The sequence below is a fragment of the Sander vitreus genome, chromosome 13 (genome assembly GCF_031162955.1).
Source record: "Sander vitreus isolate 19-12246 chromosome 13, sanVit1, whole genome shotgun sequence".
NCBI lineage: Eukaryota > Metazoa > Chordata > Actinopteri > Perciformes > Percidae > Sander > Sander vitreus.
Window position 1 is genome coordinate 16,904,977 of NC_135867.1, and position 142,462 is coordinate 17,047,438.

Here is a 142,462-nt window from a genome sequence, read left to right on the forward strand (position 1 = left end):
GTTACCATAATCGATATTAGCTAGGCTAAATGCATTTTGGACGGTTGATTGGTTCGTTAAGTAAAAATATCCAATACATACCTGCTGAACTTCTTATTCTGCCAGTGCAGGCAAAGGCAGCAATGTACCACTTGATGGATAACACCTAAAAAAGCATTCACCAAAAAAAAAAAAATCGTAGCTCTATTTTCCTCCTTCACGGGCACTTGAATGCACCACAAGTAGGTTTCGGATGTACGTCTTTAAATGAAGTGCTGCAGCAGCATCATGCTACACCTGCTGATGTTACTCAACCGTCTGTTGTTGTTTTTTTAAGTACAGTTAGTTAATTGACAGGGAAAGCAATGGGATGGACAACACTAATTGCACAAGTTGCGAACATAAAGATAACCAAGTAAATAATATTTTGACTCAAGATCAGGGCGATTTTCTACAGATTGCAGAGCTCACTCCACAGGATATGACGTATTGCCTCATCTTGTCCATCACAGCTCAGGGGGTCCAGTTTATTAACAGGGTGGCCCGTTAAACACCGCTAAAACAAACAGACAGCAAAAACAGTCCATCTTTAGGCCTTCAGCTTAAAAAAATGGCCCAGCTGCAGGCCTGTTTGCAGCATGACAACAACCGCCATCGTCTGTTTATCGGATAGTGCGAAGGACTTTGGGTGGCTACAGGCTTGCACCTAGCTAACATTACGCAGCTGTCTGAAACCAAAGCTAATCGGCTATCTAACGTTAGCTGCAGCGGCTCGCTTTGCCATATGATATTGACGCACATTGCAAAGGCACAGACCTCTACAGAAAGCGATTGGATCAGCAAAACAACATCCGCAACGTTGAAATGGAGAAAGAAGAAGCAGACCGGCTGATAGAGAAGGCGAAGCTGTGTTTACGGTCAGGAAGGAAAGATCGGGCGCTGCAGCTGCTATATGAAGCCCAGAATATTTATCCCAGCACCCGGGCCAGAGGTAAAATTAGCCGACGCACATTCTGCAATTGCAGTCTGACTAGCTAGCTAACGTTGCTCAACTAATGTTAGCTATTTTACCCAACTGTATTAACTGTAGGAAATGTATTAACAGATTTCAGGATGGGTGCACTAAATTGCTATTTTTAGAAGCAGAAAAAACATCTAGCTATCTGGCTTTAATACTTAATGTCTGTGTAGGCTGCATGCTGAAATGTAGGGCTGTTAAGGGCTCCCTCCCCCTTTGCAGTTCACAGACAGCGCTATGATTGTGTGAGGCGCAGTGCTGTTTTAAAATCTGACTGTGTCTCCAGTTGCCTAATAGCTTTTGCAGTAATGGCATCATCAGGGAATAATGAAGTTGTCATAGAGCTCTTTGGGCACAACGTGCACGGGGCAGTTAAATCCGACAGGGTCCATTTTACAGCAGTTTTCACATGTAGTGCAAGTAGTGAAAAACTTTTGGTGCACAGTCAGTATCACTCTGCAGCTCGTGTAAAAAGGGGTGATAAATGAAAGGAAAAGTCTGAATAAACCAGTGGAGAAACATGATGAACTGCTTATACACACAGCAAAAGGAATCGTTGAATGGTTTGAGTATGAAAATGATGTGACTCAAATACTTTGGCCTTCAAATTCACGTGATCTTAACACTAGAAACATTTTGAGAGCAATATATGTTTGACAGCGCCCTCCACCAGCAGCATCAAAACACCAAAAGGTGTTCATTCATCCATCTATGTCAAGGGACATCTAGCAGCTGTTCTGGAGGCTTTAGTGGTGGTCACACACCTTACTAAAATTCTTAGTTTGTTTTCCCTTTTTACCTATTTAACCCATCTGTATTCATCATGGCCGGCAGTATAGATTTTTGTTGGCCGGTAACCATCATTTCTATTGTAATTTTCACTGAAACCAATACTTGTCGTGTTTAAGCTTTCTCGATAATCTTTCCCCATTTATATCTGAATTGTCAGTTGACCTCAGACACTGTGTTCTTGTTCGTAGTGCTGATAGATGCCATAGTAAGGAATGGAGGCACCACTGCTCCACAAGCAAACAACGTGCCACCTCCAACAGGCTGGAGAGACGAAGACATTAGAAACAATGAAACAAGTAATGCGAGTGGTGATGACAAGAAGAGCTACACCGAGGATCAACGCCAGGGGGTTCTCAGGTGCACAGTGACTCGACTCTTTTACATTTGTTTTTCACATTGTTACGCAGCGACAGACTGACCACAGCAATTGTACCTTACTCTATAACTTTGGCTGTGTTAAATGCTCTGAATAACCTGTATTTAGGTCAAACACTGGTTAAAATCAACGTTTGCTTGTATATTTGCATGTAGACATAACATTGACTCTTGGATGGAGCTCCCTGTAAATGTACATGTAGCTAACTGTTGTGGAAGAGTATACATACTTAACCTCTCATGAGTTTGAGATAGAGTTCAGGCTTGTGTTGACATCCATTATGCTTTTTATATTGCAGGATAAAGAATTGCAAGGACTTCTATGAAATTCTCGGTGTTTCCAAAGATGCCAGCGATGAAGATTTGAAGAAGGCGTACAGGAAGTTGGCCCTCAAGTTTCATCCTGACAAGAACTTTGCTCCAGGAGCCACAGATGCTTTCAAAGGTACAAGTTTTAACAGAGGTGAAAGGAAAAACCCACTTTTCCCCAGTGAGAATGGTGACAATATATTTTTATTGTCCATTGTTATTGTAACATGATACAAGGATGCTCCTTATAGCTCCAGAACCACCCTCTGGTTCTCAAACCAAGCCTCCATGGACTGAGTTATAGCCGCCCCCAATTTTATTTAATTTTAAAGGATGCGTCCCAGCATATTATATTTTAGTTTGATCTTAAATGATGTCGCAACCAAATGTTTACCTCCTCTCCCAACAGCAATAGGCAATGCATATGCAGTACTGAGCAATCCAGAGAAGAGGCAGCAGTATGATCAATACGGTGATCAATCTGCAGCTTCGAACGCACCCCAACCATCCAGCCACAGTCGCCATGGATACTACAGAAGCTTTAACAGAGACTTCGAGGCTGACATTTCCCCTGAGGAACTCTTCAACATTTTCTTTGGAGGAAGGTTTCCAACCGGTGAGCGGTTGTGTTTGAATGTTTGGTTGGATGAAGTGTTCGGTCAACAAAAACCACATTGCATGAGCTCCATAGACAGTATGTTAAAAGAAGAAAACCAAAACCACTGCCAGGTGGTTTCAAACAGCTGGCATGTTAGAATTAATTTCATGGAAAAATCAAATGAAAGTCCAGTGAGTCATTGGTGATGATATAGACATGTTACAGCTTTTTTAATTTTGTCTTAAATTCTCTAAAATTGTGTCTCTCTCTACAGGAAATATCCATGTGTACACCAACCAGGGAGCCTCCTACTCTCAGTTCTATCAGCCTCGTCGTCGACGTGCTTATGAGAGGCGCGAGGAGGTGGTGGAGGACAACCAGACTCAGGTCAGTGACTCACAAAACATGAAGACAAATCCCTGTTAAACAACCACAGTCTTATGTTGTGGTCTTCTTGTAGTGATATGGTATCATTCGAATCATTAACATGCACTGGAGAAATGACACTCTTTGGAGATGCATTTTTAACATGGCTGCAGCCCTTCGTCCTCAGTTTCTCATAATGATTGATTTTGATGTCATTCATTTACTTTCCTCATAACTGAAGTGCCTTCATTGCTTCGTGGTTTGCTTCTAAGACACAGAAGTAGTTTGCTGGCATTAATCGGTGCAGCCTACATACAGTATTATATGCTTTGTAATCTGTGCTGATTTTATCTTCCCACAGAACACCTTCACAGCGTTCCTGCAGCTTCTCCCTGTGCTGGTGCTAATCCTCATATCAGTGTTTACTCAGATGATGGCCACTAACCCGCCCTACAGTCTCTTCTATAAGCCGTGAGTCTGCCGTGCCATTAACCTTCCTACAGTGACATTTTGGCCAATCCCTGGGTTCCACCATGGTTGATGCCATAGTTTCACTGAATACATATTAATCATGTGTTTGGGTTTCAGGGCCATGGGGCTGGTGGTGTCCAGGGAAACGCAGCACATGGGTGTACCATACTATGTGGATAAAAGTTTTGAGAAGGAGTACCGTGGAGGTGCACTGGATGAACTAGAGAAAACAATTGAGAGCGACTATATCGAACACCTGCAGAGCAGCTGCTGGAAAGAGAAACAGCAAAGTAAGGGAGCAGCTCATTCGGCTTAGAAGGAGGGGAGTCTGTTTTAGTTACGGTGCAGAGGTATCCCTGACTTAGATAACTCTCTAAAATCTTCATTCATATGAAGTATTTTACATTGTTTTCTGTCTAGACCCTCAAATTCACATTGCATTCAGTTGGTCACTGTTAAAGGATAAGTGCAACATTTTGGAAAATTTGAGAGTTGGATGATAAGATTGATACTACATTAAATATAAGGCTACAGCTGTTTCCAGTCTTTATGCTAAGCTAAGCTAACCGGCTGGTGGCTGTAGCTTCATATGTACCGTAGAGACATGAGGGTGGCATTGATCGTTTCATCTAACTCTCTGCCAGAAAGCTAAAAAGTGTATTCCCCTAACATGTTGCACTCTTCAAATCAAATCAACTTTATTTATATAGCACTTTACACACAACACAGTTGATCCAAAGTGCTTTACAGAACACACTGAAAAACAAAAAGAAGGAAACAAACACAATAGAAGAGAAGTAAAACAGAGTGATGATAAGGAGTTAACGATGATAATAATAACAGTGAAGGCACAGGTAACACAGAAGCTATAGTAACACAACACAGACCTTTTAGGAGAATTACCTGAGCTTGTTAGGCACAGTTTGAAGCTAATGAGTAGAGGTGTGTTTTTAAGATGGCTCTTGGAAGTTCTCAATACGGGGGGAAAGATTTCCACAGTTTTGTGGCAGCGATAGAGAAAGCCCTATCCCCATAACAGTTAGTCCTGGATCTCGGGACAGACAGCAGTCTTTGGTCAGACGATCTCAGATCTCTGACAGTGAGTTATGGGGACTTGAGTTCTGTAACGTAAGGGGGGGGGGCGAAACCATTTAACTCCTTCAAAACAAACATTAGGATTTTAAAAACAATTCTGTAGCTAACAGGCAGCCAGTGTAGGGAGACAAGAATGGGAGAAATATGCTCCCTCTCATTTGACCTTGTCAAAACTCTTGCTGCTGCATTTGGAACTATTTGGAGACAGAATAAACAAGACTGGGTGATACCAAAATAACGAGTTGCAATAATAATACAGGCGGGAGGATATGAAGATGATGGATGGATGGACTTTCTCCAGGTCAGTACAGAGAATTGACCTGAGTTTGGAGTTGATGCGGAGCTGCATGAAGCTTAATTTTACCACCTGATTCGTCACATGCTGTGGTCCAAATAAAAATAATCATTATAATCATATTCCTTTAAGTATAATATACTATATACAGTATATAACATTGTAATGCATCTTACTTTTGTCATCCTGTCTTTTCAGAATCTGACTTGGCAAACCTTGGACAACTGTACCGAGATGAACGGTTAAAGCAGAAGGCAGAGTCAATGAGGCTGGACAACTGTGAGAAACTGCATCGACTGGTGGGGCGTCAGAGAGGCAAATGAGGACTGTTTGAGAGGAGAACATGTTTCTTTACAGACTTTACAATAATGCATTTGATTGGAGTGTCTAATTTATCCAATCTGGCCACTTTGTAAAGAAATCTTTTTTTTAAGGTACAGCGCAGTCAGTGGGAGATTATGCCACTGGAAACAATGTGCCTTCTCTCCTCTTTGATGGTAGAAAATAGAGTTGCATGTTAGCTGCCAACCCTGGCTGTGGTGGTAGCAGCATCAAGTGCAAACTCACTGTGGCAGTGTGTTCGATGTCTCAGAGCCTTTAAACTTTCTTATAGAAATGGCATGACATAAAGGATCTCCCTTTGGGGTTATGAAGGCAGTAGTATGTTCACACATACAATTTTGTTTGTTCAGGTTTTGTAGTTTACCTGTATTTATTTTTGAATGTTTTTGTGTCCTCGCTGAAATTTTAGGTGTATTTATATAGTTAATAGAGTGAATGTTACTTGAGATTCCTGGCTCGTTATTGGGGGTTTTTTTTCTGTAGGAAGTAATAAAACACAGTGACTTAAATCATACTGTAGTCTTTTGACAAATCTGAGAACTTCTGTACTGAAATGTCAGAGGGCCTTTTATTTATTATCAAAACAAAGACGAATCGGGCGCCTGGTTAGCTCACCTGGTAGAGCGGGCGCCCACATATAGAGGTTTACTCCTCGATGCAGCGGCTGCAGGTTTGACTCTGACCTGCCCTTTGCTGCATGTAATTCCCTTTCTCTCTCCCCTTTCATGTCTAAGCTGTCCTATACAAATAAAGGCCTGAAAAAAATCCCCAAAAATGATCTTAAAAAAAACAAAGACAAATCAGACACTAGAAAGGACTGCAACATTTATACTGTGGTTAATTAAGCAATTTGACACCTGGCACTATAGCAATAGGAGGCACAGTAAATCTATTACAAACCGTGTCCACGTTTTTCTGATTGTGTTAACATAAAAGTAGAGCAGAGCTCCAGTAGAGCTTTCCTCAGATTTGTCACCAGCAGTGAGTCCAGTTCAATCAAAAAGCCCAGTCACAGTCCTGCACTGTGTTCTGCTGTACCTGGCAGATATGGGAAGCTCGATTGGGAGCAATATCTGTAAGGTTGCAAGGGGCTTAAATGGCATGCAATAGCTTCTTTTCCTAAACCATGCACAAGCTTGAAAAAATGTTCTCAGAAAAACTTTATAAATTCTGCACCTTTTTAATTTATACAGTTTTATAAAGAAGACAAATTTTGTTTTGAAAATCTCATCTTAAAGAGAATTAACAATTAAAATTGTGTTCAGAAATTCTATTAAATATCCGTGGACCTGAAACAACTTTCTCCCACAGCTAGGAACCAGAATTTGACTTTTGTTTTGTCAGTTCTAGTCATGAGTAGGACGCTAACTTTATGGAGTTAACTTTTAATTGTTTATACCAACCACAGATGATTCAAACTCTACAGACATCAACATTTGTTCCTGTGCACTAAGACTGCCAAACTGCCTTAGCTGTTATCATACTTGTGAAATATTCAGGTTCATCTTAAGCACTTTTAAATTAATATTTAATCCTGTGTTTCATTACTGTTGCATGCACCCTAGTGAGAGAGTGTTTTATTAGTTGCATATTTATTTTTCAGCGGACACATCTTCATGACTACTGACACACTAAAAATGATAACTGATTAGAATATTGAAGTCCACACTGTAACTCACCAACATGTAAAACTTTTACTGTGACACGCAAAAATCAGGTTTTGGTGTGGTAGTACACTTGAGCAACACTGCGGAATTCAGTTTTCAGCCAAATATACCTGGAAATTAAAGATGTAACCAGAATAGGTTTTGGCCTGTCTGATTTGTTCATTCATGATTTGATGTTGGTTTGACTGAACGCTTCGTTTTGTCACATTATTAGGAAAGTAAATGCAGGTGACAGATATGTGATGTGCAACATATTTAGTGATTATTATTATCCCACTTAGGGCATAAGAATCAAATTGTCTTTATTTCAAGTTGATCAGGCAGTAGTCTTGCATTGCCAGACCTATCTCCACAGCGATGTGGAGTAAAGTCAGAAAATCGGACAGTGAGACTCATAAATATTTGGGTTATTTATCTTCAAAAAAGGTAATTAAATAATGTAAAATATCACACAAAAGCTGAACCAGACATTTACACTGTCGAAACAACTCACTAGTGCCTTTAGAAAAACATCACACATACAGTAAAGTGTGCTCGAAGGCTTTAATGTTTCTGTACATTCACGCGGTCACCTTCATGTGATCTGTCCAGCTGCTTCCTCGAACATAAGAGTAGGTTTGACTTACTTCACACACTGCATGTACAACGTGACGTAGTATCTTACCTTTTCTGTACATTTGAGCTATCAAGCTAATATATATTTATATTTTTCCTGTTGATGCCAGTTAGAGATAACAAAAATTTAAGAAAAAAAAAAACTTTGTTTACTTAAGTCAGTGGACACAGTCATAATGAAAACATAAACACGATGTATTTGCATGCTCAACAGAAATGTGCAAGGACAAAGTGGTAGTTGACAACAGCAACAATGTGGTATCCTGTACACAAGTTAGCTCTGGTTTAATAAACAAATATGAATGTTTTATTAATCAGGCCAATTGACATAACAATAAACATGATTAAACAAAAGCCAAATGCAAAATCCTTCCTTATCACCGGAGTGGGAGCTTTGTAAAAGACGGTGTTTCCTGTCTGTGTGTAGCCATCACTATGTAACAACAGTTACAGAGGTTAGGAAACACAACACTGTTTAACATTATTTATCTTGTAATGCTTGCATTATTCTTAACAGCTTCATGCCATGTTGCCACTGCTGCTTAAACTCATTCCTGAAAAGATCTGCATGCTTTTCACCACTGACACACATTACATTAAACATCAATTTAATGAATTAGGCAAAGCAGACAGATTTTGAAAAATAAGGATATGAAATGCTATTTTCCCATGGGAAAGTCAAGCCATGAACGTTTTTGATTTGACAGCTCTTCAGCAGCAAGATTCCAGCAAACTGTCATGGTTACTGCTGTGGTGTGTTTTGTGTTGGAATCGTAGAAAACTTGCAAATTCAAGCTGAACATGGTGGGTTGGTGGTTCTATGAAGATTTATTGTTTGAACATTTCCACCAAACAGTTTAATAACATGACGTTTTCTCAAAAGTACTGAAATTGACTAAGAATATGCATGTCGGTACTGGTTCACAGGAAGTCTAGCCTAGGTAAAATCAATTAGGCACAAACAATACAGCCATATTTAAAAATGATCTGAACGTTTTTTTTAAATTAGAAAACTAAAAAACAAAACTCAAATGATCCCATACAAAAAATTAAAATGTTTCTGTTTGAAATTAGTATGACCATTTACAACTTCTAAATTAATCAGACTCTTTGGCCTCTGGTTTAACATATCATCACCAACATGGTATGTTTTCACGAAATCAACCACACTTATCTGAAGTTCAACCAGAAGATCATGCAGGTTTAATTTCAGAGCAACTTTTATCTTCATTTATATAACCTGATGTAATTCTGAGCAGGCTAAGCCTAAATGATCTGCACCATTGTAATCTGGGATTATACAGTTTGTAATCCATGTCTGTATGGCTGTCTCAGAGGAAATAGGCTTCTCCATATCACAGTCTACCTATTTAATTTAGAGTGCAAATAAGGTTATACTGCATTTTATGCAGAGTGAGAAATGGTGCAACTGACAGAATAAATTCAGTCTTGTGTCTTCACACCTTTCACTTCAACCCAGCGACACGTTTGGATACTGTTCCACATACTGTTTGTTCATTTCTTCATCTTGAGGTCAGCTTCTATGGCACAACGGCGCCCTCTGGTGCCTCCATCCTGCAGTCAAAGAGAGGAAGAAGCAACCTATTAGACCACATCTTCACTCAAAGTATGTGAACTGAAGCAACACCAGCGCTTCACAAACAAGTTGTGCTTCAAGATGTTAAATTCACGCACCTAAGCCAATTATCATATTTAGCTCTATATGAATGAGTTACCCTTTGTTTTGATATATACAACAACTGTAGTTTATATTCTGTCTGCTTCTGGAAAAAAAGAAAAGAAAGAAAGGGGGAGTTGGAAAGGCTGTAGGACGGGTACTTACAAAAAGAGAAAGAAGGAAGGCAGGAGAGGACATGGAGACAATGTCCTGTAGGAGGAAAGCAAAGCATATCAGAGCTGCGACACAAAAGTGCATTTAAGACTCAAGAAGAAGCAACATAATGCCAAGAATGAGAACAGAGAATATATTCAGCAGAAGGAAAGGTTGAAATAAGCTTTGAGAGAACTACTGTTGCAACACATACATAAAGTGGTATTTGCCACATGGCCATTCTATCCATTTACTAATTATTTCCTCACTGCACTGCAATTACACTACTTATTCACGTCAGATATTTTTTAAGGAACATGTCGGCATGTTTAGCTCAATAACTACATACAACATACACTACAAACATATTCATGTCAACCTTTTTTCAAAGCATAGCATGACGTTTTACAATCATCTCCTACCTTCCAGTCAACTACTGGTTTCAATTAACATCAGTACGGTATGAAACATCAACATTCAACAATTGAAACTTGGATCATTTGTCATCAAAACATTTAGTTTGGCTGGTGTTGCTTCATCACCAGCCAACTAGGTGCTTAAAGTGGCCATATTATGCTCATTTTCAGGTTCATAATTGTATTTTAAGGTTGTACCAGAATAAGTTTACATGGTTTAATTTTCAAAAAACACCATATTTTTGTTGTACTGCACAGCTCTCTCTCACTGCTGCAGATCCTCTTTTCAGCTGGTCTCTGTTTTAGCTACAGAGTGAGACCTCTTTTCTTCTTCTTCTTCTGTACTATCTTTGATTGCACTCGCACATGCGCAGTAGCTCAGATGTAGATCATGTCAGCTAGCTAGCTCCATAGATGGTAAAAGAAAGGCTGTTTCTCCAACTTCGGTCAGTTACAAGGCAAGATTAGCTGGGAGACTTCTAAATGAGGGCGCACATGTAAGTAGTTCTTTTGTAGATTATGGTGAACTTGTGTGTGTTGTAGCAGTGCTTTGCTATTGAGAATGAGGTAGCCAGTGACGTCACAAGCCGTGCCGATTTTGAACAGCTCACCCGGGGACTGAAGGCAGGACACATTCAGAAACCGTATCTCACTCAAAACAGCATGGATGGTTTTTTTTCAAAGTTTGTATGCGTGTGGAAGCACCAGAGACACAAAAGAACACCCCAAATCCCAGAAAAAGTGTTTTTTTCTTAATATGGGCACTTTAAGTAATGAAGGAACAAATCACAGGGTGAATTATAGAATATGTAAAAATAAAAGTAAGGTTGTTTTGTCAAAGTTAATGTAGCTCTTATGTAGGTGTTTTGAAAATGCTCATTTGTTACTGTAATCAGGTTCTAGTACAAATGTAGTCTAATCAATCAATCTCACTAATGCCAGTTCTTTTTAATACCGTTGTGAAATTAATGGAAAACAATAGCTTTCTTGAAGGTAGAATATCAATGTAAAAACTTACTGTATGCTTTGGTAAATAGTTGTCAGTAATGTTCTTTTTGCATTATTACATGATTGCTTACCATTTTCCAAAGCATAAATGTTATGTCTTAAAATAAATGTCTTGCTTTCCAGTCAACCGTTGGTTTAAAACTTGTTTGAGATATATACAGTTATCACCACAGTGAAAAATGTATTGTCTTTTTATAGTAATATAGTAATGAATTTAAAGATAATCCGCTATCCAAGATTGGAGTTGAGTAAAAAAGGTATTGCATTAACTGATATCTGTAAAATCAGAGCAATAAGATGAATAACAAACAAATTGTGACAGGTGGATTGTTGCAAAAAAAAAAAACTAAAGTTGACTTCTGACAAAACAATTTCACTTATGATGGATTACTCATTACTTGAATGTTTCAAGTCTCTGCAAGTTGATTTTTAAAGCATACGAAACCAATGGCTACCTGAAAGGATAGCATTCCAAAAACTAATGTCATGCTTTGGAAAATGTCAGGCAGATCTACTTTAGCATCACTTTCTTCTACCTTTAAGTCAGCCTGTTGTCTCACCCTTGTCTCTTCTTCTGTACTCTCTGCTTTTGTCAAAATTCTAGTGAAGCACCTTGTCAGTAGAGTCCTGTTTGCGTGTGCTCTCACGGCCCCTCAGGCTCTTGGCGCTGATACCAGACTCTGACGTCTCCATGATAAGCTGGGTAGCCAGAAACTGCTGGATCTGCTCCAGGACATCACGCTGCATCTCCAGAGCCATGTGGTACACGTCATGATCCAGACTGTTGTACATGACCGCATTCTGAAACATCAACATGATGTCCCTCTGGAACTCAGCGGTGGTCCGAATCACACCAGTCTCAATGTTCTTTTTTATGGCGGCAAGGTCCATGGGCCTGTAGAAGTAAAGAGCAAAGAAGGGGGTTCGAGTGATGTCAATAATGTCAATAATCCAATGTCATCTAGCAAAAACAAGGTTGTTTTTCTTAGTGTCTGAAAAGTTTATATTTGTGTGATGTATGATCACCACGAGCAGTAGCCACTATAAAAACTATTAGTGAAATGAAAATAGCCATAAAATATGACCACAGCAAACATATTCTGTGCTTACCTCTGCACAATACTGTGGTACCCAGGTGCAATTTCATCTGTTACTGGCTGCAGGAAGACATTTGCATACCTACAACAGGTTCACATAAATTACAACTGTTTCAGAAATGATAAAAATAATTGCATATCACATCAGAGGCTGAGCATCAGTAGCTAGTGTTACTGTTAAAAGAATAGTTCGGATTTTTAAGTGGGGTTGTATGAGATACTTCTCCATAGTCGGTGTATTACCTACGGTAGATGCCGGTTGGCACGCCCCAAGTTTGGAGAAGCAGACAGGAGTCCCGGCACAGAAGCTAGGCAATATACAGTACTTCTGTGGACAAGGGCTGCAGCAAAACATATTTTCCCTGCTTTACCTTGCCGTCAGACAGCTGTTTCCTTTGGCACTAAATTTTCTCAACCATAGAACATCCGTATTCCTACGCCTGTTCAGTCTCCCTCTGTAAAAGGTCTTCTGTATACTCTGGCTCATAAAGTCTTGTCCACAGTGAACGGCATTTTGTCATCGCTGTCATAATCATCATTTTTTATTTTCTTGCATTTGCCTACTCCATAAACCGCTTAAAGTCTGACCCAAACAGTGAACTGCGACGTTATACAGTGTGTGGCACAGTTGTACTTGCGGTTGAAAAAATGTAGTGCCAAAGGAAACGGCTCTCTGACAGCACAAATATTCAAATATAGTGTACACTTAAACTGATATTGTTTTTTTAGGTAGGCCTTATTTTACGTGGCTAAAGTGTGTTTTGCTGCTGCCCCCATTAACAGCAGTATATTGCTTTGCTTCCGTGCCTGGACTCACAGCTCCCGGCAAACTGGGCGATGCCAATCGCCATCTACTGTAGATTGACTATTGATGAAGTACCTTATACAACCCCACTTCAAAAGATCCCTTTAAAAGTCATATCTTGACCTGTGATTGGCTGCTGCACGCCACACCAGCATAATGGCTTTCTTCCAGATCTTGTGAGCCTGTAGAGCTTCCAGGTCCTCACTGCACACAGAACTGCACAACAATGGTATGTCAAAAAAGTACAAACAGAAAGGTCATGAGGAAAGTATTATGAAGCAGAACCTGATCTGCAGCATCACACAGTGAAACATGTTGCTGGGTGACAGAATTTCCTTGCAGTGTGTGCCTGTGTGTGTTTCACTCACAACTGTGATGAGGCAGGGCTGCTGGGGATGGAGTCTGCGGTTGTGTGGAGCTGTAGAGACGAGGAGGCCGTATGGAGGCTGTATCCATCCTCACTCTCGCTGGCCGCAGGTTCTAGCTCCATCTCGCCGTCTGGCTCTGACAAGAATCCCTCCACCCCATCACCATCTTCTTCTCGACACACTTCTGGCCCATTGAGCTCAGTGTACACTTTAGTCCCTGAGGCATTCTCTCCTCCCCCGACACTTATTCCATCCTCCGCTTTCATCTTCTGCAAAGACATAGAAAGATGCAGAAATTCAAACACAGCTTACAGTGCAGGAATACTGTGGAACTACGCACTTCTGCATTTCAGTACAGCAATTACAAGCATCATGTTCGCTCTGTCCTCGTTGGGTGCTATACCTTGGGATGCCTTTCTGTCAGTGGGCTATCTTCTAACACTGAGTCTGCCAAGATAGTAAAGATGAATAATAAGAAGGAAATGGTTATGCAAAATGCATAGTTGCATGCAAACTGCATGTTATGAAGCAAGTGAATACTAGTATTCATGCATAAGTGTGCATACCTCCATGGGGTTTTTCAGGTCTTTGCTGTGTCCACTTCTTACTCTCACATTTTATAGTAACACCCCTTGAAATTTGGCTTCTCTGGTGTGCCAACCCTCCAGTCTCTCTCATGGCCTCAGGTTGTGGAGGTGCTCCAGTGTGGCAGTGCTCCAAACTCTTTGAGCTGCGTGAGAATGAGGAGGTGGGAGGAAGGTCCCTTAGTCCCATTGGGAATGCTGCAAGACCGTTATCTTGACTGTTGCAAACAGAGGAGAGTGAAGCTGAAGTCCCACGCTGAACTTCTAACAATTCTGTCTTCCCCTCCAGACAACTGTGAAAAGACAAGGACTGTGGGTCCCCTGTGGGCACTGCGGGGTGAGACTCATGGGGCTGGAAAGGCCCAGCCTCCCAGGCACCAGACAAAGCATGGCCGTTCTCCTCACACAGTGACAGTGCAGCCTCAACTGCAGCTGCATCCAAAGCCTCTACAATCTCATCTGCCTGTAGAGGAAGAGATATAACTCTAGATCTTACAGAATAATTGAGTTTCATTTTGCCATGTCCTGACCTGTAAATCTCAACAGTGATGTTGGTGAGTAAACTAATGTCATAACTGCCTAGATTAATGACCAACATATATTTTAAAAGAATGTTTAAAACCTCAAGCAGATATTTCTTTCACAATTTGTCCACAATTGATCTGTGCTGTAAAAAATATATAGTACTTTTCACCTTGTCCTCAATGATGGCAATAATGTCCCCCACTGTCTTCAGGTCCAGCTCATCCCCCATGTAGGACCCAGACACATCCTCCTCACTGAGCTCTGACACTTTATCCTCTGCAGAGACAGGTTGGCATCCAGGGGGCAAAGATGGCACCATAACATCCATCTCTGCACACAAAGGACTGATTTTCAACTTTTTTTGTTTTCTAAGATACAAACTAGCAGTAGTAGCTGTAGCAGTTTGTAACCACAATAAATCTGAACAATTGTTTACAAAGATACCTCTAGATGGCCACAAAAGGGAAAACTGAATTGAAGTGAAATTAAATGCGGAGGATGCGAGGTTTAGCCTGTTGATTTATAGCGGAGTGGTTTGGGTCAAAGTGGACAGACCTGTACTTGCAGCAGAGTCAACAGGCACAGGAGTGGCAGCAGAGAGAGGAGCACTGGAGGCTGAGTCAGCACTGACCATGAAACCTAACGGAGCAGAAAACTGGGTGGGACTTGCCTCCAGGAGACGGGATAACATCGGGGCACCTGCCATGCAAGCATTCATACACATTAACACACAAAGTGCAGAGTGCAGACAAAGGAGCGAAGGCTTTGAGCTGGCCAAATGTATGAGCAAACAGCTAATAGGAGCACTTTTCTATAGAAAGCATATATACATTAAGGATGCAAGGAGTAAAACTAACAAATATTTTTTTACTAACTTTTACTTTTTTACTACATGGAATTTCTCTTGATCAGTGTCAAGAAAATTATGAACAAGAAAAAAAAAAAACACTTTATCTGTACCTGTTGCTTGAGAGAGAGGTTGGCTAGGCGGAGCCAGCTGCAAGTCATTTGCTGCTGTCATATTACCGGTGGTCACGTCACCCTCCCCAATCTGGGATATAAACGCATACATGCATGTCAAACATTTTCCAGTTTTCTTGTGCATAAAGTGCAAATCAAGCATTATTATTTATGTTGCATTAAAAAAGAAATTGTCAAATCAGAAATGTTGTTGTTTGTCACATAGTAATCCATTATGTGAAAGTGAATTTTATATGTACACTACATCATTTTATAAATACTACAAATCTAAATTAATTTTCTTTGTGATATTTCTACAATTTGACTGGAATCCCTGCGTGTATGTTTATACAAAGGGCCATACAGGCAGCACTGCGTGTCAGAGCAGAAACGTTACCAAAAGAATGTGAGGAGGCAAAGATCTAGTAAAGAATATACTTATTCTGACATGTAGGGATTTCACATTAGCAGAGTAGGCTTCATAAAAATGGAAATGGAAAAGACATGAAACAAGCTGGACAATTCCAGGAGGTAACTGTGACTAGCTGAATAACACTTCCTTAGCTGCAATGGGAAATGATGCCGTACGGAAAACACTGATGACATCTGACAAAAGGCTTGGAAGTAAATAAAATGTACATGACAGTAACCTGGAAACAAAAGCCAGCCATCTGCAGTTTGCGAAAAGATGCCTGTGCATTAAAACAAACCATTGAACTATTCAGCTATGATGCAGAGGTATGATGGCAATTTTAGCATAAAAACAAATGCAAAATAGATTTAGTGTTGTGTTAACTGTGAAATGATACATTTTTATTTCTTAAAAAAACAAACAGAAAACATGTTAAGGATAGGTGTGTTTAAAGTGCATATGACCATAGATAGGAGTAATACCCAGGACAAAAAACAGGCATATACAGAACACTTCAATGGTTTCAAACAGTACTATTAATGATCTTGTGTAGCACAGCCTAAGACAACACCTAAACCCCATTCAAAAGGGAGTGGAATTAAGTTGTTGTTCATGCATGCACACCATCCAACTTTACAAATATACTGAGAGAAAATCCTGACACTGAGATGTCCTAAGGCGAAAACTCCAGCACATTACAATGCAATACATTTGCAAAGATGACTAAATGCTTAATGCAATTGGCAAAACAAACCACAGCTACCAAAACCACAAGAAAAAGAAAGACAAAATGATTAAATACTTCCTAAACACTAGTAACTCTACAAATAATGAGATGAAGATGGGATGCCCTGCAGACTTGAACATTAATTACAGAGCTTGGCACTGTTGGCATAATACAGTAAGTCCCGTCCACATACCAGTCTGGAATTTGTGGCCAAGATACTGCCTTTCTTCAATAACTCTGACAGGAGCGGAGATGGTGGTGGTGTGGCTTTCTGGCCCAGAAGCTTCTTTTGGGTGGGGTCATCCAGAAGTGACCCGTGGCTGATGTCATCATTACCAAGTCCAGAAGACTCAGCAATTGACATTAATCTGGCTGATCCTGAAGCCTAGCAGCAGAGAGAGAAACGTGATGTCATATTTTTTTCATACCAATCAAAGGTTTTCTTCATTGATCAAGTCTGATTAAGTGTCTCTATTGTAGAGACTGGGAATGGTCAAGAATATTAGACCCCTTTCTGAAATATAAATAAAGTAATATTTTCATATATATTATGGCTGCAGCTATCGATTATTTTAGTAATCGAGTCTTCTACCGATTATTCCATTGATTAATCGAATAATCTGAGTAAGAAATTACTTTTGTTTTATAGTAAACAGCAATAGTAAATATACAAGAGAGAGGTTTCCTTTTTAGAAAAAGCAACATTTGTTTTGCCTAAATTGCATACAATAACAGGGATAGATGCTTATATTTGTAAGCACTGGCCGCACGGGCCACCAAGCCCCTTATTCTGTTGGCCAAAGTACATTTTTGGTGGCCCAAATGTAAATCTTTCTTGCCCCATTCCCCTTCATGCCCCTTCATGCCTGCAGTCTTTACATTGGATATGCAAAAGAGCTTTTCACTAAGCCCAGGTAAATGTGACTGTACAAAGCTTACAGCAGGGCTATTCAACTATACTGGTGGACACATTTTCAGAATGGTAATACTGAGTGAGGAGAAAGAATGAAGAATGCGGACATCACCGGCATGGTCTGATGACGTCATTCACGTGCATATTAAGTAGCCATGAGGATTCAGGGCTCCAGTGGAGAGGGGCTGGTTTGTCTCCGGCAGCAGCTAAGTTTACAAGAATTTGTCCAAATTTCAAGATCTGTAGCAAACAGGGTTCGTTCCGTGGAATGGATGAGTAGACTGATGTTTTCTACTGAGAGGATGTAGCATTGACACCCTACTAGTGGTAAGCTAGTTCGACTTTACAATAGACACACCGTACAGAGTTTTTGTTTTTTTGTAGCTTAAAATGATCCCAAACTTTCTGTCGTTTTCTCTTGCCCGTCTCTTCTCTTAGCTCGATGGTGTTTTAAGCCCCCAACGTCTCCTTCCAGGCAGCACTGCGACCGTTGACTTCAAGGCACCTAACCCTAAGCTTAACCCTAACCCTAACCATTGCCTAATCCTAGTGCCTTCTAGGCAGCGCTGCCTAGAAGGAGACGCTGGGGGCTTAAAACACCGATAAATCTTCTCTTAGCCCCTCACTATTTTCGCTCTCTTCCTTTATTTGTAATCTGTGCCGTCAGTCTTGTGTCCACAGAAGCGTCAGCCCTTTGTGCGCTAGTAATAATCATCTGTGCGGAAACACAGTGAGCGGTAAACCATTAGTTACATTAATTAAACGAAGCCTCGAGGCAAAGAATTTAGCATTGAGGATTTTTAGTAATCACATTATTCTAGTTACTTGAGGAATCGTTTCAGCCCTAATATATATATATATATATATATATATATACCTTACAGCAGTGCTGGCAAGTTATTTCTAACAGTTCAAAGTTAATAAACAGGATATTTTATATATATATATATATATAAAAAGACATATATGTCTTTTATCATTTGCCAAATGTGAAAAGCAAAAGTATGATTATTAAAAAGTAGGGCAGACCTTAAAAGGTATAATATGTAGGAGGTATCGCTTACTGTTTTTAAACACACAGCATTCAAGTTGGCCCCTCCTCCCCGGCTTAACAAGCCAGAAAAATAACGTGAGAGCAGCGGTGGTCAAGCAAGCTGGAGAGTAAAGGCAGAGAGGGCGCGCCAAACAAAGTAAATCGAGGAATAAAACGTTATTTTCGGATTGTCTCACAGCGGTTACGCTCTAAAGCATAAATAATCACACCCACACCTCCGCAGGATGGTCTGTGTGTGTGTGTCAGTTAAACTTGTGCATTGGTATGAGATGCCGAGGGGCGTGACAAAACAGTGGTACCTGGGAATGACAATGGGCTGCACACCCTGCACAATGTTATTGGCTGGGGGTAACACACCCATGTGGAGCCCAAAGGCTCTTTGCTGACGCCCATAAATGTCCCGCACACAGAAAAATAATAAGAAAAGAGAAAATACACGCAGAGGCCAGGGTCGCCACACACATGATTTAAAAGGATTATTTTTGTATTAGTCTATACATTGTTTTAATATACCTTTAAATTCTTTTGAACCTTCAGTAACTTACATTTTTTGTTGATGCAAGATCCAGTGTCAAGCACTCGAGTGGGTCACCTGGTGAGAACTCCTTGCTTGGGGAGATACAGTCTGAGGGTGAATGCATGGTGATGCTTGGCACTCGCTTAGGTGTGTTCCTTGCCACCTGTCTGGCTGGAAGAGGGAGGGGCAGCATAGAGAGGATTCTCTTATCAGTCACACGAGAGCTGATGTTCAACTTGCCTTTTTTTCACAAGAAAAAGGTGCCATGAGCCATGACTATCATTTAGTTGGTCTATTGGTCCAACTATTAAACACATTGCTATGAAATTTGGTACGAAAATTGGTGGTCCCCGGAGGATAGATCCTACTGACTTTGGTGTTCCCCAGACTTTCTAGCCCTATCAACAGGTCAAATTACTGATATTACCAAACTGTCATCAGCCTACTGTAAGATTATTGATGACAAAGGTTACAGTTATTGTGTTTACATATATGTTAGCATGCTGAACATAGCATGTTATGTTAATTTAACAAGCTAATATCCTAAACTTTAGCATGTTATTAACATGCTAACTGTGGGCATGTTGACATGCTAATGTTGAGGCTGACAAAGTGCTGAACCTGACAAAATAAAGTCTAAGAGCTAAGACTGAGCCAAAACTAGCAATGTTGAGCTGAGCCTGAACAGTTAAATCTGAGTTGTTCCAAAATGGCCATTGTATCAAATGTACCCATTTGATTTAGGTGGTACTAATGTACAAGAGGATAAGCTCAAAGTGAGTGTTCAGTTCCAACGGAATAAGAAATATCTCATAAGTTTTTCCTGTGCATTTCTTTCCCAACTCTACAGTAACACAGTAAAACAGCTTACCTATATAATGTTATCAATCAATCCGCCACCTCTAAAATCTGTTACACTTTAAGCTAAGATTAAATAAGGGATAATGTCAGCATACGTTTCAGAAGTAAACATACAATTTATGGAGCATCAAAACAATTACTGAAAGATAATTTTGCATTGGTGTTTTCCCCCTAAAATACCCCTTAATGTGAAGAAGATACCCTGATAAGAAGCATTTGTGTTTTTTCTTTTCAACTCTGTTTCTTCCTTCTCCAGTTTCTCCTTCCTGAAAGATAATATTAAGATAATATATTGTGTGGGTTAGTAGATAGTTTCTAATGTCTAAGCTTTACAAACAGAAAAAAAGATGTACTGTATCATTGTATAAACAGGACAGATAGAAGGTTTGATGCCTCTTACTGCAGAACTTCTTCCCATAACTCTTCTAGTTTGGAATCTAGACGTCCTGCTTGAATCAGTTCAGCCTCTCTCTTCAGCTTCCTATAACAGAAACATATCAACAGCAGTTTATGATGCAACTACTTTGTTTTTTTTTGTTTTCACAACAACGGTGATGTGTTCATGCTGTTAAAAGTTATGTGTGTGCACCTGTGCTTCTCCTGTGTTTCTTTGATCAACCTTTTTAGTTCATCAATCCTGTCAGCTGTCAGCCTGCGTACTATCACGTCCTCCACTGTCTCCACCACTTCACTTTTCTCACCACGCTTCCGCCTTAAGGTAATAAATGCATTATTAGTTTAAGACATTGTTTTCTGGTATAAGACATGCGTGTGTCAAACAGTATAAAGCTATGTGATATATTTTTGTTTGCAAGTCTACAAAAACATGCTAGAGATAAAAGTCACTTATGCGCTCACTTTGGGGCCTCTGTTGTTTCCAGGAGCTCAGAGTACTTGGAGGCACAGTGCTTTGAAGAGCCAAAGGAGAATCAAGAACAACTTTGGGACAGGACAAGATATCATTTGCCAAACATACGGCAGAGGTCATGAATTTGGTCACTGTGTTCTGCGGTAGAGTGAGTTTGGATTTTGTCATACCTTTTGAGAGAACCAGTCAGGTGGTCGCCCGGGTTCTGCAAATGGCTTGATGGCTCGACTGACAGATACCCTGTTGAGATTAAGACATTTTGTAAGACAATCAAAGATGAAAACACAAAGCAGGCTACTATTTCTGTTCGGGTTCATTGTATTTTTAAAACATTTATTTCTCCAATAGTCTATATAGCCTATATAGTCTACTGTGTCCATTTGTTTGTTATTACTATCTATTGGAAGGCTTTTAGTTGTAAATTCATGCAAAATGTATGCAAAATTAAAGCCAGCATGCACTGGGCACCACCAACGAAAGCATGCAACTACAGGCAACCACATGCCTACCTATGGTTCATTCTTTTATTTGCATGTCTTTGGATTGTGAAAGCCACAGCAACCACCCTTTCAAGCACACATAGGGGCAACAATGCTGACAAAACAGCCACCCGTATTGACAATATCTAATCTAATCTTAAAGGCATATTATGTAATAAACATCGCTTACTGTTTGTACACAGTGTTAAAAGTTGGCCCCTCCTCCCTGCCTCAATAAGCCAGAGAGATTCATTATCATTCATCATAAGCCATTCATTATTTTTACTGTTTTCATTTTTAATTTGAGGAAACTAACAGCTTCAATTAGAAGTTAGAAGCTCAGGCCGCAGTTATTAGGTCTGAAGAGTTTAGTTATACAGGAGCGAAGTCACTTATTTGAGTTTGTGGCAAAACCTTTCACAGTGCACATTTTTCATTTTGTGACTTTCGATAGAATAAAAGACCATTCATATTTCATTTTCTTTAAAATAGTGTTGAAGTGTTGTCTTGTTCCCACGAACCCAATATGGTGTGTCATCTTGTCTCGTCACACCCCTACTAAAATGTCCATTGGGAAAAATGCCAAATACATACATTAATAATAGCATATTAAATAGCCTAATATTGTGTGACCTATAAGATATGTTGCAAAGACAACTTGCATATAAATTATAATTTATACAAAAGTTGGGTTTTGCCTCTGTTAAGACATTGAGAGATTCACTGAGTGCTGAGTCAAGCATTCACTTACTCTGTGAATTAAGGATTTATTTTGACTGTTTTTTTACTGTTGTACAGTAGCCTATATGCTTAGTTTGCAAAGTTAGTGACGAGTTCATTCTGCTGACTTCTTTTAGTAAAATACATTTGTTGAAAATTGGATCATAGTGTTTGTGTGTTCCGAGTTTTATTGCTGTTTAAATGTAGGCTATTAGGCAATATGGCTATTTAAAACATATGTCCGATAGTTGTTAGTGTTAACCCAAGACATACACAGAGTTCCATCCTGTGTGTGTTGGTTAAACTTCAGAATCAGAATCAGAAAGGGTTTTATTGTTTTTTAACACATACAAGGAATTTGTTTTGGTGTTGTTGGTGCACGTTACACATTCTCTAAATGGAATATTAAACAATATAAGTATAGGTATTAACAATATAAGTATAAGTATATGTACACAGTATGTATTAAATAAAAAATAAAGATAGAAATAAAATAAAAAGAGCATTACAGCAGAGAGAGAACAGTGGCATGAAGAGCCAGGGGTGGAGTGTCACGGTGGTTGCCGGGCCTTGTTAATAAGGCTAGTGGCGGAGGGGAAAAAGCTGTTCATGTGGCGTGAGGTTTTGGTCCTGATGGACCTCAGCCTCCTGCCAGAGGGGAGTGTCTCAAAGAGTTTGTGTCCGGGGTGGGAGGGATCAGCCACAATCTTTCCAGCTCGCTTCAGAGTCCTGGTGACATACAGGTCCTGGAGCAGGGCGGCAGATTGCAGCCAATCACCTTCTCTGCTGACCGAATGACACGCTGCAGTCTGCCCTTGTCCTTGGCTGTGCTAGCAGCGTACCAGATGGTGATGGAGGATGTGAGGATGGACTCAATTGTCTTTGGCAGGTTGAATTTCTTCAGCTGCCGCAGGAAGTACATCCTCTGTTGTGCTTTCTTGACGAGGGAGCTGATGTTCAGCTCCCACTTGAGATCTTGGGAGAAGGTAGTTCCCAGGAAGCGGAAAGACTCCACAGTGTCAATTGTGGAGTCACAGAGGGTGATGGGGGCAGGTGGGGCTGGGTTCCTCCTGAAGTCCACAACCATCTCCACTGTCTTTAGAGCGTTGAGCTCTAGATTGTTTTGATTGCACCAGGTCACCAGGTGGTCAGCCTCCCACCTGTAGGCGGACTCGTCTCCATCAGAGATGAGTCCGATGAGGGAGGTGTCGTCCACAAACTTCAGAAGCTTGACGGACTGATGACTGGAGGGGCAGCTGTTGGTGTACAGGGAGAAGAGCAGGGGGGAAAGAACACAGCCCTGGGGGGATCCGGTGCTGGTGCTTGTGTGTCGGTGTGGCCGGGTTGGCTCAGTGGGTAGAGCAGGCGCACATATACTGAGAGGCTTATGCCTCGACGCAAAGGTCCAGGGTTCGAGTCCAACCTGTGATGATTTCCTGAATGTCTTACCCCCTTTCTCACCTAGCTGTCCTATCGATTAAAAGCCCAAAGAATAATCTTAAAAAAAAACGGATGTGTCGGTATCAGACGCTGAGGTGCGTGACAAAGCAGCAGTACCTAGGAATGAGAACGGCTGCACAACCTGCACGCTGTTGCTGGCTGGCTGTTACACACCCACGTGGAGCCCAAAGGGTCTTTGCTGACCCACACACAGCAAAATAAAAAGAAAAGCGAAAATACAGGCAGAGGGCAGGATCTGCAGCTACAGACACCACTACACCCCTCTAATGGTTCATAATTGAGAGGGATTATTTTTGTATTAGATACATTTTTCTTTGGTAAAATACTGCATATTATACCTTTAAGTAAAAGATTGAATGTGTAAAAAAACTAGTGCTGTCAGTTAAACGCGTTATTAACGGCGTTAACGCAAACCCATTTTAATGGCGTCAATTTTTTTGGCATAGCAAACTTTGTAGTTTTTTTCACATGCTGTTGCAACAACTAGTAACGTTAGAAAAACTGCAACACCACACCGGATCTAGCTAGACCGGAAACAAAACAACAGGCACGCCGCACACACTTGTTTGGGCTTGCGAGCCGGCCAAAGAGTAGTAGGCTAACGTTACGTTTTGAGTGGAATGGATGCCAATAACATTCTGAATGGAAAGTTTACTTTTAAAAAGTTGCCAAATGGTTCCATTGACAAGACCAAATTGATCTGTGTGTTTTGTCGTTGTGAACTGAGCTATCATCGCAGCACGTCCAGTCTGAAATACCTCTTGATGGCCAAGCAAGATGGTGCAAATTCTCCGCCCCCTCGTCAAAGCCATTACATTGTGTGAGAGATTATTTGCTTCAAGTGAGAATGTTAGTGTGAAATTGAACACTACAGTATGCCAATGTTGTTTTCAATAAAAAAAACATTTGCACAAAGCAAGCCGATCCACTTTTCCATGTTGATAAGAGCATTAAAATGAGAAAAAATAATGGGACAAAAAGAAATCAAGGGACATTTAGAATAGATAAAAATGTGCAATTAATTGCGAGTTAACTATGACATTAATGCGATTAATCGCGATTAAATATTTGAATCGTTTGACAGCACTAAAAATATCGGAACTCTTTATACAGTGCCATAAAGCAAGTAACCTCTGAAAACTTTAACATATTCATACATGTTCAAATTAGAAATGTCTATGTATGACTGTATAATAGACCATTGACACCAGTTTTAGACTAAAGTGGCATGAATAGAGCAGTAGTACAGTACCAGTTCTGGTCTCCACTCTTCATGACAGATGTGGCCAAACACAGCTTCTCCCTCACTGACCATGGCTCTATTGGTCCAATGACAAGTAGCTTGTGTTCTGCAGATGTGGAAGAAGATGAACAAAACATGACACATGCAATATAGTTTATGTTCAACTGATTGTCCGCTGCAGTTCTCAGGCCTGGTAAGGAAACTATTCATCTCGTAAGATCGGCTTCATGTTTATGCTACCTAAAGCTGCCCACCATACCGGCCGGCAGTTCACTATGGACACATAAGTAATAAAATCAGTGCACCAAAAGCATGTCGTTTATACTGTTGGTGGACCCACCATTAGTGTAAATAGAGCTGTCAACTCGTAATGACAACCATTAATCCTTGCTGGCTCCCCTGCAGAGAGCGGAGGCTGCCGTGCAGGAAGTTAGTAGTGATAACATCAACAGTACGACACGTTCACCGCTAACGGATAGCATGTCATGTCATTTGCTATATCAACGTTAACGTTACTCACTTCCAACCCCGTTTGCCATTTTCCTGTCATCCCGACATCCCATACATCTTGGTAGATCGAAACGCAGCAATAAATATAACACTGGCGAGATCCGAAAACGATATACATCAAATTATGGACCTTAACATCAATGAATGTTAGGTTATGGGTGTTGAGGCTTTCAAGATTTCTCTTTCTAGCTAGCAAGCTGAATCACCGTTGTCCGTTAAAGTCACTTGTCTCGTGTGTCTTAGCTTATTGGTAACTTAAAGATTAACTAGCTAGCTCAAACGCTATAACGTTATAGGGTTTTCTATGTAGCTAAACACTCGCAAAAACGGTTTAATTTCGCGTTAACCTCGACAGAGCCTGTGCTACCAAGAAACAGCCAGACGATAAAAATGTAGCTTACTATAGTCACTTATGTTATTTGTCATTGTAGCTTGGAGCTAGAAGCGAACTGTTCGTACACGCCCACCACCACAGAAGGTGAATGATGGTAACGTTACACCCCGTGGTGCTTTTCATAACTTAGCTAGCTAGCTAAATCGCTTGTTTTTGAGTTTTACACAAATATACCATTTTTCTTGTGGCTGTAGAATATCAATACAACAACAACAACAACAACAACAACAACAATAATAATAATAATAATACATGTACAAATGTGAGACTAACAGCCATTTTTTTTTACCTTTGACCCTAAATGTAGGGAAGATATTTGATGCCACTTGAAAACCCTTAACCAGTTAACGTTAAATACTTATTGTCATACAATGAAGTTATGAATCATATCTAGCAATCATACATTGAAAAAATGAAACTGCTGTACAGGTATTGTGAATGCACTGTAGCAAATTGCATGTAGACTATAGCTAGATGAAAGATTTAAAATGCCAAAAAAGAAATAAAGTGAAATACAATACACATTATATGTATCCCCCCCCCCCCAATGATTTTACTGTATCATAATATGTTAAAAAACATTTATTTATTTCTCTTTAATAACAAAATGAATTGTTTTAATTGGGACATGACTTTTCCAAGCCACATTAAAAAACAAATCAGAGCACAGAAAACAAAATTAAGCTAATATTTCTAGTTCGGTATTTATGGAATGGACCACCAGAGGAAAATAGGGGAGGGTCATGTCTTTTCATTCTTTGTTGAGGGGAGGGTCATCCAATTTGTTTTAGTCTAGGGGGGAGGGTCACCCAACTATTTTATTCGTGAAAACAGCAACATTTCAAAGTGGCTTGTTTGGTGCATAGTTATCCATGTAGCTCCATGTAGCTCTCTCAGTCTCGGCACCTATCGCTAGCAGATGGGTCCCTGCCTATTTAGTCAGCCAGACAATTTGAATTGTAGCTTTAGAGACTGTGGGATTTCCCAAACTGAATAAAACCCGCTGGCACATATAAACACAAAACTGCTTTGCTAGCGCTATCGTGTTGTAACGAAGGCATCTAATGAAAAAATAATTTTATTCATTAGCATGATTGCTGTACTGTTTAGTTCAAAAACATCCAAAACACCGTACGAAAACACAACGGACCAGATGCAACCTTTTATTTGGAAAAGTCAAAGCTTGCGGACTGCACCAAGCCGGGAGGGCATGAGTGGGGAGGTCTCCAGGCTGCAGCCATACCCGACTCAAATATAGTTTCAGTCCCAGTGATTTTATATATATACAGTGGGGCAAAAAAGTATTTAGTCAGCCACCAATTGTGCAAGTTCTCCCACTTAAAAAGATGAGAGAGGCCTGTAATTTTCATCATAGGTACACTTCAACTATGAGAGACAAAATGAGAAAAAGAAATCCAGAAAATCACATTGTAGGATTTTTAATGAATTTATTTGCAAATTATGGTGGAAAATAAGTATTTGGTCAATAACAAAAGTTCATCTCAATACTTTGTTATATACCCTTTGTTGGCAATGACAGAGGTCAAATGTTTTCTGTAAGTCTTCACAAGGTTTTCACACACTGTTGCTGGTATTTTGGCCCATTCCTCCATGCAGATCTACTCTAGAGCAGTGGGCTACTCTAGAGTTTGGGGGCTGTCGCTGGGCAACACGGACTTTCAACTCCCTCCAAAGATTTTCTATGGGGTTGAGATCTGGAGACTGGCTAGGCCACTCCAGGACCTTGAAATGCTTCTTACGAAGCCACTCTTTCGTTGCCCGGGCGGTGTGTTTGGGATCATTGTCATGCTGAAAGACCCAGCCACGTTTCATCTTCAATGCCCTTGCTGATGGAAGGAGGTTTTCACTCAAAATCTCACGATACATGGCCTCATTCATTCTTTCCTTTACACGGATCAGTCTTCCTGGTCCCTTTGCAGAAAAACAGCCCCAAAGCATGATTTTTCCACCCCCATGCTTCACAGTAGGTATGGTGTTCTTTGGATGCAACTCAGCATTCTTTCCCCTCCAAACACGACGAGTTGAGTTTTTACCAAAAAGTTCTATTTTGGTTTCATCTGACCATATGACATTCTCCCAATCCTCTTCTGGATCATCCAAATGCTCTCTAGCAAACTCCAGACGGTCAGCAAAAAACAACAACCAGCATTATTTTGAAATTAATAATTTGGGCTTAGCTTTACATGTAATATCAGTATGAAATACGTCTAGTTGCAACCTTTACGGTTTTATGAAACTGGGACACAAATCCCTTGACAGTAAAATAAAATGTAAGCCTATTTTGATTGCACCATAGCATGTTACACCATTTTGTGGTTGTTGCATTTTGCTACCTCTTGCATGTTGCTGGATCTCCCTTTTATGAACAACTGTTGTAGAGGTTTCTATTTTGTAATCCCACATAAAAGCTTTACCTGAGTTGTAGTCAGTGGTCTACACAAGAGGGAGTATTTGCTTTTCCTCAATTATGCCAGAATACGTCATTTCTATTTATAAACCACTTACACCAGAGTATTTCTTTAGTGTTGTGTAGACCAACTCATAAGGAAATAAAGTATACCAAAGACAAATCTGTAAATGTCAACGTTAAATGTTAAACATGTGTACACAAGTATTGATGGGATATGCAGGCACTTGGCCCTCCTCTCTGGTTTCATCGATCCTATGATGTAGCTTGTGTCATTAATGAACAATATGAGAGAGGAGACATGCTGATTGGCTGACTGGATGGATGGAAAGAGTTTATACTTGTCAGGCATAGGAAACAATATTGAGTTCTTACTAAGTAGGACCACAGAATCTGAACAGTCCCTGCTTGGGTTATGCAACATAACACTGGACAAATTAGTAACTGACTTTGTGACAGAGGTTGGTTAGATGAAACAGCAGCTCTTTCTACTCATATGGTCCAGTATCTTCCACAGAGAGAGACCAATTACCACAGGGAAACAAATTTTAATGAGGCACTTGACATTTAACTCCATAGCACTGCCTCTTCGCCTCCTGCTGCTGTGTGGAATAACTGTCAGCTCTACAGGAAAGACTGGAAGCCTTGTAGAGGATAGGCATGAGTCACATAAGTCTGAGAAAACTCACACTTTGACAAAAACTCAGTCACTTACTTTGCAAACGTAGTATTGGCTAAAGGCTATTGCAGTGATCTTGTGCATTTATTGTAGGAAAGAATTACATTTTTTTTTTTTCGAGCTTGATAAGACCCTCTTGAAATGTTGCATTATTACCTGTGAATCATTCTGCATTTAGAGTCATTCCTTAGCCTACTACTGCTATACTGTAAATCTGCACAATGCTCCATGTAACTTTGTCAGAGCTTACATCTGACCTATAGATAAAATCATAAAATACAAAATCAACATGTTTGCTGAAGGTGTAATAATGTGTTACACTGTAAAAGCACTTGAAACAGAAATTAATGTTGATGACATTTGGAGGACTTTTTTTATTTATTCTAAGATTAAATTGTGCCAGATAATGAATACTGATTACTCAGTATTGATTGCTCTTCCCAATGCGCCTAAAATGAATGCACTTGGTAAATATATGTATTACGGATTTTGTCTGAGAATGAATTACAAATAGGAAAAACTATTTTAGTCATAGGAAACAACATATTCTCTTGAGAGCTTCCTGATTATAATCTAATGCATTTTTATATTGCTGTCAGGTCAGGTGTTATGAAGAAAAACAGGTGTTTCTTTCATCTCATTATAATAAACTATAACCAAAACAAAACCTATATTTAATGTTCCATCTTGCAACACATGCTCCTCTATCATCTCAGGTAAGCAAGTGATAGAGACTCTAGAGATGAAGGTCACACCACATGTTGCCTTTAACTGCTGCACTGAGCCCATCCTGGGGGCAGAACCACGGCTAGTTATTTGAAGGAGGAAACGTATTGAAGTCTTTCTCCTCATCTTTGCCATTCATCGCACTTCATTTGTTACTCTAAATTGGAGAGGGGGACCCCGTTGAAGACAAGCAGACCTTCATTCCAGGAGCCGGTTGCTGTTGGTCTGGTGAGTGATGTGATTATTACGAGTTAGGATAAATCTTGAAAAAAGTCTATATTTGTACAGATTAATGGAAACAGCTCATGCCAGACCATATACCTCTACATGTGTGTGTGTCTACAAGTATTAATTATATCAGTATGCAGAAATTATTTGTATTGATAGAATAGACAAATTAATTTCACACCCACAGACACTGACACAATAAATAAAGTGCATTTTGTTGTTGACCAATGATGGTTTTCATTTACTGCTCTCTAAAAACAATGATCTCTTGCATCAGTCTACAGCAGCACCTGAGCAACACATTAGCAGCATTAAAAACATTGATTATAACTCTCTACATCTGCAGTTTATGATAAACCTATTTTGAAAGAGCAAAAAGTTAATGTTAATGTTAGGTGTATTTACAGCTAGCGGATGCCCTCCCCCGGGGAACCTGCCCTCCTCCTTTGAGACCCTTCCTGTGCCACTTGCAGCTGAGACCCAGGGAGCAGAATTAACAAGCTAATTGAAACTGACTCTAACCATGGCACACCTATTGTCACCATTGTGTTTGCTCTGTGTGCACTTGAGAAGTGTATAACCATGTTTGTTATTCACCTAATTGTTTTTTAGCGGTGCATACTGCTATTTCATGTCTGATAACTTAACATTTGATGGTTTCCTGCAGGCTTGCTGACTTTAGTGGGAAAGTAGGATGTCAAACAACATGGCCAAAATCGCAGATGCTAGAAAGACGGTAGAACAACTGAAACTGGAGGTCAACATAGAGAGGATGATGGTGAGTCAGCACATTATTGAAGTACACAACCAATGATAAAGTAGAAATTTACAACTCGCTTTAGATTGTTAATGTCTTGTGTTTTAATGAATGAATAAAAATGCTCTTTTCACTTTTCTGTGTCTCAAAAAATATTTAATTTTATGTTTTTTTTATTTTTTTTATTTACATCTGTTTTTAAACTTTAACTTGTTGAAAACCAGTCCATTTTAACAGATACAATTTTTTGGGATAAATCTGACCCCAACCTCCAATTAAATTAAATTTGCTCCCTTTCCATAACTGATATCAGTTTCACACTTTTAATTGATGCAGGAAGAAAGGCATTCTTTTCATTCTAGTCTTTGATTCAACGGTAAAAAATAAATAAGGAATAACTGAATTTAAAATATTTTTTATCCTACCCTTACATTTTTGACACGCACTAACAACAACCTTTTTGTACAGATATCCAAAGCAGCAGCTGAGCTGATGGCCTACTGTGAAGCTCATGCCAAAGAGGACCCACTGGTGACACCAGTACCTTCTTCTGAGAACCCGTTTCGAGAAAAAAAATTATTCTGTGTAATACTATAACCCCCACATGTACAAGACAAATGTCTACGCATTAACACTTTACATTTGCTATTTTAATGTGTGAATTTCATTTCAGTTTTAATGACAAAGAAAATGTTTTTTTTTTTTGTTTTTTTTTTTGAGAAACCTGAGAAATGATCATCATTTGGACATGATAATGACGGCAATAAAGATTTATCAAAAGTGGGTGCAAAGTTCATTTGAACAGGCCAGCACTGCTGCCTCTCCTTCTGTACACAGATTGTATCTGAGCTTATATATTAACTCAATTGTAGCCAAGTTCTCATTTTGGCAATACTGTTTTAGACGGATTCATTTTAAGGTATTTAAAGGCAAAATACATGATTTGTTGTTCACACAGTTTGCTCTAGATCACATTTTCTCAGCATGAAGAAAATAGCCTCACATTAACGTGACAAGGACACGTGTTAATCAATATGAATCATATTGAATAAACAATATGATCTTTAGTCAGGTATTGTTTTTCTGCCTGAATGTCACAGCCGTTTCCTTGGAGGATGTCCCTTGGCCACAGAAACTAATGCAAATGATGGGTGGGGCTATGTGATGACTCACACAACAGGTGTGCACAGTTTGCTCAGACCAGTGCTCTCATTTTACCAGCTGCCAAGATTCACAGGTTTCCAAAGTCTTTGGGAGTTAGCAGCAGATAATAAGGTATGTACATTCTGTTAGCCATATATTACAAGTGTGATAGGAAAGGCTAATTTTAACATTTAGTAACTATAGAGGGACTGTTTTGTGACAAATAATTTACAGTAGCATCAAATCCAGTCCAGAAAAACTTGTCTAACTAAACATGGGGGTCTCAAACAAACTGGTGCCTTATGCCTTCTGACATTGAGGATAACTAGAAGAAGTTACAAACGGTCAACTTTAAAAGCATTGATGACAAAAATGCCCTAATTTGCCACCTTAAGAGTGACCATGCTACATTTTTAATTCACAGAAATAGGCCAGTGGCAACATATTGAAAGCACATTAATCAGCTTTTCATATTTGATCAGCTTCTCTTGAACTGTGAGTGCGACCAATATTAATAAAGAGATACAAATTGCTTTAGTGCCTTTATGAACATAGGTGGCCAACCTGTTGATTTACCGAGCAGCTCTGTTAGATTAGAATTTCATTTTTGCAAGACAAATAAGTGGCTCTTGTCAGGATCAATGGACATACATATTTTACAACCCTACCCAAGTTCTCAATGCTTCCTCATTTCCATTATGTGGTAGAGCTATATTGATATTGCATCTCAGGATTTAATGAGATTAATATGACATGAAACTTACTAGTAGGCTATTGGACATGGCTGACGTTTTGGCTCACAATTAACCCCATCTTGCTCTCATATTACAACTACACTGTATTCCCGAATTGTTAATTTAACAATATGACATTTACTTTGCAATAACCTACTATCCCGTGATTATGGGGTATCTTATTGTGGGTATATTAACGTTTATTGACACTGTATTGCATGTAATCATTTACATTGCTCAAAACACCATAAAACAATGCTATAAGCTTGTACTTTAACCTCAAAGTTAATTCAAAGGAATAAGAACATTGAGCTAAAAAATAAAACGGTGTTTCTATCAAATGTATCTTATTGATTACTAAGGTGTGTTATTTCTTAGGTTTTCAGGCCTAACGATGGCCAACTTTGGAGGACATGCCATTCCTGGCTCTTTTTTCCTGCTCCTTGGCTTTTGGCTAACCATCAAACACGTTCTCCAACACTACTGGAGGACAAGTCAGCCTAAAGGAAGACACATTATGCCATCTTTCTTTAAAAAAATGGACTTCTTGGAGGGAGGATTTCTAATCTTTGGTTCATTTGTTGGTTAGTTTTCCTCTCAATCATCTCCACACTCCAAACTCCCTAAACCTGCTCTTGACTCATCTCATTTGTCTGATGTTGTCCTGTCCCCAGGTATTATGATTGAACAGTTTGTGGTGGATGGGCCACATGCCCATCTCTACGACAAAGAGAACAATTCATGGGTCAAGCTGATGAACTGGCAGCACGGCACAATGTATCTGTTCTTTGGGATCTGTGGAATAGCACTGGTTGCCAGTAGTGCATCCAAACTGGTGCCAGCTGGTGTTGACCGCCTTGCTCTCTCTGTGGCTCTTTTTGTTGAAGGTAAGCTTTAGGTTTTAGTTTGACACTTTTCCTTTACATCACAAATATGTCCCCCTTGTGTGTATTGAGTTTGACTCTCCCATATCATCCAGGGTTTCTGTTCTATCACCACCTGCACAATCGGCCCCCTCTGGATGCTCACATCCACTCACTGCTGCTCGTGCCTGTGTTCAGTGGATCGGCCAGCACCATGTTGGAGGTGTTCATAAGAGACAACATTATTTTGGAGCTGTTAAGAGCATGCCTGTTCATCCTGCAAGGCTCATGGTTCTATGAGGTGATTAGCAAAATGAGACATTGAGAATGTCGTCAAGTGTGGAACAGTGTGAATATGCCCATAAACATTTCTTGAGCTTTCAGAGCCAACAATTGGTACCACACAGTACCAATGTACTGTATACACTATACTCAATACAAAACCAAGGAATACTTAAAGGACCATGGCAGTGTTTTTGACAGTTTAAATCCATTTACTACAACTTGTGGATACTTTAGACTTTCCTCTAGACAGCCAATAGATTTAAATAATTCCTGTATGCTTTTTAGTAACAAATTAGTTCCACCTTGGTCTATTTGTAGAGACATGTAAATCCATTACACTTACCTCAGACTTGTCTCCTTTTTCTGTTTTGTAAATACCTTTTCATTTAACACAACATTTTGCTTAACATCACAGGCAGTTGGCTCCTTTATTTAATCTATACCATTTGTCATTTCAGATTGGATTTGTACTTTATCCATTAAGTGGACCGGAGTGGGACCTGAAACTGCATGACAACCTCATGTTCATTACTATGTGCTTCTGCTGGCACATAGCTGTGGCCCTGCTTTTAGTCACCTGCATCGCCTCTGTGGTTTGGTTGTAAGTATACTTTGCCTATACAGGTTTCAGAATGGAAACTTCCAAGGAAATGTATAACGAAAACATGTTAAACCACTATTGGAATGCAATGAGCTTGTCTGCCTGCCAATGCAGAGACAATCAGCCAAAACAAAAGGATGAAACGGGCTATATTGCCTTTATAAACTTGTTGCCTTTATAATAAGTCTCTGAAAATCCTTTGCGGTGCTACCAGCCAGTGAGCATGCAACGCATACTAAATATTCAAATTTGATAAATAAATTGAAGTGTCTACTTCCCAACACATTTGGGAACCTCTGGTCTAGGTTTTCTAAGTGCTTTCCTGCATTATTGTACTATGTTAAACGCATTCAAGATGAAGAAATCGGATCAAATAATGATTTCTTAAGCAGTGAGAGACTTTGTTATAGTTTTCTTTGAACAGAAAATAGTGTTAATTGTAGAGTTTTTAAATGTTCTATTCCAATCTCTGAACCTGCATTGTAAGTTACCCGTGAAGATTATTTTTTTTTGGGGCTTTTCCACCTTTAATTTGACAGGACAGCTAAGTGAGAAAGGGGAGAAGACATGCAGGAAATTGTCACAGGTCGGATTCAAACCCAGGACCTCTGCGTCGAGGCATAAACCTCTCAGTATATATGCACCTGCTCTACCCACTGAGCCAACCCGGCCACACCCCTGTGAAGGTTTTGTAAACCTGGTTTTGTTTGCAGTCAACATTTAATGTCTCGCCATAATGCGCTGTATCCCTAAGACCTGCTAAACCTGTTGAATGAGTGGTTTATATCCCTCGGCAGTCAGCAGAAATGTTTCACATTACGGTTATACTGTACATAATTTTGCTTGCTTGTGCACACACTGGTAGAACAGGAGATGCACAAAAGTTTAAAAAAACAGCTCTGCAGTACCAATAGTGGTCAAAATAGGACTTGGTTTGGGTGTTCTGAAAACACTTGTCTTTCCCTTTTAAGATACTGCTTGTAGGAACACTTGAAATGAACATATCAACACCATCAGTTAACTCGGAGTAGGCTAGAGATGTGTAATCTTTGTTGTTGAATGCATTTGCTAAAGTCTTTTTTTTTTTTTTTTTTTGTTCCAATAGCACAGTGAAGCGGTTCTCAGGAAGGGGACGGGACATAGAGATTGGAATGCGAAGTACATCCTCCAAAACAAGCTCCCAGAAAGCTTTGCTTGAAGAGTCGGATGAAGAGTGAACGCATGATTATGGTTCTTTAAAATTTTTTACTTGCATTTGATTAGTTTTGGTCCATGAGACCAAGGGCGTTTTTTAACCTGCCTTGTTTATTTCGGTTGAGTCGAACCCTGGAGCTTTTACCCCCTTGGTGCGGTTCGTTTGGGCAGGTGTGAACACAGCAGTCGCATGCGGGTGCGGACCAAAACTACGTGGTCTCAGTCCAGTTACAAACCAACTCTGGTACGCTTTGATACGGTTCGTTTGTGGTGAGAATGTGATCCGACGCACTCACCGGGTACTCCTCAAGTTTGAGTAAAACGGTTCCTGTAGTCAGGTGTGCTTTGCAATCTGCGATGCGGCAGAGCATGCAAACAGTAGCAGCTTGCAATGTTTCTCTCACCGAAATATACTGCAGTCAAGCTCATGTCTCTGTGGTCAAACCAGCCACCGCTAAAGTTGGAGACAGACACTGGCAGAGCAGAGTGAAGTCCCAGTGAGCAGAGCAGAACGCTGTTCACGAAACAATGTCTGGGAAAATTATTTAAATGAAATGAGCTGGTTTGACCAAGTGGATGTGAGAAATATGCTCTTTTATTGCTCCCGCCCCAGACACATCTGACCAATAAAAGGAGTGAACATAATGGGTTGGTTTGTAGTGATGCATTTTGGTTCACTTTGATTTTTCTCTGTGTGAAACCAAACCAAACCAAGGGGAAACCGCTCCAAACAAACTCATCAACTGATTCGGACCAGAGCTAATGAACTATAGGTGTGAAAACGCCCTAAGTCTGCTGTTTTGTACAAAGTAATTTTTGTTAAAAAAAAAAGAATTGTTAAAATATGATCTGTTGTAATGGTCTGTTAATGTATTTTAAAAACACAAAAGTACATATTATATATATTGTAATCTGAAATGTATGGCTCGAGAGTATGGCTTGCTATTAAACAAAATATAACACCTAATAAGAGAACAAAATATATTAACAAATTAACAAGTCACAACATTCAAATAAATCAGACTTAAGTTCCACTCATTTCACGTTTGCTAATCATACATTACATCAAACATTTAAAGAAGTGAAAAAGAGAATATCCTATTGACAGTCAGAGAAAGTTGACCAGTCATATAGAAAGTTGAATTTGTAGTTTAATATGAATTAATGAGTTATGATTTGAGGTTGTATTTGAAAACCACTAAAGGAAAAAAGTAAATCTGAATTTCTATAGTAAGACTGCAACCTGCCAGAAAATGGTTGTAGTTGTCAACAGCCTGGTGAGCCGTTTACATAGTTTTATACTTTGACTATAACGATGTGGAGAATATAATTCAGGAGATGGAATGTAGTTGAGGAATAATGACCATTTTCAACATACTGGTGATACTGGTAACTTTGCACAGACCAACACCCTCCAACAGAGAGTGTCACTCTGAACACAAGCCCAATGCATTTACAGAAAAGTATTAGGTTTCTGCCTATGTGGGTATCATCCGAATGGAAAAGAAATAAAGGCATGTTGTACACTGTAATAACAATGTTATAAATACACATGTAAGAGTAGTAACAAGCCAAATGATCCTAAAAAAGCTTGAGAACAAAAAGTAGTTGAATACAGGCATGTACTGTGTGTATATATATAATATATATATATTACAGTGGACCTACGATTCATTGCTGACTGACAAGATAGGATCACTGTTTAGGTGCAGGTGGGGGATCGGGGGCACATTTGGGTGAAGGTGCTGTTGTGACTACGACTGTGGACACAGATTTCGGGGAGCCTGTTGCCATGTGCTGCTGGAGCTGCTGCGCCTGGACCGTCTGGATGCGAACCTAAAGGGAGAAAGACAGACAGATAGCTAGCCTTAAGATGCTCAGTGTTTATTTAACTGGACCATAAAGCAGCTGGTTTGATTGAACGGGTGTCACTATAAAATACTTTCTCATTTGCAACACCAAAAAAAGTGTAATTCAAGCTAACCTGCGTGGCCTGTCCTTGCTGCTGAAGCTGCTGGAACTGCTGTGCTGTGACAAAGCTGACCGGTTTGTTCCCTGCAATCAGCTTGGTGCCAGCAGGCATGGTGGTTAGGATGATGTTCCTGCCCAGACTGCTGATACTGCTCAGAAAAGAGAGGAAATGAACAAAAACATGTCACTAGCCCAACTAACAGCTGTAGAGAAGGACCATGTAAAGAAAAAAAGACAATACATAATATAATAAATAAATATATTAAGAGGATCCAAAATGTATACTTCTGCCATTACAGTATAAACAAAATATAAACAATAGTTGCAAGGTAGTTGCCATCACCTGATGATGAAGGCCCAATAGAGGTTAAACCTCAAAGCATTGAATCTCACAGCACGTGAAATAAAATATATAATGAAAATACCTAAATAATACAATCTTTACAAAAAAAAAGTGTGCAGATGATGAGACTCACTTTGTGTTAAGGCTTCCTTTCACAATCGGTGTGGTCACAACACTTTTGCTCTTCAGTGGTTGGTTCAGGACAGAGAGAGGCACAGTTATCCGTGCAGGTAACTTTCCCTACAGTGTTGTCAAAACAAGAGGATTGTTCCTGAGTCATGGGACAGAATTGATTTCCTAGACTTAAGTGAGTTCCTCATTGATGGATTATTTCATGAGAAAACTATACAAATTAATAAATCAACTATTAACAGCATTTTTCAAGAAGAATATAGTAATTTAAATCACACAAAGCACATCCAACTGCAACTCAAATGACCACTTATAAACACATTTCATTTCCGTTTTGTCTTTGGGAGCAAAATAAAAAGATTTGTGCTCAGCCGTTTCTGTTATCTCAGATCACATCAAAAGCATATTTTGAGTTGTTTGACATAGGCAAATGTGAGCTGTTTGTTGGAGGTTTGCTTTATATACAGTATCATAGCTGACTGTGGTCTGGGGTTGCATGCATCCCCTTACTGTAGGGGCTGGTGCTTTTGACTTTCTACTACTTTATATCCCATGACCTAGGCGAGTGAAAAACACTTGGTTGAACCTGCATTACAATATAACACTTATTATATGATATGATATAATGGTTTAAGACTATTTAGGATTTCTGGTGCACCATATCTATAATCATATTAAATAACATACCTTATCCGAAGGGAATGATGGCCAAATTAACAAAAAAAACTTGCAATTTCCTTCAAATATATAGAGAAACAGAATAATTTCCTTACCGTTTGTGTAGTAACCACTGTAGCTGGGACTTGCCGCACAGTGGCTGTAGCTGTTCCTAGAGTCAGAGGTGAGCACGAGACTCCAGGAGCCACTGTGATCCCCTTAGCACCAGCCACAACACTGGCAGCCATGGTCACTACATTAGCACATGTAGACGCTGTGAGTGTTTTACTGCCGGTGGTGGTTGTCATCGTGATGGTCTGACCCTGTTTCTGTGGAATAACACCAAGGCCTGGCATTATACGAATGGTGGCACCACTCTTGTCAGGGGAGGTCACGCTGGAGAAGGTCCTAGATTTTTGGTCAGCCATGGTGACAGCCAACGTGGGCATCAGACGTATTGCTGTGTCTCCTGCAGCCTTCAACAAGTTAGCGGTAACAGGGCCTGCTTTGGTGGTCTGTACTTCCCCTGTGCAAGATGTAGCACTGGAGGCAGAGGAAGGTGAATGGTGGGGCGGCGTCACATGGAGAGTTGCCGATATGCTCTTGCTGCCTGTAGTGGCACTGCTAAGGAAGTCAGGGGTGAGTTTGACAGTTGCAACTGGGGATTTAGCAAGAGTTGCCATCATATCTGGGGTGATCCGCAGCACCGTCTGGCCTTTTGCGTCTGTGGTGATGGAGGACGGTGGAAGACGTAGGACATCTTTACCCTGGATGCGCAGATTTGTAGCCGTTATTGGAATTCCTGCTCCTCCGGTCTTCATTCCCAATTGGCCTGTGATGGACACCTTAAAAGAAGAAAAAAAATGTAACATACCAAAAGATACATCTTGTGATCATTAACATGGCAAATGACATTTGTTACTTATTTAAAGGATAGAGATTTTTACTATTATAGTTCCATAACCTGAAGACTTTTTTCTGTTGATACCAGATAAGGCCAGATTTCCTATGCAGGACATAGGCTGAACTAAACTGAACTGAAAGACTTATTTCTGCACTTGTACTTTTAAGTATGTCTAAGTTACTTATTCATTAAAATTTGGCATTGAGTATTTAAGGAGTACAATGTGTCTATATGTTATCTACCTGTAAATAGCTTTTTGTAGTTTGAGGGCATGGCTACCTCTACACATTTTAAATCTGTAAAACAACCAACTTCCAGCCAGGTGGAGACATTCTTACAGGTCAAGACTGTTCAGGAAAGTGTAACTGGCCAAATATCCCAGTTGAAACAAACTGGTTCACCTGTTTGATATTCGGGCTGGTGACTCCTTGCAGCATAGCAGGGGAAACAGGGTTGTTAGCCGGGCTACCAGGTGATCTAGCTTGAGGTTTGGCCACAGCTACAGCAGACACAGACAGGGTGGTCGGCACCTGGACCGGACTGGCAGACTGACTCCTCAGAGGCACAGAAACCACTGCCTATTGATATAGATAATAAACAGACAGAATTCTTATGCATTTGTAATATGCAAAAACAACAAACACAGCTCTTCATCTAATTACCTGTGAAATGCTCTTGGCTGACATTGACACCGGCATCCTGATCTGGTGAGGGGTCTGATGTACCAGTGTGGCCTGCTGACCTCCTACCGAAGAACCCAGACCAGGCTGAGTGGAAACAACCCGCACCTGAGGGAGGGAGCCCGTCGCCAGGTGACTCACTATCCGAGCCGCGTGTTGGGATGTGACTGGCTGTGAAACTGGTGGACAAGCCTGACTGGTGGGTAAGATGGTTCCCAGCTGGGGCAACGAGGGAGGGGACACAAGAAGAACACTGGGAGAGCGAGATAGGGCAAGAGAGGAGAAAAGCCTATTTCAAATTACACAGATGAAACATGGATGCATGGATCGTACTATATTAAAAAGAACAAAAACTCTTGTGTCACACTGACCCTGTGCTGGTTTTGATTGTATCCGGGACTCCGGTCTTTGTTGGCGTGGTGGTTGTGCAGGGTAAGGGTGACATAGGGGTTCCAGGTGTGTTTGGGGTAGGTGTTGTTGGGGTTGGTGACATGGGATTGGAGCCTATATCCTGTCCTGCCTCCAGACATCCCGTGGTTTTACTGCTTCCGTCTTTACTTCCGGACTTCTAAAACATTAACAGGAGATTCTTAACCAACATGTTGCTCTCAGACACTGATAAACAACAACTTAGAATTCCAAGTGGGAAAACAATAACTTCCACTACAGTAAATAGTGTATGTTTTACATTGTGTGCAGCTAGGTGCAGTTTCTGCAGTAAAATGGAGGCAGTGGACTCACAGGCTTAGATGCAGGTTTAGGTTTCTGCTGTAGGGCTTTTCTTGCTTTTGCAGCAGCAGCTTGAGCCTGGTGGATCCTCTCTGGATGAAAGAGACAAACATGGAAATTAACATTTTTCCAAATCCTAAATACAAGGAGCATATACTATGAGACACTTTGCTCATCTCCATGTGAGTGCAATCCCACTATGGTAAAGAACAAGGTGATAGAAGAATAAAGGAATAAAAGGTTGAACATTTTCTAATTCTACACATCCATGGTTTAAAACCACACAAATTATTAGAATTATATCTATCAAGCAGATCTATCTAGGAAATTAAGTAAATCTTCTATTCAGACAATAGTGGATAATCAAACTAGAAAAAAAGGCTCCTTGTTGGTTGTTTCCAATCAAAAACTACAGGATTAGAGATCTTTACACTTCTGAACAAACTTCAAAAAGGTGAACAGTTAAACCCTAAAGTCGGGAAAATGGTTTCTTACCAAACTCCTCTTGACTGCGACTGCGGTGCAGGTAAATCCAGAGCTTGCGTCCTATGTCATACTTTACACAGGGGTCTTTCTCATAGTGAAGTCTATCCAGAGCCCCACTGACAACTGTGTTCACCTAAATGGCAAAGAAGACAATAACTTAAAGACTGCAGGCCAATGTAAGGTACACACAAGTCACTCTTTAAGTTATTGTCTTATATATATATATATATATATATATATATATATATATATATATATATATATATATATAGTATATATATATATATATATATAGCACATATATATATATATATATATATATATATATATATATATATATATATATATATATATATATATATATATATATATATCACACCTGTGCACTGGTGACATCTGGAGCGAGAAACTGTGAGTCTTTCAAAAGTTCACAGATCTCTGCCCTCGTTCCTTCTCCATTGGGTAACCTGGCTGCTGCATCCCGCACTATGGAAGAAAGTGGTTGGAAGTCAGAAGTGTCCGATTGGTTTCCTTTGCACACACTGAAAACTGATTCTCTACAGCCTGACAAAGGAGTCAGAGTAAAACAGAAGGCCTAACCCAGAGAGAGAATGGTGACATATGGTGGTCGGTCCGAGCGGAGCAATGTGTGCTCCCTGGCTTTGTTGAGAGACATCTCCTTATCAAACACCCCTTTAACAGGCCCCACCACAGATTCAAAGCCGTGCATCCTAAAGGTGAAGGCTTTATGTGGCTGGTTGTATCGCTGCTGCTCCTAATAGAACAAAAAAGTATGTCTGTAAAACTTAGTATGTTCATGTCCAGGCAAAAGAGGCAAAATGTTGTAAATAACAAAAAGATTCCAGCAGCACAAACAAACCTGGATTTGAAACACTTGTCTCTCATCTCCAGTACTGGGCCGCACCACATAATCAGTTGAGCTGCTTGGTTAAAGATATTACACTGTTAACTTCAACAACCACGATATTGTAACTCAAACTGCTTTATTATGTTAATGTCAGGCTACAAATAACAATTATCTTTATCAATAGTTAAACTACTGATTTTCTGATTGAGCAATTAACTATTTGCCATCTAAAATACACAAAATTAGGTTAGTAAAAAAGGCATCCTTAGTCCTACCGACAATGCAAAAAACAATAATCAATAAATTTACGGTCAATCAGCTAGTTAATTAGTTACATTGTTTGTGATTTTATCATGTTTGCAATGCCTTATAGATCACTGAATCTTACACTCTCGATGTGGGAGAAGTCATCTCTAGCATGTCTTCATTTTCTGTCTGTGGAAGACAGAAAAATCCTGTTTACATTTTGTCGCAAATAAAAAAGTGTTAAACATGGTAAACAGTAAACAAGTAGCATAGCATAGTACAAACTGCAGAGTCATTGCTGAAACTGTACCTGTAATATAATAATTGTACTACCTTAATAACTAAATCTTTGGAGTCCAGCCACAGCTGACAGAGTGCACTGAGATCCTTCTCTGTATCCTGAGTGGGGCCTAAAAAATAAATGATTGACTTTAATCCTCAAGAATACAATCAGTCTGAATACCAAGCACTGCATTAATCAGGGATTTTAATAGCTGCTTCCTCTTACCAATCCACCTCCACTGCTGAGATTCATCAGCAAATTCCAGAAATGGAGAAAAGCCACTGGGGAGTGCCATCATCCCATCTGATTAACAAAGATAACATACAGTACATGAGTAACATGGGGTGGATAATAAAGCCTGACCATTTCAGTGTGACCACGGCTAGTTACCTTTAGTCTCTCCTGCAAGAAACTGCAAGGCTTGAAGAACCAAGTCAGACCAACATGGGACAGATGAAAACCACACGTTGAGACAGCTGGCTGGAGAAGACTGCCACATTTGAACTTTCTCCTCTAACTGACACACAATGACAAACATCACAATGTAGGCCTTATGTGTAGTCGGAACTGTGATCGATTTTATAATATATATGTGAGACTCTGTAATAAGTGCATACCAGTGAAGTGCTGTTAAGGGTTTCTGCCCTTAAGATGCTCTCCAACAAGCTGAAGAAACTGATAGCTATTTCTTCAACTGGAACCGGGCTGCTCTGAGACTCTTCCACAATTCTGCAATAATGGTATGGTTCTTTACATTAGTCTTTGATTACAGGAGACCCATTGAAAATATACATATTGTCACGGCACGACTTACATGGTCACAGAGACTGGGAGTTTACAAAGGGGAAGATTGGGAGCAGCTGCGGGAGATGACAGTTTGAGGATCGGAGTTTCAGGAAGAGATGCTGTTGCTGATTGTCGCGACAGAGATCCCCTTTTTCCCCATTAAGTTGTGTTAACGTTATTTGTCCGCGTCTTTAAATGTCTACAAGTGAACTGTCAAAGGAGCACCGAGGCTAACCAGTGTCGGAGGACGGAGATCGGGCTGACCGGGTGACGGAGCGGAGCAGCACCGGGCAACGAACGACAGGTAGGCCCATTTCACCTTACCTTTAGCCTAGCGCTTATCTGTGGAGATTCATAAATGCACGGACGGCCAAACTCTGGAAGACACTAGACAGGTAACGATAGTATCAAGTTTTCCCAGGGTTGTGGTTATGCCGTGACAATATACACACACTATTCTGTAGGTATTTTTGACAACAGTGCGGCACTAGACTCACTCCTCCTTGATGTTGGGCAGTGGAGTAGATGGTGTGTCTGGCAGGGAGTTGATGATGCTCGTTGGTGGAGCTGATGGGGTGTCTGAAGGTGCGAGAATTTCACAGGGATCCTCAGATTCCACTTTTATTGTCCTCATTTTCTTCTTCCTTCTCTCATCCTTTATCTTCTTCTTAGGCAGAGACAGATCAAAAAGTGCTGCAAGAAAAAAAGGAACGAAACCTATCAACTGTATGTCATGAAATCAGCGAAGGCAAGACTTTGGCTTAAGATAATAATTCTTTTACTTACGCACAGTCCCCTTCCGACCAATATTTGCTCTTGAAAGTATGTCTCCAAGGTGGAGATCAGAGGTCACCAAATCTGGATGATCCTGAGTGAATCAATCATTAATGATATACTGTACAAATTAAGACAAAACCATATCTGTGTCTTTAATCTCCTGACACCACTTACTGGCTGTCGCTTCCTCTTCTCCCGATGGTTTTGCAGCATGGCTTTCAAGTCCCGCTCCCCTAGCTCTATTTTTTCTGTGACAAAAATAAAAACGCCTTTAGACATTATATTTGCTGTGTTTAAACATTTGAGGAACATCATCCTTATATGGCAGAAATAACTGACCAGTAGTCTTCATGTCTTGGGTGGAGAGGCTGGGAAGAACTCTGAGCGAGACAGTGGGTGTAGGAGAGGGGGGTGATTGGGGTGCTGGAGTCCATGATGATATGTCTACAAGCATTATGCAATAAGACTCTTATTAGTGTTCCCAAGCTTATTATTAGAGAAATGCTTAGAAAAAAAGGTATCGTCATCGGCAGTTAAGCTAATGAAAGAACAGACTGACCGTCATCATCAGATGAAACATTGCTGTCTCCACACTCAGTTTTGACCTCCTTTAATATGCGGCTCAATCGTCTTCTCACCCTTGGCTCCCGCATTTCAACATGAGTCTTGGTCGGTAACTTTCTTTTTGGTGGAAAGTCCAGACCATTGTGAACCGCAAACTCCAGCAGCTCCTACAAAAAGAATACGCATTAAAACTAACGGCAAGAGGCCACGTGCCTTGTACCTCAAACTTTAAAAATACCTTTCTGGAGACGAGGATATGCTTCAACAGTTTGTGGTAATATTGCTGAAGGGAGTACAACTGTCGCTTCCTCTGGGACTTGGCACACAATTGTCTGTACTTGACCACCTCAGGATTGAAGTAACCATCTGGGTTGAGATAATGAGAGTCATGATCAGGAAGTGCTTCAAAAATGGTCTCAGCATGATAACGTTGTGTGTTGGTGGGTAAATAAGTGGATAACTAGAATATCACCTCTGAATTGTTTTTGTGCAAGATAAAGGGGATTTCCAAAGTTAAAGTCTTTGTTGTTGAATAGGTCACTGATGGTGCTGTCCTGCTCAGCAACATTGTTGTCAGGAAACTGTGGCAAAAACTGCCGAAGGTGCTTCCTCTGGGAATCTGACAGTACTTCACTCCAGGTGCTTTCACTCATCACAGAGAAGAAAATGTCAGGCTAATGAAAACAAAGAGGTAAACAGCAAAAATTAATGCATCGTCTGCATTGTGTGTACAATTGTAAAAAAATAAATAAAAAAAATAAACAGAAAAGAGCAGCATTTCATCACTGAGCGCCTGATAACTCACGTCCTCAAGTAGGTCCTCTGGGAGGTTCAATCTACAGTTCCCCAGCATGCATTCCTCTGTGATTTGTCCATCGTTTTCTTCTTTTGGATCGAGAGGGTCTGTAAGCATGTGGGTGAGGGCATCCATTCTTCTCCTGTGTACCTTTCACACAGAAAAAAACATGGCTAACGTTACACACAAAACCTCGTTTTAATCTGTGGACGGACGCCAACTCATGCGTTTGCTTTCAGTGATTCTTGCAAACCATGTTGTGCTTTATAGTTTTGGAATAATCTGCTAGTTCAGTGCTACAAACGGCATGAACATTAGCAAGCATTTACCAATGTCAAAACATTAGCCACTTTGTACAGTAACGTAGCGCTGCTTTGCGAGCTAAACTACCAGTTAAGTTAGCAAAAGAGCCAGGTAACAATCGGATTCCGGTTTCAACACATAATACTGTTACTGTTCGATATTTTGGCAAATTTGCTTGTTATAAAATAAGTTGATACTGCTGGTTAAAAACTGCTTTTAGCTCTTACCTGACACTGCTTTGTGTTTTGGAAATGAAAGGGGAACTATTTTACCGACGGACCGTTTTCTTCTTCTACTGAAATTGGATGACACAAACCCGTCGCGCGTTTCACTTCATATGCGTTTTACTGCCCTCCACAGGAAATCTATAAGTATGTATACATAAAACTATAAAATTATGCACAAAACGTATTAACTTCGTTTCTTTTAACAGTTTGCTTTTTATTTATTGTACTTAGTATGACCAGAGACGGGTTAGAGCTAGTAATAGAGCATATTTAGTATTATTATTCATAACTTTGGGCCAGAGAAAACCATAATTCTTATTTAACACATGAAATCATTCACACACTAGCTAGCTAGCTAAACGTTGAACATTGTTAAGCTAACGTTAGAGCTAACGGTAGCAAAATAACGTTATTGCTATTGTGTTTTTTTCTACGTCTCTACATTCTTTAACTTATTTTCACGTTTTCTATACTCAGAAACTCAGAATGCACAGGAGAGACAAGAGCTTATTTTACAGTCTATGGGCAAGAACAGGAGCAGTTAAAAAAAGACGATGTGCACATCCATGTAGTTGCCGTCTGCGAACTTTCTCACTTTCTTTGAACAAGAGCAGGAGCAGAACATGGATGTAGCTAGCAGACAGCTGACAGCTGTCATTAATCCATGCTGACAGTGTTCCCAGGGATGATGGCTAGGTAGTTTTAGCAATTTAGCGTTAGCATTAGTTTGTTTTTATTCTCATACACACATGCATTTTATGCTGAAAAAGAATGCAATATCTCATTTATTATTTAGTCTTATTCCAATATATTTAAAATAAAAATAATACATATAATAACTAATAAATTAAAGTAGATAACAATGAAAATAAAAGTATTTGTAATTGAACAACACAATATATATATATAATTTATCAATGTACGTTTGTATGTATTTTTATAGTATATTTAATGTATATACTCCCACATGTGCTGGAAGTTTCACACTGGAAAAAACACTGTAATCGGTCCCTTATTTAACATATGTATGGCATTATGAGAGTTATTTGTTATATTATATATCTATTCAATTATCTCACTCTAGTGCCATCATTTATAATGTAACAACTTAGTGCAACACAATGGTCTAGATACCTTAACAGGAACATTTGAATTGCTGGTTCAGCTTTGTCAGCTTGCTCCACCTCTTTATGATGCTGTAATGAACAGGAATGAACAGTCAAGCCCTCTGCCTCATACCACAGCCAGAGAGAGGCACAGGACTGCCCTTCAGAAACCTTCACCAACATTGTCCTGCCTTATGTGGTGGGCATAGGCACCAGGAGTTACAGAACTAAGAGATAAACATTTTCCCATTTTCCTCAAGGTTTCCTTTTAATGCCTTGGGAGAATGGCAGAAGGTGCAGATGGAGAGGAAGAGATTCAGTTCCTGCGCACGGTAAGTGATGCTGTCTCCCTCTTCTCAGAAAGTTTTAAAAAACGGATTCAGTCACTGATGAACAGTAATTGACCTTTTGTGTAATGAATTGTTGCTTCGTAATAGATGATAGACATTTACTGTTGGGTAACTTTCTTTACATAGACTGAGCACAGATTGCCAAGGACAGGTGGCTGGTTTGGTCTGCATTGTCATCTATTTATATCCTTTTAGGGTTCTTGATATATTACTGCTTTGTCTCAAATAAGAAATCTTCTGGTGCCAGGTGACAGTTAATACATAGACATAACAGATTACCAAAAAGATATAGATACATTTACGTGAAAGGATTTTGACATTTTGACTTGGATCAATTTACTTTGATGACAATTAGGACAATTTAACATTTCTTTAAAAACAAATTGGTTGAATCATTAGAATAAAAATCCACCGAAAGACTTCTATGAGTAGGTTGTGTAAAAGGCAGTTTAGTCCATTTGTGAATTTAAACAGATCCATCCTAAAGCAAGATTGGAGGCAGCCAGACTCATTTGATGACAAAATAATGCTGGAACTAATAATTCATTAATAGTGAATGGTAGTATGAACTGGTGGGCTTAATTGTACAAGAGACAACGTCCTGTCGGTATAACCATGTTTGTTGCTTGATGTTATTCCAGATTAAATATGCGGTTCTGTTGTTTTTTGCTTTTGTAGAGAATGAAAATAGGAATGATTTAAGTATTCTGGGTAGTTTGCTATCATTTGTATTTGTATCAATAGTTCCCTAGACTTGTCCTTTATCTCAGAAGGTATAACCACCCATTTCCATAACTTTTTAGAAAAAATGTCATTTGACAGATTGCAGTGTCCCGAACATAAATTGTTTGATTTGTGATTACTCAGGGACTTATTTGCCCAAACATCATGTAATATGTATTCACTTTGTTGCTCCTTGGAAATAAATGGCTGGTACAGATGGTGGTCATCTCTTGCATATAACTTATTATCTGCTGTTTACGATACAGTTCTGTATGTAACTATTTGTAAACCAACATGCCGTAACATTGGTAAACCGCTTACTGTGCATGTCCCGCACCAAAATTGAATATGGGCACATTTGTTCTCAGGTCTTTGTTCTACTGTAGGCCCAATTTGTGATTTAGGTAACATGAATTTGTAATATAAATATCTTGTTTAGAGAGGTTTCAGTACATTTCAATTTTAATTTAAAGTTTAACATTTTGATTTTACATTACATGTTATAACATATTAAGTTTAAATGTAGTTTATTTTTGCTGCATTACTCACCGCTGAGCTATCAGATTCCCAGTTTAGATCTGTGGTCCAAAGTTTACAGAAGGGCATTGTGGCCTTGTAAGCTGTCTTCTGTATGTATCACTCTTTATTTGGATAGTCAGTGTTGATACTCAGCTATTGTAGATATTCCACATAATGTCATTTGAGTTTCTCTAGACCCTGGTAACTCTATCCCTGTCATTAGCATAAGCCAGGCACTGATTATCTATAGACTGCATTATAAGTATCACTAAAACTCAGATCCTTGTAGCCACTTGATTATAAGTTGTGCATCTAAAAAGCACATTTCAGTTGGCATTGTAACACTGCACTAAAGTAAAATATGTTAACAATGTGTCATAAAGTTACTGTCAGTCTATAGCTGTTCACCCTGAACTCAGAGTTCTATATATACTGTGTGAGGATTAGCAGGTTCAAAGCTTGGCCCATTTCAGCACCTGCTTACTTCAGTCCATGTGGGAACTTTACTCCTAAAGTAGTACTAGAAATGTTTGTTGTCAGATGTTGGTTTCAAAACATGTCGGTTTTCTGTAGAAGTTCTTACATGGCAAATCTAGCAAAAACATTGGAATTTGAGATAAATACCCAGATGCTAGCCTCATGTTGTCATGTTGCATCTGTCTTTCAGTCTGTCTGCCTGTCCGTCTGTTGGTGTGTCTGCCTGTCGACACATTCTTGTCCACACTATAAATTAGGAACAGAACATGACAGAAACTTGATACTTACTTCTGTCATATGCTATGGTAGAATTTTACTTTAATAGTTTGCTGTCAGATGCATTTAACTTCAATATAATGGTTGTTGTAAATTATTAGGAAACTACTGACTTGACTTTCATGTCTACTGTACAGGATAGGTTTCATTGTTATTGTTTAGTCAGATATTTGAGTAGTCCATGTGTTCAGAACATGAGATAGATGAAAAAGAAACAGACTGCACCAACACCCCTTTTACAATATTTCAAACTTACACAAGCATACATTTACAAATGGACAATACACATTCTCTTAAATATATTTTATATTTATTTTTGCCCAATTTGTTGGCACTTAACAGCTTCAGAAACACATATAAGGCACACATTACATTAAATTACACAATAGTTTAATCTTCACTAAAATAGCATTTGTTACTTACTGGTATGTGCCTTGATTATGGGTATGCATGAACCAGAAGCATTTGCAGATAAACAAACACAAACAGCTGAGCATGAAGTTTTGAGCTGAGGTGATTTTTGAATATTCCTCTTCTCAGCAAGCTGACTAATTCTATTGAATCTGTGCAATTTGGGCCATTTTTTTCCTGGCAGTCAAATCCTAAATATCTGTTGCTTTCCAGAAGGGGATGTGTGAACAGCAGGTGCAACAGCCTAAAATAGAGATCTGAGGGGGAGTGGCTGGTGTCTTGGAGCCAGAGAGGTGGGGAGATTAGAGCTCTGCCAGTGACAGGCACAGAGAAATAGCTGTTTTTGCAGGTTATTTTATTTATGCATAGTCTCAAGTTTCTGTTTATGTTGGCCTCAGTGTTGTCTCTCTGATTCAAGGTTTGGTGGCCAAAACTGAATAATGTATGTGGTGAGATTAAGTCAGACATCTACACTCTCTGTGTTCCTTTGTTAACTGCTTCCTTGGTACGTAGCCACCTCTAAATTAGTTTACTTGTAATGTCACCCCTCACAAATATGGTACAGTTTGCGTCATATGGATTTGACCTTTTGATTCCATCAGAGTCATGAATGGCAAGTTTAATAGACTAACCCATGAAATGTAAGGCATAATGCAATCTAAGATTTGCAGAATGCATTAAAGGGGAACTCCATATATTTTACACATCAAAGTCTATTTATATGTCCTGGAGATTACTACAGTACTAGTCTGGCTATCACCAGACCAAGCTCAATCTTTTAAGATTGAACATTAGTCTGGGGAGTCTGCTCTGTATTTTCTACTGCACAAAAGGCGTGATCAACGGGCATAGTTCAGATGACTCTGTACGCAATTGGATAGTCCTTCAACCAATCAGACCAACGATCCGGGTGACGTAGCAGCAACAGCAGCATCAACGGGTTGCTGCGCTTCGGTGGCCACTATGTTGAATGTAAACAAGAAGCTGCTTGGTCGCTTCTCTATCGTCATCGTGTTAAACCCACCAATAGCGTGCCAGGTGGATAAGCCAGTTTGTGATTGGTCCCCGCAAAATTGTAATGGAAGCAGGATAGATAAACGTACAGGTTTCCAGCCTGAGCTGCAGGGCGAAATCAATCGGGCTGGGTTTACCCAATCTACTAGTTGTCAAAAGCCTTTTGTGGCTCCAGAGGGAGCTGCTCAAAGTCTGACAAATTGCATCAAGTGATGTCCTTTGAGGCACTACTAGTATAAAACCCCTGAATCCGAACTGTCGGCAGTCTAGTTGCATTGTGGGTAATGTAGGCGTCAGGTTTTGACAAGGAAGAAGAATGAATAGACAAAAATAGCAATATGCTAAAGACATTGTACATTTATCCTTGTTTTTTAAAGGTTATTGTTCTTTTTGCATTGTCCCTGTTCAAATAAAGAAACATAACATAACAAAAGATGATGTCTCTGGTTCTGCTGCATCTATTTTTTATACTTTTGTTTTAGCTGTTAATTGTAAGTCTGACAATGTTATAGGAGTGCAGTGTTAATTGGTGTAGCATTCCTTTAAGATTTAAGTTGTGTAGCATTAGAATATATGTAGTTCTCCTTTTGACAATTTTAATATGGTCAGTCAAAGTTGGTATAGAAAACCTTTTTATGGTAAGTTTATGTGTTTTTTAATGAAGTAATTGTTCCAGATCTCCATCTCAGGTTTCCCTCAGACAATTCCTGCTGGGGACCTTTGTTGCATGTCAATCCCTCTTGCTCTGTCCCCATGTGTTCCTGCAAAAATCCCCCTGAAAACTCATCCTACTTCACACTAGAATTGTTTTGTTTTTGTAGGATGATCAGGTGGTGCTGCAGTGCACTGCGTCTATTCTTAAGGAGCAGATCAAGCTGTGTCTGTCATGTGAAGGATTTGGGAATCGTCTGTGTTTCCTTGAGACCACCTCGAACGCTCAGGTAGTAAAAACATGGGTCTCAACGCATTTTATCTAATTTCTTTGAGAATTTGAGTTTCTACTATTCACCAGGTTTACTAGTTGTCCTGTGTTTCAGATTGTCCCTCCAGACCTTGCAATCTGCTGCTTCATTTTGGAGCAGTCCCTGTCTGTGCGGGCATTACAGGAGATGTTGTCCAACTCTTCTGTGGATGAGGTAAGTCACAATTAGGGGGGAATTAGTCCACTAGTATTAGTAATTAGTACTAAATGTGTATTGTTCATTCAACTGAAACTCACTTTGTTTCTTTTCTGACTTGATGACACATGGTCCTTCACTCTCCAACCTGCCAACCTTAGGCTGTTGATTTGGACAAATGGGTATGTTTGCTTATTTTCCCCAAATTTTCACAACCTCATTAGTGTTATTATGCATACAGTGTTCATCATGCAACTTAGTTATTGTTTTGCACATTTCAATTACATTAGAATTAACCAAAATTTTTTTATTTTTTTTTTACCCTCCTACTGCTCTAAGCACATGCTTGGACTTGCCCTACCGTTTTTTAATATTAACAAGATATTAAATCTTCCAGTCATCACAAGGTGGGGGTCACCGAACTCTGCTGTACGGACATGCCATCCTCCTGAAGCACACTCACTCCAGCATGGTGAGCACATTTTCAATCAAGTATGTGTCTACTGCTGCCACTGCTCATGTCCTCTCCTCTAAGCAGCAGTTGTCCTCACAATCTATTATTCTCTACATTTTTTGGAGTGCATGTCACGACACTACGTTATTATCCCTCTCTTTATGCTGCAGTACTTGAGCTGTTTGACTACTTCTCGCTCACTGACAGACAAATTGGCTTTTGATGTGGGCTTGCAGGAAGACTCCACAGGTGGCTATCAACTTTACTGTCCATTATGTCCAACACACGGCGATGTAGATTTCTGTATTCTAAATCTATTTGTCCGTCACAGGAGAGGCCTGCTGGTGGACCATCCACCCTGCCTCTAAGCAAAGGTCTGAAGGCGAGAAGGTCAGGGTGGGAGATGACCTCATTCTTGTCAGTGTTTCTTCAGAGCGATACCTGGTAACCATGATTTTATTTACTTTCACTGTAACTGACAATTTGTTGTCAATAAATCCTACCAATATTATCACCTGCACTTGTTTTTAGCATCTGTCCTACGCCAGTGGTGACTTGATGGTAGATGCCTCTTTCATGCAAACGCTGTGGACCATGACCCCTGTGATGTCAGGATGTGAGCTGGCTGAAGGTCGGAAATTTTGTTGTTACAAAAAAAAAGTCCCTATGTCCATAATACTGGACTCTCTCTTAGCAATATGACTCTTTTCCTCTAGGTTTTCTGACCGGAGGGTATGTGCTCAGGCTGTTCCATGGTCACATGGACGAGTGTTTAGCAATCCCAGGTGCTGACCAAGGGGACGACCAGCGCAGGTGACCAAAATCTTTAATGGCTGTGCATGCCATCAAGTATTAAAACACTGAACTGATACATTTGGTTGTTTTAGCTTTACACTTTGCCATTCTCAACCATTTTCCGAAGCCTACCATACGTTTTTCAGTATGTGCTCTACATCATAAAGCACGCCTCTGGTGTTGCATTTTAGGTGATGCATGGTGTAGGAACAGCCTTGAAAGCTCTTCCACACCTGAGACTTAAGTTTGGCTGACAAATAGCCACATTTTTAATGAATATGACAGCCCCTTATTCTTATTATAAAATGCAAATATTTTTTTCTGCTTACATTGCTTGTTTCTCAGCCCGAGGAGTTTCCAGAGTACCACATAATGATGGAATAACTGACAAATGTTCATTGTAATGTGCTACCTCTCTGAAGACATTTTCAAGTGTCTGCAAGTTGATTGTCATAGTGTACTGACATAAACTGTAACCATTGGAAATTAATCAAAATATTTTTGATTTTTTCTACTTCAAATTTCCTGATACATATTGCATGCCATTAACTGGCATGTTTTTTTCAGAGTTGCTCATTATGAAGGAGGGGCTGTATGCAGCCATGCTCGATCATTATGGAGACTTGAGCCACTGCGTATCGCGTAAGTGTCTCGATTCCTTGTGTAAAAAACTTGTATTACAATCATTCACTTTTAGTGACTTTACGGTGTGTCCCTGTTGGCAGTTGGAGCGGAGGTCACATTAAATGGGGCCAGTCTTTCCGGATACGTCACATAACAACAGGCAGATACCTTTGTCTGGATGAAGAGAAAGGACTGCTTTTGGTGGACCCAGAGAAGGCAAATTCCAAGATGGCAGCCTTCTGCTTCCGAATTTCAAAGGTAATTGTCATGCAAAGTCAGCTGTGCCAGAAAGTGTGTGACACTCTATTGTGCAGTGTAGAGATTCTTACCAGCCTTAATGAAGAACACACTTTTTATTCCAACTACAGGAAAAAATTGAAGTGATCCAGAAGCGAGATGTGGAAGGCATGGGCACGCCGGAGATCAAGTATGGAGAGTCCATGTGTTTTGTACAGCATGCTTCAACTGCCCTCTGGCTTACATATGCTGCTGTTGATGCCAAATCTGCCCGTCTGGGTCCTCTAAAGAGAAAGGTAAAGAAGAATTCAAGATGATCCCCAAAATATAAATCACCAAAGAGTGCTGGAGCAACAACAACAACAACTGAAACACATTTAAGTCATCATGCACTGTATGTATGTATGTACAAGTGTTAAGTATATACTTGTGTTTTAAGAGCACCTGTGTTCAATTATTAGGCAATACTCCATAAAGAAGGTCATATGGATGATGCACTCACAGTGGCTCGATCTCAGACCGAAGAGTCCCAAGCTGCCAGAATGATTTTCAGCACAACAGGCCTCTTCAACCAGTTCATTAAGTAACTCTACTTCAGTTTATTCAAATCTTTGCTAATAGCCATGTTTTTATTTTTGAGTTACAGCATATTTGTGATGGTATTCTCATGTTATTTTGATGTTTCCAGAGGTCTAGATGCTCTGAGTGGGAAAAACAAATCTGCCAACTCCACATCTCTGCCTATGGACACAGTGGTGCTCTCCCTGCAGGACCTCATTTTCTACTTCCGACCCCCTGAGGAGGAGCTGGAGCATGAAGACAAACAGTTTAAGCTTCGCTCCCTCAAGAACAGACAGAACCTCTTCCAGGAAGAGGTTGGTCTACCTACTGAGGAATGACTAGTCATGAAAATGTATAACAGCAGCATTTCTGGATGTAAATTTAGTTTGGTTGATTTATATCCATTTTTATTGTTATTAACAGGGAATGATTACTCTTGTCCTGGACTGTGTTGATCGGCTCAACGTCTACAACACAGCAGCCCACTTCTCAGAGTATGCTGGGGAAGAAGCCGCAGAGTCATGGAAAGAGATAGTAAATTTACTGTATGAATTGCTAGGTATGCCCATCTGTTGATTTGTTCTATGTGTTCGTGGTGATTTTAGATTAGTCATTATTATGTCCCCCATAAAAAGCCACCTTTCTTGTTTTTGAATGTGATGCACAATCTTTTTTGCTTCTCTTCTTTTGTGAAGCTTCCTTGATCAGAGGGAATCGTGCTAACTGTGCCCTGTTCTGTGATAACCTTGACTGGCTGGTCAGTAAATTGGATCGTTTGGAGGCATCTTCAGGTATCTAAGACATATAGAAGCTCATTTATATGTACAATGTACATTTTGTTTCTTGTTTGTTCTCTGCAAAAGCCAACAAATGTTAGACTGATCACTTAACTGTGAATGATGAAAGCTTGTGTGCTGCTCTCTAGTATAAATGAACACCCGTCATTTTCCCTGTCACTTGAAACTGAATTTGATTAGTTACAAACAGCAAACGGGGGGATACAATAACAAGAACATCTGACAACATGATGCAATTTAAAACAACATTCCTGCAATGCTTGCATTGCTGTGTAAAACTGTGGTAATTTTTGAAGCTGTAGATTGGTGTGTTGCATTCGATTGCATTATATTTTTTTACGTGTTCCTGTTATTGTTTCCAAGGGTGTATTATATTAATATGTCTTTATATATTGTCATATTTTTATGTCAGGAATCCTGGAGGTGTTGTATTGTGTTCTGATTGAGAGTCCAGAGGTGCTGAATATTATCCAGGAGAATCACATCAAATCAATCATCTCTCTGCTGGATAAGCATGGGCGCAATCATAAGGTCAGGAACATGTAACACTGTCCTGTTTGTTGAGCAAACCAAATTAATTGATTGCAGTTCATATATTATATATAAAATATTGTAATATATAAAAACGCGAGCTACAAAGCAGTACTAGAACTGTCTTCGTCGATTTTTATCTCCCCTTTTTGCAGGTCTTGGATGTGCTCTGTTCTCTCTGTGTGTGTAACGGGGTGGCTGTAAGGTCAAATCAGAATCTCATCACAGAGAATCTGCTTCCAGGTCGGGACCTCCTTCTTCAAACCAACATTATCAATTATGTAACCAGGTGGGTCGGTTGTATTAGCACACTTCGGAACAGGCTTAAAAAGCTTTATGCTCTTCTTCTGTGCTGAAGCCCAGTTATCAACAATTGTTTTGTTATCTTCCTTAAGCATGAGACCCAACATTTTCCTTGGAACTTGTGAAGGATCCACACAGTATAAGAAGTGGTATTTTGAGGTGATGGTGGACCAAGTGGAGCCTTTTCTTACGGCTCAGCCATGTCACCTGCGTGTGGGTTGGGCTCTGACAGAGGGCTACAGTCCTTACCCTGGTGGAGGGGAAGGCTGGGGGGGCAACGGGGTTGGGGATGACCTCTACTCCTACGGTTTTGACGGGCTTCACCTCTGGTCAGGTAAAGTAAACATGGTATGACTTTTGCATGCATTTGATCTTGTGCTTTTGTGATCATACCTTACTTTTTCTGACATTATGCCTACAAGTTACATAGATAAACTCCTTAAGATTTCATGTATATTGACAACATATTAGTTAATTTTCTTTATATGTCCACAGGACGTGTTCCGCGTCATGTTGCCACACCTAATCAGCACATCCTTGCATCAGAGGACGTGGTCAGCTGTTGTTTGGATCTGAGTGTGCCCAGTATTTCCTTCCGTATCAATGGGCATCCTGTTCAGGGCATGTTTGAGAACTTCAACCTGGATGGCTTGTTCTTCCCTGTTGTCAGCTTCTCTGCAGGCGTTAAGTAGGGCATTGTGAATTATAAAATTAAGTATTATGAATGTCTTTAATACATGCAGTATAGTTATTATATATGAGACTAATTTTCCACTCTAACTGCAAGGTTGCGATTTCTTCTCGGAGGGCGTCATGGGGATTTCAAGTTTCTCCCACCTCCAGGCTATGCTCCGTGCTATGAAGCAGTGCTGCCAAGGGACCGTTTGCGGATTGAGCCCATCAAGGAGTATAAACATGATTTTGATGACATCCGCAACCTGTTGGGTCCAACTCAGTCCCTCTCACATACAGCCTTCACTCCTTGCCCTGTAGACACTATACAGGTAAAATCTTATTATACTCTTTTTCATCCTCATCTTTTCCATTAAACTGAATTTATTATTCTTTCAGATCGTACTTCCTCCTCATTTGGAACGCATTCGAGAGAAGCTTGCAGAAAATAGCCATGAGTTATGGGCTATTACTCGCATTGAACAAGGGTGGACCTATGGACCGGTAAGTGTTTTCAGTGTTCCCCATAGTAAATGTTGCTGTGTACATCAACAATTCCCTTAAAAAATGTTTGCACTTTACTTTTTAAAATCAATGTCAAGTTCCGTGATGACAACAAGAAGCTGCACCCCTGCCTGGTAGATTTCCAGAGTCTGCCTGAACCAGAGAAGAACTACAATTTAGCAATGTCAGGAGAGACACTCAAGTAAGTCAGCGCCCTCGCTTAATTAACAGCACTGTGCTTTCGTCTTCTTGTATTCCTAACGCCTCATGTGATTCATTTCAAAGGACTCTGCTGGCACTAGGCTGTCATGTAGGAATGGGCGATGAAAAAGCCGAGGAGAATCTGAAAAAGACCAAACTCCCCAAAACGTGAGCTGCATGGCATTCATTTATTTTTGATCCTATTTGTGACATTGCTTCTCTTTTATCATGTATACTGTTAATGGCCTTATAAAGACTTTCTCTGACCCATTCTGATCACGAAACATTGTTCGTTAGTTACATGCAGAGTAGCGGATATAAGCCAGCCCCTCTGGACCTCAACCATGTCAAGTTAACTCCTAATCAGAACACTCTAGTGGAGAGACTGGCAGAAAACGGACACAATGTGTGGGCAAGAGACCGGGTTCGCCAGGGCTGGACATACAGTATTGGACAGGTACCACCATTTGTTTTTCCAGCAATTGTACATGCAACATGAACGTTCTTTTATTTATTCTATTACATTTTCATGTGCGCATTTTCATTGTTTTTTTTAATAGGATATAATGAACAAGCGCAATCCCCGTCTGGTTCCTTACAACCTACTGGATGAAAAGACTAAAAAGACCAACAGAGAAACAGTTTGCGCAGCTGTTCGCACTCTCATCGGATATGGTTACAACATAGAACCACCTGACCAGGAGAGCAGTAAGGTTGCACTGCTATCTACAGCAGGATGGCAGGAATATTTGTTTATTTTTTTTATTTAGTCCTACAAGATTCATTTCATTAAAACTACAAGCTTTTCTATTAAGTGTTCATTACTGTGTTTGTGTTGAATGTAGGCGGGCATGGACCAGCAGCTGGTGATAAGATCAGAGTGTTCAGAGCAGAGAAATCTTATGCTGTCACACAAGGGAAGTGGTACTTTGAGTTTGAGGCTGTGACAGTTGGGGAAATGAGAGTGGGCTGGGCCAGGCCCAGTGTTCGTGCAGACACTGAACTTGGTGCAGATGAGTTGGCATATGTCTTTAATGGCTTCAAGGTAAGAGAGATACCTAGTATACATGCTCTCTAGTAAGCCTCTGTAATACTTAACTCTAACATTTCCTATTCAGGCCCAACGTTGGCATGTAGGAAATGAGCCATTTGGTCGTCAGTGGCTATCTGGTGATGTGGTGGGGTGTATGATTGACCTCACAGAGATGAACATCATGTTTACACTCAACGGAGAAATGTTGATCAGCGACTCAGGCTCTGAGATGGCTTTTAAGGATATTGAGATAGGAGAGGGTAAGTACAGTAACAACTAATAGCAAATGAAGTTCTCAGGTAGAGACATTGGATATCAGCACTTGTGGATTTGTGTTTCTGATGCTGATCATGTATGTATCAAACATCCCTAGGCTTTATACCTGTGTGCTGTCTGGGCCTGTCCCAGGTCGGCAGGATCAACTTGGGTCAGAACGTCAGCAGTCTTCGTTATTTTACCATCTGTGGCCTGCAGGAGGGATTTGAACCCTTTGCTATCAACATGAAAAGAGACATTACCATGTGGTTCAGCAAAAGCCTTCCCCAGTTTATCAATGTGCCTACTGATCATCATCACATTGAGGTATGTGTGCATTACTTGCTGCAGTGTTTTGATGAGATATTTCTTTGTTCCCATTATGAATAAGTTAGTATTTTCTAGATCACCACCTGGCCCCCTTTCATTTATGCTCTAGGTTTCCCGTGTTGATGGGACAGTGGAAAGTGCCCCTTGTCTGAAAGTGACCCACAAGACATTTGGATCTCAGAACGCCAACACAGATCTGCTATTCTTCAGACTCAGCATGCCAGTTGAGTTTCATGAAACCTTCAAAGTCCCAGCAGGGACCACCCTTCTTACTCGTGCCCTGACAATCCCTGAGGATGAGGTGCTAGAGGTGGACCCAGACTCTGACTTTGAAATACTCAAGAAGTCAGCTACTCGCAAAGAGCAGGAAGAGGATAAGAAAGAACCCTCTGTTCCTAAAGAGATCCCTGCCATCAAAAATGGAGAAAATGAGAAGGATGCATCAACGGAGAAAAGCAAGAAGAAAGGGTTTGTATAGATTCATCTAGTGACTTGAGATGGGGTGTATGTGGAAGAAGGCTGGGATACTGTGTTTACATTTTCATATATAGGGAGTAATTGCTGCTGTTATTTACAGATTCCTTTTCAAGGCTAAGAAGGCTGCATTAGTAACTCCACCACCTGTTATCAACATTCCCCGCTTAGTGGAAGATGTGGTGCCAGATGACAGGGATGACGTAGACATCATCCTCAACACTACAACAGTATGACTATAGCTTTTATTTATTGTATATGGTTATCATATCATATTCATAGCCATATCAAATCCATGCCCATTTGTTCATTTTTGCTTATACTGTTAACTGTAGACGCAATAAATAACATACAATATAAACCTTACCTTTATTACAGTATTTTTCAAATTGAACTTGTCTGCCAGTACTCTAATGACTTTAACATTTGTGTTAAATCATCTTTACCTGAAACTGTACTGGTGTTAATTTCCCATTCCCCTCACCCCTTACCAGTACTATTATTCTGTGCGAGTGTTTGCGGGGCAGGAGCCTGGTGGTGTATGGGTAGGCTGGATCACACCTGACTATCACCAGTATGACCCACATTTTGACATCAGCAAAGTGAGAAATGTAACAGTCACTGTAGGTGATGATAAAGGAAACATTCATGACAGGTATGTTACTCTTCTCTAGACAGAAACCAAAAAGTGTGTGTTTTCTTTGAAAATGACAAAAATGCACCGTTTCTGATTTTTGTCTGTCTTCCTCAGTGTAAAACGCAGTAACTGCTACATGGTATGGGGAGGAGAGTTCAGCAACTCCCAGCAGACCCGAGTCAGTCAAGAGGATTTTGTGATTGGCTGTCTTATTGATTTGGACACAGGACTCATGACTTTTACTGCTAATGGAAAAGAGATCAACACATTTTACCAGGTCAGATAAGCTTCATTCTGGTATTCACACAGTTCCTTATTTATAGTCTTGGTCATTTAATGCAACTATGTTCCCTTTTTGCAGGTGGAGCCCAACACAAAACTGTTCCCAGCTGTCTTTGTCCTTCCTTCCAGTCAGAATATGATTCAGTTCGAACTAGGCAAGCTCAAGGTCAGTACAAAAATAACCAAATTACACTTACCAACTTTGTTATGTAACTGTCCTCTCTAATATATAATTAGTTTTCCTTTACTTGTCTTTTTAGAACATTATGCCAATCTCAGCCGCCATGTTCCGGAGTGAACGCAAGAACCCTGTACCCCAGTGCCCTCCTAGACTGGATGTTCAGATGTTAACCCCAGTCATCTGGAGCCGCATGCCCAACCACTTCCTGGCTCCAGATACAGGACGTGTTAGTGAGAGACTGGGCTGGATTGTGCAGTGTCAGGAGCCACTCACCATGATGGCCCTCCATATCCCAGAGGAGAACAGGTCAGAGCTACATCACTCAGCATGTATCTGTTGCATTGTTAGGAGTTACAAAAATGTATTGCTTTCTTTTTTTAGGTAAAATTAACCCTTTTGTATCCTCTAGGTGTATTGACATCCTTGAGCTGTCTGAACGTATGGACTTGCTGAAGTTCCACTATCATACTCTAAAGCTGTATGGCTTAGTGTGTGCTTTGGGAAACAACCGTGTGGCTCACGCTCTGTGCAGCCATGTGGATGAGTCCCAGCTTTTCTACGCCATAGAGAACACCTACCTACCTGGACCAATGAGAAGCGGCTTCTATGACCTGCTTATCAGCATGCACCTGGAGTCTGCTAAGAGGAACCGGCTAGGAACCAACAAGGAATTTATAGTTCCAATGACAAACGAAACACGCAGTATCACTCTGTACTCTGACAAATCTCATGCCTTACCTGGGGTTGGCCTCACTACATGTCTGCGTCCCAAACTCCATTTCTCCTCCATTGGGTTTGTTGGAACAGATCCAGACATCTACACACTGAGTCCAGTCATACCCTTACAGGTAAGCTTGAACAGGTTTTGCATTTTAAGGAACTCTTGAGTCAGTTATACTCATAAATGTGCTTGTATTTCCAGGTGCTAAAGACCAAGGCCCTGAACATGCTTACTGAGGCTGTGCAAGATGGAGGTCAAGCCATGAGAGATCCTGTGGGAGGTAGTGTTGAGTTTCATTTTGTTCCAATCTTGAAGCTCATCAGTACCCTCCTCATCATGGGTGTGTTTGATGATGAAGATGTCACACACATCCTAAAGATGCTTGAGCCCACAGTCTTCAGTGGCAAGAAAGCAGAGGAGCCTGCTGAGGAGAATGCCAATTTGAAGGAAGAGAAGGAACAAAAAGCACCCCTAAAAGTAGGAGTGGTGAAGGAAGAGGAGCACGAAGCCATGGGGGAAGAAGAAGAGGAATTTGAGGATGGTGGCTTGGGTGAAGAGGAAGAGGAAGAAATGGAGGAAGAAGAAGAATTAGAGACAGAATCCATCAGGCCACATGAAGAAATGGTGGATCAGACAGAGCAATTAAATGGTGAGAAAGGAGCCGAGGAAACAGAGAAAGAGATTAGAGAGGAGAATAAAGAAGAACATCTAGAACAAGGACTCTTCCAGATGAAGCTACCAGAGTCTGTCAAATTGCAGGTATGACTGGTCTTTTTAGAAGATACAAAAATGCTCTTCCTTCCAGTGATACTGTTAGTAGTATAGTATTAGTGATTCACTTTACTTTTGTTCTTTAGATGTGTACTCTACTGCAGTATTTCTGTGACTGTGAACTACGTCACAGAGTGGAGGCCATCACTGCCTTTTCAGACCAGTTTGTCAGCCAGATACAGTCCAACCAGAGGCAGCGCTACAATGAACTTATGCTGGCCTTCACCATGAGTGCAGCTGAGACTGCTCGCAAGACCCGTGAATTTCGCTCCCCACCACAGGAGCAGGTACACCCACACAAATGCACACAAAGGGAGTAGAGTGCATTTGTTGATTGTTTAATGAATCCTAGAATCCTAGAAACATGGTTTAACAAAGCTAGTAGGAATTTACCCTGCATTTGTGCACTACTTTCTTTGTTCTTGTGTATTTTAATTTATTCTTGTAGAATACTGGGCAAATGTAGATGACATAATAACAAAATGTGTACAGCTGGTTTAAAAAAAGTGCTCACTCGGGAAACATTCACAGAAGAGTAAGCGTGTCCACTATATCCTACCAAAGAAACTCCTTAAATAACACATCACTTCCTAAGATGAACCGTTTTTGGCTTTTGAAAAATAAAATTTGAATGAGCATACTTCCTTTCTTGCTGTTGTGTAGGTCAACATGCTCATGAACTTTAAGAACTGTGCTGAGGATGAAGAGTGCCCTGTTCCTGATGAAGTCCGTGAATCTCTGCTGATTTTTCATAATGCTCTGCTGGCTCACTGTGGTCAGTCTTCATCAACAGTATCAATCAGCATTTGAAATAAAGATTCAAATATAAGTTACAGTATCTAATTTAAGACTTCACTCTTAGGTGTTCATATTGAAGAAGAAGAACAAGAGGAAGAAGTGGATAACTCTCTCCGGGGACGACTGGTCCGTTTGTTGGAAAAGGTGAAAAAAGTTCGCGAGAAGAAGGTAGAGGTGGAGCCTGAGCCACAGGAAGATAAAAAACCAAGTGAGCCATTCATCTTTTGCATGTCATGTACAACTGCAATAAGACTATCTTTTGTTTGTATTAGGGCTGTCAATCGATTCAAATATTGTATCGCTATTAATTGCATGATTGTCCATAGTTAACTCGCGATTAAGCACAAATTAATCGCACGTTTTTTATCTGTTCTAAACGTACTTTAAAAGGGATATTTTTCAAGTTCCGAAGTTCACACTGGGGGTCAAAATAATGTGCTGTGACCGCGAGGTAACTGTGATTAGTCTCCGGTGAGTGTAGCGGTGCTGCATCGCTTCCAGATTTCCAAAACTACGCAGCAGCCCGATGCCCACATCACAGAATGCACATGCGTTAATTGCACTTCAAAAATATTAGTGCCATTAATAGGAATTTCCTCTAGTGTGTATGAATATTTGCCTGGAGAAAAGCAGCTCTGTTTCATCTTTGTGTGGGCTGTGTGTTTAGTTGAACAGTGTTTGGCTTCCCTCTGTGGTGCAAGTGCATGGAGCGGAGCAGTGGAGGTCCGCTGAGATCTGAGGCTCTGGTTGCCAGGGACGGAAGTTAAACACTGCCCACACTGCCATGACACAGAGCTGGATTTAATTCAGTAAAATATCTCTTTTACTCTTTGTACTTTACCAGGCACATTGCAGGAGCTGATTTCACATACTATGATCCACTGGGCCCAGGAGTCATTTATCCAGAACCCTGAGCTAGTGCGTATGATGTTCAGCCTCCTTCACAGACAGTATGATGGGCTGGGTGAGCTCATGCGTGCCCTTCCCAAGGCCTACACCATCAACGCAGTGTCAATTAACGACACCATGGACCTGTTGGAGTGCTTGGGCCAGATCCGCTCATTGCTTATTGTCCAGATGGGTCCAGAAGAAGAGAGGCTTATGATTCAAAGCATTGGGTTAATTTTATTTTATTCTAAATATCTGGCCTAACAAATATCCCTCTGGGACAATAAATGTAATATCTTGCCTTAAAGTCAATTCTTGGATAATTGACAATGTGACAGAAACTATACGCCAACTTAATTTTTATCTTCCTTAGGAACATCATGAGTAACAAAGTTTTCTATCAGCACCCCAACTTGATGCGAGCTCTGGGGATGCATGAAACTGTCATGGAGGTCATGGTTAATGTACTTGGCGGTGGGGACTCAAAGGTATGTTTTTTATTCCACTCAACTGCATTCTAGTTTTGCTTAATACAGTATACATATAGACCTTGCTTTATATTACCACCAAGTAATAGACAGAAATAGACAATAAGATCAATGTAATGCTACTTAACTTTATTTGTAACATGCTCCCTTCCAATAGGAGATCCGATTCCCTCGAGTGGTAACAAACTGCTGCCGTTTTCTCTGCTATTTCTGTCGCATCAGTCGTCAAAATCAGCGCTCTATGTTTGACCACCTCAGCTACCTTCTCCAAAACAGCGGCATCGGTCTTGGTGATTTGCTTTGTTGAGTTCCAGCATTATTCTTAATGATTTATTGTAGATTTGTGAACTGTGATTAAGCCGGGCATTATGTGCTGTTCTTTAGGAATGCGGGGCTCCACCCCCTTGGACGTAGCTGCAGCCTCTTGTATTGACAACAATGAGCTGGCATTAGCTCTCCAAGAGCAGGACCTCGAAATGGTAAAATACAATCGATACGTACAAAACAAGCATTGTGAAAAATTATTTATCATGGAAATACACTTATCTTTCCAGGTGGTGAAATATTTAGCTGGATGTGGACTTCAGAGCTGTCCAATGCTACTGTCTAAAGGCTACCCAGACATTGGCTGGAATCCTTGTGGTGGAGAGAAATACCTTGACTTTCTTCGTTTTGCTGTATTTGTCAATGGTCAGATTTTTTATTTGCTACACAATGCAATATTTAATTATAATGCCCATAATATGTTTTCTCCCTTATTATTAGATAATGCTTTGTTTTTTTCCCTTCTGTAGGAGAGAGTGTAGAAGAGAATGCCAATGTGGTGGTACGTCTCCTCATTCGCAGGCCTGAGTGCTTTGGTCCAGCCCTTAGAGGTGAGGGGGGTAATGGTCTGCTGGCTGCAATCGAGGAGGCCATCAAAATATCAGAGGACCCTGCAAGGGATGGCCCTAGTGTTAAGAAAGACAGACGCTTTCCCATGTAAGAGCTCTTAGCTTTGGTTTGAAGGCCTTCTAATGGTATTTAATGAGGTGCCAAAGTGTGTGTTATCTCCTCTGTGTTGCTGTAGCAGGAAGATATAGAGCCACTTTATTTTTTCTGGTAGGTTTGGGGGAGAGGAACAGCACGAGGAGAACAGGGTTCACCTGGGAAATGCCATTATGTCCTTCTACTCTGCCCTTATTGACTTGCTTGGACGCTGTGCTCCAGAGATGCACGTAAGCTGTTTAGTAGCTAGCATACCAGACTTATCAAACAGGTTGAGAAAAAAGAAAGATACAGATATAAGACATCTATTTGAAAATGTCTTTATTGAAAAACCAAGCTTTTGTCTCTACAGTTGATCCAGGCTGGTAAGGGTGAGGCTCTGAGAATCAGGGCCATCCTGAGGTCTCTGGTCCCTATTGAAGATCTGGTAGGAGTCATCAGCCTTTCTGTTCAGATTCCTTCATTTGGAAAAGGTAAACACTTGGGAAAACGTATAGAATTAATGAAGTTAAGTGGCTTTAATTAGTGTTGAAAGTGTCTGCCATCAGATCACTTCTGTCCAACTTGAATATTGTTAATGATTTTTCCAAAATGTTTTCTTTGTGTCGTGCTTAGACAACAGCATCATAGAACCAAAGATGTCAGCTAGTTTTGTGCCAGATCACAAGGCTCCCATGGTTCTGTTTCTGGATAGAGTGTATGGTATTGACAACCAGGATTTCCTGCTCCATGTGCTGGAGGTGGGCTTTCTGCCTGACATGAGGGCTGCTGCCTCTCTGGACACGGTATGCCTCAAACAATTTACAAACATACAGTTGTATATGGTCCTTGGGGAGGAATGCAGAGCAGGATTAAAAACATACTGTTGAATTCACTGCTAGAATTTCTGTTCAACAGGTTGCTTTCAGCACTACAGAGATGGCCCTCGCTTTGAACCGCTACCTGTGTTCTGCTGTGTTACCACTAATCACCAAGTGTGCCCCACTCTTTGCTGGCAGTGACCACCGAGCCATAATGATTGACTCAATGTTGCACACAATCTACCGGCTGTCTCGTGGACGAGCCTTCACAAAGGCCCAAAGAGACATAATTGAAGAGTGCCTCATGGCTTTATGCAAGTGAGTTTAACCTCATGGCAAACATGTTTTTCTAATGTAATTTAATATAGCCAGGTTTATAGTTGAACTTATCTTTGTTCATCTTTCTTTCAGACATCTACGCCCATCCATGCTTCAGCACCTGCTAAGACGGCTGGTGTTTGATGTGCCCATTCTCAATGAGTATGCCAAAATGCCACTGAAGGTATGAGGACCTTTAAACATTTAAAATTATTAAAACACATGTTCTTCTAGTATTTATTTTTCACTTTCATTTTATTTGCATCATGCAGCTTTTGACCAATCACTATGAGCGTTGTTGGAAATATTATTGCCTCCCTAATGGTTGGGCCAACTTTGGAGTCGCTTCAGAAGAGGAGCTGCATCTGACCCGCAAACTGTTTTGGGGGATCTTTGAATCGTTAGCACACAAGGTGAAGCTCCTGCAATATTATAATTATTAGTATATTGGATGGTATATGGGCATATTGTAATACATTGTTATTGTGATTTCAGAAATTTGATGCTGAGATTTTCAAAATTTCAATGCCATGCATCTGCGCCATTGCTGGAGCCATTCCTCCCGACTATGTAGATGCCAGCTACTCCTCCAAAACAGAGAAAAAAGCATCAGTAGATGCAGAGGGAAACTTTGATCCTAAACCAGTAGAGACCACAAAGTAAGATGAGTTTTGTCATTATGCCTTTCAAGGCATAAAGTATCTCTCTGTAAAATAATTAAAGCTAAATGCACTGATTATTTCTCCAACCACAGCACTATTATCCCTGAGAGACTGGATCCCCTCATCAACAAATATGCTGAATATACACATGATAGATGGGCCTTTGAAAAGGTAGAACTTGTTTTCACTCACTGTAATCATTCACAATAATGTAATACTATTCCTCAGCTAATTCAGGAGCAACATGTTGGGTTAGTTTAATTAGAACAGCTATACATTATGTGCTTAACTTAAAGCGTAACTCTCGCCACAATGCAACCTAGGGTCTTTTTGGGAATGTACCTGGGTCAAACGTTCGTTTAAAAGCATATTTAGGATGGAATCGCCACTTTTAAGATTTACTGTATTTTCGTTTTTCGGTCAAATGGCCTTTTGAATGGGAGTGCTAGGGGCACTTTTATGCTAGCCTCAAAATAGCTATTTTTAAAACACTGAGAAGGCTCGACACAACATGAAACTTTGCTCGAAGTATGACCAGGGTCTCTACACCTTAACGAAAGCATTGACAACGTTGTTTGTGTACCCAGAGTTTACTAAAAAGAAAGGTTTTGAGCAACTCACTGTAGCTGTTGTTCTTCCGGTCGCCGTCTATCAAGCCAGTCAAAAATAGTTGAGGGAGGAGAGTAAAGATGGAAAGCTCCAAAAGCTTAGTTCCATATAAATGCACGGATAATTCATGTTTTGTCGTTAGTGAAACACAATATTGACCTTGTAGTTGAAAAAGGAGCCTCATATAGGAATGACATTTCTTCCTATGGAGTCCGTTCATTCGCATTCGGAGATTGCCTACTTTTGCCTGGGAAAATGGCGGATAGTGTAAACAACAACTGCTAACGTGAGTTGCTCAAAACCTTTCTTTTTAGTAAACTCTGGGTACACAAACAATGTTGTCAATGCTATTGTTAAGGTGTAGAGACCCTGGCGATACTTCGAGCAAAGTTTCATGTTGTGTCGAGCCTTTTTAGTGTTTTAAAAATAGCTATTTTGAGGCTAGCATAAAAGTGCCCCTAGCACTCCCATTCAAAAGGCCATTTGACCGAAAATACGGTAAATCTTAAAAGTGGCAATTCCGTCCTAAATATGCTTTTAAACGAAAGTTTGACTCAGGTACATTCACAAAGCATTTTGGCGAGAGTTACGCTTTAAAGTGCTCATATTATGTGTTTTGCCTTTTTCCCTTTCCTTTTTGTGTTATATTTCTTTTTTGTGCACGTTATAGGTTTACAAAGTGAAAAAGCCCAAAGTCCACCCCAAAGGGACTTACCATCTTCCAGAGAAAACACTGTTCACAAATTGCTCCAAACAGCTCAATTTTAGTCCAGCCTTTACTTCTGTGACACACATTATAATGCTTGCCTAGCTGCTAGCATGGCACTCCCTCATGTTCTGCAACTGACTAGCTAGCAGTACTTACTGCGCATGTGCGACTCCCAACAAAGATGGTACAGAAGTGAGATTCCTCACTCTGTAGCTAAAACAGAGAGCTTAACACACAGGATGAAAAGAGGAGCTGCAGCAATGTGCAGTACAACAAACATATGGTGTTTTCTGAAAATTAAACCACATAAACCTATTCTGGTACAACTTCTAAATACAATTATGAACCTGAAAATTAGCTTAATATGAGCATTTTAAGAAGAAAGCCATTATATTTGTAAGCATAAATGACAGCTGTAACACATATTGTTTATGTATGTATGTTTCAGATCCAGAATAACTGGTCATATGGCGAGGTGCTGGATGAAAATGCAAAAACTCATCCCATGCTCAGACCATACAAAACCTTCTCAGAGAAGGTAGGTTCACGGTCACGCTGTGCATTCAATCTTCCTGTACTTTTACTTCATCTGTCCCTGCTTTTGATCACACAGACATTTGTTTTTCTGGTAGGACAAAGAGATCTATCGTTGGCCAATCAAAGAGTCAGTCAAAGCCATGCTTGCATGGGAATGGAACCTAGATAAAGCTAGAGAGGAAGAAGAGTCAGAGAAGAAGAAGGCAGTATCACGAAAAATCTCACAGACTGCTCAGGTATATAGCCGTTCTATGAATGTACTAATACTTAATAATGTTGACACAGCAGTGTTATTTTTTGTACAGTATATAATGATAACTTTTTCTGTTCTAGGCAACCTATGACCCAAGCCATGGCTACAGTCCGCAGCCCATTGATATTACACACATGGCTCTGTCAAGAGACCTGCAGGTACATGTTTGAACCTTCTGTGCTATAATCATATAGCATATATAGCATTTGATCAGTATTCATAGTTTATATCTGTTCACAGTCTATGGCAGAGCAACTGGCAGAGAATTACCATAACACCTGGGGACGGAAGAAAAAGTTGGAGCTGCAGGGCAAAGGTTAGATATGTTTTTTTGGAGGAGGGAACCTAGACATATGGAAAATTGGCTCATGTCCATTTTCTTCAGAAGTTTTGATTGTTCCCCCATTTGTGTAGGCGGTGGAACACATCCTCTGCTGGTGCCTTATGATACTCTGACAGCAAAAGAAAAAGCACGGGATAGAGAGAAGGCTTATGAGCTGCTCAAGTTCCTGCAGCTCAATGGATATGCTGTCACAAGGTAATAATGCAGAAGAGCAATTTATACAGTTAGCAGGGAATTCTATTTGTTTCATACTATTAAAATCAATTTTCATTTAATCTGCTAAAATGTCATAGAAGTGCTTTAAAAATGCATAAATGTATTATTTATAAAGTACTTTATGTACTATACTTCAAAATACTCACAGAACAACAAAGAAAAACAGAAACAGCAAGAAAAGTATTTTTAGTTTTAGGTAATACTTTTTTTATGATCATATATTGTGATAATTTAACTATAAGGGAACCAGTATTGAAGTTGGGGGAAATCTTTCATTAAATTCAAATACAAAGTACAAAGCTTTAAACTCTGTTTCACTTTAGGGGCCTGAAAGATATGGAGTCTGACATCTCATCCATCGAGAAGAGATTTGCTTATGGTTTCCTGCAAAAGCTGTTGAAATGGATGGAAATTGCCCAGGAGTTCATCGCTCACCTTGGTACTGTGGGGCAAGAATGAAGAACATATATTATAACATCTGATAGAATTAATAACACATTTCTGTGTCACTCAACATAGTTGTTTGTTTCCGATGTTATTGTGATACTATCATATTTTGCAATGTGTTTCACAGAGGCTGTGGTAAGCAGTGGACGAGTGGAAAAGTCTCCTCATGAACAGGAAATCAAATTCTTTGCCAAGGTGAGACTATTGTGTAAAACTAGAGTGGTCACACTTTTGAAGACCCAAATTGTCCTTATCTCTGGACTAAGTGTGAAAACTCTCTCTCTCAGATCTTGATGCCTCTAATCAACCAATATTTCAAAAACCACTGCCTCTACTTCTTGTCGACACCTGCAAAAGTTCTGGGTAGTGGTGGGCATTCTTCCAATAAGGAGAAGGAGATGATTGCAAGGTGATCTTTCTTTTATATACATATGTATAACCCACACATTTTCAAATATTACTTTCCCCTTTTTATCAGTGTCTCCTTTTTCTTGCTTTTTCCTTTCTTTCTCTGTCCTTTTCTTCTCATCATAGTATCTTCTGTAAAATGTCTGCTCTGGTGAGGCACAGAATTTCTCTCTTTGGTAAGATGTCACTTTCTCAACATCAATCTTTCTGAATCTTTTCACTCTTTTCTGTGTTTCTCATATGTGACTGTAATGTATTTTTCCATTACTCAGGTAAGGGCGAGTGCAAATGCTCTTGTTTTATATGTGTATACAGTATGCGGTGATCTGAATTGTATGAAAGCCCTCATATCAGCAGAACTTTATTTGTATGTGCAGGAACAGACGCTTCAGCAATTGTTAACTGTCTTCACATTCTGGCACGGTCATTGGATGCAAGGTTTAGTATTTTAGAAATTTCTCACAAGGTGCATAATGCCATTGAGATTAATACTTGCTATAAATGTTTTTGTTTTTCATTATAATCTTTTTCATTTGCTTGATTAGGACAGTAATGAAGTCAGGGCCTGAGATTGTGAAAGCAGGACTGCGGTCATTCTTTGAGAGTGCTGCTGATGATATAGAGAAGATGGTAGAGAACCTCAAACTGGGAAAAGTATCCAAGGGTAATCAGGTAATAGAAATACACAATATCTGAAATGGTCTTGCACATATTACTCCCTGACTGTTGCAAATGATCTGTTAAACATAGGACCTTAAATATCCTGAGTCCATGATCATGTGCTGCTTCTCTCCTTTAAAGCAAGTAAAAGGTGTGTCCCAGAACATTAACTACACAACCATTGCCCTGCTCCCAGTGCTGACCTCCCTGTTTGATCACATTGCTCAGCACCAGTTTGGAGATGATGTCATGCGTGAGTGTTTTCACAATAGTACTATTTTTGATTTTACATGTGTTTATTTATTAATGTATCCTGAAACTGCTGTACCTGTCTCTGTTGCTTGCATAAAGTGGATGATCTACAGATGTCATGCTATCGCATCATGTGTAGCATCTACTCCCTTGGTACTGTCAAGAATCCACATGTTGAGAGGTAACTCCATATCTGCATGCATTAAAATCTATATTTAGAAGTAGTACTTGGGAGCATCTTTTTGCACTCTCCTTTACATTTACAGGCAGAGGCCAGCTCTTGGAGAGTGTTTGGCTCACCTTGCAGCAGCTATGCCAGTGGCCTACTTAGAGCCCCATCTAAATGAATTCAACGCTTTCTCTGTCTACACCACAAAGACACCCAGGGAGAGGGCCAGTGAGTGCATTACCCTTTCCTCAGATTTGTTTTCTGTCTGACAATGTATTGTTTCTGTATTTAATTTTTTTCATTATCTTTCTTGTGAAGTCTTGGGCCTTCCCAATGAGGTCCAGGAATTATGTCCAGACATTCCAGAGCTGGATGCTCTGCTAAAGGAGATTGGGGACTTGGCAGAGTCAGGGGCTCGTTATACTGAGATGCCTCATGTGATTGAAATCACCCTGCCCATGCTGTGTAACTACCTGCCTCGCTGGTGGGAGAGAGGAACTGAGAACTTCCCTGAGATGGAGGGCCAGATCTGCACTGATGTCACATCAGAACACCTTAATCAGCTGCTGGGCAGCATCATGAAAATTGTTGTCAACAACTTGGGTATCGATGAGGCCTCTTGGATGAAGAGGTTGGCTGGTAAGCACCTTTTTAACTCTTTTAATTCTTAAGTCTTCTCTATTAATGAGTCACAGTCTACACCTGAGTGAGGTTTTGTACAAATGTGATGACACAATTTGTTTTCTCTTTTAGTGTTTTCACAGCCCATTGTCAGCAGGGCAAAGCCAGAAATGCTCAAGTCCCACTTCATCCCAACAATGGAGAAGCTGAAGAAACGCACTTCAAAGGTGGTGGCTGAAGAGGATCATTTGCGGATGGAGGGAAAATCAGAGGGGGATGAGGAAGATGGCACTATACGTGATGAGTTTGCTGTCCTCTGCAGAGACTTGTATGCCCTTTATCCTCTACTTATTCGCTACGTGGACAATAACAGGTACAATGCAATTACAAACACCAACATATTATAAGTTTTGAACTGTTAATCTGGCCTGGTACTGACAGAATTTGCATACTGCACTCGTCTTTTCATTTATTGTTCATTAGCCAAGCTTGTTGTGACTTTGGGGAGATTTAAAGTAATGTGTTCTGCTACAGGGCAAGATGGCTGACATGCCCAGACCCAGATGCAGAAGAGCTCTTTCGAATGGTTGGAGAGGTCTTTATTTTCTGGTCCAAATCCCATGTGAGTATGTTCATTTGGCCTTTGAATGCAGCCATTTGTTGCAGCCCACTTCCTTTACTATATGTATGTATGTATGTATGTATGTATGTATGTATGTTTCTCTCTCTATTGTAGAACTTCAAACGAGAGGAACAGAACTTTGTGGTGATGAATGAGATCAATAACATGTCATTCCTCACCGCTGACAGCAAGAGCAAAATGAGCAAGGTGAGTTAATGAAAGGCAGAACCAGTGCTGCAGTGAGGCTGTTATCGTGTCAAATCTCAATTCAGGCGATTGTGTAACAACGTTATGTGTTTCTTTTTCTGTGCCCTCGTTGTTTTTTATTTTTATTTCAAGATTTTGTTAATTTACCAAGCATTTTCAGCCAGGTATAAATGGTAATTTATTAAACAATTACCCATAGGAAATTCAGAATATTGTATTACAGTCTATAATCCAACAAATCAATCAAAAGCAGAAAGGCACTTAAACAACATTAAACATAGCATAGCCTTCTATAACTTTTGGAGGTTTGATTTTAATTCGCAATTTTTAGAACGATAGCAGTTGTGTTAACAATATTCTCTCTTTGGCTGTCCCTTGTCCTCTTCTTTTGGGTTGCGGCTGGGTTTCCAGGGCGGGGACTCAGAGGTTAGACTTTGTTCCTGCACGACCGCTGTGCTGACCGCATGGCACCTCACTTTGGGGGAGCTTTTCATCAACCTCTCCAGCACACTGGCACAACTGATCCACATACACTCTAACACATCCACCAACACACAAGTACACATACTCACTGGTGCGCAAAGACACTCACAAAGACGTGCACATTCTCATTCAGAGAGACATGAACCGAGACAACTAATTCAGTGCCAGTGACAAATGCCTTTTCAGAGCATGCATGTACAGCACATGTATCTGATTAGTTATACATACTTTGCAGTCTTGCCAGAGTGGAACAAAACGCAGTTGAGAATTTGTCATTGCTATTAATATATAGTTACATATATTAATAGAATATGAAAATCCTAGCCAGAAGTCTCTTCTAAAGAGCAACAGATGGAGTTCGGATCCACTTACACTGACATTAGTATTGCTATACCCCAGTGTACGAGCCTCTGCACTTGTGTACCGCCACACAGTCTTAGATTAGATCACTCCATGTCTTACACAAAACTACTGATATACAGTATATCTACTTAGACTTTAACTGGTGCAAAAGTATAAGGAAAACTGTAATGAATATGCACTAGGAAAAAACACACGTTATTCTCATAAAGGATCACTGGACAAAAGGGCAGGCCCCTTCTGCGGGCCATCCCCAGTCCTGCCAGTGTGTGAGGGGGGGAGTCTGGAGGCGCTTGATGAAAGTACTCAGCAGTAGAGTTGGGCTCATGGCACTGGGCTTTACACCAAGCCCAATGTGGCAGTGAGAGCGCAGTGCCATCATCCTGTCACTGAGTTTGCTCTTTTCTGATCATAGTTGAGTTGGAGTCTTCTTGTCTTTTGTTTCTTTTCGTTGAAGGATGGTTGACCTGTAGCTTCTGTAATGCAGCTTTCTGCCACTAGGGGATGATGTTAGTCTTCTCTGTGCTCTTTCTTCTCTCCTCCCTGGAAATACCATGGCACATCATGGTTTAGTTTCCTTTACACTCCCTAGTATCCACACTAACACATGACTTGATGCTTAATGTCACTGAAGCAGAGTTCTTTAAACATTTGTTGGGTTCCCTCTTAAAAATGTGCTCAAAATGACCATGAACCTAACCAATACATTAATTCAGTCTTATTATCTATATTATTATCCAAAATGCTTTGCACCCTGTTTCCTCTAAACTAGTTCTTTATAACACACTTGCGTCTGGCACTTAATTGAAGCCGTGGCTAGTTAGTACAACTGGCACTGATAGTGTTTGTTATTAAACTTAGATAGGAGGGTGTAGGGCCTCTGGGAATGACTTAATTGTACATGTCTGACAATGACACCCCAACAAACACTTACAATGAAAAGATTGCTGAGAGAAAGCCCGTAACCGGCCTCTTCTGTTCGCTTTTCCATTGTCTGGATTTCAATTCTAATAAATTAACAGACCTACCTGTAATATCTAGCCATTTTACAAGGCAAGCTAAGGGTTTACACCCTTGAGCCACTGTTAACAACACCATTATAACCGACTTTAGATTTAGTTAGATTTACCTGTTTGACTCTCAAAAATTGTCCAGAACATTTGCACTCTACGCTTTTCTGTGAGGTGGCTATTACTGTGTGATCCTGTTATCTACACTTTTATGGCTCAAATAGAAATACCCTGTGACCTATTCATAGAGCATGCATTTAATAGACTAAACATTCATATTACAAAATGCTTTCATATATTTTATGCTCTTATATACATTTGCACATCTTAGAGGACTCCAGAAAGAGCAGATAACAGAAGGACTGAACTCTCACAGTAACAGAGCAGGAGTTAAGGAGCACAGGGACATATCCCATAGACAGTTTGTTTTACAGTAGGTGTGTGATTTTAACAGCCTGCTACTAATAGGTCTAACTCTAATTTCAAGAGTTTTGTTCTGTAACTTCATCTAATATTTTAATATTTCACCAAGGGCTGCTGTTGTTGCAAAATTTAATTCACAATTAGAGAAAAACATGAGTTTGTTTTAGCTATTTATCCTGTTCATGGAATGCTGAATGGGTTGTCACTTGAATTAAATCTGTTTTCTGTTGCTTGTTTTGTAATTGCAATTTCACTGATTTACTTTTTTGTAAGACCCATTCCTTTCAGCTTCCCTTTCCCATGACATCTATATCCCCACTTTGCCCACACATTTTCACTATACCCTCTACTTACCAGTCTGAGCTCAGAGAAACAATGATTTTGATTTTTGGGGAATAACAGAAAATAGACATTCAAATGTAGGCATTTACCTTTTCTTTACATACTTGTTGACAGTAACATGTTTAATAAGAATCCCCAGCTGGGTATTTCTACATGGAGAGACCTACTGTTTGCATACTTGCATAATGAGCAGCTTGCAGTACTCTATAGTGCTTAGTCATTACTAAAAGGTAGGATGATGTTCAACAGTTAGTATTAAAACAATCACCTAGGTTTGTAATCAATTTAAATGTTATATTTACTTTGTATGATGTACAGTAAACATATGCATAGAATAAGTTGCATTTTTGCTCTTGTGGTGTTGCAGTCATTCCTATCAGTATAGGGAAAACATGTTAGGGCTTATATCCATGAAAGTGACTGCCTGGCATTGAATCAAGGCTGAAAAAGTGTTCGATACAAAGCAGTGGTAACTGTCTTGTCATACCTCTGGCATTTTATGAGATACTGTGAATGCTTTTTTGGTTATTGTCCCTTTTCTCAGGGTGGAGGCTCAGATACCGAACGTACCAAGAAGAAAAAACGTGGAGATCGTTACTCTGTGCAGACTTCACTTATAGTGGCTGCCTTGAAAAAGATGCTCCCCATAGGCCTCAACATGTGTTCTCCTGCTGATCAGGAGCTTATCAACTTGGCCAAGATCCGATACTCTTTGGTAGTTTTTTCTGACTTTGAATGAACTTGATTCTGGTAAACATCTGTTGTCTGATTTGTATCATGTTAAATACTGTAGTATAGTAACCATTCCATAACAGTTTTACCTCCCAAACCATTCTTAGGGGGACAATGGTTGATACAACTGTTTACTTTATAGAGAGACACTGATGAAGAAGTCAGAGAGTTCCTGCAGAACAACCTTCATCTTCAGGGCAAGGTATAATTCTTGGACTGTTAGTCTAATTGTGTTGTATTTACTTCCAAGGAATCGGATTTGTGCTAATAAATAATCAGTCACAAATACATATCAGAAAGCTCTGTATCCCTGTGTTTTGAAAAGGTGGACAACCCATCGATGCGCTGGCAGATGGCCCTGTACAAGGAGATGGCAGGGAAGGCGGAAGATGCTGACGCTCCATTGAAAGTTGTCAAGAGAGTGCAGGAGGTTTCTGCTGTTCTCTATCACCTTGAAGTGGTGAGTTGCCATTCTCAACCATGCCTGTACTAACTGTAGTAGACACATACTGTCGCTCCAGCACATATGAGTATGAGAAAGAATCTCTGACAGAGATGGAAATAGCTTTGCAAAAATAAGGTTGTACTTCACTAGTTGCGTACATATTATTTGAATTAGATGTAAACATTCTACTATTATGTGTATGTGAAAATGATGAACAAATTGCTCAATATTTTGGAGTTTGGTAGAAGCACAATATGAAGCTATGATGTTAAAAAAAATGTTGCTGCTTTACAAGCGCATTAACAATACATAAAAAAACTAATAATTTGTTTAGAAATCTCAGTAATTAATGCGATAACAACCAATCCACTTTTTTCCAGACAGCAAAAAAAAAGAACAAATCAGAGGAAAACATCAGCAAGTATATATTAAATATTAGACTACTGTGGTGCATATGTTGGAGGGAAAACAGTCGAAAAAAATTAACAACTATTTTTTTTTCACATCTATGACTTTACCTGCTGGACATAAAAAAGTTACCATAGATAGATACCATTATTTTGGCCACTCTGCCAATGTCTACCTTCTCTGGTACAGACGGAGCATCCATTTAAATCCAAGAAGATGGTGTGGCACAAACTGTTGTCCAAGCAGAGACGCAGGGCTGTGGTCGCTTGCTTTAGGATGACACCACTATACAACATTCCAAGGTGAGGAAGCTACATCAAGGTCAGAACTGACATGTACAGTATGGGGTGTTCACAAAATAACTACGGCAGATGTATGAAAGATTTTTTGTTTCGATTTTTTTGCTTTGATTTTTTTGCATTGCAGGCACAGAGCTTCAAACATGTTCCTTGAGGGATACAAACGCAATTGGCTTCACTCTGAGGGCTACTCATTTGAAGACAGGATGATAGATGACTTATCTGTGAGTGACATCCCACATCCGTTTCATCTTGAAAGGGTTTTTCTGGGCCATTACTTACCCTTCCTCTCCTTGTGCATCCCAGAAAGCAATGGAGCAAGAGGAAGGAGATGAAGAGGAGGAAAGAGAAACAAAGCCAGACCCCCTCCACCAGCTTATTCTGCATTTCAGTCGTACCGCTTTGACAGAAAAGAGGTTAGATAGGTCCTAGCTGCTACAACACTGAAAATGCAGGAATGTGGTATCAACACATGGTTGCATGTTATTCCTTGTTTACCAATTGTTTTCTCTGTCTCCATTTCAGTAAACTTGATACAGACCATCTTTATATGGCATATGCAGATATTATGGCAAAGGTGAGTCATTGCAAAGGGTTTTGACTATGTGTTGAGGTTTGTGCATAATGTACTTTGAAACGCTTATATTATTTTCTTTTTCTCTCCATGTATTTAGAGTTGCCATATTGGTGAGGAAGAAGAAGGGGGAGAGGAAATGGAGGAAAGTCCTGAGGATGAGATGCCCTTTGAGGTGCGACAGTCAGAACTGGTAATGGGCGACCAGGGGCTAGGGACCAGGAACACATTGGAGCGGTAGCTCTCGACGCATTGAGTGACGTCATCATCAGAACATTACTTCACAAGCACATCTCTCTCTCTCTCTCTCTCTCTCTCTCTCTCTCTCTCTCTCTCTCTCCCTTTGTTTTGTCTCAGTTCCCCTGTCTGTTCTGTCTGTGTTCTGTCTCCTCTGTTAGTATGTTCTGCTTCATTCATTGCAAGTTGCTTGATTTAGAAATGTAAAGCTCCAATCCAGATGTTATTTTACTGTATCACTTACTATATGTACCCTAATCTTTTCAAACTCACTACAATTTGGGACAAAATGTTATTATAATCCAATTTTAACAAGCACTGTAATTATTTAAATGTACCATTTACTGTTTTTAGAAGACTTTTTAGTCCTGTTTACACTTTTGTGTGCTTTAATCTGGATTGGGTCTAATTAGATTAAATTAATTTAATTTAACTTCAACAATATTATTTAAGATAATCAAAATAACAGTCATCACACTAATAATAATTCACTTCAAAATCAGTTATCAACTCATCTTGATGGACAATGTTAACCACTTTGGATAAAGTTATGAAAATCAAGAAATGTGTAAGAAAAATGGCTCAAAGGTTTTCTTGTTACACCATAGGCGACCATACTGTCCATTCCTCTAGTTTTACTCTGTACAGCTCATAGAATTGATGTGGACTGACAGGGTTTTTCATTTTTGATGATTTACCTTAATAGGAAACACCAGCTGCCACTGTGCTGACCTTTTCTACATTCCATGTGACAAGTTTAGTAGGCTGACGCTGCACTCATTGGGACACCCAGTGCTGACTCTAATGTTAGAAGCAGCTGGAGCTGAACAATTATAAAAGATTTTTGTTTGTTTGACCATAAACAATTTCCGTGCTTTTTCCACACGTATTGTTGCTTTAAACTACTAAAAAATATTTATAAATTCAAAAATGCCTTAAAAACGTATGAGGGCTTATATCAAACTGGGGAGTTAGACATGCTGAAAGACTTTACAAAATGGCCGGAGATGATATTGGATGTGTTATTAAAGGCCATTCAAATTTCTATTAAAAATGATTGTGAATGTGATTTAACATAAACTCATTGACTAGTGATGTCATTCCTCCCAGTTTATATATCTGTCCGATGTCTTTCTGTCTCTTTCCCCATTGCTCCATGTAATCCCTTTCACCTTCATAACACCAGTCTTCATTAACTGAATGCTACTGATCAATGTTCCCTTCCCCCACTCACATAGCGTACTGACAGACTACAGTGAAAGCCAGTATAGAACAATGTTAAAAGCTATGTATTCATACACATACTCATAGTTTTAAAAGTTACATATATCATACACTGCATAGTTCAGAATCAGGTTTCATTTTGAGGTCCAACTCCACGACACATAGTGGGTAGAGCATAACCAGGCATATGTGGGTGGGTGGGAGGGGGGTTGGACGTGGGAAGGGAGGGAGGGGAGGGGGGTGTTTTAGGGTCAGAATGTGGGATGCTGCAAATTGATTTGTGATGTGGCTGAACAAAGAATGTCAATTTGTCCTCCGAATTCAGAGATATTTATTTGTTTGCCATTTTCTTTCTAAAAAAGAGCATTTCATTCAGTTGGCTCACTACGTTAAATAAAGAATTGTGCATTAGCACAAGTAGAGATTAATGATCATTAGAAGCCAAAGTAATGTTTTTTGTTTTTTTTTGCATGAATATTTCAAAACCATTTCTCAAAGCAACGGCACACTGCTATGAAATACCCAAGAAATATCTCTGATACAGAGGGATTACAGCTCTTGTTCAACGTTTCTTATTTGCAGGGCTGCTGCAGTTAAGACTCTTTGACAAACTATATGGCTAAAATGCTAAAGCAAATGGGCTGTTTCCTGTAGTCTAACGCTTGCTCCAGCCAGCAAACGTGAAGAAGTAGAGTAACAACTCCATGACTAATAAAGTGGGGTGACAGAGTGTGTGCAAGAGTCAGACAGGTATTTTAAATAGACAGTAACAACCCATAATGCAAATGTTTGTTAAAAGACAATGTTACTGCACATAGAATGTAAAAGAAATTAAGCAATAAGTGTCAGAATATTTTGATCTAAAATAAATTGAAAAAGCATGACATAACATTGATTTCATCAATAGTTAATTCACATAATTAATTAACTTACCAATTGATGAGATCAGATGCGTGATGCTACAGTTATGGACCATTTGAGAAAAAAAAGGTAAGTAGATTAGACCATAATAAAGTGAAAAGTTAGGGAATTGTGTGAAAGAAGAGTGAATGTGAATTGAAATTGAGAATATGAATGGATAGAATGGACAACCTTTCTTTACATTTAAACACTTGAAGCCTGTTGCACCAGCTGTTTGTTAGTTCAAACTTAGCCTAGTTCTTACATATGTGTTTATTAAGTGGAGTTTCAATACTTTTTCTAAAACCAAAACAACTTAAGTTTCATTGCTTGTCCCACCAATTGTACACTGGATTTATAAAGATAAGAGTCTCAACAAAAGATTTATCTTAACAAGTTTCGAAAAGGTTGTTAGGTTTAATACATTAGCTTGGACACCATCAGATACCGCTTCACAGGGACACCTGTCATCTGAAGGCATGTGCTACGGTTAGGAAGTCAGTTTGACACCTTCACATTTACATCCTTGCTCCTAAATACATCTCTGATTTATTGACCTGGTATGTGCCCTCTCGAAAGCATTTGTAAATGTTTAATAAATGTTTTTATTAATACAGTTTTAATTCCTTTTATTTGATCTTCCTGTGTGCTCATGTCCTTTGGCCTTATTCTCATTTTATTTGGCTTCTCTGGTTTTATTTCCTTTGTTAAAGCAATTTATACATAGTTTACATAGTTCATTGCTCTTGATTAAACAGCGCTATAGATGTTTCTTAGCATCTGATTTACACATTACTTTACTAGCTAAGACTAACTAAGAAATCACTAGTTTAAAACTAGTAGGTAATAAGAACTTCAGAAGGACTTTACGTTCAAACTGATTTATGAATAACTGATGCAACACAGTCCTGGTGTATTTTAGACTGTAACTGAATATTTCATTAAATATCTGACCTGAAAGAGTCCACTCTATCTGTTTAAATTCTCTGTGTGAAATTTAACAGGACCAAATGCTCATAATGTTTGTGTCCACCACAGGAAAAAGAAATGGAGAAACAAAGGCTCTTGTACCAGCAGTCCAGACTTCATAATCGTGGCGCTGCAGAGATGGTCCTGCAAATGATCAGTGCCTGCAAAGGTAGTTTTTCTCCCTATCTTCAGTCAACACTTGACTTTACCCTTGCCAAGTTTAACAATTTTTTCATGTAGGTGAGACTGGACCAATGGTGACTACAACCCTTAAGCTGGGTATCTCTATCCTTAACGGCGGAAACTGTGAGGTTCAACGGGTATGTGTTCTGAAAACATTTTGTCATTTTGAATTTGAAGTTACCTTTATGGATTACCCCCCCCCCCCTTTTTCTGTCAGAAAATGCTGGAGTACTTGAAGGATAAGAAGGACGTAGGTTTCTTTTTGAGTATCCAGGCATTGATGCAGACATGCAGGTCAGTTTTTAATCGATAAACACAATTTTCAACTTTTCAATAGTAAAGTAAATTTATATAAAGAGTGGAGAGTGCATATCTAAAAATGTTTTTTATGATCTCCGCAGTGTCCTGGATCTAAATGCCTTTGAGAGGCAGAACAAGGCAGAAGGGCTGGGCATGGTTTCCGAGGAGGGCACAAGTAAGTATTCATCCTCTTTTCATCCACATCACTTTTTCACAACTAATAGGGCCTAAGATATAGCAGGCAAGACATCACACCACAGCCATTGTTTAATATTATCATCTAATAGATTATCTGCATCATTTCAAGGCGCATATTACATTGTTAAATACACTTACCTCACCCATTTCATTTCATAATAAAGTACACAGTCACCAGCGAGGGGACACAAGTGAAGATAGCACACATTTTGTTTGAATGAGGAATCAAATGCATATACTGTAGACCACAACAACAAAGTAAACACATTCAAAGTAAATCTGAAAGGTGCGATTTCAACCCAGCAGCACAAGTAATGATAGCAGCACTCAAGTGAACAACATTTGCAACGTGGACTACATTAAACACCCTTCATCATCTAAACAGATGACCTAAAAGTAATTCATGCAATTGTATTTCAAAATGTCCTATCACTTTGCAGCACACATTTCGCTGACTGGATTGGCAGCTGTGCAAAGCATTAACTAATTCAAAACCATGCTTATGGTTAAAAAATAGGTTCTACATTTATAAGAGGATTGTAGATCAGAGACAACCTGTGCTAAAAACAGCAATATTTTTGAGCAACATCATATACATTTTAGAGGGATAATTTTGGAGCAGACAACTCTGCTCTATCCAGTATCAGATCGTACAGTGTAGTGAGTCAGAATGGTCAAAATGAAGAACCCAAATCAAGAAATGGCTGGTCAAGAGATATTTTTGTTAGTTAATGTAAATATGGAATATGCCTTATCACCATTAACATATAAAATAAATGAATAAATCAAGATAAGGCATGAATTAACATTCTGAGCATTGATTCATCATTTTCCTCTAAATGTTTTCCATCTGCAACATTCATTGTACAAATGATTTGGTTTTAATTGAATGATTAGTTTCCTAACATTAAATATTAACACACACCAGAGAGCGAGAGAGAGAGAGAGAGAGAGAGAGAGAGAGAGACAGAGAGAGCAGTGGTGGTGGAGCGAGCTAGAGAGTAAATAAAGAGAGGGAGTGCCATCACCGAGAACAAAGCAGGGAATCAGAGGAATAAAACCTTATTTTCTGATTGTTTCCCGGCGGTAATTTTCAAAGCACAAATAAACACAACCACACCTCCGCACAACACATCACTTCCCCTGCTCCTAATATCTCTTGTCTGATGTGAGGAGCTGCTGTGCTCTGAATGTGCATCAGTATTAGACGCTGAGGGGCGTGACAAAAGTATTGTGAATATGAACGGGCTGCACACCTTGCATGCTGTTATTGGCTGGGGGTTACACACCAACTTGGGGCCCAAAGGCTCTTTGTTGACGAAAACAACCCACACACAGCAAAATAAGAAGAAAATACAGTCAGAGGGCAGGGTCTCTACAGATACAGGCACCGCTACACACTTCTAGTGGGTCATAAGTGATGATTTAGAGGGATTATTTTGTATTGGTCTATACATATTTTTTTAGGAAAATACTGCATATTAGACCTTTAAGTTTGACTTGTTGATTGGGCTTCACCTACTTCACCACTTTTCTCATCTAATTCTTGAGTTTCATTTGAAATTCTACCTGAATGACTTTGCCATGGAATGTTGTTAATCTCCCCCTCCTCATCTCTTAGTCATCTACTGTTGTCAACACACTGATCCTCTCTCCCTTCCCCACGATCACTGCCACCTCTCCCTTGTCCCTCCTTTCATGGTCCTCAGAGTTGAACCTAGATCGGGGTAAATCATGTTTCTGTCCATCTGCCTCTCTTATTTCTCTTTATCTCCTCTGTCCCTCTTGCTCCATCACTTCTTTTTCTAACACTGAAATTCCACGAAGAGAGGATTGGATGACTGTCCATCTTTCATGTTCATAGCTCTTGCCCCCTCTTCACATCTTCTTCATTTCAAAAATCAATGAATGGAATCTGGTCTTTTCTGCTCATTAAATACTACTGAAACTGTTGGTGAAACCATGAAAAATAATTGTGATAATAGTGATGGAGTTTCTCATTTTTCAACCTTAATAACTTCTTCTCTATTTTTCACATTGAAACATGGCTACAAACATTGTTGCAACTGCAGTCAATCTTAATAATGAATGAGCATAAAGTCTAATATTTGGCACACACAAATCTATCGGAACATTATTTTTAACCCTATTTAAATACAGAATAAAAACAAATCTTCTGGTAGATTTGAATATACCAACTATTAATTTCAACGCAAGTTGAAGCTGTTGTAAATCATAATCTCAATTCTCCTCTAACTGTACTTTAACTGGACTAAAGAATGTGCACTCTCTTTCTCTGATGAACTGTATGATGCGCTGGATTCCCTTCAATATTTTGATGGACAATGCCCCAACCTCTCTGACATTTAACTCTGCTGCGTTAGAGCTAGTTGGTTTGTGCTGCATGATTCTGTGTCCGTGTGCCTGTGTGTGTATTCATTACGGCCAGTGGTGGACTGGGATTTTAAAAAGGCAACAGGCAAGTACATACACAGTACACAGTCCATATTTATAGAATATTTAAAAATGGTGCTGTGATTTTATATATGGGGTTATAAACTCCCAAAAAAATCCAGATTTTTCCTTGTCTACTCTAATTCTTGATGATTAATAAAAACTGTAAAATAAATGAACAGGTTCATTGATCAGCCCACCAGTAAAACTCCAGATGCACCAGTTCACCCCTGAGTACTGCAATTTTTGACTTTAATGCTGTATTTCTATCTGCACAACAATGCAACAATTATTATTGTCTACTTAGTTTATACATGTTGTTAATGTGACTGTATGTCTGATATGTTCCTCTGTTTTCACTGCAACTTGTTTTTACATTAACTTTATGCATGTGATGCTCATGCCTCCTGTATGTTGTTTGACATTTGCTTGTATGTCAGACCATTATCAGACCACAGGCATTTGTATTTCTTCTATTAATACTATGTATACAATAGGCAGAGGCAAGGAATTGGAACAAGGGATCATCAACAAACTGATATCAATAGTTGAGGCTGTCAGTGAGACAGGAGCTGGGGAGCTGAGCAGGGAAAGCCAAGGGAGCTGTCAGAGGTAAGCCAGGCAGAGAGTCCTGAGAGCTGGGGATAGCTAAGTTGATCCAGTGCGGTTTCCAGGCAAAGCAGGAGAGGGGAGGAGGCAGGAGTCGGACTCTGGAATGCTGCAGGCAGATGGAGACAAAAATTAACAAAAGCCAAAACAAACAAAGAGGTTCAAAGAAGCTGGAACGAGACTAACTCTGTAGATAAGTCTACGATCTGTCAGTGTGGTGAAGTTGAAGCCCAGACTGCATACCAAATTGCATGCATTTCCTTTTTACTTTTAGTACATAATGCAGCTGTCCTTACATAGTACATACTGTACATACTTTGTCATAACGTTGCGTCTTGAATTTTGACCCTCTTGCTCATATATCAGTCGCGGGCTTCTGTCAATGAGCTGTTATTAGGCTGTCATCTGTCTGTGCACTCTTGCCGGCTTATTTGATGTGAAGTGTCATCGGCTGTGCAGAGGATTGTCAGAATAGCCAGAAAAGCCTGTTGGCTCGCTTACTGCAAAAATTTTGGCATACTGCATTGGACATACTATGTATTGGGACATACTAAATCTTTTTCTGGCATACTATATAGTATGGTAGTATGGGTATTGAAATGCACCCCAGGTATTTTAAGCAGAGAAGATTGGAGATGATTAGCAGCTTGCTGTCCGACACCTGCACACCTGATCCCACTCCTGTAATTACAGCACAACACAGACAGAGACAGTTCTGACCTGGGTTTAAAATCGGATCTGAGTGATCGGATCCCAGTGGACAGCTCTAAGTACAGGTGAAAACACTCTCAGGACTCACTGAGATTCGATCACTCAAACCACATTGGGATATGGTCTGGCCACATTCTTATTGAGGACAGGTATGTGTCGTGGGCCACATTAAGGACCGCCTAATCAACTGTGAGCGGAACTACCTATTCAGTCAAAGTATTTATCATGTCACAGAAACCACTGAAAGTGAATTGTGTGTTTTAGATGTTATTATCATACTGTTGGTGCTGATTAGCTCTTTTTGTTCCTGTGCTGCCTGCTCCCCCGGCTGTCTGGAGCTCTGTGCCCTGCTGTTGCCTGCAAAAGGCAGCTGCAGATATACAATAACGCTGAATTCACCAACATGTAGGATATTACAAAAATTCCTGCAAAAAATTACGATATAATATAGAAACTAAACTTCAAACCACAGGGATTTAGTTAGAAGCTACAAACGCATTGAGAGCTGAACACATAAAGACACTTTTAAAAACCTCTTTTTCTCCTGCACACATCCCGCTGCCCATCAGTAGACATCCTTATGTCAGTACACAGACAGTGCCTTTTCATTAACGTTAGTCATTGCACGTTTCTCATGTATGATTTATGTGAGAGTAGAACTGACATTTATAAACACACTCACACACACACTCACACACAACCAGCCTATATGCAAACGGTAATGATGTACGTGTATATTTGCATACAGAGTGGGGAAGTAAGATTCGACAGTGACAAGTGGTTTGGAGACACAGTCTACTGCCAGGTCAAAACAGACGTATGTAGAGCTGCGATCGGATCACTCAGGACAGATGTTAAAACCAGGTCAGAACAGGCCCAGGGAGAGGGGGAGAAGCTTCTGGTTGGGGGGGAGACCCTTATCCTGATTTTAGGATGTAATTTAACACTTTTGTTCATTTCATTTTTTTTAGATGAGAAAGTGATGGCAGATGATGAGTTCACCTGTGACCTCTTCCGTTTCTTGCAGCTGCTTTGTGAGGGTCACAATAATGGTGAGAATGACTCGTGTCAAATGAGAGTCAAATTAATTTCAAACCAAGTTATGAATTTTACTGAAGCAAACATTGTCAAGGGTTACTACTTTTCAAATGATCTTTACCTTGCTGCAGATTTCCAGAACTACTTGCGGACACAGACAGGCAGTACAACTACCATCAACATCATCATCTGTACCGTAGATTACCTCCTCCGGCTCCAGGTGCAACTTTTAATTTAGCCAAATTATTTTGTAGATGTGCTACAACGGGATGTGCTATTGAATGTGAAGCTGTAGTATGCCTTTAATCTTGAATTTTAAGTCAATTTATAGTTCCCAGTTTATTTGGTAGCTCAGATAATCAAGAAAGTCAGATGAACAGGACACTGTAAGTACCTTGTATATAGCATTTTAAAAGTAAAAAGTAAAAAGGGATAGACCGTATTTGATTCTTGTTATATTTTTTATTGGAATACTCTATTTACCTCTCATTTTTTTCAACCAAGGAGTCTATCAGTGATTTCTACTGGTATTACTCCGGCAAGGACATTATTGATGAACCAGGCAAAAAGAATTTCTCCAAAGCTATGACAGTGGCAAAACAGATTTTCAACAGCCTAACTGAATATATTCAGGTAAAATTTCAACAAATCAGGCGTTTACACTAGCTGGTTGTTTATTATGTGTGTAACACACCGGTTCTTTCTTCAGGGCCCATGCACCGGCAACCAACAGTCCCTGGCCCACAGCAGGCTGTGGGATGCTATTGTCGGGTTCCTTCATGTCTTTGCCCACATGATGATGAAGCTGGCACAGGTACGCTCAAACGATTAAATTAATTATACTTTTCAAATTAAATGTTTTGCTGTAAACATGTAAAATAATGGAAAGACAAACTCTCTTACTTTCCTGCCATGTGTGGACTGAGCTCCCTGACCTCAAATCTACACATATATGATCAATTTTGACAAAATAAATCTGTTATACAACTTTGATCTTATGACATATTTTACTTTCAGTGACCATGACAGAACTCAATGCTCTTTAGAGCAAGGTGTCACCCCAATTGTGCAGTGATGCTCCTTTTCTGTTTCATTTTGGCTCTCTGTAGCTATGAGTCTCAAAAGTGAGGATCAAAATAGCACTTATTGTGCATTAGGTTAGTGGAAGTTCACTAAATTACCCCATCATTGCAAAGCCTTCAGGAATGTCTTTCTGTGGACACATAGTAATAAACCATACAGCGGCTCCTTACATGTGCATGCAAAAAAAACGTGCATGTTGTCACATGCCTAATAGTAAACATGCTTGTAAACCTGAGGCCAGTACTGCATACAATCAGCCTGAATATTACATTTAGAGAGCAAAGTCACTTTGGAATTCTTGATTCTGTAAGTATTTCAACCACTTATTTGTACTTCAAGAATGGGCTGGTTTCAAAGTGGTTCTTCACATTCATGTCAATTGAAGACAAAAGACATTTTGTCATGTCACAGCAGGACAATCACAGGTGTAAATACAATGAATGATGGCTGAATTCCTGATGGCTATGTGCTTCAGGTCAGGGTCCTGGAATTGTGCGTGCCGGCTCACTGTCACACTTTGATGGTTTACCTGGAAACTTGAATAGAAAATCGTCATCTTTAACATTATTAGTTATCAACTTTTTTTTCCAGCCAGTTCTATACCGTTTAGTTTTTTGTTAATAATATAAAAACAATTAAAAAAAAAAATTAATTATTAAAATATGAAATTTACTTAAAGGTCATTTAACAATTGAACAAACCAACCTGAGTGAAAGTGTGGAATCACATTGATTTCAGACCACATGGTGCAACTTTATTGCTACAAATAAAAGGTAATGATACTTTGATGGAAATCACCTGGCTTTTCCACTCTTTACAGTGTAGTCATCCTCTGTGGATGACTGAATCTATTGGCATACCTATATTATTAGCACAATGATCTGCATGAATAACCTTTTAATGAGTTAAGATCCGGGCCACAATGGATCCATACATTCCCAGCTCAGTATACTCCTAAATGTGTTAGGAGTATGCTGAGCTGGGAATTTATTGATTACTAACACAGAATTACTTTCCTGTCCTTCTTGACCTGATTAAGATCTGAAGTATCAGCTGTTCTGTCTTGCAGTCATCATATTTGAAATACTATAGTAAACCAGTGAACAGGGGATATTTTAAATGTGTAATTCCAAAAAGTAAACAAATCATAGAATATGTAAAATATATGATGTATTATTTAGTGTGTAAATATATACTAGCCCAAACATTGTTTTACTGTCAAACGGAAGAACATATTTGTCAAACACAAGAGTATTTGAAAATGTAATTTTTGTAATTGTTTAACAACTGAATAATGTATCTATTATTTCCACATGGTCAATGCAGGGTAAAGTATGTATCCATTTTATTTATCTATTGATGTGATATTGTGTTTACTAGTTTTTAATTTATTCAATGTTGGTTTCCCTTATCAGGTAGTTTTATTCCCACCTGCTTTTAAAGATGAAATAATAATATTTGATTTGAAATCTCTTAATTAGGGGTTTGTATATTATAGAAGGTCTAAAAGGTCTTTAAAACAAACCATTTGGTGTGTCACAATTAAAAACGACTCATTCTGTTGTGAAAGACAAAAAACTAAATGCATTGCCTTTAGATTTGTTTTGCATTTAATTAAGACACATTAATGCATACTGTACATAAAAACAAAAAACAATGTAAAATGTTAAATTGTAATTAACATTGTTTATTTGATTGATTTGTTTTAATTTATTAACATTTGAAATCTAGCAGAGAAAACAGAATTCAGTGAGAGCCTAGCTGTATCTTTCCAAACTAAACTGAGCACAAGGTAGAAGCTGGAAGGTTTTAAAAGGCAGATGCTTCAGCGCCACGTTAAGTGATCAACACACATCCCAAGTGTCAACCAACACAAAGCTTTTTTTAGGTCAAGTCATTTGATCAAATACACACTTCACAAGTTACTATTTGTGAGCAATCTTGTTGAAAGGCTTTCTTTTAGAATAGCTACATCAGATCATTTTCGAAAAGTCACCAAGATGATTGTATTTGCAACAGGAACTTGTGTAATGTTTAAATGTTTTGCAATAAATAAAACAAAATGCAATAAAAACTCAAATGTGATCTTAAATTATTATATGCCACACAGATATCAACCACATATATGACCTTTATAAATACATTTGGGAATGTATTTTTCTCCCTTAAACTATACAACTATTATAACAGAAGTTCAGCATTTTAAAAAGCAGGTAAACCATTTACTTATGTCTCATAACTCATACAGAAATATGAAAAGAATGTATTCCGTGAGACCTAAACATTCCCAGTTCTGCAGTTACACATTACTGTATCTATATCTCAAAGCACACCGAATTACTGTGAAATTCTAGTACAAATATCAAATCAAGACTTTATATAGAATACTGAATATGAATTTTCATACAGTAATATTCTTTTTACTACAAAGCGTTTTGCCTTGTTAAGCGATTACCGGTATTATGTACAGCGTGATAATTTTAAAATCAACAATATTGAAATTGACAACAAACATTGTTTTCTTTTGCTAAATCACATAATCCATAACAAAAAAAAGCAGGTGACTACAAAACTTCCTGAGAGAGGGACTGACTTTTAACCTACACTGTTGAAATATACACTTATTTGGTGTTGGAATATACATTTTAATGTGACACCCACTCTGTGTGCACACATTTAACAGGGGTTATGATTCTGTTGCCATTTTCATTCACTAATAAATAACCTGAAGTAATATGCTTTTTATTTGTGTTGTTTTGTGGCTTCTGGTGACTTTGGTTATAACACTATTTAAGCATTAACATAACATTAGTATATATTTGTATAGTAGGCTAATTTAAAGTATTTTTTGTTACTTCCCCCCTAATATATATGCCAAGATGTTTGTTCTGTGTCACAAAAGCTTCAGCCATTAAATCTAATGCTCACTGTCATGGACACTATTCAGATAGGAATAGTTGACATTTACCTTGTGTTTGTATTTCAAAAACAAAAATATAGATATAATAGTATACTACTACTACTACTACTACTTATAATAATAATAATAATAATAATAATAACAATACTATTATTATTATTATTAAGTTATCAACAAATGCGTTGAAACCAGATTTGTAAAGCTGGAGGAGATTGATTAAGTTTAGATTCTGACATTCAAGTTTTACAAATTCTCTCAGCATGAGGGTTTGGTTATTTAACTTCTTTTTGCAGCACCGTCTTTGTTGTGAATGTAACTTTATGCAACACACAGTATCTTTACTAAATATTAAAATAATTTTGTGCAATAACTGTTGACACTTTGGACTTGTGTTTCCACTTCACCAATGACTATAAACCCCTAATGTTTTGAAATGATTTCAAATCTGTTGTCATTACTGTAAGATCTTGTGCATCTTTTTATGGACACAGGACTCCAGCCAGATTGGTCTGCTGAAGGAGCTTCTTGACCTACAGAAAGACATGGTTGTTATGTTGCTCTCACTATTAGAGGGTAAAAGAGTTTTATCGTATGTTTAGTTTTTCAGCAGTTTTTATCTCTGTTTTGTCCTTTTTTAAATGTCTCTTTTAATTTTACTCTGTATTATTCAGGAAACGTGGTAAATGGTACAATTGCCCGCCAGATGGTAGACATGTTGGTAGAGTCCTCCAGCAACGTGGAGATGATCCTCAAGTTCTTTGACATGTTCCTCAAACTAAAAGACATAGTGGCTTCGGATGCTTTCCGTGATTACGTCACAGACCCTCGAGGGCTGATCTCCAAGAAGGACTTCCAGAAGGCCATGGACAGTCAGAAACAGTACTCACCTTCTGAGATCCAGTTTCTTTTGTCCTGCTCAGAAGCAGATGAGAATGACATGATCCACTATGAGGAGTTTGCCAATCGCTTTCAGGAACCTGCCAAGGACATTGGATTCAACATCGCAGTGCTGCTCACCAATCTGTCTGAGCACGTCCCCCATGACACCAGGCTACAGAACTTCCTAGAACAAGCAGATAGTGTGCTGAATTACTTCCGCCCGTTCTTGGGCCGTATTGAAATAATGGGCGCCAGCAGAAAGATTGAGCGCATCTACTTTGAAATCAGTGAAGTAAACCGCAAACAGTGGGAGATGCCCCAGGTCAGAGAGTCCAAACGACAGTTTATCTTTGATGTTGTCAATGAGGGCGGTGAATCAGAGAAGATGGAAATGTTTGTCAACTTCTGTGAGGACACCATCTTTGAGATGAATATAGCCTCACAAATTTCAGAGCAGGAGGAAGAGGGGAAGGGGGAAGAAGATGACGAAGGAGATGAAGGCGGAGGTGAGGGCGGACCAGGAGTGGGAGCAAGTGGAGGAGGTGATGAGGACAGTAATGGAGAGGAAGGGCAGCCTGAATCAAGCTCCGCCTTTGCAGATTTCATAAACAGCATGGTAAGCTTCTTCAGCATTTTCACCTTCCGTAACCTTCGCAGACAATATCGCAGAGTGAGAAAGATGTCCTTCAAGGAGATTGTGGTGGCTTTGTCCACATTTTTGTGGACCATCCTAATGAGTATACTGCACTTCATTTACAATGTGTGCAAAGGCTTCTTTATGATCATCTGGCAAACACTGTTTGGAGGTGGCTTAGTGGAGGGAGCTAAAAATATCACGGTGACTGAGATTCTAGCAAGCATGCCAGATCCCACGCAGGATGATGTGCATGGAGATGGACCAGGGGAGCCAAGGACAGGTGAAGAACAAGACACTGGAGGTGTAACGGACAGTGGGGAGACTGGGAGTGGAGAGGAGGAAGAGGAGGATACCCAGGAAAAAGAGGGTGGCAGGATACCAGGTATTGATGCTCCAGGTGGACTTGGAGACATGGGTGTAGAATCACCTGTTGAACCTCCAACTCCTGAAGGAACTCCCATAACAAAGAGAAAAGTGGTGAGTTTTGTGCTCCTTGTGTGAATAACATATATGTATATTAACTAATTCACTGGGTGGTTATCAATCCCGTTCTTCAGTGGTTAGCAATCCAGTTTTAAATTCACGCTATTCTTTTTATTGACAGACAGAAAAATATCAAGTCTTGTACCATATATTTGTTAAACAGAAAGGAAGAAAATTTGAAAGAAAGCTATAAAGAGGGAAGGCTAACGCATTGGTGATTATTATGTTATTATTTTTTTTGTTATACAGCCACCAGAAGAGACTGATGCTAGCCAGAAACCGCCTGAACCTGTTCCTGTAGAGGAACCTCCTCCAGAACCTGAAAAGGCTGAGTAAGAGTCTTGACTTGTTTCTTGTCTACATTATTTTGCTCTCAACATATCTTCTCTCTGTCATGGTTCTAGATAACCGTCATGCCTTTTAAACCAAGATGATATACTGTAGATAATGTTTTAATCATATGATTTTGGGATGTAATGTTTGTGTTCTGATCATTTTCATGCAGCAATTTCTTGTGCTAACTCCCAAAATACTGCACCATCAACAGTACTACCTGTATATAATGTGCAGTACACTTAGTATTACGATAAAGTATTGGGCCTCTCTGTTGGGGATGTGGAGAGGAGAGACATAAGCAGACCAATTGCAAATTCAGAGGGTTGAACATCTGCAGCAGTAACAGCCTTACATCATGATCTGATTTTGATGTTGATGAATTACAGAAATAAAACAATGACCCCACTGTGTTCTGGTTGTCAGTGTTGAAACTGGAGAGAAAGCAGAGAAAGAATCCCAGAGCAAGGAGGAAGAACAGCCAGAAGAACCAAAGAAATCTGCCCAAAAAAAGGAAAAGAAGCCAAAAAGGGCAGGAGGTTTTCAAATCTGGACTGAACTGGAAACCCAAAGAAATAAATTTATGGTGACACATTTGCTAATATTTGTTTCAGAATTGATTTCCTCGCATAAACTCAATGCCACTCTGCCCTTACCAACTCACCAATCAGCTGAAAAATATTCTTCTCTGATGTGTAGAACTACCTCTCCAGAAATTTCTACAACCTGCGTTTTTTGGCTCTGTTCCTCGCATTTGCCCTGAACTTCATTCTGTTGTTCTACAAGGTAAAAAGATAGTATTGTATTTAAATGATTATGTTGTATTTGAGTGCTCAATAATGCACTGTTATATTTTCCTTAGTGTTTGGTGCTTGTATCAAATAATTGATCCACTGTACCAAGCTGTCTTGTCTGTAAATGATTCTGTTTTGTTTAGGTGTCTGACACCCCACGTGAGGGTGAGGAGATGGAAGGATCTGGACTGTTGGAGGGAAGCGGGCTGTTCGAAGGCTCTGGGTTCTTTGAAGGCTCAGGGGAAGAGGCTGAGGGATCTGGAATGAATGAAGGAGATGAGGACGAGGAAGACGTCCCAATTTATTTCTATTTAGAGGAGAGCACTGGCTACATGCAGCCCACATTGTCCTTCCTTGCTGCCCTGCACACAGTCATCTCCTTCATCTGTATCATTGGCTACAACTGCCTCAAGGTATGATGGGCACACAGTAAAAACAACTGTTGATTTAGTGAGTAACATTTGACACATTTGCCTCATAATAAAAAATATAGACAGATTTTTAAACTATGACCCATGTTCTTGCCTTATACTAGAAGTTGATTCCAAAATATACCTCAATATACCTCAGTTTATTTTATATCATTTGCAATTATTTTTGTCAGATTCCACTGGTGATCTTTAAAAGAGAGAAAGAACTTGCAAGAAAGCTGGAGTTTGACGGCCTTTACATCACTGAGCAGCCTGAGGATGATGACATTAAGGGCCAGTGGGACCGACTGGTCCTGAATACACCGTATGTGAATAAAGAAATAATTTGTCTCCTATCAGATTCTTCTTAATAGTGTCAAGATTCAGTAGGCGCACAAGAAATTAATTTCATACCAATAGGTTTTCTTTCTTAATTTAATCAATAAATAATGTCCCTTTTTTCACAGCTCTTTCCCAAACAACTATTGGGATAAATTTGTCAAAAGAAAGGTGAGTTGTGTTTGATTTTGGTGGTTTTAAAATGGGCTCTGTAAAGCCTGTTAATGTGTAATGTGTAATGTTCGTGTTCAGGTTCTGGATAAGTACGGAGACATTTATGGCAGAGAAAGAATCGCTGAGCTCCTGGGTGTTGATTTGGCCTCCCTGGATGTGAGCCAACAACATGAAAAGAAACAGGAGGAACCAGACAACTCTGTGTTTGCATGGTAAAGTACACATTTAACCAACACAAATTAGATATCATTCTTCAAAATGTGAAATTGATATCCACCAATATTGTATTTCTTTAGGTTGACATCTATTGACATCAAGTACCAGATCTGGAAATTTGGCGTTGTGTTCACAGATGGTGTAAGCAAACCCATATTTATATGTATATTGCACAATATACTATACTGTACAGTGCTATACTATACTATGTGAACAGCACCTTACCTCTGAGAACTGAAACAACATTCCTTGTTATCTCTTTGTAGACCTTCCTATATCTCTGTTGGTACACAATAATGTCTTTGCTTGGGCATTACAACAACTTCTTCTTCGCCTGCCACTTGCTGGATATTGCCATGGGTGTCAAGACTCTGCGCACTATCCTGTCTTCAGTCACACACAATGGCAAACAGGCAAGTGCAGGAAAAACTCAATATTATTAATTTTGCTTCAGTATGAATGTACCAACTCTGTTTTCCTTCTTGTCTCTGCTAGCTCATGATGACAGTGGGCTTGCTGGCTGTGGTGGTGTACCTTTACACTGTGGTTGCCTTCAATTTCTTCCGCAAGTTTTACAACAAGAGTGAGGATGAAGATGAACCAGATATGAAATGTGATGACATGATGACTGTAAGTCACTGTTGATGTAAAAAAAAAAAGAAAAAAAAAGTGCACTTTGATATATCCGTGTCCGCACCACTTCCCAAATGATGCGTATTTACTTCACTTTACAGTGTTACCTGTTCCACATGTACGTGGGTGTGCGTGCTGGTGGAGGCATCGGAGATGAGATAGAGGATCCCGCTGGAGATGAATACGAGCTTTATCGAGTGGTCTTTGATATAACTTTCTTCTTCTTCGTCATTGTCATTCTACTGGCCATTATTCAGGGTAAAGACAATGCTGGTCTTGAAGACACTTTAAGAAATACCATTGTCATGTCAGTGGGTACTAACATAAGAGTAAACTTACAAGCAAGGAAAAAGGAACAATGTGATATTTTTTGGAGATTTACTTTAACCTGTTGATATAAGGAGAGGATTTTAAAGGTATGTTTGGCACTTGACAGATTTTTATAAACATGTCTAATTATAACTTACTGTACAAATACTGTAGGTCTGATCATTGATGCCTTTGGGGAACTTAGAGACCAACAAGAGCAGGTCAAGGAAGACATGGAGGTATAATACTTTCAGTTGACACTTGTAACCAATGTATGCACAACGTGGCTTTAATCCTCATCACTGATTTTTGTGCAGACTAAATGCTTCATATGTGGCATTGGAAGCGACTACTTTGATACAACACCACATGGCTTTGAGACCCACACTTTGGATGAACACAACCTGGCCAATTACATGTGAGTGTACCTCCTTTGTGTGTGTGTGTGTGTGTGTGTGTGTGTGTGTGTGTGTGTGTGTGTGTGTGTGCGTGCGTGTGTGTGTGCGCAAATGAGAAAATATACATATAACATGTTGGTCCTTTTCAGGTTCTTCTTAATGTACCTCATCAACAAAGATGACACAGAGCACACTGGGCAGGTCAGCCTGAATTGTTTTGTAACTGTTTTTTTGTATTGGTGTTTTGTTTATTATCAGAATTCCCACTGACTGATAACACAGTCTGCTCTCTTTCAGTTTCTTGTCTCATGCTGTGTCCTCCTTTGACTTCTTGTTCTTACATGTTGTGTTTTAGGAGTCATACGTGTGGAAGATGTACCAGGAGCGTTGCTGGGACTTCTTCCCTGCTGGAGACTGTTTCAGAAAGCAATATGAGGATCAACTTTCCTAGCCAACAAGTACTTACACAGCATACGGAGGAAAGATTACAACTATTGAAGCACTACTTGTGTTCATCATTTCAACATTACTACAAACTACAAACTTTGGTAACTTCCAAGCAGAGCAATATTCAGTACATCAACATCATCTTTAGCAGATGTAATAAATTGCAGTGTCCTTGAGGTGGCTGGCAAGAAACTGCCTGTAAAGACTTTTTATATGCAAATGGTATTAACGCTAAATTGTTTTTTAAGTGTAATCATTTACAGTGGTGCTCATACATTTATGAACCCATGCTAAAGTTGACTAAAAAGAGGAATAAAAAATCATCTTTTGGAAATTGGAAAAATCCAACCTTTAAGGACACCAATTTTCTTTGTGAATGAATAATGCATTATAAATAAATAAATGTTCTTCCTTAAAATACAGAGGGCATAAGTAAGTACACCCCTATGTTAAATTCCCATAGAGGCAGGCAGATTTTTATTTTTAAAGGCCAGTTATTTCATGGATCCAGGATACTATGCATCCTGATAAAGTTCCCTTGGCCTTTGGAATTAAAACAGTCCCACATCATCACATACCCTTCACCATACCTAGAGACTGGCATGGTTTTATTTCAGTTGATTGATTGATTTGCATTGAGAGATGATTTTATGGAAAGTACCCCATGCCAATGGGTTCATAAACTTATGAGCACCACTGTATTTAATCATATATCAAATTGCATGGAAATGTTGCCTGTTTCACCAATTTAGGGAAATACTGGTTTCCATAAATACTTTTTTAATTTGTTTTCCCCTGAGAGGAGGAGAAAATAAAACCACTGTTAATGTGAGAATGTGATAAAGTGCCTAAGCAATAACACAAGCTGCATCAACTACCACATACGTAAAAGAAAATAGTTTTTAGAAAGTTGGCTTTACACCTTTCTGTCTTTATATGTAATCAATTATTTTATTCACATTAATTATATATTTCCTTTGTGATTATTGTCACTTTCTCTTAGCATATTTATATTTATTTCTCTGTTTAGTTTTCTTCAGAAGTTTTATTTATTGTTTTTCAAGGCAACTTTAAGTCTGCGATGATGAATACATTCTGTAAAAGAATAAACGTCATTGTAATGTGATTTGACATTGATTTAATCTTGTACTTATCAGCCTCATACTGTATGTATATGTCTGTATGTGATAGGTGGTGGTAGTGTCCAGCCTGTGAATCCTTAAAATGTGCATCCTAGTCTGCAAAATTTACAGTATGGATTCAATCATTGTTCAGTGAATACATTTTACTAAATGATATAGGTGGTGATCAAAAGGTATTTAAATTACATAGATTGTCAATTGGCCCCTTTGCAAATCCACAGAAGGTTATCTACAGTTGAGCTTTACTGACAGCAGTGATATGTTTTAACAAATCTGCAGTTTCTTTTCCTTTAAGTTAAGTATGTTATATATGTTTGTGTCAACAGTACTCATCTTTGTCTGACCAGATAACAGCCTAACATAACAGTACATTTTGGGGCAATAGTGAAGTTCTGGCTACTTATCGTTTACAGTGATGGACTGATTTCATTTACTAATTGAAGTAGATGTTTTAGCAGTGGTTTGCTGGATTTGGATTTCAATGAGAGGAAATGAGCCCAAAAGATTTTGTGAAGCTGACACAAAATCACTTTTAGTTCTGTATATGTAAAACTGAGTTGATAATAAAGAGAAATATTTAAAGAAAACCGTTGAGAAATGCTGGTAAGTCATTTTACACAGTAACTCTGCACACACTGCTGCAGTTTCTCATCCCACTTAGTTTCTCTCTAAGCCTGGGATACAGTACATTGACTGTTAACATGAGCATTTTGGGGTTCCATGGGTGCTTAGGATGTATGGTAAGTTGATCCTCTTCTTCACTAAGCAAACATCATTACAGCTGTGGTGACATTTTGTGAGCAAAAATGATTGCCTCTCTTATAACGACCTCGAGGAAGGCTTTGCAGTTATCAGTAGATTTTAGAATTTCCAAATTTGAAGTCTGTTCACTATATATATATATATATATATATATATATATTTTATATTCATATTTTATATTTTGTCCTGTTAGAATTATTATAAGATTACTTTTTGGAAAAATGTACCCATGATTGATCTATCCTTGCTGGGAAGTTCATAACGTTACTGTCCCTCTGACTGTATATTTTCTATGTGCAAAACAATAAATATATTGTAAAAAAAATTAGGCCTTTAATTGACAGGAGAGCTGAAGACATGAAAGGGGAGAGAGAGAGAGGGGGGAATGACATACAGCAAAGGCCCGCAGGTCAGAGTCAAACCCGGGTCCGCCACATTGAGGACTAAACCTCTATATATGGGCGCCCGCTCTACCAACTGAGCTATCCGGGCACCCACATCTCAGAATTTTAATTGGATTCTGCATCACAGAGGTGTGATGACGTTGAAAACTGTGTCTTACATTATTCCAAACTCATGAGCTTTGTGTCAAAATGACACATTAGAACATGTTATGATATTGTTTAGATTGTCTAATTTACAAAAAAATAATGGTACTTAAAAAATATAGAGCATTATGTAATTGTGTGGCAAACCCTGATAAAAACAATCTAAAAATGATAATGTAGCTGAAAATACACTAAATAGATTCATACACCAGGCTAAATCTCTTGTTCCAATTTGTTTTACCAGGTCTTGGTATTGAAATTCTGTTATGTGCTTTAATAAAGAGTTGTTTTACTGTATGTATATGGAATGAGTGATCTAGATGATGATGCTACTGTAGATCATGGTCAACATTGTCAGATTGGCCGAGCCTCACGTCCCCAGCCCCTGGATCCACCAACCATCTGACTGTCTCTAATCTGTGGGGATGATAATAGGACAGAGTGCTCATGCTTTAATCCAGCTGTGCCCTGCTGTCACTGCCATAATGATGTGACCATGCTTACTACTGCAGGGGTTATGATTAGAATTGTTTATCACAGGATCATTTCTCTAACAAGAACTATTTACTATTCTTTACTGATATTTCCAACCTGCCTCTCTTATCCAGGTGGATTTATTTTCAAACAGTGGAATAAGAGCTTTCTGCCTCTAACAGCTGAGGGCAGTCTTCTTGTGCGTGCTGATGCACCATCTCCCCCTGACCAGCTGGTACTGTTGCAGAACAGTTGTGAGGCAATTGTGGAAGGCAATGAGATCTGGACCTGCCTAATTTACTCTCCGGTGGATGTAGGGATCGCTGCTGTGCCCTTATCCTCCCCCAGAATAAATATCTGCTGCTGCTGACTGAAACCCCTGCAGACTGCAGGTCTTGTGGTCACTTTCTCTAATTACTTTGCCGTGTTCCAGTAAAATCATACAGACTAACTGTCCAGCTATATTTGTGTGGTGCAATTTCACAAAGGGACTACGGGCGGAAAATATTACTTGTGCTACAACCTGGCACAATGCATCTCTCCTTGTTCTTATACAAGGTTAATGTTAACTCGTGCATTGTCCCTGTTTAAATAAAATGAATCAAAAAAACATTTACCACCAGTTAGGGGGATAATTCCAATATTTTGGGAAATAAGCCTTTTCACATTTTTGCCAAGAGTTAAATTGATAATCCTATTATATTTGTCTTGTAAATATGAAGCTACAGCCAGCAGCTAGCAGGGTGGGGTATCCTTAGGGCTCTATTCTTTGTATTATATGTAAATGACTTAAAGCAGTTGCCTCGTGCAATCTTTTTTTTTATCTGCTGATGATGCTCTTTTATTGGTTGCGCATAAAGCTAAGACAATGGTTGAGAATACTTTCAGTGAGGATCTTCAAACTGTAAATACATGGCTGTCAGATAATAGATTATCATTACACTTTTTTGGTGCTAACATAAAATTAGCAAGGTCACTAGGTGTTATGGTTAAAGTCAGAGAGCTCCATATCACCGCTAAACAGCGTAAATTATCTTGGCTGCATTTTCGACAGGTTTTTATCAGGTGATAATGTGGCTTTAAAAGCCTTCACCAAGGTAAATCAAAGAATTAAGTTCCTAGCCAGAAAAAACACCTTTCTGGACAGACCAATTATTCACACACTAGCTGGAGTTTTGAAGTCATTTTGATTATGCTGCTTTCTCCTGGTATACCGGATTATCACAACTCTTTCAAAGTTATTTCATTGGTATACACTTGAATTGATGTCTTAATAAATGTATGATTTATATGGAGGTAATAGCACAAATTGAAATTTGACCTGATGATGTTGCTAATTAAGGGACAGGGGGACATGAATGTCTGTACTAACTTTCATGGCAATCCATCTGAAAATTGTTGAGCTATTTTGGTCTGGACCAAAGTGGTGGACCTACTGACATTGCCATACCTAGAGCATTGCTAAAAACTATAGAGCACTATGATGTTGTGAGCATCACCCTTAGAATGCAAAACTATAATTCAATATATCATTTTCTTTTGTGTCTTTACACTTTTATGTAGATATACTCATCATTCATAGATGTCTTTCAATCAAGTGCTGAATTAAATCATTGTCATCCTTGGCAAACATATTTTTCCCTGAACAGTATTCTTATTTTATCTTCAACAGAGTCTCTCATCACCTCTCAGTCCTTGTAAACGACATCAGGTGCAACCACTACACATTACTCTACAAGATATGGTGCCTGAGCAAATCCTCGACAAAGATCCACCAACTCTACTACCTGTCAGCGACTCAGAGGCACCCTCCCCAGGGCCTATGAATTGTGCTTCCCCGAGGATGAAAGTTGAGGCTGTGTTCATTTGCAATCATGGTAAAACACTTTGGGCCCTATCTTGCACCTGGCGGAGCGTGGCACAAAGCCCGACGCAAGTGTCTTTGCTATTTTAAGACCGTGCAGCACCCACGTCGTTTTAAACAGCAAATGCACCTGCGGCCATCTTTGTGCCCATAGGTGTGCTGGTCTTACATGGAGGTGTGTTCAGGTGAATTATTGGCATTATTGGCCTATATGTTGAGGCAGCGGTAAATGATCACGCACATTGACCAACAGAAACCTGGTCAAGTCAAAGTCAATAGCACAGCATGTCAATGTTATTTTAACAATGCGCCTATGGCTTATGCACTTATGCTAAGTGTTCCAGAGGTGGTGCACATTCAGCAGAATGTCTGCGCCATGGCGTTATCAGTAATGTCAAAGCAGTGATGGGGGTGTATCTTCTGATGGGAGGGGCTGTTGCTTCCTCTGCTATGGGTTACCTAGGAGCATGCTCGCTCCCTAATCTGGAAGCCAAAGGTCCTGACCTGCCACTCAACCCAGATTTCTCTGGCATGGGACAGCAGAGCGTACCACAGCGGCACTCCTGCACTCGACTCCCCTAACTTTAAAGGTCCTATGACTGAATGATGAAACTGGGATCTACAGTCTCAGAAAAGGAAAGCATTTCTACTCTCTTGCCGGTGCTTCCATGTCAATGGGTGCTTCTCAGGTGCAAGCATATCACTCCGCCCAAGTAGCAGAAGTAGCAGTGCTTCGCCTTTCTGAGAATATAGTTCCCAGTTTATATACGGTTAGAAGATGTCTGTGTCTCATGTGACCTTGTTATTTGTACACACCGTGACTGTACAAATCACAACATGTAAATAGGAACATGTTGGCGTTATTTTGTCACTTATTCGGAGCAGTACGCTAGTTGGAACCAATTACCTTCAGGATCCGTGATAGGCTAAGCTACCGTCGGAAAGAGCTACAACGCGCACGGAGATGAGAAGGGTATGTATGGACTTATCTAACTCTGGGGGTTACGGTGAATAAGCTAAAGTCCCAATAAATTGGCGTGTTCCTTTGAGTTGTAGAGCCTGTCTATCTTCCGCCAACCCCGAACTCAGAATGTGTACACATTCTGAAGTCTGTAGAGCCGGGTTAAGTTGTAGATACCTTCCGCCAATCATTTAGTGACTTTGCAGGAAACATCGCCCAGGGCAGAGGAAATAATCAAAACAGGTCTATCGATCAGCTGAGTGTTTAATCGTCTAATCATTTCAGCTGTACTTGTAGGCCTTTATATTGTTGGGTAGTTTAATGATAATACAACGTTGTATTTTATAAACTACGTATGTTTTGTATGCACAAATCTTAATTTATAAAGTAACTAGTAACGTTGTCATATTAATGTAGTGGAGTAAAATGTGCAATATGTGTCTCTGAAATGTATAGAGGAGTAGAATTAGAAAGTGGCATTAAAAAGAAAAGACTCAAGTAAAGTACAGGTACTTCAAATTTGTACTTAAGTAGCCTACAGTACTTGAGTCAATGTACTTAGTTACATTCCACATCTGCGGGAGACACACACACATGCACAGAGATTCCTCGATTTATAGTTAGATGTTAGGTTAAAAGCAGATTAATGTAATGTCTATTTGATTTGAGCCCATTTCACTTATATGACTAAAATTGACAGGTGGAAATTTGTCACTTTTTACTTGCTTTTATTCATACTTTTTTCCATATAGCTATGCAAAAATAAATCGGTTACTATGACTGCAGTGACTTTAGTGAGATAAGTTCCTGATTGTCATTGCACCATGTGATAAAGGTCAAAGTCCTCGAAGACAGCATAATTCTCACTGGAAATTATTCACTGTAATCATAGGCTACATCAATATAGTGAGCACTTCCTTTCCACCAAAAATACACTCAACGCCTTTTTTATATTTAATTCCTTTAAAGTATTTACTACACATATGACCTATATGAGTCTGGAAAGACATGGATGTAAATTGCAACTTGACTGGTGTTTTTGGATCCAGTTTTCCAGATCATGTGCAGTGAAAAAATCTACTAAAGAAATACTAACCATTGCGGCTTTTGAGTCCCATTATTGTATTGTTATTACGTAAGTGCATGTAAAACCGTGAATGTAAATGTTGATTAAAGAGAAATTGATTGTAATCTACTCGTCTCTTGAACTGGACTAGGACTATGCTTTCACCATTCCGCGTAGTGCTCCATTGGAAAGACAGCGGAGGAAGATTTCTCTCTCGTCTCATTTTTTACTCTCTGAGCTGTCACCACATCACCGGAGTACCGCACCGCAGCGCAGAAGCCACGCCTGGTTTGGTAGCAGCAGTGGTAGCACGGCCCTACCTCTGTCTCTGCAGATAAATACTCGCAGCCGGCCTATTCCCAGGCATGGATGAAGGTTGCACTCAGACATGGCACTGCGACATTATACTCTCGACTTCAAGCTCTCTACGGCAGGTAAAATGAGCGCGATGAGCGGCTGAATACAGTCAGTGCAAGAATTCATGTTAACGGTTAACGTTACAGCCACTGCATCAGGGCTGTACGATAGCTAGCTGGCTAGCCTGCTAATGTCTGCTAGTCTGTCACTGTCCTTCAAAACAGTAACGCTATATTGATTTTGATGAAACATGGCTAATAATGACATACACGTATATATTGTTTGATAAGTTGGGGTTTAAAGCTGAAAGTTATTGTTGGTAAATAACTTAATGCCAATTGCATGTTTGTGTGTTAAAGGTTTTATATATATATATTTTAAGTTGACGTCTATTCAGTCTCATTGCTTTGGATGGAGGCTCCTCTAGCTTGTGGAAAGTGTGTTAACCCAGCGCTGTCGCGCATTTTCAGCCATTTTTGTAGTTTTTTGTGTGCTAAGAATCTAACTCACCGTAAAGGTGAGTAGCTAGTGAACTGATGCCGAGACTGGTAAAAGTGTAAACGAGGTCTTCAACCGCCGTTAGACCAGCATTAACCTACTTGTCTCAAAATAGGAGTTGGCGTTAGCCTTACTTTAGTCACCAATAACCCCTAGCACCTGGAAATTGTGTCGCTGAGTCACTGAGTGATAAAGTTCCACCATTGGTTAGAATGAGTGTTTGTTTGGATTTATCGTACATTAAACTACCCAACTGTAATTACAATAGTTACAATTAGTTCAACCTTCACCAGCTACAGCAGAAAAATGCTGCTTACATGTTAATCCATCTATAATAATTAAGTGACAATTCAGCAGTATAAAGTATAACAATATGACACTTTCAGGGGCCATTTTACCTGCATAAGGAGTACTTTTACTTAAATACATAAGCACATTTCGTTCATAATAGTTCTGTCATAATAGGGCATTTTTTCATTGCCACATTTAGTAAAGGATCTGAGTACTACTTTCACCACTGATGCAGAGAATATAAAAAGGGGGAAGATTATTATTAGTTTTTAATTGTTCCACCCTCTCTCTTTTCCCAGTTGACTCTGCTACGACAGTTCCTGATCTGCTGTCCATATTTCATGAGCAAGAAATGACAGAGACTGCACATGAAACAAATGGGCATGGATACCTTGGTACTTTTGTAGGCAAAAATGGCCGGTAAGAACACCATTTCTTGGTTGCCTTATAATTGTTTTCTTTTATCTGTAGTAGGGGTGGGCGATATGGCCAAAAAATAATGTCTCGATATTTTTGGCGATTTTGACGATAACAATAATTAGACGATATCCTTTTAAAAATGTGTTTTTAAAAGTCTGAGTTACTTAATCACTGATGACAATAATGGGCACAATGTTGAATGAAAACAGTTCTTATTTATTTTCTTTAAAATGTAAGTATTCAAGTAAAAACAATTCAAAGACATACAAAATACTAATTGAACTAGTGTAGGAACATTGAACTCCAAGTAAACATTCAGTTGTACACCTCTGCTGTAATGTAAATTGTGCAGCATACAAGCAAGATTAATGCATAATAAGAAACAAAGGGCTCTGTTCTGTAACATATTGCACACAACCGTGTCCTTATTGGAAGCAGTCCTGGAGCTGGGATAGAGCAGTGTCAGGCCAGGTTTTGATAGTCCTTCTACTTGGCTGTATAGTCCTTCTGACCGGGATGTATGCTGGGATCAGGAGTAGTTGGATGCTCCCGAGCAGGTTATGTTGGAGATTAGAGATCAACCGGTGTAAAAGCACAGCCTGCAACGATCCTGCTGTTGGTACTCCATTCATTATGCACAGAAATGCACAGTCCTCCCGGTCTTGCCGGAGTTCTTGTCTTGATCCTGCCGGTAGCTAGCTCGGGCTGCACAGCGGCATCCGGGATGCGGGGGTTCAGCCAGGTTTCGGTGATAATCATCACGCAGCAGTTCCGTGTGTAGTTGTTCGTTGCTATGCTGAGTTCCAGCTCATCCATTTTGTGTGCGATGGATCTGACGTTGGTGAGTAGGAGGCTTGGCAGTGCTGTAGACAACAATCCACGGAGCGCCCGGTGGTCTGGCTATGTCCTCCGGGATGTTATGAGCCGCCTGGAAGGCTCTTGTAACGGCTGTGTTGTATCGTAGTCCTATATTGATTAGTTCAGTGCGGCTGTACTTGTTAGTAAGACCTCTACATGGGAATGTTACGAAAAACACAAACAAAAAACATAAATATACACTGACAGGAGAGCTAGGAGCCACTGCACAATCGCACGCCGTCATCTTCGTCGCCCCTTCTACCACTCAAGTTTTAATGCGTGTTTTGAAGTGTTTTTTCTAAGCAATTTAAATACTCGATAATGTCAATTTGCACATCGTTAACACAACAATCACAATATTATCGTAGACGATATATATCGCCCAACCCTAGTCTGTAGTACAGATGCAGGGATTTTTAGAAAAATCTCAGAGTTGTGTAGTTTATTACATATTAGTTTTACATGTTGCATAACAACAATATATCTTAATACTGCCACATTTCGTCACTTTTCTATGGCATCTGGTGACCAGTCCGTCAGTGAATGTGAAATAAAATATTCAATACACAGGAGTGGGAGCATAAAATTTAGATTCTATTTTTATGAAACACGATGAGGCATCGTGATTACCTGCTGCTCATTATTGACGGCGACTAGGTGTTGGACTGCCTCTTAACTTCTCTCAGATGTTGAATCTTTCTGTGAATTACTCTTAGATGAAACCACTTGGGAGTTCTAAACATAGGACACCTTAATTATTAGGAGTTCTTTTCTAACTTTGCCAGTTAGGAGCTACTTTCAGTCTCAGTATGTTTTGTAAATATGGCTCCAGATGTATTGTTGTACAAAGAGAACATGCGACTAAATTCAGTTTAATGCACTTAACGAAAGTCTGGTATCATTATTCAATAGTGGTTTCAACTATCATGAAAAACGGCAGTTATTGTCAGAAGGAACGCAGGATTCCATGGATTCCCAGGCCCAAAACACACTGCAAGCATCTGACGCGCGCATTTTGAAGTACAACTATTGTTCTAAATGGCCGAAGACTCACCAAAAGTGTTATGACGCACCTACTCCAACCTTGTTTCAATTTTGGAGTGTCCAATGAGGACCCATCGACCAAAACTATATTTTCTGCAGCCTGAAGATTTAGGGTGGTTCTGGTGCCGGTTCGGGCCTGGCCCCAGTGGCCAGTGTCGATTTAGGACCAATTGAAGTTGTCTCAGACTGCACCTTTTAACCTTTTGTGTTCGTTTAATGGTCGGCCAGAAATAACATACAGGAGTCCTCTAGTTTAAGTCAATCATCTTTAGTGACAATATTGCAAGTAGTTACAGCTTATGCATAAGGAATCAGACTTCCTTCAAGACAATCCTCTGTCGCCCTACCGCCAACAGTCTTTCCGGGAGTCCGAATGCCCGACCTAAACTTTACCCTCTCTCTTTATCCTTCTTCAGATTCCTCCTTCTGCAACGATGTATGTGCCGTTATCAGTGCACCTGGTCCAGGCCTCCGGTTTCCACCGCAATTCGCGCAGATCCATCACTAGACCATTGTTCTCTCTGCGTATCTGGCCAGTTAATTTTGATACTGTGTTAATGAATTTCCTGGGCGCTTCTCCGATCCAGCTGCAACCCCCACAAGTCTTATCACTATCACTCCCAGGCCTTTAGACACAGAGAAAGCAAGATCAAGGTGGCTAGAGACTCTCTTACTAATATTCTACCAAATATATTCTTCTATTTATACATTTATTTATTTTTTTTTATGGTGAAACACAAGAGTAGAGGGTGGTAATGATCATGTGAATCCAGCTCATAATTCTGCAGCGGCGGTGCACCTACAAAGTCCAAAGTTTCTTTTAAAAGCCCAATAACTGTGATGGCGTTCATAAACAAGTTGAAAAAAGGGGGGATTGATGCCGTGGAGGATGAAGGACAACAAGTATACTATAACGTACATACTTAAAAGGTTTTTAGTGGCCTCTGCTGTCACTGCAGAAAGAAGAATCAATCATCTGTTTTGTGATGAAAAGTGACCTCAGGGTTGGTGCTTCTGGTCATCTATGCATAATACAGCCTATAAGCTTGTTCTGTTGCCTATATTAATTATTAAAAAAGTGAACATGAATGAATGCAAATTAAATGTCTTAATATCATTCAAGCATTAAAATGAAAGCTAATTATAGGCTAGATCATGACGGAAGTTTTATGACCCTGTCTCACTGATAGGGGTATCTGTAACACACAAAACCGTTGCCTAAATAGCGACCTTTTCTAAAATTCAGCTGGTTCTGTGGTGTTGGCACTTCAAATCTAATGCAGGGCTTAAAGTATCCTGGCACCGTGCCGGATCTCCGGCGTGCGGCCATGAGAGGAAAAAAATTGGGAATTTTCATGCCTTTTATTATTTTCGAGTCTATTGATTTCAACTACCAATCATATGAGAGGAACTGCGTTCCTCTCATATGAGGAACTAACTAACGCAGGGCTGAAGTACTCGGGCCTGGTGCCCAATTTCTGGCGTTTTGACTATTTTAGAAAAATAAATAAATTAAAAAGTCCACATGGGATTTGTTTTGATGCGCTGGATTTAACCAATCATCGAACTTCCACCTACCAATGAAACGAGTTCTAGCCAATCGGATGCAAAGTAGGGCTGGTCTTTGCCGAAAAGCGAGAGTGCAGTGTGGTCTCCATGGTAACGCAGCAAAAAAAATATGGATGCAAAGTTTATCAAACTTAGACGGTCCCTAAGCACTCATCTTTCTGCCGGTAGCAGCAGAGAGTAGAAGCCATCGGGCAAGTGTTATTTAAATAAACTCCTGGTGTACTTACAAACTTTCCAATGCCTCGTTTTATGAGTACAGAACCTATATGTACTACTGTAGAAGTTTGGTACCATTCCGGGCATTATTAGTGGGGTGATTTACGAGATACACCTTTGGTTCCATTAGCGCCTGCACTAAGCCATTCAGCTGATAGTGCTAACTCAACCAGTGTTGGACCAAGGGCCCGTTGGCCTTTTGAATTAAAATAGCCCCACATCATCACATAACCTTCACCATACCTAGAGATTGGCATGTTTTTATGTCGGTTAGCCTAATGGTTGGTTTGATTTGCATTGAGAGATGATTTGCCAGTCTCTAGGTATGGTGAAGGGTATGTGATGATGTGGGGCTATTTTAAATCCAGAGGCCAAGGGAACTTTATCAGGATGCATAGTATCCTGGATCCATGAAATAACTGGCCTTTCAAAATAAAAATCTGCCTGCCTCTATGGGAATTTAACATGGGGGTGTACTCACTTATGCCCACCTGTATTTTAAGGAAGAACATTTATTTATTCACTCACGATACATTATTCATTCACAAAGAAAATTGGTGTCCTTAAAGGTTGGATTTTTCCTCATTTTTTTAATTAAGGCATTAAGATCAATTTCCAAAAGATGATTTTTTTTTTATTCCTCTTTTTAGTCAAATTTAGCATGGGTGTACTCATTTATGCTGAGCACTGTAGTAAAAATAAAAATGTTCTACTCACTTTATTGCTTTGTGTCAATCTCTTTATCTTTACCACTTCATTTCTCAGGCTTGCTATTCTGCGTGTGCACTCCCATGCGTTGGTCACCATTGATCTGCAGTGTTATGAAGAGGATAACATTGCACAACTAGACAATGTAGGTGATTTTAATAATAGCTTTTGGATATGTGACAGAACTATAAGCTGAGGACCAGTGTCCAACAGTATTGCCTGCACATGTTGTCTACCTGTCTTAGGTGCTCAAACATGCACTTTCCCATGGACAGGACATTTAGCAGTCATCTAAGTACAACTGTGCCCCTAATTGCTGTGGAGCACCAGTAGATGCATGCAGAATGCAGTGAAACAATATGGCTGCTGCATTGTTCACTGCCTATGTGTTTTGGCGTTGAGTGACACCCATGTATCTCTATAAAGTATCCCACTAGTTGACTAGAATTGTTGTGCATTTAAGCTTTTGTGGTGTTTCAGAATCAATTTGTTTCTCCACAGCTTTTAAATGCACTGGAAACGAAGCTAAAGGTTATCTTAAATGGCAATATTACAAGGATTAAAAGGTACGTATCTGGAGGTTCATGGCTTCGCTCATGTTGTAAAAAGGCATTTGCAGTAATATTGATTAATTGTATTGTTCACCATTTACCCCAAGGCTCCCAGCCCTCGTACGAGGAGCAGAGGTTGACCGATACTGGCCCACAGCTGATGGCAGACTGGTTGAGTATGACATGGACCAGATAGTGTACGAAGAAGATTCTGCATACCAAAACATAAAGATATTGCACTCTCAGCAGTATGGAAATGTCCTCATACTCGATAATGACTTAAGTAAGTGTATACAAAACTACAAACATGGTTTTTCATTTTGAGACACAAGATACAGTTTGGCTGCATAAATTGATGATGAAAAATTGTTTTAAAGTGCACTGTTGGTGTGTTAATCTACATAAAAGTGTTATGTAATGTACTAGATTAAACTTGCAACACTTTATTTGATGGTGATTATTGTATTTGTATTCATAAGAATTGATCAAGTATTTTAGTGTGTAAGTAATTGATTTACCTTGCAGACCTAGCAGAGAGTGATTTGGCCTACACCCAAGCCATCATGGGTAGCGGAAGAGAGAATTATGCTGGAAAAGAGGTGCTGATATTAGGAGGAGGTGATGGAGGCATCCTTTTTGAGATGGTCAAACAAAAGCCAAAGATGATCACCATGTTGGATATATCCTTTGTGTTCTGCTGCTGAAGCTTTTTTCTTGCAATGTAGTTTTCTCTCACAGCGTTTTACTAAAAGGTATAATTGTACATTTGCACCTGATTGATCATTCCTTAACAAAGTGTGTACATTGACCAGAAGGTGATAGATGCTTGCAAAAAGTACATGAGAGGAACTTGCGGGAATATCCTCGACAACCTGAAGGGAGACTGCTACCAAGTGAGTGCTGAATGAATATTAATGTTACTTCCGTAAAATCTTTGCCTCTTCACTGAGCCTAACATTGGTGCACTTGAATAACCGGTATCGTGAAACTGGTTCATCAACTGGCTTTGTTAAAGGTGTTCTGTGTGGTTGATGACAGCATTTCCTTCTATTGAGAAAATGTTTCACAAAGCAGATTCAGTATTTCAAATCCAGCACATCCACATTTACTAGCTTGCAGTCTTCTTCTTCTTCCCTGTCTTTGCTGGCGCATTGCAGCATTTATTGGCCTGTAACCACCACCTGTTGATCAGTGTGGCGCCATTGTTAGAACTATGTATTGGGTCATACATGACTGTGCGTGCACTAGATAAACACAATGGTGACAGTCTGAGATTTTACTTCATTTAAAACGAGAGCAATGTATTAAGCACATTTTCTAAACTTGAGAGGAAAGTTAAGTGGATTCTCCTCGTCTCCTGCGTTACAGATACTAGTAGAGGACTGTGTCCCTGTGCTGAAGAAGTATGTCCAGGAAGGAAAGACGTTTGATTACGTCATCAATGACCTGACTGCAATCCCAATATCCACGCAGCCAGAAGAAGGTTTTTGTATTTAATTTTTTATACTGTACTGTAGTATGTATACATATACTGTATACTCTGTGGTGTTGCACAAATGCAGCTCGTTTAACTGGTTTGAATCTGTCTGTTTATTGTAGACTCTACATGGGAGTTCCTGCGTCTAATCTTAGATCTGTCAATTAAAGTCCTGCATCCCTCGGGGAAATATTTCACACAGGTGAGTCATTATTTAGTAACTGCTGAGTATGTTTAGTGCAAACTGTCAGTATACTGGGGTTGCTCCAATCTGTCCTTAACCATTTCTACTGAAAACTTTTGCATTCCTGAGACTAATCGCTAAAACCCCAGTGGAATGGCATTTTCAGAGAAGCTTCCTTCATTTGATGTATTTCTTGTTGGAACAGGATATCTGGGGAGGAGATATTGCAAGGAGGGAACGGAGCACAGTTAAACCAGTTGGTTATCAATCCGGGAGAGAATGGTCTTATTTGATGGGTTATGATTAGAATGAAAAAGTAGATGGGATGAAATTCATGGTCACTATCTTAATATAAAAATTAGTTTCAAATGGGAATATTTTATGGAATGGGAAACTGGCTAACAAGGAGAGAAGTCATTTTCATGACATTTTTTTCCTCCTGCTACTGGTTACCAGGGTAACGCTGAGACCCTAACAGAGGCACTGAGTCTGTATGAGGAACAGCTGGGGAAGCTCTCGTGTCCGGTGGCGTTCTCCAAAGAGGTGACATGTGTGCCCTCCTACTTGGAGCAGTATCCTTTTATCGGTTCTAAGGTTTTTTTTATATGCTAATGTTGTTACTGAATTAATTTACAAAAATATATTTTGTATATCCCATTTACTATTTTGGTTTGCATACATTCACAAGCAAAACAACGCTAAAATGTTTTATATTTTACTGTCAAATGACAGACAAAAATGAGACCCAAGTTGTAAGGAACTATAATTATCCTTTAAAGGTCCAGTGTGTAACGTGTTTAGTTGTTAATTTTTAAAATCTGTGTTGCCCGTTTACAAACGTGTCCTTTTTCATGAATATTTACCACCACCATCAATTCAGAGTATTCCTTTTGGCTTGAAATTTTACATTTGCATTCACATGAACTGGGGTAGACGCTCCATATTCATGTGCCATCTTGAAATACGTTAGCCAGTAAGGGACATACAGGAGATACTGCTCCGCCTTTCACGTTTTTCGCTGTCACATGATAAACTCACAGGAGCTGCTAATGGGTATCGTAGCTTCCCGGCCCCGGCGAGTTTGAAGAAGGAAACATGGAGGACCACACATATTCCAAATCCATATTTCAGGAACAGGAGTCTTCTTCTTCACCCAGACAAATAAAAAGGATATTGAAAAGAGCAAGAGACCATTTTTTTGAAGAGTGAAGGCTACCGTAGCTGTAATAAGTACTTTGAACTGCGTGGTGCGAGAGAGTTGATTATGATATATGATCTCAACGCTAGATGGGAGAAATTCGTACACGTAAAATGATTTGTTCATACATGCCTGAATGTGCACAACGCAATACTGTACATTTAAGCAATCATTGTATTGGCTCCTGTGATACTGTACAGAATCACCTTCAAAATCCTGCTAATAGTCTATAAAGCACTTAATGGTTAACTCCTTTGTACATCTCTGACTTGCTCAGTGATCGTAACCCCATCAGGCCTCTCAGGTCATCAGGCAGAGGCCTTCTAGCTGTACTCAGCATTAGATCCAGGTCTGGTGAGGGGGCTTCAGTTACTGTGGGCCTGCTCTCTGGTACAAGCTGCCTGATGACCTGAGGTCCATCACAACTGTGTCTACATTTAAAAGTATATTTAGAACCTTACTATTCTCTCAGGCATTTGATTAATTACATTGTGTGTGGGTGTGAAGTTGTATTGTCACACTTTTTTTCTTTTTTTTTTTTGAGGATTGCATCAAGGATTGCCGTGTTGATGCTCATACTGTATTCTTATTTCTGTTTTTGCTTTGTTTTAATATTTATGCTTATATTTTTACATCTTGTTTTTTAATGGAAAGCACTTTGGGTTTACATGTAATGAAAGGTGCTACAGTGTATATAAATGAATTGCAATGTGCATGCTGTCATATTTTGATGTGTACAATCCTTAATTCTATTGTGTCAGATGGGTTTTCTACTCCGTATGGAAGAAGTAAAGAACCCCAGTCTTCTCTGCTTGAATCCTCAGCAGCTGGAATGTGAATGCTCCTCCCATTTCTGCTGTAGCCTTAAAGGTGTGTTCAGACTGAATGTGACATAAAAATTAGATGCAACACAAAGTTTGGATAAATGGATTTTTATGTGGGCTTTAAAATTTAAAGAGTTTAGCTGGAGAAATATGAAAAGAGATTCAAGAGGTTTATTGTCATATGCACAGTAAAGACAACTTACACCATGCGATGAAAAGCTTGCTTTGCCAGTCCTATCCTTACAAAACAAATAAAGAAAATATAATAAAGCTAAAAAAACAATAATAAAAAAGTTGTAATAAATAGTTTGAAAAAGGTGCAGGATTTAAAAAACGTATAAGAATAAAATGTATAAAGTGCACTGTTCCACACACTCTTGACAGTCCATACCTATTGTTTGTGAGCTACGGCTGGCTCACTACAGCAAACATCTGTACAGCAATTGGTATTGTTTTTAGTTAATAGGGATGGATTGCAAAACGCTTCAGCAGTCAAGTTACTGTGAATGAATTAAGATGAAATTGACTTTACATTCAGTCTGACCACATCTTAAGGGTACAATGGCGGTTTTATCCCCTCTCTTATAACCCCATTCTACCCTAATCTTCCTCCTCCTTTGTTTTAACCATTGTTTGCTACAACCTATGTTGTATTTTGTTTGTAATTTTGATTGTCCATTTGCATGTACTCTGAAGGAACTGTTCGATGTTTAAACAGTGATTAGATACACTGATAATGTGGTGTAACTCATCTTACATCCTCAACAGGTGTGTGTGTGTGTTCTCTTGTTTTCTTTTAGGTTTTCTAAGTTCTTTACTTTTGAGTAATGAGCTCATGTCGTGTGATAGGCCAATATATAGCCTCAGCATAGCTGAACAGAGTTGCTTTTAAGATGTTTTTGTTACTGCCTCTCAAATGTGATTTGATTATTTCAGATTGTATCAACGCAATGTGACCATGCCCAGTGAGACTGAAGTGTTTAAGTCCAAATGTGTTTTAAAAGGGAAACGATTCCACCACTTTGCCACCTTTGTGCTTGTGCTGTTTTTATGTCCTGTTTTATTAGCACCTTTTGGTTTCTCCTGATATATTTTAAGTTTTTTAAGACTGTATTAGGTGCATGTAAAGGACAGTGAATGTAGCTTGCATATACAGTACACAGCACGTTTATTCGTGATCAACCCTGTGGGACTCGGTTACATTTATTTATTCAATATAATTTAACCAAATGCTGTTTGGTCACACTTGAGATACTTTCTTTGATCTCTTCAATAAAGTGTTTTTGGGGGAAATGTTGACTTTTGTTTTTATCCAAAAGAAATGGAATTGATGAATAATAATCAAGGACACCCTTGGAATAATTTTCAGAAAAGCATGTCAATATGAACAGTGAACAGGAATACAATGTAGATACAGCCAATGATAAAGGTTTGTACAGTTGTGTTAATGAGTTTAAGTAATTTACATAAAGACATTTCATCAAAAGTGCTTTGGCAGCTAAGAAAACCTTACAAATGCTTAAATCTATAATTAGAAATGTAGATGTAAGATTTATTTGCAGCATATGGGAGTTTAAAGCTTTTTGGATCACTTTACTGTGCCATGGTGTCCCTTCTGTTTGAAAGCTACAATAACTATTTTTTTGTTAAACTGAACTTGGACCAGTCTGTTGGCTTGTTCTGATATTGACTTGTTGATCATGGGTCAACATCACTATATGCAATATACCACTGGAATATGACTTATTAAATTGATAACATTACTGTACAAAAAATAAAGGTTGTTTTGGTTCCTTGTGCAAATATAATTAAGACAAGTATGAATATAGGAAAGTGTATAAACTAAGTGCCATGTATAATGTATGACATGCAGATGGACGGTACATAAATTACTCTTAACATATACAAGTATTTCAAAATAAGGACCGTTCAAAAGTCTGATGTCCTTTTTGGATTAGGGCGCTTGTTGGGTTCTGTACTGCCTGTTGATCTCGTTGAGGACCACATCCGTACTGGGGACTTCATCCGCTGTGATTGATCTGTCTTCAAATGGGCTACCTGTAACACAGCACTATGACATTAATTCTATTTTTACAGACGCATTGTTAAATTGACCACTCAATTATATGTAGTAAATATGAAATAATGTTGAGCTATATTTTTATATATACTGTATAAATTATGGAAGAAAAATAAATATCAGAAAAAAGGTCTGAAGTGCTCAGAAGTTCAAACAAATCATGAAGATGAAAGATGGGCCCAAGGCACTCTTCTTTCAAAAAGTTTAAAAGCCTTTATTAAGACTTCAGGCTATTTAATATTGAAATTGTTAGTAAATAAAAAATAGAACTGGGTAACAACCCACACGTAAGTTTGTGTTGCTACAATTTTAATCCAGTAAAGACTGTATTTACCCACCAATGCCATTAATCTGCTCTGAAGAGTCATTGGCGAGGAAAGAGGAGCTGGATAAATTGTTAGATTGGGAAGAATTTGAGGAATGATGAGATCTTAGTCTGGTCACTGATGACTTATTCACAGTCTTCTGTGTTGCAGTGCGGCTCCATTCTGTGAAAAGAAATTTCAGAAGATACAAGGTGAAGTGTTACATATTTTATGTGTAATTAATTACCATCATGTATCTAATGCACTTGAATTTTTTTTCTTTGAAGGAACAGATGTCCATATTCAAAAGAATCAGAAACCAAATAGAGGAGTACATGAGTGTGAAACATGTAAAGGTTTCCAGCCAGACTGGTAGAGTTGTGAAATGTAAAGTGAACATCTTTCACCTGAGTTCTCTGCTAGTCTCATTCTGCCACAGCACAGGTAGGTCCTCCACTGCTTCCTCACATTTTCCTTCACCGCACAGTGGAACACAAATATAAAGAAACCTACAAGACAGAAACAGCATTTCTATAGTACATGCATACTGCATACACAGTTTATCTAATCACTAATTTTACAGTCGGCTAGAGATTACGTTTTGCAACGTTTTACGTTTTTGTCTTTAGGGGTCTGTTTGAAAATGATCAAATCAAATTAGTTGACTTAACAGGTCAAGTTGTATTAACACAGGGCCGTAAGTTGATGCAGTAGACAAATCAAGTTTACATTAGTAGTCATTACTAAAAATCATTAGTAAACATACTTTTGTTTTTCTGGAGTCATGTAAAATGGGCATGTTAAGTTAAACATGCAAAGAAACATTACAAATTCTATACAATTAATTTGTTTAAATAAAAATAGTTTTTACTTTAAAACAACATGATATTAGGAACAACATATTATATTTGCTCCAAATAAAAAGGGAAAGCATACATGCAGGACATTATATAAAAATTTCCAAATGTATAGTACTGCAGAGATTGTTTCAATCAAGATGATAGTGTTACTAGTTTCTAATCTGTGTATATACCTCCTGGATATTCCCTCACTGCCCAGAGCCCATCAGTCCCCCCCACCCCCCGGTCTCGGGCATGGTGCAACAATAAATCACTACACTAAACACTAAATCAACCATACAAAACTAAAACCCAGATGACATAAATGCACACCCAAAACATTAACAGAACCTTATTAAAACACACTTTAACTAGGACAGAAACCATTCAGAACATTTTTTTTTTCCCCATGAGCCTTTGCACCGCTTCAGGCAGAACCCCTCCCATACAGAAACTTAACATCCTTAGTTATCTCTGTTTAATAAGATCTGTGCACTGCATAGCCTACTTAATATTCCAAATAACTAATGTGATTTAGTAATGGATATGTTTTTTAACAAAACATGAAAGAATAAGTAGTAGCCACTAAAAAGTTTAATTACTAAAATATATATAATAACTAAATCTGGGTTGGATTTTATGGCTCTTCTAATGCTACGAAATACCACACAACTTTGTATGACACACATTAATAGTGTTTGTAATTGGGATCCCACTTGCATAAGGCGTTTTCATTCTTTGTCAACTTTTTCTTCACATTCTGTGTAAAAGGTGAGCGAAACAAGACTAAGACCTTATTAAAGCGTATTAAAGGATAATTCCGGCTTATTACAACTTGGGTCTTATTGTAGGTTTAGTTTGTACAGGCATTGTCAGTAATGTGAATTCCTGAATATATTTAATTTTCATCTGCAATTTTCTGTAGTGGGCCCAGTAATATTTGTTTTTGAAGTGTACTGATGTAGAATATAGTGGTCAAGCTACATTTGGGACAAATAATTAAGGACTGCTTTGAACTATATAAACATGCAATTATCAACAATGTGATGCTCTACAGAACATTAATCACACAAAAACATTTAATCTAAACAATTACAAGTTTTCGTGTAATTAGTGTTACTTTGTTAAACAGTCCAGACCTAGGTTGCATCCCATGACAATTATGAACTACAGCCTCAAATGTTGGAAGACAGAGCAAGACAACCTTTCTGCTTCAGCATTCAGACCGTGGTCAGGAAGAACAGGGGATACTTTACTTTTCCTCCAGGGTTGAAGTTGATGCTCTCTTCGGGGTTAATCCCCTTCATTTACCCAGAGTTTGGGAAGCAGACACAGGGACTTTACTTGGGTCTTGAGGAGCTGCTGTATTTGTACATTTACTACCACTTTACTGTTCATTTCTTCTCTGCCCTGATCGCCAACACCTGTCTGCACTCTGCAGGGCATTATTCTCTCTCTAGCATGAAACTGTGTCAACACCCTACAAATATAGAATTGAAACACCATGTTTGAAACTCATATACAGGAAAATACAAATCTATACAGAAAATAAGTGGCACCAAAATGTATTAAGGAAGTGGATCAGATAATGATTGATTGCGGATGCAAAGACATTACCAGCGGAAACACTGTCATGCTCATTCATTTTTGAAAGGGCAAGGGCCAATGGGGAAAATCCAACTCAACCAACCAATGGTGCTAATTCATCACTCACTCACTCACTCTGTGGCAGACTTTCACTTGTATAGGGCTGGCCCCTGCTTTGCTGTGTCTAGCCAAAAAATAACACACAACATTGGCTCAAAAAGCAACCCCTCTTCTTTGGTTGTTTTCTATCCATGGGTAGGCCTACTGGGTAATGTTAACCCAGTATTTTGTTGGTGCTACAGTATATTGATGCAAACCTATTTTACCCAGGGACTTTCAGTGTGTACAAATAAAAGACCCAAGTTGTAATACAATAAAATGTCTATATTACTGCTGCGAAGCCCTGATGAGAAAAAAATGACCTCACCCAGGTTTTAATGGACCCACTATCACGTGAACACCCAGACACAAATAAGTCAACTCACCTTGCAAGGAGTTAAAGATGGTAAAGAGGTACATGAATGGCAGGTTCACAGGCCCCCAGGCAAAAAAAGCAAAGCCCCAAGTGAGGCCCAGGAGTATTGTTATCCCCACAACGCTTCGCACATCCTGCAGCGTGGTGCGGTGCTGCAAATTTTGAGGGTTCTGTCTCTTTATCCGACACAGCTGGACCAACACCACGACGAACATGACAAAGTTAAACAGAAAAATGATGCAGAAATAGACCACCACTGCCACATAGAAAGCAATGTCATTTTTCAGCCAGCAGCTGTGGTAGAGGACATGGGATGGGAGAAAATCAAAGGGTTAGTTTCATGTTTTTGTGCAGGTTTTATTTTCATGTGTCTTCGTATTTGTGGAATATCTTTTAGTTTGTGTCGAATAATGTGCATGTTACTGTGAAGGCATCTGTCAGAAGACTTACAAGTCATCACTAGAGCCATCGGCAAACTTTCCATAGGAGACAAGACCGTAGTTATTCTTGTCAATCGCAATGACAATAATGACCACAATCATCGGGACACCCCAGCCGACCAGCGAGAACTTCAGCATGTAGTGTGATATGTAGCTATTGAAGACTTTCACGATGGCCAGGTACATGTGGGCGGCCTCAAGTCCCATCCAGGTGAAGGTAACCAGCAGGAAGTAGTGAAGAAACCAGGCAGTGGAGATGCAGAGGCCTACAGCGTGTGGATAGAGAGCCAGCCATGCATCCACCAAGAAGACCAAGTTCAGCAGCAGCAGAGCCAGGCACAGCTGGATAAGGATTTTGGATGGAATGTCCTTCCGCAACTTCCTTCAGAGTTCCAACACAAAACATCTCAGTGGACTTTTCTCAATTAACAATACGTCTACTGTAAAAAGTGTTTTGTCTGTATACAGTCGCTTAGGAAAAATGTTCAACATTGCATCACAAGATGATCTGCCATGAGACTGGACAGTGCATGCTGCTTCAATGGTAATTTCAAAATGTTGGATGTGTGTAAATTATCTCATGGCTCTCAATACTCACTCAAAGGCCAAGTAGGTGAGGAGGGTGATAGACAGGAAGATGGCAGAGACTCCACAGCCAATATATGTGATAAAGGTAAGAATGTTGTCCTGTAGACGACTTGTTACAGGCTCTTTGGAAAGGTCCTGTAAGAAAAAGAAAAAAAGAGAAGTTACAGCAGAGTGGAAAAGTTTTTACCAAACAAAAAGATGCATTACAAAGATTCGAAAAGTATCATCTTCTCACCAGCAGTATAGCAAAACTGGTCAAATGATTGCAGCCACAAATTGTCTCGTTGTCTGTGCTGTTTCGTACAAAACAGCCTCTTGGATTCCAACCACCTGATCCATCTGCCAGTAGAAAACACAGATAACCATAATTTCATCTTCGTTTATATTTACTTAATTCTGATAGACTTAATTTGAAATCTTACCATTTAATGTAAAGTCCCAGAAAACACATGTAGCCACAAAATTAGCCTGTAGTTTGAGAAAAGGCACAAGAGCTTGGATCAGTTTACAATTTCTAATTGTACATAATGCTTTTTTTTTCTTTATTAAGAATGACACTTACAGCATGTTTGTGGCCTATCTGTATTTACTCTTCATCTACTCAAACATTTGAAAATGTCCCATTTGTCCTTTCTTTGTTTTACCATATTTGTAGAAAGAAGACATTTGTGTAGTTTAGTGTATCTAGCAAGCAAAACATCATATTTTCCTTAAAAAAACGATAGTTTTTTCAAAGTGACTTACGGGAATGGGCTCTGTGTTCCTCAGGTGAATTATAACATCGTCCTGCAGTTTTGTGATTGACAGGTTGGCCACACTCGCTCCCAGGATGCCACTATTAAGTTTGCGTTTTCCCAAAGATCTATCCTGCATGGCCATTTAGAGACAACACAAGAAACACAACTTGTCAGTTTGTAAACACGATGTTATAATATGTCATTTAAAATGTGGAACACTAAATTTGGGATATAAAATTAAAAACACAGATGATAAAATGTATTTCTGTATTGTAATTAAAATCCAAGCGTCTCAGAGTTCTGGGTTTCTTTCTCGCTTTGAATGGGACATTTGTTGAATGTATAGACCTGGAACACTGTGCTCTCCTGGTAGAAATTGAACTGGACTCTGGAGGCCAGCCGCTGTTGCTCCGTAGTCAGGTTCTGTGTGAGAGAGGAGGGCAGCGTGATGGAGCCCTGAGGGATGGAGGGATCTGTTCTCACACTTCTTCTGAGCCTAGGATCCCCACGGACCTGCAACACACACATGGGCCATAAACAGAAAGATGCAGGCCGAACAACTAGATTTTATCATCATAGACATCAATCTGTCAGAGATCACTATTTGCAATAGCTAAGTTGTAAAAAAGCTGCTCAACCCATTTCTTCTTGGTTGCCACACATCACACATGTAATCCAGGGATGTACCCTCAGAAATCATCAATCAAAAAGTCATGTCATTGTGATGAAAGGAAGTAGGTTAGGGGACCTAGTTAGTGAATGTGTTCATGCTAAAATAGCAACAGCCTTTCAACCTATACTAACATGCAGTTGAGGGTATCCAGTGCAGGTATTTTGAGATATAAGATAATTGTTAAATTTTGAGGAATTGTTTAAAATTAAATTGATTACATTAATTGTTTAAAAACAATTCACTATCATTTCTGTACCAATATATGTGCAGGTTATGTTGGAGAACTATTTCTAATCATTGCAAGTGCAGCAGGATATTTGGGCAAAAGACACTTTTGCACAGCAGACAATTGTACCTGTCATAGCAGGAAAAACGCACATGGAACAAATAACAATAGCAAGGCGATGCCAACAAAATACCAGGGCCCTGGAACTAGTACACAAAAATGGAAAACCATAATTCATGTCATTAGTTACACATGTGCTTTTTGTGCTGTGATATGTCAGCGTTTGTGTTTGCATTGCCAGAGCTATCTCCACAGAGCTGCGGAGGAAGGTCTGGCTAGTCCACACAACACTCAGGGATAAGAGAAAAATGTGCTCTGGTTTATTGCCATTTCTTTAAACCAATCACAATCATCTTGGGCACAAATTAGCCTTGGGAAGGAACTTGTTTTGGTGGAACGTGCACGCAGGAATTAAAATGTCTGTAGAGGAGTTGAAGTATTAAGTAGCATAAAATGGAAATACTAAAGTAGTAAGTACACTTAAGTTGTACTTAAGTTAAGTACTTGACTAAATACACTTATTAACTTTTCACCACTGTTAACTATGTAGCATTTGATGTCCACCTAATATTTAATTTCACTAATTTCAGTTCTCTGAAAGCTCTCACTCAAAAAACTTGAATCACCAACATCTGCTGTAAAATAGTAGGCCTACCCTACAGGCTCATCTAAACAGCCTCACAAATGTTGTGGTGTATAACATACACAATCCTTTATACAGATATAATAAACTGACTTATGTATGCCATACCTGTACATTATTGGGGTCTGAGATGGAGAAAATTGTTTCCTGAAAGTTGCTGCCATCTACTGGTTTCACAGACAGAGCCACATCCAGGGACAAGAGGGTCTCAGCCTGTCCATTAAGGACCAGCTTCAACCCCACTGTGTCAACAATCCCTATAATCCTGATGAAAGAGGAAATTAATTGGTATTTTGCAAAATATGAATAATTAGAGGCAATTCAGTTACACCAGTGGTTCCCAAGCCCTAGGGCACGGATCAGAACTGAGCCTCGTAATAGTTTCTACGGGGCCACGAGGAAGCGATATGACTCCGTAAAAATAGCTAATAATAATTATGTGGTAATTAAATTAAAATTGGCACCGTCTGTGCTGCCTTTTTCATCACAACATGTAGGTGATTAGCGCGCAAAAAAAGTCCATTATCAAAACATTTTGAGATTACATGCTTGTGAGCTGACAAACAGAGTAATGGGACACCCCATTTATATGTCAGTTTGTGTAGTAATAGGGTGGAGAACAATTAGGCTCCAAGTTGGACAGCCTGCAACAAAATTGCTAATCTATAAACGGTTAAAGGTACAGTAGGTAAGACTTATAAAACTAACTTTCTGTCTGTATATTTGCTGAAACTGACCCTATGTGCGAGTAGAACTACATGAAGCAGGCCATTTAAAAATAAATCTGGTTCTTCTGGCACCACCTACAACCTGGAATGCGATTTGCAAAAATCCACAGCTCTTCTCTTCTTCTTCAGATGCACCAATCAGGGCCGGGGGGTGTCTTACTGCATGTCAGTCACTGCTCATGCACACACAATCATTCTCCCTTGTGGGGGGGAGGGGCTTAGGAGACCGTTTTGGGCTTTAGCGGAAAGGGGGGAGGGACTGAGAAGTTGTCGATGTTCAAATTGTTTGGCTAAGTCCTGGATCTTCACAATCCTACCTACAGCACCTTAAAAAGGTCCAGAACCCTTGAGTTATACCATCTAATTTCTTAACAGTACACAATGTGTTAAATAATGTCAAATAAAGTAATCTGTAACCTGTTGGAGGAGTCTGACAGCACCTCAGGAGAAGCACCCAGCAGATTGCTGACGACGTGGATGGAAGTGTTCCCCAGGGCCAGACTGACGGTCGGGCCTGACAAAAGTTTCTCCAGCTGAGACACCAGCTGATTCACCTGGCTGGAGTTCAGCTTAGACACGTCTCTGGTCAGCTCAAGCAGTGCGTTGACTTGGCTTTCAGCTGTAGTCAATACAATTTAAAGGGGACGGTATAATGATGCTATAATGATGTAAATGTTGCAACAGAGTTGTACACAGTGCTGAGGAGATAACAAACCTGTGACCGTGACTTTAGCAGCAGTGGTGGTGGCATTCAGGGCTTGAGCTGTTGTGTTCAGCGGGGATGAAGTTACATTTACAGACAAGGTGGTGGTGTTTGGTTGTGCGGTTGTCACATTTGGGCTGGGTGTAGTAAACACCCCCTGAATACACTGCTCTTCCAGCTGCAAAACCAAATTGATTCCCTTTTGACTATAAAGAAAAAAAACAAATTAATATCTTGGGTGAAAGTATTTGTAGAATTTTCACATCAGGTGTTAAATGTTGATCAACTACAATACAGTCAGCCCTGAAGGATTTAGTTAAGTTAGTGCAGAAGATAGGGTGGTAAGAAGATCATACAAACCAAGTGAGGGTGTAAGATCCTTCTATTGTTGTACAAAAGGTAGCAGGCTGTAGGTTAATGGTAAACCACACAAACTCAGAGTTTAGTGGATTGTCGCTGATTTCTGAATTTCCACAAATTGCTGTGTGACAAATAAAACATAAATGAGGAGTTTTAAAGCACACACCTGCAGTTACTTTTTTGACTGTATTAATTGATATTGAATTGACTTGATTCCCTGTAGTTGATATACACACCTGCTCGGGTCACTGGTCCATTGTAACTGATTCCTTTCTCAGACTGAAGCACATAAATCACGGCTGCTGACACGTTACAGATAGGAACCTCGTGGCCAAAACCTAAAATGACTTTGCAGCTTTGAAGACTAGAATTAAAAAATCAGAAGTGCACACATTTAAATCACTGTTCAAATGTATGAGTGCATAGAAATGTTCCTGCAGAGCTACTAATAGGATTAGACTCACGTTGTTGCTGTGCTTCCACAATCCACATTGGCATCCTGAGTAGAGATTTCCATTTTAGTCTAACTATCTCAAGTGATTATATTAAAGTAATACATTAAAATATGTTTTATATGCTTTGAATACAATATGTACTTCTGGGCCTTAAAAGATAAGAACATTTTTCAAAAACTGGCTTGAAATATGCACAAAGTGTCAATTAAGTGCCAAATGTATTTAATGAACAAACTGCTCAAACAGTGTCACAAATAGAGAAAATTGTCATAAAGTAGCACTTAATGCATTTTTGTGACAAGTGGCCAATTTTCTTAATGAAATGCATGACTCAAAAACAATATATTTCACTACATATTTCAGTTGGATAATTATTAAGTCAAGTCAATCATAAGCTACAGTAAAAGATAGATTTAGTTTAAAGCAAATCAAAAAGCAAATTAATAAATCCCTTGTTGTTGTTGATGATGATGATAAAAGATGACAATTTGGTGGCTGATTACCTTGTATTCAGATGCAATGTTGGACAATGGACATGAAACACTGCAAAGGAACAATACAATTTAATTTTTAATTTGATTAAAGGGTATTTATTCACGTGAAATTTAATCTGTACATGCTTGAAGAACGGCAAAACTCACCCTCCACTTGAAGGGCATGTTGGTTGTTGTTTAAGCTTAGAAATCTGTAAAGATCCAAGAGATTATAGCTTGATGCTACATTCGTTATTTGATGCAAAATGGATAATTACAGACAAATACTAAAATACACACTTACACATGCATGCATGTTCTATTTGTGCCTGTAAACTTACCACGGATGAGATATATGAAAAGTTAATCTTGGAATCTTGTATTGAAATTTGAAAAGTGTAGTATGCATCTGAAAACAAAGAAACAATATTAACTTGTAAAAACCTTTCAGACTGTATCTATTTAGGCTAATAATCTGATGGTTTTGTTAGGTGCTAAAACACTAACCAGGTCTACTGCAATAAGCAGAGCAGTCGCAGGTGTTGTTCACCTTATCTGAAACAAAGTCAAAGCATGTTGTAGGTTGTTTTTTTCAGGACTAATCTATTACTTGGCCGGGCGCAGTGACTTGCTTGGACTTCATGTAACGTCTACTTAATAATGTCGCAATGTCTACTTTGACATTGTGGGTTAATGTACATAGATCATTGACAAGGGGGTGAATACTTCCTTTACTTTCTGTGGTTTGAAACTTTGAAGATGTTTGAGGAAAAAGTTCAGAACTCACCTGCACCACAGTGAGTTGAGTTGGGTTGAGGCATCACATATGCAGTCCCCGACTCTTCACTGTTGAAAGATAGCCACAATTGATGTGTGCACCCAACAACCTCATAAAATGTGGAGGCAATTATACAATACATGATCATACTTTATTTACCCGAAACATCAATTCATAAATATTGCTTTAGAAAACATGAAGTAATTTCACTGTGTTTAATTGTTTTTGAATGTTATTTTAATAAATATGTTGGGTGGTTACAAATGGAGAAAAAAAACGTGAATACCAAATATCTTACCATGATGCACCGGTTTGACCTGTATAAATGCAACTGTTTTGCTCTTGCATAGTGTTATTGCACTGATTTTGTAGTGGATCTGTTCAATGACACAAAGGTTTGATTGCATTATGGGAACTTATTAGGTAGGTAATTATGAATTAGAATTTCAGATTATGTAACACTCACTCTTTATATCTGCGGTTTTTCCCACCACATGAATGTCAGTAGAGGTTTGACTGGCTGCACAGAGCGTACTCAGTATACAACATGATGGGACGCGCTGCGTCAGCTGTAGCATCACAGAACAGTTGATGTTTCTGAAGTATAAGGTTGGTGTTAACAACAAATAAATTCTTGTTTTAGTCATTTAAAAATGGTTGATTTCACTTACATTGTTGCAGTCGTTGGGGTGCATGAAACATTAATTCCCTAAAACATAAAAATCAATCTTGATTAGCATGCTCCTTCTATTCACACACTGTGACCCACAGATACATTTAAATGTTAACTTACTTGAAATAGGCCAGTTGATATGTCATTACTGATCGCACTGAAAAATACATTTAGACAAGACTAATGAAAAACAAAGAAGAAATATCATGTTTCCTCTTACAAATCAAAGTTGAATTCATGTTCTTGCTTAATTTACAGTACACCCAGAGACTGTGTTGCTACAGGTTCAATTGTGGGAATCTGGGGATCAATACAAAGTTTATCTTATCTTTGTCTTATCTTAGTATGGACTTTTGAGAAACTGTCAGTAAAATGCACTACTGTAATAATGCAGTTTGGAGTTTACTTTCATTAGGAGTTAACTATTAAAACAGCAAATTACAACAACAAAACAGAAAAGATCCTGCAATGAGTTTTTTGCTCAATCTCTTCCTATCCACAGTGTAAAAAAATAAGCATTTCTATACTAAATAATGAGTAACTTCAACAAAAAACGTTCTCTGGTGAAATACCCATAGTGGTCTTTGCAATCAAAATGGAGCTTCATTCTTTCATTCATTCTTTCGTTCATTTAATAAGAAATTGTTGCATTGATACCTGGTTTGTGTCACACTGTCCCCAATTTTACGAACTATCCTCATTAGGGTTGCTTTAGCTGTAGTTGTGTTGTTGCTCTGTGGCTTTGGGGTTGCTGCAGCTGTAGTTTTGTTGTTGCTCTGTGACGTTGGAGTTGCTGCAGCTGTAGTTGTGTTGTTGCTCTGTGACGTTGTGGTTACTGAAGCTGTAGTTGTGTTGTTGCTCTGTGACGTTGGAGTTGCTGCAGCTGTAGTTGTGTTGTTGCTCTGTGACGTTGTGGTTACTGAAGCTGTAGTTGTGTTGTTGCTCTGTGACGTTGGGGTTGCTGCAGCTGTAGTTGTGTTGTTGCTTTGAAACATTGTGGTTGCTGCAGCTGTAGTTGTGTTGTTGCTCTGTAACGTTGGGGTTGCTGTAGCTGTAGTTGTGTTGTTGCTCTGTAACGTTGGGGTTGCTGTAGCTGTAGTTGTGTTGTTGCTCTGTGACATTGGGGTTGCTGCAGCTGTAGTTGTGTTGTTGCTCTGTAACGTTGGGGTTCCTGAAGCTGTAGTTGTGTCGTTGCTCTGTGACGTTGGGGTTGCTGCAGCTGTAGTTGTGTTGTTGCTCTGTAACGTTGGGGTTCCTGAAGCTGTAGTTGTGTCGTTGCTCTGTGACGTTGGGGTTGCTGCAGCTGTAGTTGTGTTGTTGCTCTGTAACGTTGTTGTTGTTGCTGTCATCATGAGTGTCGTCTCATTTGAAGTGCTTGCAGATGTAGTTTGTGGAGAGGTAGGCGTAGCAGTTGTTCCTTGGTTTGAAGACACGCAGCTCTGCAAATTGTTTTGGAACACCTGACTCAGCTGAGAAAAGCAACATGAGACTCATATTTATTCACAGGATAAAAACATCATGCAGTATTTTAATTAGCAACTAGTCCGTGACCAGTTTTCCTACATACCCAGGCAGTGATTTGTGATTCATTCTTTTGTCCACTGACATCCACGGTGACATTAACTAAGAAGTATACTGTTGTAAGAAAGAAAGACAGAACGTTGATGAGACAGATTTTGAAAATGGTCAAAATCAATGCAGCAGAGATGGAGATATCCTGAGATAATACAGATGATATTATCCGTATCCCAGAACCACAGAGTAGAGGTGGGAATTGCCAGAGGCCCCACGATATGATATTATCATGATGCTTATGTCACTATACAATATTATTGCGATATTGTGCAATATATTGCAATTTATTATTTTATTTTGTCCCCAAAGGAAAACTTTGTCAACATCTGTTTTATCTAAAAATATAATTTATTGTTTTTTATTTTTAGAGTTTGTTCATCTCACTTCACTTTTATTTGACAAAGCAATTGATTTTGTTATTCTAGTACCAAAGAGTTAAATTTGCATGTGCTATTTATATAATAAAAGATCAATACTTGGTATCCGTGTATTGATACAGAATTGCCACGGAAAATATCGCAATACTATGCTGTAACGATTTTTACCCCCACCCCTACCAACAAATCCTCCAAACCATACAACAATAAAGGGTGTTTATTCTTACCCTCTAATATGACCCACAGGAGCATTTCATAAATTAGCTACCCTAGCGGCCCACAGACCCATAGGCAAAATAACTACTTAGTTATGTTTAGATCAAGGTTTGGGTTAAAATTATGGATGTATTATATTAAATGGATACCAGATCCCAAAATGGCGCCTATTCAGTTCAACGCAGTTGCTCTCCTGGCGCATATGCCAAAAAAGGTTCTAAGCTTCTGGTTTTACTTCTGTGATATGCGGCCGACTGAATATGCGCAGTAGTGTTTCTCCAGCTGGCCCTGCCAGTGACTTTCTGCTCGGCCCATAGACTTTACATTGTGGTGACATCAAAGGTTTTTAAATCACCTTTCTTGGCTAAAAGGAAGTTTTTCAAATTTAAAAGTCCATTGATAAAAATTGATTCAGAATAGAAAGAGTCATAACTGACTCTTGTTTGTCTTCGTCGCCTTACTTCCTGCTTTTCTCCCATCATAATTACTACAGCCACTAGAGGGTGCCGCTACCATAAACGTTAATATGAGTAATAATTGCTGCTTGAACAAACAACTTATTGAGGCGTTTTCCAGGAGAGGACATTCTCAATTATAGTTGGTTTCACAGGCTGTACTCTCCATAATTAGTAAACTGATCTTTAAAGGACAATTTTCACATTTTTTTTTGCCTCATATTAGCTTCAGCTGAACTTCACAATGCATTACATTCAATGAGAACCCATCACTTACGTTGAAAATGTCCATAAGTACAAACAGGTACTGTCCATATGGAAATGTCAGTATTGTTTTAAAGAGTTCCCCTTTAATGTTAAAGGTAAAACTGTTCCCCTTTTTGAAGGAGCAGCAGCAGTGTGAGAAGGACAGTTGTGGTTTGTCGGAGGCTGATATGACTGTGATTGGGATGATTCTAGTTATGCAAAATAAGTACACATATTCATAGGCTACTTTACTTTGGTACAATTGAGTTATATTTTCACTTTCAATACTTCCATTTTAGGCTTTACTTTTTCTGAGGCAAATATTGTCTTACTCCAGTACATTCATCCAACAGCTATAGTTAGTTTAGTCAATCAATTACAAAATTAAAATGATGTTTGAGTAATGCATTCCAAATAAAGAACTATTCCTTTTTCTGAATACTTCTTCTCTGCTGCTACTGTATTCCACACCACCGAGTGATGACGATTTATCTCTAGTATGTGACATATTTTGTGTCTTCATTGGATGCCAGAGGGTTGGAGTTGGTTTTCATTTTCAAGAAGAGGCACAACAACAGATGGGTGACACCAGCAGCAGCAGTGTGGGGATAAAAAAAATTACTACTGATATGGCAGTGAGTATGATGATTCAGTTGGCTTTTGCAAGTGTACCTGAAGTCTGTGCATTTGTTGTAGCAATGGAAAGAGGGGAAGGAGCAGCAGAGGTCCAATTACAGGAAGCCTGACCTGTTGGCGGGAAACAAAGAATAATTATTTTCGGCACAGAATGAATGACGGCGGTGATTATTGTGACCTACAGGCCTACAGTGTATTGCTTTATTTTGCTACTCCCCAATGTTTCTAGTTCCAGACAACTTCACTTCCTGCCCTTGTGTGTTTTCCATCTGTGTGATTCGTTCCACCTGTGTCTAATCACCTTCCTTTCCTTGTGTATTTAGTCTTTGTCCTCCCTTTGTCTTTTATCAGTTTATTATCGTTCCTAGTATTAAAGCAGTTTTTTTTCTTGTGTTAGAACTATTGCTTAGTGTTCTTAGTTTCTTTCCTGTCCACTGCCAGCTGGACCTACTGCTGCTCCTGGATTTTGTAAACCTTGAAACTAGTTTCAACAATGTAGGTTTGGATCCAAATGCAGAAGAGATTGATGAGGAAGCAGCACGCAGAGTTCAATGATTCAATCAAGAAAGGCTTACAAAATCCAAAAGCAGCAGTAGGTCCAGCAGACAGGGAACAGGAAACAAGGAACACTAAGCACTAGGAGATAAACTAACACAACAAGGAAAAAACTGCTTCGACACAGGTAACAACGACGAAATACACAAGGAAAGGAGGGTGATTAGACACAGTTGGAACTAATCAGGGTGGTGCACACAATCACACAGGTGGGAAACACACAAGGGCAGAAAGTGATGGAACCTTAGTACCTTAGTACTACCTGGAACAAGAGTACCAAAATAAAACAGGAAACACTAATTACTGTAAAAAACTGAAACATGAAAAACATAACCTTCACATAGAGGGCCGGGACATGAAAACATGCTGTTGACTGATATGTATATAGGTTTGTCTAAAATTTTAAAAGATGTTTCTAGTCTGTTCTTCTTGGCCATATTTTCCACCTTTCTCTACAAAGAAGTTACAGCATTGTGACGTTTTGTGTAGTTAGGAAAGAGACAGCCATCAGAAGAATAACAGGTTATGGGTAAATTAGGAGGGAAATATAACGTGTGTGTGTGTGTGTGTGTGTGTGTGTGTGTGTGTGTGTGTGTGTTTGTGCGTGCATGCACTGAATGACAGGTATGTCAGACATGTCAGACATTGCAGTTTATAAATAGTCAAGGCAAGCCAAAGCAGCTTTATCTGTATAGCACATTTCAGCAACAGGGCAATTCAAAGTGCTTTACATAAAACATTAAAGAGCAGTTAGAAAAAGATTAAAAAAATAAATTAAAACATTAAAGAGCAGGTAAAAATGATTAAAAAAAAAAAGACTGCAGTAGTTCTACTTTTCACTACGATGTAGCCGTCGCTACAAAGCTTAGTTTAATCTTGGTAAACCTTGCTAAATCAGGAACAGTTCACAGTCTGTCTTTTGATAAATATCTGACAAGTTCACAGACGTTGTCTTTCTTATTGACCTAGTTCACAGACTAAATCTGAAATAGGGGTGCAGAGTTGTCAGTACAAAGGTTACCAGATGAAAGACGCTGTCATTTATCTAACAACAACCTGTCATTGCTGATGTCACACCATACCTGCAAATAGGGCGACCAGCAGAAGTATGTGCAACCAGTATAGATGTGAGCCTGGTTTCTTCATTCTGTAATATAACAAATACAACACTTTTCAAATGTTTATATGAAATGAAAATACCTGGTTTTAGCTTTATTGTAGTGACATTTAGCTATTTTGATGCCTACTGTTGAACTACAGTGAGTCATACGAAAAACTAAAGCTAATCACAAGCATATTTTCCCATCACACCCATGCCAATGAATACTGGAGGCCTTTCCCTGTAAATGTGTCATAAAGGTTTTCTCTTTGTTCATTCAATCAATTAACCATATTTACAATGTTCTGAAGAAATTAATAATGCCAAATCAAACACTTGAACGCATTCCTGTGTAGACACACCTTTGAGTATAATCAGTATAGTACAATATACAACAGAGCAAACACATTACCTTCATCACAGCTTAGAGAAATTGCAAACAGTAGTATATAGAGTAGTATTGCACTGTGTAGACAAACATGTTGTCCATGAACAAATGATGACTGTTTGCTCAGGCCAAAGCTTTTCAGAGGTGTTAACATCTGTTCTGAAGCTTACCATGCAGTGATAAAGAAGATTGTGGTAGCAGAATACTTACATTTATAACTCTCTAAACTCTGGTACCTGCTTTTATATATTAATGTATTTAAAAATACCCAAATAAAATGTGAAAGAATGTAATACATGTAATATTATAAGATACATACCAGTATAAATAATATATTTTAGTAGTCACTCATGCAGTATAGCAATACCTGCTATACTGCATGAGTGACTACTAAAAGATATTTAAAAGTGATTAGGTTAGTAGTTTAAATAAAGGAGTAAAGAAGGAATTGATTTAAATATATCTGTGAATAGACAAGCTTGGTAACTAATCCAGATTCAAACCAGATCCAGCTGTGATTACTGAAATACGCTGTGATCCCAAAGAAGAGGAGACACACCACCACCACCACTCTAACCACTACCACTTTACCTGGCAAAGGTGGCGAACATGTACCGACATGAAGATCCATCAGAACAAATGCTGGTAGATTTCATTATTTTTTCATCATTTTCATGGAACATAACTCCCTGTGGGCAAATTCCAACCTTGAAAAAAAAGCCAAACCACAAATATTAGATGTGCATTTTCTTCTCTTAACCCACAGAAATTCGTTGGTTTTACCGCAGTTGGCAGGCTGCTGTGTGAGCTCACTGTGACTTTCTCATTTAAGATCAATAGCTGACACATGTGGCACGCCCCTGAAACCTCAACCTGAAATGGTGGACTGCCTGCATTCACTTTACATTAATCTCGCTCAACAATTGTCCACCTCCTGAACAGAATTTTTTTGATTTTACACCATATCAGAAAAGGCCCACTGTGCTGTGCTATCATCCAAAATGATTGCTGTACACAACTAATGTCCTTGTAGGTTTTTAGAGGGAAGAGATTTATCTTATTCCTTTTTTGTTTGACAGTAAAGGTGCGCCTTGAGGTGTGTCCTAACCGTGTGAGTGTTCTTACTGACAAACAAGTGTTTCCAGGGTAACAATACATTTACTGTTCCGTCAAAAGAAGTTACGCACCAGCATTATTTGTCTGTCATGCTATGCATAAGCTTTTCAAAACTGGAAAAGGGCTTGTCTGTCCACTGTGCTCATTAACAAACAAACAAACACACACACACACACACACACACACACACACACACACACACACACACACACACACACACACACACACACACACACACACACGTTATATTTCCCTACTAATTTACCCATAACCTGTTATTCTTCTGATGGCTGTCTGTTTCTTAACTACACAAAACTTCACAATGCTGTAACTTCTTTGTAGAGTAGTATACAGTTACACCCTGAAGAGTGCACACACACTCACCTGAGATAAATATAGGCCTAGATCATAAATTAAAAACACAAGGAGGAGGCCAAACTGTCAGTGGGAGGGTTCATTAACTAAATAAAGTTATAAATAAGGATAAAATGACAAACAATGCTGGCAGAGGAAGTAAACAAAGGAAACCTGAATTTGTCCTTCATGTCCTGGTAACCCAGAGATTTGTTAATTATGGATTATAAATGATAACTATCTGCAAACCATTAATGATTTGAAAACCGTAATTAGTAGCAACCCTTGTGAGTACACCCTTTTGTATAGTGGTACCAAACAGATTTGATGCTGTACCAGCTTGAGTTTGGTGTAAATGAGATGGAAAGATGGAAAAAGAAGAAAAACAGCTGTAGTTCTCTATATGTACACCCGGGGGAGTCAGGAGGCTAAAGATAATCACAAGCCAAGTTTTTATATCTGTTAGAATCTAGCCTACTTGTACCACAGTTTGAGAACCAGTGTGTTAGATGGTTGGGAACAATAGTGATAGCAGAGTAGATCCAAATAATGTCTTTCTTTCAGTGGCGTCTTTATTCTGTTTGAAGTGAGATGTAAAAGGGTTTAATTGCATTTTCTGTTTAATTTCTGCTGCTGATTATTGTGCATGATGTCCCATACTGCAGCATTCACCTTCATCAGAAGAGATCACCAAGTGCAGTCACACCCTAATAGTTGTATATCTAAAATGGTCCATTGTTAGTAAGACTTGTATAACAGACTTACAGTACATGTATAGACTCCTGTGCAAATACAGTACAAAGGGGCTGAGAAGATATTCATATTATTGAAGCACCACACAGTGGATGTTGTTTGTAATATATATATATATATATATATATATATATATATATATATTGTAACAGTTCTCCAGTTCTCCAGTGGGTAACATTTGGCCAGATATAAGCGTTTCTTCCAGATATAAGCATTTAGATATAAGTGGTTTTAATCTTATGTCTAATTCTTGGCAAGGGAGTGAATATGTTTATTTTTCCTAAAATATTTTCCTTTTCCTTTAAAATGCTTAAAATTAAAAGAAATTGTGAATGGTTAAGTGCTTTTCTCTAAAGACAAACAACAAACTAGAAAGCATCTGTAACAAAAACCACCAATTGATGCACAAAACACACATGGCAGTTGGGCCTGGAACAGAGCAAAGGTCAAGCCTGAATGTTGAACCAGAGCAGTGTGTAGGATTTAGGAGGATCTAAAAGTGGGCTTAGCAGGTTTCCCCCTGCTACCACTCGTTATGCTAAGCTAAGCTAACTAGCTGCTGGCTGTAGCTTCATATTAAGAGATATGGTAGGCCAACAAGAAAGTAAGCATATTTCCCCAAATGTGAAACTATTCTTTTTAAGGGACAGTTCAGGATGTTTAGACCTACAGTGTTACTGATACTTTGCTACAGAATAGATTGAGGTGAAAGAGCTCTGAAAAGAGAGGTCCAGTTTTATTTAGTTATTTTTGCACACATGAATCTGATGCTACCATAAACTAGTCATCATCACACTTTTCTCACTGTTTTCTGTAGGTGTGAAGGTGAACAAAATATTAGACTGTATGTGTAGGTATAAACGTCTAAAATGTTCTTTTTTCAGAAAAACAGTAGAGATTGTTGTGGCATACACTGTATTTAGTTCAAATAAGGAGTTCTCTGATTGTTCCCAAACTGGGTTCAACTCAGACGGGCGGATCTATTGGCAGAAATGGAATACAGTATTCATAAATGTTTTCATTAGTGTATAATCACCTTAAACTGAAGAATCTTTGTGTTTTCGTCAACTTAGAATGAGCCCTTCATATCTGGGCAGTGGGTCCTTTTCCACTGAGTCTGCCCTGTTGCACTGCCATGTGTCTACAGTAGCCCAGACCGGACAAGCAAAACACTGGCTCTAGAGAGGGCATTTCACTTTTTTATGTTACCTGAAGGCCACTCTAGGTTCTGTACACGCTTGGAAGGGGAGGCGTAAGTGGAGAAGTATTCATGCAATTTACAACCTGTCTGCTAGATGCCACTACATCCTACACACTGGTCTTTTAATACCTAATGGTCACTTTTAGCTATATTGTTTTTAATTTATGATGAGACTCCCCCACACACACACACACACACACACACACACACACACACACACACACACACACACACACACACACACACCAGGGCTCTAGTCACATTTCATCACATTATCCATCAATCACCTTTGATTAATCTGACATCCTGCTGGCTTCATGTACCATAGCATATGTTATGCAAGCAGAGTTAACTGACTTAATGGCATGTAATCCCCTCTCTCCATCTTTTCTCCAGGTTGGCTGGTGATTGCTGAGTGAGCACACCTGCGTTCACTCAGCTCCCTGAATAAAGGAGGGAGGAGACCCCACGACTGCCCTTCTCCCCATGTGTTTGCCAGCAGCTGAGCTGTGCTTGTGTTTTTGGTTTTGTGATTCCTGTTGCATATTTTCTTTTTTTATTGTTGATAAATTGCGTAGATAACTTTTCAACAAGTGTCTCGCATCCTTCCTTAGCCCACTTAACATCAAATGTTAATCCCTAATTCCAATTCGGGATTAGAACATATTTGGGGGCTCGTCCGGAATCTGAGGGAGGTGAGGAGATTGTTTGTCGTTTCGTTTTTGTTAAACCGAGAACGTGTTTAAGCATTTCCTGTGGCTGCAGTGGTGAGAATTGGTGGGTGTTAATTGTCTGGTTTTAATTGCCAATTAGAGAAATAGCTTCCTCAGAAGAGTTGGGGCGAGTGATCAGCTGAGCTGTTGCTACATTTCCTTCTAACACTCCTTTTATTATCTTACCTTTCTTGTTTGAGGTAATCCTGGGAAGGGGGATTAATCTCCCGAGCCTGGCACGCCTCAGAAGATATACAAGTGAATTCAGTAGGGTCTTGGGAAGTTTGTGTGTGTGACACTCTGCATAAGAGCTATTACTTGTGTCTGCTGGTTAATGTTGAAACTTACTGTAATTGTATGGGTGTGATACATACAACATACATATGGTATACACAATAAAAAAAACCTACGTAACACCTGATTTACTAATTTCTATTTTACATAAATTAGCATAAAATGTGGTCTTTTTTGTATTGTACACAGTATAGCAAAACCACATAATACATTTTGCACATTAGGGATATTAACATATTACACTGAATATTTCATTACAAACACTGAGATATTTATAGAATAAGCAATATCAAACATCAATTAATCAAAATGTTACAGCATCACAAATGTAGGGTTAAAAGCCTCCAGCACAGGCAAAGGAAAGCTTGCATCTTGATTCACATGCATAAACTGTATATGTCTAATATTGTTGTCTTGCATGCCTGCTGTAATCTTTTTTTATGATTGTGTGTGCATATGTGTCATGCATCTGTTCTATACACAGCATTAATTAGTTGAGAAAACAATCTCACCTCAAGGTCCATTTACTAGCTGTTCTAGAGCTTTTGATCATTAATTGCATGATTATCATAAGCAGATGGAGGTATGGCTTTGATGCTTTAGGTAGGCTATTACATTTTTTCTCAACTGCTGTTTCCAAGGTCAATAATGAACTTTAAATCCTCAGCTTTTAAGCCAACATCAGCAAGTCCTCAATGAATCACATGACTACGTGTATGTGAAAGGAGTCGCTCATTTAACATTCTTTTAGCTCATGTTTCGGTTTTAAGGCTGCACCTTTATTGTTTTGGTTCAGTCTCAGCCGCAGCAGTGGACCATAGATAAAAATTAGCCTTGTAGCTAAATCTGACACATGTACCTAACATTGATGTTGTGTGCTGACTGAGATAAACAAAAAGCAAAATAAAGTGAAGTAAATATTTGTCAGAAAATGTTTAGCTCCACACATACCTTTAAGACCATCCATTTATTTTTCAAGACAATGTACAGTTATACAATTTGATGTTTTGTGTCTAATTAAGAAATATATATATATATATATATATATATATATATATATATATATATATATATATATATATATATATATATATATATTATAAAACAGGCATGCCAAAAACACACGGAAACATCCGCAAAAGTAACCGCCATTCAGTGCAAAGATCTCAGATTTTCTCCAAGTGACAACTGAACACTCCTTGAGTAGAAGACATCATGCAATATATCTACTGTATGCCCATCAGCAGACACTGTGCAAACATGAGGTCATATCCCACAGCAGAACAGTTTTTTACATTATCTTTGCAGCCTGTTGGTGTTACACTGTAGAATGGTGAAAATTGTCAAAAAGGAATACTGTTTATTCTGCTGCATAGTTTATATACTATGCATACATACTCCAATAAATGATGTTGAACAGCAGGTAAGCCAGGGGAAATATGACTCTGGAGTAGGAGTCGATCATGTAGCTGTTGCTCATAATGAAGCTGAGGTTTAGCTTTAAAGGTTCTTTGCGGCGTAGCCTGGTGCCTTCTGTGGGTACGGAGACAGTAGAGTTTCGAGACTGGGTGTTCCTCTCTGTATTTGGGGTGCTGGAGACCTCTGGAAAAGAAGTCAGGTCGATGTCATTGTCATGGAAACAGCCATCGAATGCCATAGCCTGGGTGGCGTTATAGGAGTTGGGGATCTGAAGCAACATAGGAAAAAGAGGAGAGTTCAGATGGTAGGAAATTATTTTCTGCCAGACTAAGATGAGGATTTAAGAAGATGCTATATTCTAGGCCACCTAAAAACTTAATTGGAATGACCTTTGCCCTCTTGAGCTTCTTCATCTCCTCCACTGTGGTGAAATAGTTGACAGCAGCGTACTCAATGACAGACAGGAAGACAAACAGGAAGCTTGCCCACAAGTAGATATCCACGGCTTTGACGTAAGACACCTGTGGCATAGAGGCTGAGACACCAGTGATGATAGTGGACATTGTCAGAACCGTGGTGATACCTAGATACAGAAAGCACCAATAAAACACAAGAGTATTACAAATGTTACCTCACAAATAAGCAATTAGTAAGCAATAGGCATAATGAAATACTCAAGTTGCATGGTAAAAATTCTCCTTTGTACTAATTAAACAAATGAGATAAAACATGTAATTAGTGAGCTTCAGGGGTGCTGGTAGGCAGAGCCAGGCTAAGTGTTTCCCCCTGTTTTCAGCCTTTGTGCTAAACTAAGCTAAACAGCTACTGGCTGCTTCTTCATATTTGGGATAAAAAAAATGAGAGTGGTATCAATCTTTTCTTTAAACTCTCTGTACAGAAGCAAAAAGGCTAATTTCCCAAAATGTCAAAGTATTCCTTTAAATAAAACAGAAAAAACTAAGCGTTGTGATATTTTTGTACCGATTTTAGATAAAAACACAAGTTACATAGTATTTTCTAAATAAATATGTCAACATGTGTTAAAGGCCATATTGACACGTGGTCTCAGTACCCAGAGAGACACGGGCAGGTACGGCCCTCCTGTCTATCCAGAAAGACACCCAGGACAGCATCACCATTAGCATGGTGGGAAAGTACGTCTGAAGCATGAAGAAGAAGATATGCCTCCTGAGAATGAAGTTTATGTAGAGACGATTGTACGAACCTAAAACAGAAATAAATGGACAGAAAGTGGAGGTGGGGCAGGCAGTGTGAGAAGCAGGGCATAATAACAGGGAGGGGCAGCAGACAACAAGACAATCGCTCTGTAAAATGTTGCAAAAAAACACAAGACCAACAGGCAGAACCTAGAACTTAGATGAGAAAGTGATTATTTTCTGGGACAGATCTGTCTAGAGCTGACGTTATATAACAATCTTAGAGCTGATAGGTCCCCAAGATTATTTCACACTAATAAATCTCCCTGGCCCCATTTCTATCTTTCTTTCTCACACTTAAAATGTGACAGTAGAAGCAGGCAGGGTTTCAAAAAGTGGGCTTTGCTGTTTCCCCCTGCTACCACTCATTATGCTAAGCTAAGCTAACTAGCTGCTGGCTGTAGCTTCATATTAAGAGATATGGTAGGCCAACAAGAAAGTAAGCATATTTCCCCAAATGTGAAACTATTCCTTTAAAGGGACAGTTCAGATGTTTAGACATACAGTGTTACTGATACTTTGCTACAGAATAGATTGAGGTGAAAGAGCTCTGAAAAGAGAGGTCCAGTTTTATTTAGTTATTTTTACACACATGAATCTGATGCTACCATAAACTAGTCATCATCACACTTTTTTCACTGTTTTCTGTAGGTGTGAAGGTGAACAAAATATTAGATTGTATGTGTAGGTGTAAATGTCTAAAATGTTCTTTTTTCAGAAAAACAGTAGAGATTGTTGTGGCATACACTGTATTTAGTTCAAATAAGGAGCTCTCTGATTGTTCCCAAACTGGGTTCAACTCAGAGGGGCCCTCAAAGCCCTAACTTCACATACCAGTACTGCTGTAGAAGGCAAGCCCAAAGGAAGGCTGGAAGTCTTCAATAAAAAACTGAGAGAGCACGATCTCGTCAGTCCTTAATGAATCGTTCCCGTTCTTCCAGTAGAGCATTAGGTCGTTCTCATTGTAAGCATCTTTAAGAGAGAAGAGAAGGGGGGCGAGGGGTTGTGACACCTTTACATGTTGGCTCTCATGGATGTTTTTCTCAGAGGAAAGGAGAGGGCGCACAGAAATGGGACTCCTGACTTTACTCTGAGAACAGGATCCATGCTTAAATCTATGTCCAGTAATTATAGAGAAAGAGATCAAGAGAAAGAAGCAGGCCTAAAGACAAAAGATTTCCCACATAGAAAGTAATCAGAATGAAAAACAGAATCCCTAAATCCTGCATCAGACAGAAAAGCACAAGTGTATAATGGACAGAGATTGATCTGATTGAGGATTATGATTTATTTAGTCTAAATGATGGCAATGATTGCTGTGTGTTTATGAAGTATATAATGCATTGGACACTGTGTGTTTCTGCCACATTAGTATATTTAATAGTGTTTTTGACCAGCAGCATGGATACTGTGTAATTTAGTGAGCTCAGCAGTATCACTAGCCAGTGCCTTTAAATCAGTATATCTAAGGTTGTGTGCTTTCCAGCAAAACATGCGAAGCAAGCACATTAGGTAAAGTAGATTTTTGTGCAAATTTATTGCAACAAATTAGACATAAATCTTCTGAAAAACGGCTTTTGATAACCGATATCAATGATATCAGGCATTCGCAAAAAGAAATGTCCCAACTGAAGTTTGATACTCACAGCTCTCTAGCTCCAGAGAGCAATTCTGTGTGTCCAGAGGGAAACTACTGAAGTCCATTGAGCAAAGTGCAGTCACAGTGATCCTAAAACACAGCTTACAGTTAATGAAACACCCACATAAATCAAGCAATTCAGCATTTGCTACTGTGTTTACAGAAAATGTTATATTTATTTTAAGCTGCTTAGGCTACATTAATCTCAGTCAACTAGTAAGACATCAAAAAGGATATAAAGCAACATTACTGAACTGGTGGTAGAGGTGACATGAATTTGTTAATTGACTACTGTGTCTGTGCCTGACACAGCAAACTGTTAGGGATTATGCCATACTGCTGACATCTGTGGCTGAAATGGATAAGATGATCTGAAAGCGTCTCATATTCCTTTCAGGCACTGCTCACTTAACCTTACATTAATATTCTAGTGGATTGTTTTTATATCTTGGTTGATATTTTAGTAATATTTAAATCATGACTCATGGACTTAGATTTATATACACAGGTGCATTGACAGGTGAAGTTAAAGAGAGACAATGTAACCTTTGAAAAGAGAAATAGCACACTCTACCTTTCACAAATATACAGTTGAATTAATATGCAATACAATGCACCATTGCTCATTTGTATATAGGATATATATATATATATATATATATATATATATATATATATACTATATATATATATATATATATATATAATATATATAGGGGATTTGCTGTTACTGCCACACTGCCATGCTAATGTTAGCAAACTGTGTAAATGTACTGCTGCTCTTCTCTACTTTTCCTCCCCTTTTATGCAACATTTTAACATGTCACAGATACACACAATGATGTCTTTAAATCAACTGACTAAACTTTTGGGAAATAAAGTCAAATTCCATGTGCCATTATCCTGCAATTACCATTTGTGGCTATGGTAGGCGCTGTTGCTGTTCATCAAAAGTTAGTCTTGCTTTAATCATTCCTAATTTGATGGTGATCTCTTTATGAGTA

General features: G+C 39.3%; 9 protein-coding genes across 21 annotated transcripts in view; 5 read left to right on the top strand and 4 right to left on the bottom strand.

Annotated features, from left to right (window-relative positions):
• The first annotated feature begins 266 nt into the window (after positions 1-266).
• On the top strand, positions 267-7,442 carry dnajc18 (DnaJ (Hsp40) homolog, subfamily C, member 18). The gene is made up of 8 exons (XM_078266691.1): positions 267-970; positions 1,978-2,146; positions 2,464-2,609; positions 2,883-3,089; positions 3,346-3,458; positions 3,799-3,908; positions 4,026-4,198; positions 5,497-7,442. Exons 1-8 carry the CDS (start codon positions 844-846, stop codon positions 5,619-5,621), a joined length of 1,170 nt encoding a protein of 389 aa, XP_078122817.1. The 5' UTR covers positions 267-843; the 3' UTR covers positions 5,622-7,442.
• A 394-nt stretch (positions 7,443-7,836) lies between these two features.
• brd8a (bromodomain containing 8a) lies at positions 7,837-25,768 on the bottom strand. 11 transcript variants are annotated; one of them, XM_078266682.1, is made up of 20 exons: positions 25,683-25,768; positions 24,781-24,877; positions 21,039-21,108; positions 20,859-20,908; positions 20,590-20,712; positions 20,401-20,481; positions 20,202-20,266; positions 19,168-19,379; positions 16,849-17,040; positions 15,517-15,607; positions 15,112-15,255; positions 14,726-14,886; positions 14,014-14,494; positions 13,851-13,894; positions 13,448-13,716; positions 13,203-13,295; positions 12,288-12,356; positions 11,790-12,072; positions 9,766-9,810; positions 7,837-9,497 (listed from the first exon to the last, which is right to left on the bottom strand). In XM_078266682.1, exons 1-20 carry the CDS (start codon positions 25,705-25,707, stop codon positions 9,438-9,440), a joined length of 2,655 nt encoding a protein of 884 aa, XP_078122808.1. In that variant the 5' UTR covers positions 25,708-25,768; the 3' UTR covers positions 7,837-9,437. The 11 variants fall into 11 exon arrangements, 10 of the variants coding, with proteins under 10 accessions (XP_078122808.1, XP_078122807.1, XP_078122810.1 ...); XM_078266681.1 differs by having other exon boundaries at positions 25,292-25,766; XM_078266684.1 differs by having other exon boundaries at positions 19,168-19,310; positions 25,292-25,765.
• A 3,730-nt stretch (positions 25,769-29,498) lies between these two features.
• Positions 29,499-31,328, top strand: gng8 (guanine nucleotide binding protein (G protein), gamma 8). Its single transcript, XM_078265938.1, has 3 exons — positions 29,499-29,736; positions 30,404-30,514; positions 30,962-31,328. The coding sequence occupies exons 2-3, from the start codon at positions 30,431-30,433 to the stop codon at positions 31,088-31,090; spliced, it is 213 nt and encodes a 70-aa protein (XP_078122064.1). The 5' UTR covers positions 29,499-29,736; positions 30,404-30,430; the 3' UTR covers positions 31,091-31,328.
• Positions 31,329-31,659: 331 nt separating this feature from the next.
• tmem45b (transmembrane protein 45B) lies at positions 31,660-36,161 on the top strand. Of its 2 annotated transcripts, XR_013502882.1 has the most exons (7): positions 31,660-31,768; positions 32,749-32,954; positions 33,045-33,257; positions 33,350-33,534; positions 33,977-34,119; positions 34,659-34,805; positions 35,225-35,303. XR_013502882.1 is itself a non-coding variant. In XM_078266835.1 (6 exons), the coding sequence occupies exons 2-6, from the start codon at positions 32,765-32,767 to the stop codon at positions 35,334-35,336; spliced, it is 843 nt and encodes a 280-aa protein (XP_078122961.1). In that variant the 5' UTR covers positions 31,660-31,768; positions 32,749-32,764; the 3' UTR covers positions 35,337-36,161. The 2 variants fall into 2 exon arrangements, 1 of the variants encoding a protein (XP_078122961.1); XM_078266835.1 differs by lacking the exon at positions 34,659-34,805 and having other exon boundaries at positions 35,225-36,161.
• A 119-nt stretch (positions 36,162-36,280) lies between these two features.
• On the bottom strand, positions 36,281-46,127 carry nfrkb (nuclear factor related to kappaB binding protein). Of its 2 annotated transcripts, none has more exons than XM_078266834.1 (26): positions 46,066-46,127; positions 45,545-45,685; positions 45,212-45,413; positions 44,978-45,105; positions 44,735-44,906; positions 44,515-44,619; positions 44,350-44,423; positions 44,185-44,266; positions 43,896-44,091; positions 43,230-43,341; positions 43,003-43,129; positions 42,838-42,915; positions 42,663-42,739; positions 42,472-42,518; positions 42,096-42,156; positions 41,816-41,990; positions 41,595-41,701; positions 41,225-41,348; positions 40,742-40,821; positions 40,372-40,568; positions 39,983-40,253; positions 39,722-39,898; positions 38,533-39,261; positions 37,761-37,867; positions 37,298-37,433; positions 36,281-37,149 (listed from the first exon to the last, which is right to left on the bottom strand). In XM_078266834.1, exons 2-26 carry the CDS (start codon positions 45,668-45,670, stop codon positions 37,009-37,011), a joined length of 3,831 nt encoding a protein of 1,276 aa, XP_078122960.1. In that variant the 5' UTR covers positions 45,671-45,685; positions 46,066-46,127; the 3' UTR covers positions 36,281-37,008. The 2 variants fall into 2 exon arrangements, with proteins under 2 accessions (XP_078122960.1, XP_078122959.1); XM_078266833.1 differs by having other exon boundaries at positions 39,983-40,289.
• Positions 46,128-47,455: 1,328 nt separating this feature from the next.
• On the top strand, positions 47,456-97,730 carry LOC144528244 (ryanodine receptor 1-like). The gene is made up of 107 exons (XM_078266733.1): positions 47,456-47,503; positions 51,763-51,882; positions 51,979-52,077; positions 52,457-52,531; positions 52,684-52,762; positions 52,845-52,957; positions 53,045-53,144; positions 53,230-53,326; positions 53,876-53,950; positions 54,034-54,190; positions 54,301-54,465; positions 54,631-54,752; positions 54,858-55,044; positions 55,154-55,289; positions 55,426-55,521; positions 55,940-56,058; positions 56,214-56,347; positions 56,454-56,695; positions 56,857-57,049; positions 57,149-57,365; positions 57,433-57,537; positions 57,636-57,739; positions 57,823-57,906; positions 58,036-58,195; positions 58,299-58,455; positions 58,590-58,783; positions 58,857-59,031; positions 59,145-59,353; positions 59,466-59,824; positions 59,934-60,060; positions 60,325-60,485; positions 60,582-60,744; positions 60,829-60,915; positions 61,010-61,236; positions 61,340-61,778; positions 61,853-62,051; positions 62,160-62,275; positions 62,318-62,410; positions 62,509-62,709; positions 63,086-63,197; positions 63,285-63,428; positions 64,065-64,338; positions 64,482-64,596; positions 64,754-64,886; positions 64,981-65,075; positions 65,151-65,286; positions 65,391-65,577; positions 65,702-65,813; positions 65,936-66,056; positions 66,199-66,368; positions 66,481-66,701; positions 66,795-66,885; positions 66,974-67,114; positions 67,197-67,360; positions 67,456-67,534; positions 69,130-69,219; positions 69,314-69,454; positions 69,552-69,629; positions 69,712-69,787; positions 69,886-70,009; positions 70,354-70,469; positions 70,605-70,672; positions 70,765-70,886; positions 71,012-71,061; positions 71,263-71,323; positions 71,431-71,557; positions 71,687-71,798; positions 71,897-71,978; positions 72,064-72,194; positions 72,285-72,605; positions 72,720-72,960; positions 73,122-73,209; positions 73,324-73,416; positions 73,828-73,842; positions 76,579-76,749; positions 76,909-76,968; positions 77,092-77,226; positions 77,809-77,921; positions 78,046-78,142; positions 78,225-78,334; positions 78,444-78,495; positions 78,593-78,667; positions 81,892-81,991; positions 82,063-82,142; positions 82,223-82,299; positions 82,407-82,480; positions 87,249-87,329; positions 87,447-87,535; positions 87,820-87,948; positions 88,025-88,129; positions 91,810-91,891; positions 91,990-93,311; positions 93,567-93,649; positions 94,077-94,236; positions 94,350-94,436; positions 94,588-94,857; positions 95,049-95,179; positions 95,322-95,364; positions 95,446-95,579; positions 95,664-95,724; positions 95,850-95,996; positions 96,079-96,213; positions 96,318-96,474; positions 96,700-96,764; positions 96,843-96,943; positions 97,073-97,124; positions 97,279-97,730. Exons 1-107 carry the CDS (start codon positions 47,456-47,458, stop codon positions 97,372-97,374), a joined length of 15,039 nt encoding a protein of 5,012 aa, XP_078122859.1. The 3' UTR covers positions 97,375-97,730.
• Positions 97,731-104,342: 6,612 nt separating this feature from the next.
• sms (spermine synthase) lies at positions 104,343-115,675 on the top strand. The gene is made up of 11 exons (XM_078265972.1): positions 104,343-104,621; positions 105,633-105,753; positions 110,206-110,293; positions 110,650-110,714; positions 110,807-110,982; positions 111,225-111,379; positions 111,503-111,592; positions 112,068-112,182; positions 112,299-112,378; positions 112,817-112,932; positions 114,320-115,675. The coding sequence occupies exons 1-11, from the start codon at positions 104,576-104,578 to the stop codon at positions 114,348-114,350; spliced, it is 1,083 nt and encodes a 360-aa protein (XP_078122098.1). The 5' UTR covers positions 104,343-104,575; the 3' UTR covers positions 114,351-115,675.
• Positions 114,540-133,781, bottom strand: LOC144527741 (uncharacterized). The gene is made up of 31 exons (XM_078265970.1): positions 133,536-133,781; positions 133,344-133,441; positions 132,348-132,412; positions 130,747-130,821; positions 128,773-128,840; positions 127,863-128,674; positions 127,326-127,362; positions 127,204-127,241; positions 126,999-127,129; positions 126,831-126,909; positions 126,542-126,600; positions 126,262-126,309; positions 126,096-126,163; positions 125,923-125,966; positions 125,785-125,824; positions 125,291-125,325; positions 125,063-125,190; positions 124,827-124,947; positions 124,479-124,672; positions 124,181-124,382; positions 123,144-123,300; positions 121,782-121,946; positions 121,441-121,563; positions 121,119-121,164; positions 120,932-121,035; positions 120,707-120,831; positions 120,119-120,490; positions 119,679-119,962; positions 117,175-117,276; positions 116,801-116,950; positions 114,540-116,440 (listed from the first exon to the last, which is right to left on the bottom strand). The coding sequence occupies exons 1-31, from the start codon at positions 133,599-133,601 to the stop codon at positions 116,337-116,339; spliced, it is 4,140 nt and encodes a 1,379-aa protein (XP_078122096.1). The 5' UTR covers positions 133,602-133,781; the 3' UTR covers positions 114,540-116,336.
• A 4,786-nt stretch (positions 133,782-138,567) lies between these two features.
• Positions 138,568-142,462, bottom strand: part of gabrr3a (gamma-aminobutyric acid type A receptor subunit rho3a) — an 8,101-nt gene continuing 4,206 nt past the window's right edge. Inside the window, exons 5-9 of the mRNA XM_078266011.1 lie at positions 141,466-141,548; positions 140,654-140,791; positions 139,675-139,827; positions 138,992-139,185; positions 138,568-138,870 (exon numbers count right to left, since the gene is read on the bottom strand). Of these exons, the coding sequence (XP_078122137.1) occupies positions 138,568-138,870; positions 138,992-139,185; positions 139,675-139,827; positions 140,654-140,791; positions 141,466-141,548 (871 nt within the window). The remainder of the gene's footprint in view (positions 138,871-138,991; positions 139,186-139,674; positions 139,828-140,653; positions 140,792-141,465; positions 141,549-142,462) is intronic.

Bases quoted from the DNA above. Each gene is read 5' to 3' on its own strand.
- dnajc18 (XM_078266691.1), top strand. From the start codon at position 844: ATGGAGAAAGAAGAAGCAGACCGGCTGATAGAGAAGGCGAAGCTGTGT. The intron at 2,147-2,463 runs GTGCACAGTGAC...TTTATATTGCAG, and splicing joins CAACGCCAGGGGGTTCTCAG to GATAAAGAATTGCAAGGACT. The intron at 3,459-3,798 runs GTCAGTGACTCA...ATCTTCCCACAG, and splicing joins TGGAGGACAACCAGACTCAG to AACACCTTCACAGCGTTCCT.
- brd8a (XM_078266681.1), bottom strand. From the start codon at position 25,334: ATGGGATGTCGGGATGACAGGAAAATGGCAAACGGGGTTGGAA. The intron at 20,267-20,400 runs GTAAGAGGCATC...ATTATCTTTCAG, and splicing joins TTATGGGAAGAAGTTCTGCA to GAAGGAGAAACTGGAGAAGG. The intron at 14,887-15,111 runs GTCTGTCCACTT...CTTTGTGTGCAG, and splicing joins TGACTCTGCTGCAAGTACAG to AGATGGATGTTATGGTGCCA.
- gng8 (XM_078265938.1), top strand. From the start codon at position 30,431: ATGTCAAACAACATGGCCAAAATCGCAGATGCTAGAAAGACGGTAGAA. The intron at 30,515-30,961 runs GTGAGTCAGCAC...CTTTTTGTACAG, and splicing joins TCAACATAGAGAGGATGATG to ATATCCAAAGCAGCAGCTGA.
- tmem45b (XM_078266835.1), top strand. From the start codon at position 32,765: ATGGCCAACTTTGGAGGACATGCCATTCCTGGCTCTTTTTTCCTGCTC. The intron at 33,258-33,349 runs GTAAGCTTTAGG...CATATCATCCAG, and splicing joins TGTGGCTCTTTTTGTTGAAG to GGTTTCTGTTCTATCACCAC. The intron at 33,535-33,976 runs GTGATTAGCAAA...TTGTCATTTCAG, and splicing joins AAGGCTCATGGTTCTATGAG to ATTGGATTTGTACTTTATCC.
- nfrkb (XM_078266833.1), bottom strand. From the start codon at position 45,670: ATGGATGCCCTCACCCACATGCTTACAGACCCTCTCGATCCAAAAGAA. The intron at 42,519-42,662 runs GTAGTACAATTA...TGTCTTCCACAG, and splicing joins CCAAAGATTTAGTTATTAAG to ACAGAAAATGAAGACATGCT. The intron at 39,899-39,982 runs GTAATTAGATGA...CTATATCAATAG, and splicing joins CAGCCAAGAGCATTTCACAG to GCAGTGGTTTCTGTGCCTCT.
- LOC144528244 (XM_078266733.1), top strand. From the start codon at position 47,456: ATGGCAGAAGGTGCAGATGGAGAGGAAGAGATTCAGTTCCTGCGCACG. The intron at 52,078-52,456 runs GTAAGTCACAAT...TAAATCTTCCAG, and splicing joins CCAACTCTTCTGTGGATGAG to TCATCACAAGGTGGGGGTCA. The intron at 96,475-96,699 runs GTAAAGACAATG...CAAATACTGTAG, and splicing joins TCTACTGGCCATTATTCAGG to GTCTGATCATTGATGCCTTT.
- sms (XM_078265972.1), top strand. From the start codon at position 104,576: ATGGCACTGCGACATTATACTCTCGACTTCAAGCTCTCTACGGCAG. The intron at 104,622-105,632 runs GTAAAATGAGCG...CTCTTTTCCCAG, and splicing joins CTTCAAGCTCTCTACGGCAG to TTGACTCTGCTACGACAGTT. The intron at 112,933-114,319 runs GTATCCTTTTAT...CTATTGTGTCAG, and splicing joins GTGCCCTCCTACTTGGAGCA to ATGGGTTTTCTACTCCGTAT.
- LOC144527741 (XM_078265970.1), bottom strand. From the start codon at position 133,601: ATGTGTCAGCTATTGATCTTAAATGAGAAAGTCACAGTGAGCTCACAC. The intron at 124,948-125,062 runs GTGTGTATATCA...TTTGTCACACAG, and splicing joins TGGACCAGTGACCCGAGCAG to CAATTTGTGGAAATTCAGAA. The intron at 116,441-116,800 runs GTGGGTAAATAC...GCTGTGTTACAG, and splicing joins AGAGCAGATTAATGGCATTG to GTAGCCCATTTGAAGACAGA.